The sequence below is a fragment of the Musca vetustissima genome, unplaced genomic scaffold (genome assembly GCF_032173495.1).
Source record: "Musca vetustissima isolate MV318-11 ecotype Yass unplaced genomic scaffold, APGP_CSIRO_Mvet_v1 utg14125, whole genome shotgun sequence".
NCBI classification, from domain to species: domain Eukaryota; kingdom Metazoa; phylum Arthropoda; class Insecta; order Diptera; family Muscidae; genus Musca; species Musca vetustissima.
Window position 1 is genome coordinate 1,174 of NW_026873248.1, and position 144,179 is coordinate 145,352.

General features: G+C 35.1%; 1 protein-coding gene across 1 annotated transcript; it reads right to left on the reverse strand.

Moving 5' to 3' along the window:
• Positions 1 to 18,091: 18,091 nt before the first annotated feature.
• On the reverse strand, positions 18,092 to 80,977 carry LOC133323626 (dipeptidase 1-like). Its single transcript, XM_061532544.1, has 3 exons — positions 80,921 to 80,977; positions 29,245 to 29,879; positions 18,092 to 19,037 (listed from the first exon to the last, which is right to left on the reverse strand). Exons 1-3 carry the CDS (start codon positions 80,948 to 80,950, stop codon positions 18,140 to 18,142), a joined length of 1,563 nt encoding a protein of 520 aa, XP_061388528.1. The 5' UTR covers positions 80,951 to 80,977; the 3' UTR covers positions 18,092 to 18,139.
• Positions 80,978 to 144,179: the final 63,202 nt, after the last annotated feature.

Genomic DNA, 144,179 nt, shown 5'->3' on the forward strand with positions numbered 1-144,179 from the left:
AAATCGGAAAAAAATTTTTTTCTTATAGAAAAAAAATCGGAAAAAATTTTTTTTCTTATAGAAAAAAAATCGGAAAAAATTTTTTTTCTTATAGAAAAAAAATCGGAAAAAAATTTTTTTCTTATAGAAAAAAAATCGGAAAAATTTTTTTTTCTTATAGAAAAAAAATCGGAAAAAATTTTTTTTCTTATAGAAAAAAAATCGGAAAAAATTTTTTTTCTTATAGAAAAAAAATCGGAAAAAAAATTTTTTTTCTTATAGAAAAAAAATCGGAAAAAAATTGTTTTCTTATAGGAAAAAAATCGGGAAAAATTTTTTTTATAGGAAAAAAAAATCGGAAAAAATTTTTTTTCTTATAGAAAAAAAATCGGAAAAAATTTTTTTCTTATAGAAAAAAAAATCGGAAAAAATTTTTTTGTTCATAGAAAAAAATTCGGAAAAACATTTTTTTCGCATAGAAAAAAATTCGGAAAAACATTTTTTTCGCATAGAAAAAAATTCGGAAAAACATTTTTTTCGATTAGAAAAAAATTCGGAAAAAACTTTTTTTCGCATAGAAAAAAAATCGGAAAATTTTTTTTCTTATAGAAAAAAATCGGAAAATTTTTTTTCTTATAGAAAAAAAATCGGAAAATTTTTTTTCTTATAGAAAAAAAATCGGAAAAAAAAATTTTTTCTTATAGAAAAAAATCGGAAAAAGAATTTTCTTATCGAAAAAAAATCGGAAAAAGAATTTTCTTATAGAAAAAAGTTCGGAAAAACATTTTTTCTGACAGCAAAAAATTCGGAAACAAAAATTGTTAGAAAAAAATCGAAGTGTATGTTTTCATGCTCAAAAAAATAGTTTTAAGATATTCTTATCATCCTTCGGAGTAAAATCCTTTAGTTTTTGTCATTTGTTTCGTCGTTTTTTTTTTTTACTTTCAGTTTTTATGTTCCGCTTCGTGACAATTCCGCAATAGTAAAGCCATCATGCCATAGCATCTGTACATATGGGACAATTTCGACAAATATTTTTTATGTCACACAAACACACATACATGCTTTATTTCTTATGCTGCGTTTTTCGTTATTTCATCTAAAGCTTTAGTTTATCCTCCTCATAGTTATGTTTGGTAGTATTTTCTAAAAAAAGGGAGATACATCCTGATACGAAACAGGAAATGAAGGGTTTCAGTAAGAAAGACATAGAAAAAAATATATTTTTGAAGCCAACAAAATAAATCTCACGCCATCGCCGAAAGATAAATGTTTTCGCAAGTTTAAGCATGAAGGAAAAAAACAGGAAACCCGAAATAATATAAAAAAAAATTAAAAAAAACCTAGCAGATATAAAACAAAGGGAGCCAGGGGAGTATGATGAGTGATGATGTTGTTGTTCCTGCTGCTGTTAAACCACATATATGTTTTTGATTTTCCCATGGCTTGGTTGGTTAGGGGGAAAATCCAACAACAAACATTTTTCAAAAAAAAAAAAAATATATATATATATAGGGGAGACTGGGGCACCTTCGGCACTTTTTTTTAGAGCTCTATATCTCAGTACTTATTCAACATATATAACAACTTTATGGCTGATTATTGTCCTCGGACACTTAATTATAAAAAATAGTACCAAAAAGATATAAAAAAATAGTATTAGTTAAAAAATTTTACAGTTTTGTAAAAAAAGTCAAATTCGCCGAATGTGCCCCAACCCGGGGTAGCTTCGGCATTTTATGGGGCACATTCGGCACCATAGTCATAGCCGGGTAATTATCATCGCTATCAGTCTGGTTGAAATTCAGATACTCTAAAGGTTCTATTGGGTTTAATACACGACAACATGTTTGAATTTCTGGGCTGTATTTCCTAGCGACGGACGTTGAAATCTAAAGGTCGCACACACTATCAGAAATAGGTTTTTTCTATCGCATTTTCGTCAATACAAGCACGTTTGATCTTATATATGCAATTTCGAACCATATTAAAGGATTAGTTTTAAAGACAAACTCAAAAACATTTTAAGGAAATAATATTGCACAATCTGTAAATGGCCGAATGTGCCCCACTTTAAAATGCCGAATGTGCCCCGAATGTACTTTTTATAGTTTTTTTCATTGTTTTCGATCAGTTATGTAAAAACATTATATTTTTAAATATTTCTATAATAATACACATCGTAGTTAACCACATTTTAATAATATTGTCTTAAAAAAATTAAAAGTTTTATACACGAAATACTTACGAAATGGAATTGAAATATTACAGAAACATCTATAAAAATACAAAAACCCATGTATCTAAATAAGCTTATTAGTTAGAAATTTCAAACTTTGTGTCAGTTATTTATTTCGATATTCGATACCTATGTATCGAAACTAGTGATGTACGGTGAGAGCTTCATATCGAAAACGCGATTGCCGAAGGTGCCCCGATGCCGAAGGTGCCCCAGTCTCCCCTATATATATATATAAATCTCCACATGTTATGACTGGCGAAAGCTCTGGGTGGGTTTACCGAAGTTCTTAAGGGAAAGTTGGAGAGGATTTTTGTTTAATGCCAAGGGTTGGTCAGGGTTTTACCCTACAGCACATTGTGGTAACATGCGGAAGGAAACAAGGTGGACCCTTAGTTATGGAGGGTATTATGAGTCGATTTAACATAGTTCTTCCGAGCGGATATCCGACCAGGTATTTTTGTAAGCATTGTATAGGTATAATTTATTATCCGAATAGAATGAAAATTGGCACAGCCCAATTAGTTGGCGAGGGGACGTGCTCCATTGAAATTTATGGAAATCGGTTGAGATTTATACGAATGTCCCATATATATTTTTGTCGGATTTCGGGAAAATGATGCCCCAATTGACCTGTGTAAGTCTGATTGACACAAGATTTTGCATAGCCTACTGAATTGGGTCTATAATGATGGGTATTGAGTTTTGTTGAAATCGATTCAGATTTTGATATATCTCCCCGATATAATTTGGTCCGATTTCAATAAATGTCGTCCGAACATTACTCACGTTTGTTCGATTGGCACGAAATTTTGCACAGTGTACTGAATTGAGTCTAGAATGAAGTCGTTAAAATAGGTTCAGATTTCGATATATCTCCCATATATAGCTTGGTCGGATTTCAGGTAAATTACGCCCAACAATACTTGCGTTTGTCCGATTGACATGCAATTTTATATAGCGTACTGATTTGAGGCTAGAATGAAGTGTGCGAGGTTTCGTTAAAATAGGTTCAGATTTCTATATAGTACCCATATATAACTTCGTCGGATTTCAGATAAATAGTGCACAAAAGGCCCCATTTTTGTCCGATTGACACGAAATTTTGCACAGCCTACTGATTTAGGTCTAGAATAATGTGTGCCAAAATGTGTATAAATCGGTTAATGTTTAGATATAGCTCCCCTATACAATTTGGTCCGTAAATTACAAGTGAATTACGCCCGAACGATACCGACGTTTGTTCGATTGGCACGAAATTTTGCACAGCATAATAAATTGGGTCTGAATGAAGTGTGTGAGGTTTCTTTGAAATAGGTTCAGATTTCGGTATAGTTCCGATACATTACTTCGTCGGATTTTAGGTAAATGGTGCACCAAAGTCCGGAGGTTTGTCCGATTGACACGAAATTTTGCACAGGCTACTAATTTAGGTCCGGAATAATGTGTGCCAAATTTTCTATAAATCGGTTGAGGTTTAGATAAAGCTCCCATATAAAAATTGATCCGATTTCAAGTAAATGGCGACCGAACGATACTCATGTTTGTCCGATTGGCACGAAATATTGCACAGCGTACTGAATTGAGTCTAGAATTAAGTGTGTGAGGTTTCGTTCAAATCTATTTAGTTTTAGATATAGCTCCCATATATATCTCCGTCGGATTTAGGTAAATTGTGCACCAAAGTCTGGATGTTTGTTCGATTTAGACGAAATTTTGCACAGCGTAATAATTTGAGCCCACAATGATATGTGTTGACTATCATTCAAATCGATTCAGATTTCGATATAGCTCCGATATATAATTTCGTTCGATTTTAGGTAAATGGCGCCCAAAAGATACCACCCTTTGTCCGATTGCTACGAAATTTGGCATAGCGTATTTAATAAAGGCTAGAGTGAAGTGTGTTGAGTTTTATGAAAATCGGTTCGGATTTAGCTTTAGCTCCCATGTATAACTTCGTCGGATTTTATGGAAATGACACACCAAATGCCCTGCTTATGTCCGATTGAACTGAAATTTTGCATAGCATACTGAATCGAGTCTGTAATGAAGTGTTTTGAGTTTCGTTCAAATCGGCTGAGATTTGGATATAGCTCCTATATATAATTTCGTTCGAATTCAAGTAAATGGCGCCCAACCAATACCCAGGTTTGTTCGATTGACATGAAAGTTTGCACTGGCTTTTGAATTGAGGCTGGAATAACGTGTGTTAAATTTTATATAAATCGGTTGTGATATATAACTTCGTCTGATTTCAAGTCAAATGGCGCCCGAACGATAGTCACGTTTGTCCGATTTACATGAAATTCCCCACACGCTATCGAATTTAGGCTAAAATAATGTGTGCCAAGTTTGCTTTAAATCGGTTCAAAATTTGATATAGCTCCCATATATAATTTCCCCCGATTTCAGGTATATGGCGCCCGAATGACCGTATGTCTGTCTGATGGTTACGAAATTTTGCATAGCGTACTGAATTATGTCTAGAATGATGTGTGCTGAGTTTCGTCCAAATAGGTTCAGATTTCGATATAGCTCCCATATATATGTCTGTCCGATTTTATAAAAATGGCGCCCGAATGACACTATGTCTCTCCGATTGTTATGAAAATTTACATAGCGTAGTGAATTAAGTCTAGAATAATGTGTGCTGAGTTTCATTCAAATCGGTTCAGATTTCGATATAGCCCGAATATATATTTTCTTCCGATTCCAGGTTAATGGCGCTCCAAAGTCACAAATTTTGTCCGATTGATATGAATTTTTGTACAGAGTATTGAATTCGAACTAGAATGATGTGTGTTAACCTTGCTTTGAATCGGTTCAGATCTCGATATAGCTCCCATATATCTTCATCCGGTTTCAGGTCAATCATGCATAGAAGAGCCCACCGATTGAAATAAGTCTAAAAATGAAATATGTCAAATTTCATTAAAATCGGTTCAGATTTAGATATAGCTCCCATATAAATATCCGACCCATTTTAGGTAAATGGCTCCCGAAAGACGCTATGTCTATCCGATTGATATGAAATTTGACACAACGTGCTGAATTCTCACTAGAATGATGTATGTTAGGTTTGCTGAAAATTGAGTCAGATTTCGATATAGCTCCCATATATGATTTCATTCGATTTTATATAAATGGCCACCAAATGATGTCAAATTTGTCCGATTGAAACGCAATTTTTATTTAGCCTTCTAATTTTGAATTAAGAATGACGTGTGCAAAGTTTGATTAAAATTGCTTCAGATTTCGATGTAGCTCACATATATAGTTTCGTCCGATTTTAGATAAATGGCGCCCAAATGACCCCACCTTAGTCCAAGGCTACTGATTTGTGTTTAGAATGATATGTGCTGAGTTGCCTTGGAATCGGTTGAGATTTAGCTAAATGGCGCCCATGACCCATTTTTGTCCGATTAACAAGAAATTTTATATAGCCTACTAAATTGAGTTGAGAATGACGTGTGTAAAGTTTGCTTCAAATCGGTTAAAATTTCGATATAGCTCACACACATAACTTTATCCGATTTCACGAATATAGTGCACCAAAAGTCCCACCTTTTGTCCTATGGGCACGATATTTAGCACAGCGCACTGAAATGAGTCTAGATTGATATTTGTCAAGTTTTGTTTAAATCGCAGCGGATTACGCTATTGCTCAGCTATAAAATTTCCTCCGATTTCTAAAAAAATGCTTCTCCAAACTCACTAAAGTTTACCCAATTGACCGGAAAATTTGCACAGCGTTCTAAATGGAGTCTGGAATGACGTGTGTTGAACTTCGGTTAATATTTAATGTTAGGTTCCGTCCTTTTTTATGGTAGCATATAGTCGACCCAGACCGACTTTGATCCTGTCCTTACTGTTCGTTTTTTCATTAAATTCGATTAATATTTAAATTTAGCTCTCCTATGTGTAGGGTACAGGGTCGACCACTGTCCGACTTTGATCCTTCCTTCATTGTTTTTTTTTTTGTAAATCTTACCCTTTTAAGTTAACTGGTAATTTTTTAGGGATTTAATTCCCTTCCCTTATACTACTTAACTTAATATTTTTTATTTTTCCCCGTTGCAGCCCCTAAATCTATGCTCATAAATTTTGGTACCCACAAAGAAAACTGAAATAAATAATAAGGCAGTATGTCATAATTTATTTTTATAAGATTAAGTCATAACTCAGCATTTCATTTCCCACCACATGTCACAGAGAAAAAGGAAACTATATATATAGTTGCCAAATAAATAGTTAATTTCCCGGCAGTCACAACACCCATCGACACACACCCATCCACACTCTTTTTCATTCACACAGCCATTAAAAGAGTTCTCCACTTAGCATGCAATACAAATTAAATAACAACAACAATGGATGCCTTTGCATATTGAGAGGGACCTGTTTTTCTGGCCACCTGCTGTGCTATTAAGACTTTGTTGTTGTTGTTATTATTGTCTATGGCTGGCTGGCAAAGGCATTCCCCAAAATTCTCCAGACACACTTGAATATTCACATAAGCACACGCATTCATTCTCATACACACACTCTCTCTCCCTCTCTCTCTTGCCCTCCTTCTCCCTCTCAGCTTTACACACATAATTGTTTTGCGGTAAAAATCCCGTCAAAGAGCATAATTAGTTATATTCTTCATTCGACAACAACTCTGTGGCTCTTTGGCTCTCCCTCTCTCCCATTAACATGCATATGCCACCCTTTTCTTCCCAAACTCTTTGTGTGTGAGAGAATAGTAGAGTGTGTGTCTGGTGTGTCTCAAAACAAGCTGAAATGGAACAGATTTGTTGCGGTAACTGTCTAGGGTTTAACACAATTTTCATTTTCTTGTTGGATCTCCTTTTTTCATGCTTTTTGTTGTTGCCTTCAATGATAAATGGAACCTTATCATCAAAAGGAAAATGAAAATAAAAAAAACATAAATATATTATGAAAATAAAATATGGAAATAAATAAAATAAACCAGTAAGGAAAGCAGTAAAGTCGGACGGGGACGACTATATGATACCCTTCACAACTTTCGGTATATCAAACAGATGAAACCTAAAAGACGTCGAATTTTTAAAGGACCAGGGACAAAATTATGAAAATCAATTATAAGCGTATATATATATATATATATATATTTGTAAAAACGGACGACACCGTTTACATTAAATCGGACGAAAATATATATGGGAGCTATATCTAAATCTGGACCGACTTTCAAGAAACTTAACATACATTCATTAATTCATTACGCAATGCCAAATTTCGTGCAAATCGAAAGATATATAGAGACTTTGGTAAACCATTTACATTAAATCGGACGAAATTATATATGGGAACTATATCTACATCATTCTAGACTTAATTCAGTACGCTGTGCCAAATTTCATGCAAATCGAAAGGTATAGAGGGACTTTGGTGCCCCATTTACCTTAAATCGGACGAAACTATATATGGGAGCTATATCTAAATCTGAACCGATTTTCTCGAAACTTGGCACACATCATTCTGGACCTAATTCAGTACTCTGTGCCACATTTCATGCAAATCGAAAGATATAGAGGGACTTTGGTGCCCCATTTACCTTAAATCGGACGAAACTATATATGGGAGCTATATCTAAATCTGAACCGATTTTCTCGAAACTTGGCACACATTATTCTGGACCTAATTCAGTACACTGTGCCAAATTTCATGCAAATCGAAAAATATATAGAGGGACTTTGGTGCCCCATTTACCTTAAATCGGACAAAACTATATATGGGAGCTATATCTAAATCTGAACCGACTTTCTCGAAACTTGGCACACATCATTCTAGACTTAATCTAGTACGCTAAGCCAAAATTTGTGCAAATCGAAAGATTTTCAGAGACTTTGGTGCTCCATTTACCTTAAATCGGTCGAAGCTATATATGGGAGCTATATCTAAATCTGAACCGATTTTCTCGAAACTTGGGGCACATCATTCTGGACCTAAGTCAGAACTCTGTGCCAAATTTCATGCAAATCGAAAGATATAGAGGGACTTTGGTGCCACATTTACCTTAAATCGGACGAAACTATATATGGGAGCTATATCTAAATCTGATCCGATTTTCTCGAAACTTGGCACACATCATTTTAGACTTAATTCAGTACGCTGTACCGAAATTCGTGCAAATCGAATGATTTTCAGGGACTAAAGTCCATAAATCGGACAAAAATATATATGGGAGCTATATCTAAATCTGATCCGATTTTTCCCAATTTCAATAGGGTTCGTCCTTGGGCCAAATAAATGAGCTGTGCCAAATTTCAGCCAAATCGGATTATAAATGCGACCTGTACTTTGTTTACAATTTAACATCAACAGGCGGACGGACGGACAGACGGACGAACGGACATGCATAAATCGACTCAGAAAGTGATTCTATGCATATTCTCAAAAGAAACCATGGGTCTATCTCGATTCCTCTTGCCTGTTACAAACATATGCACAAAGACATAATACCCTGTACCACAGTGTGGTGAAGGGTATAAAAATATGACAGATTTTTACTTTATTTACAATTGCTGATTCCCTTCATTTATATAGTGGAGAATATATGATTTGTGTCTCTTCTTCTTATTTTTTCTTCTCCCAATTATCTCTTGACCCTAATTTACTCACATAGTCGCAGCACCTATTTAAGCTGCTTAACTTTGTAGAGGAAGGTAGGTGAGGGAGTGAGTGGTGTGTGAGTAAGTGTGTGCCAGTGAGTATATTTGTGTGTGTGTAGACGAGTGTGAGTAGGTGTCTCTGTGTTACCAAATCGTTGTGTGTGTTGTGCGAATTATTGGCTTAAATCGATACGAATCAACTGATTTGTATCAACACAGAGAACTGTATTAAACAAAAAATAGATAAATAATCAATATGTCTGTATTTAATGACTAGTGTAAATAAAATTACACAGTTTCATTTTTTCATGGCTATGCGAGGGTAGCTGAGGAAGGTTTATTTTTAGTGGTAAAAAAATCAAAATATTTTTGTGCAGGAAAAATAAAAATAAGTTTATCGAAAGCTATTAATTTTGAAGTTTTATACAGACAGAAAGCTTCCATTAATAATCGCTCCTAGTTACAGACGATTTCCTATTCAAAAGTTTGCAAGAAGTATTCTCTGGAGAGTATGCCTTTAAAAATTCCATCTGGACAGATAACCGTCTAGGTCAATATTAACCAATGAGCGGAGCACAGGTGCCCTACACTACTACAATGGAACACTAACTTTCTGCGGATCATTTTACGCAGAAAGGTCTTGGTTGATTTGACCCGCTGAATATTGACCGATCAAAACAGTAATTATAATTAGTTGGCCAGATTCCTTTACCCATGTGTTTTGTTCTGACGTTCGGCTAATTATTGTGGCCTACAGTGCGAATTGAAAAAACAGACAAACGTTACATTTTTATAATTTTTCATTCCTCAAATCCCCAATTCATATCCGAAAGTTATAGACGTCGTCCTCGACCATAACAGGAACATCTTCTATTAAAAAATTTTCTTTCGTAGGACTTTTGTAGAAATAGCTACAGAGAAGACGAGTTCGACAATTGAGATCATTTAAATTATTTTACCTGTAGGAGACATATTGATACCTTATACTCCATAATAAAAGACCCCAAGACTATTGTAGGTAATATGTCCAAAACAAAATAATCCTCACAATATCTATTCGATTCATAGAATAATCTTTTAATAAGTTCTCGACAGGAAATTAAAGCTATTCTGTATATGAAAATAGCTGAGGAAATTACCTACTCTAGGTCTTCCATTCATAGAATAAATCTTGACCATAGAATGACAGATGTCCATGGAAGAATTTTAGAAATACCTCGTGAAGGTTTTCTATAGATAAAAGTCTGTAGAAGGTCTTATGTTCAGAAAGCTTTTAAAGGTCATAGAATTAATTAAATCCTGCTGAAAGTTTCACCCTAATATAATATTTCTATATAAGACAACTAAAAGTTAAATAATTTTTATTATGTTTATCAAAAAAAGTAACCAGTAAGGAAAGCAGTAAAGTCGGATGGAGCCGACTATATGATACCCTTCACCACTTTGAGTATATTCAACAGATGCAATACCTTTTGGGTATAGCATCCATATTTTTGGGTTCTAGATGCGGACGAAAATGTATATGGGAGCTATATCAAAATCTGAACGTTAGTCTATATTAACATCAGTACGTTGTGCAAAATTGTGTGTTAATCGGCTTTGTTTTGGATCTTCGGTGCACCATTAACTTAAAATCGGATGAAACTGTATACAGCTACATCGTATTCTGAACCGATTTCAACAAAACTTGAACCACGTTATGTCATAGTAACTTCAGTACGTTTTGCAAAATTGTGTGTCAATGGGCCATATTATGGGGCTTTGGTGCACCATTTCCTGAAAATCTGACAAATATATGGGAGCTACATCTAAATCTGAACCGATTTTTCCCAATTTCAATAGGATTCGTCCTTGGATCAAACAAATGAACTGTGCCAAATTTCATCCAATTCGGACTATAAATGCGATCTGTACTTTGTTTACAATGGACAGACGGACGGACAGACATGCATAAATCGACTCAGAAAGTGATTCTATGCATATTATCAAAAGGAACCATGTGTCTATCTCGATTATTTTTGCCTGTTACAAACATATGCACAAAGACATAATACCCTGCACTACATTGTGATGAAGGGTATAAAAATAAGGTTATGCTCGATTCGGCAAACAATTGTACGCTCTGCCATCAAAGCTTCATACATTTTTTCAGCTAGGGGTTCATTTCATGCTAGTAATAACTCTAAGATCCACAAATGACAACATGCCGGAACATATATTAAATGCCGTTATTACCTGCAAAAATTACCCTCTTCGAAGTCCGAATATAAAATGAAAGATTTATGATGTATGGTTATGCTCTTCAGGGTAATGTCCTAATATTTACCTGTATTGAACATTTTCAAGGAGGAATAATTTTACCAATTGGAAACCTGAAATGCCAAATGATTGATTAATTGAAAACAAAAATGCTGCAAGGATCTTAAAAATATTTGAGTAGGGCGGGATCAAACTAAGGACCGATACCAAATATCAAAAACGAAATTTCAACATGCAGACGTGTATGGCTAAATTGGCATCGAATTTTTATACTTGTTGGGTTCCCTGACGAATCTTTCTGGTAAGGAGAATATTCCAATGTCTATAATCTCCGCTCCCCCAGATATAAAGCATATATCCAAACTTTTCATTTTTTGCACTTTTTATATCCTCCGTCTATTCAATCGTACTATAGCACAGTTCTTTAATGAACTCCGTTAAATTTGCGAAAAGAGTGAGGGTCTGTGGGTTAAGTTGGTTGCGTCTCTGTATTGATTTTTATGAGGAAAATTGTTTTTCCAAAACTCGCCGTATTCGTCATATCAATCAGACTCAATGCAATGTAAGAAAAATATGCAATTATTTCTATTCGTTAATCTATATTGTGGTTATAGAGTTTTGGTGTCCACGTGAAACCATAAAGACGTAATGTGGTCATGGTCTGAGTCCAGATACATAAACACATTGGTCAAAAGTGGTACGCAATCAATGTTTTGTCAATGGCCGGCAGCTTCGATGGGAGATCTTAAGATTTTGTTTTCATGTCGCAGTTATCACACCATTATTCGTCTCCAATTATGACCCCAATATAATCTTTCCGACCCAAATTGCTACAAAAAAATTTAGGATTTAATTAAATAGGATTTAATGTTCGATAGAACCCTACAGATGGAATTTGGCTCCTCAGACCTATAGAAAATATCAGAAACATTGGGAGGCAATATATGTGTCGTTAACGCACTCTAATACTTTCTAACTACTTTTTCTTGAAACAAAATCCTCCTGCAATATCCTTCGTACATCCATTTGTTCTTGTTTTTAGCTATCTCCAAGATCTTTCAATGAAAAAATGTGAAAAGCATAAGTAACCAAATATAAACCACAGCAATAATCACTTATGAACGTATGTGTAGATTCAATAACACATACAGTAAAGTCTCGATAATTCGTACTCTGAAAAATTAAATTTCAACAACTGTCATAGGAAGTGTCGGTACATCGAATTAATTGCGTAAAAACAAAAACATCAAGAAATATTACACAAACGAATTAGCAGGATTCTACTGTATATCCTCTTATCTTTTTTTAAGTTTTTTCCTCTTTAATAGTCAGATGATTTTTGTACACCACCATTAACATATTTCATTTTTTTTCAATCGAATACTCAATTAGGCTGAAATAAATATTAAAGTAGCTTACCATTTCTGATTTCAATACTCACTTGTGATTTTTCCCTTCTAAAATAAATCCACACCACTATAAAAAGAGAAAACAAGAAAAAAAAAACACCAATCGAATATGTTTTCATTAAAAATTGTCACACACGGTTTTTTTATTTATTTATAATAATTCAATTTTTTTTCTGTCAAGTTTTTTTTATAGTTCTGTCGTTTTTTGTTCTTCCCTTGAATTATAATAAGAGTTCTGGTATTATAACTGATTTTTCATTTTTTTTTAATTTATTTTTTTTTTGCGTGAATGAATTCCGGGGGTTAATGGATGTTTTAACTGATAATTTATCAAGTTTTATACAATTCACATTTAAATGGATCTCAGTGTTATTATTTGTTGTTGTTGTAATTTATTTATATATACTGTGTTCTGTTTGCCTTTTTTGTTTGTTTGTTACTCTTTTTTATGGTAATGGGTTTATGGTTGAATGTCGGAGTGTGTGTGTGTGTGTCTTTGGGGGATTTATTTTTATTCCTTTCTATTGTTTTTATTTTAATTTTTTTGTCGATCTTTTATTTCTTTTTTTTCTTTTGTTATATGAATACATAAATATTGGGTTTTTTTTGCTTATATATTTTATAACTATTAAAAATGCCATACATATACATATATAAGTTTGTGTCAGTGTGTGTGTGAGTGGGTTTCACGTGTATCGAGTGTATGTTTGTTTGCTATAATACATACCAAACATAAATACTTATTTTTTGCAATTTTTGTAAATATTTGTATTTATAATTTTTAAACTAGAAATTAAAATTCCATTTTTGTTGTTTTTGTGAAGAAAAAAATTTAACAAAATGTATACAATGTATAATAATAATTTGTTAGTTTTAGAGAAGGGGGAAAATATGTTAAGTAGGGTTTTGGAACGAACATAAAATTAGAATTAGGATTAGAATGAGGAAATTTTTAACTTTGTTTCCTTTTGCCCTGAAACATATATACATATGTATATTAGAATATATATATGTTTATTGTGTATGTGAGGTAGGGTAACTTTTAGGGTAACTTTTCACCACAACATCCTTATTGTTTTTGTTTTGGATTCTTTTTTCAATAAATTGATTTAAATTGGAATTCAAAGAAATTTTTGGTTTAAAATAAATAATCAATATTTGATTTCAAAACATATCTCACGCTTCACTGGCGATTTTTACTTAAGATCATCTATTCGGAGATATAGACAGAATCCTGAACAAGGAATATGGATTTTAGAATAAAAAAGGACACACAAGTTAGTCAATATAATTTGTATTTCAATATCGATTGTTTTCCACTCAATGAGAACTCGAAATCTCTAATTAAAAACCAGTAAGGAAAGTAGTAAAGTCGGACGGGGCCGACCATATGATACCTTAAATTCGCCATACGTCACATTTTTAGGTTATGCCGTGATGATTTTTTTTTGGTAGTAACTCTAAAGTTCATAAAGAAAATCCGCTATATAATTATTTGCGGCTATTGCAGATTATTTTTGAGATGACATTTCCGTTGTCAAATCGAATGCAGAATATTTTAGTAATTCATATCCTCCTTCGATCTCCAGTCCTTGTGCATCATTTTCATTCTTATTTACATTAACCGTAAACCAAGAGCGACAAGACGCGATCTTTTTTACCTCCAAATACTCTACAAAAAGTTTGCTCATACGATTTTAGATAGGATCCTCAAAGACAAGAAAAGGATATTCGTATTTAGAACACAACTATGTTGTGTGGCCCCAGAAGTTGTGACGTTGCGAATTATTGGTCTTAGACCCACCTTTGAGTATACCGATGGTCATATCTCGACTAGCTGAGACAACCTAGACATGTCCATTATAATTTGGGACCATGATACAGGTGTCGGTAATGGACCAATCGCCACGATATTTTGCATGTCTTTGGTAATGACAAGCTGAGTCGATCAAGAAATGTGTAGCCGACAGTCTGTCCATTCTAATTTTTAAACACGATGCAGGTCACAATGATAGAACAATCCACACGAAATTTTGCAAGTATGTTCGGTGTGGCACAATTAAGACCCATATGGACAATGATTGGTTTATATTTAGGGGATGGAATGGCCCAAACATAATTATGAAGTGGACATCACGAAATTTTAGAAGGGAAAGGGGATCTGTTCAAGGAAAAAGCATGTATTTTGTGATGATGATCTGTGAATATTCAGCGGGTCAAAAGACTCAGAAAATTTTCAAAATTTGCAATCTTTGGCCTATTTATTTACTCCGGAAAGAGGTTGAAATTTTGGCAGCATTTGCAGGAGGAGTGGTTAGCCTTTAATACCAATTACAGTGATGTATATACTCGGATGTGGAAGTTATATGTAAAAGTTAAAGGGATCTATGTTTTCTGATATTGTCTAAGTTTGTACTGATGGCTATGCAATTTTTGGTCATAGTCAAGAACAACATCTATAGTTTTGGGTGGAGAACGGATGATATTTGGGGGATGAAATGGACCAGGTGGGCACTTATTTTTGTTAATTTTCCTAATCGTTCGATATGACCAGAACATCATAAAATTGTGAAGGGTATCTGGTCATCGAACAAGCATGGCTATTTTAATGATCATCGGTCACGTTCAATATATAACCAGGGACCAAATTGTTCAACAGATATGAATGAAAGCTGATAAATTGTTTGTTTATTGTGGCGTATATGTTATGAGGGAAGACCTGACCCGTAAATGTTGCCTATGTATGAATGTAGGATGATTGGATTTTAAGCTGATGTCAAATTCATTGATGTAAGAGAACGGATTATTATCTTGGCTGAAATATTAAAAAAAAATGGTGGACCTCTTATTTTTAAGTAGCCTCTCATCAGATACAAACCAAGTTAAAAGTAAGGTCCTAGTTCATAGTCACAGAGGAGCAGGCATTGAAAATACGTGGACTATGACTCCATTAACCAATTGGCAAATAAATACCTCAAAATTAAATTAACGATATTCTTGTGATTATTTTTCAACCCTTCTCTCTATTATAATGAAGCAAAATCCTATCATAAACATTTTAATATTTGAGAAACATCTAGAAATTTCGATTGCTCACAAGCAATTATGGATTGTTATGAGCTTGCCTAATATGGCCATAAACTCAAGAGTAGGCAAGAGTAATGCCCTCTGGACAGATCTGGGTCGTAGTAGTGTGATACATATACCTTCTGACAAACATAATCATAACGTGAATAGCGGTGTTGTCATGGGATATAAGGTCGAAATATTCTTGAAGGTTTTTATGCAGGAAATGATCATATAGGTCAATGTTCGGACATAGCTTCCATATAAAGTTCCTGTCTTATTTTCGATAATTCGAAGATTTTCGATGATTTTGTAAACTGAAAGGACTGTAATTTGGTATTCCAGGTTCTTAAAGGGGAAGACAAGCTCTTGTCATTTTGGGATAAATCCATGTTTTAGATCCCGCTACAATCTCGGTATTTTGAATGTTTTAGCCGCACTGAATGGGCTGTAATTTGGCATTCTGGCTTTCTCGTAGAGTGGAAAATCATCCTTGCGGAAGATTGGTTCGTATTATGATTCAACACACATTAGAATGACCCACCTCATTTTAGACATTTTGAAGGTTTCATCCGCTTTTTACCACCGAAATGTCTTTAAAATACATTTTCCTAGACCTAAAATTGGTCTATAATATTTAAAAGCCCTAAACACTATGGCCCCGCTTAATATACGTTACGATGGAGTTACTTGGCCAGTTTTCTCAACTGATTGTAATATATTATTTTATTTTGGGCTCCAAAACTACTCTGTAGTTCATACGCCTGTATCAGAACTTCTATAAAGTAGATCAATGTTTTGACATAGCCACCATATAAAGGTTTCGGATAATTTTCTTTTTTTTTTTAATCAACTTCTTGTACAGGTCTATAAAAATATTTAAATATTTAAAAGAACTCCACTGTTGGTTTGAAAATCTACGTTTTGTTCGGAACCCTCGAGCGTATACGTAGTATTAATTTTATGGCTATAAGGCGTATACCAGTTGTCATAACGTATACGCAACATATTGACACATTGTGGTATATTTTTGAAATGATATGTAAAGAAGTTGTTTAGCCATCTTGAAGCTTAGAATGCCAAATCCTTATAAATACTGAAAATGGAGGGTCAAGAAGTTGTTTAGCCACCCTGGAACTTAGAATGCCAAATTCATATAAATACTAAACATAGAAGGTAAATAAGTTATTTAGCCACCCTGGAACTCGGAGTGCCAAACCCCTATAAATATCGAAAATGTAGCCGGACCTTTTATATGGATTTTACAAAGATTCTTTGATCTATCTTTAATATCCAAAAAATCTTTAAGAAATACTTAAAAAGGATTTTCACCACCCAAGAATCCGTTATGAATCCGAATGCTATATTACAGCTCCTTTAAAAATATTGAGAATGGGGAGGTACCATTACATTAGTCTTATACTAAAACTGGAACTTACATTGACAATTTTCGGTTGATATGTTTTTTACACCTTCAACACCTCGGAATGTCAAAATAACCACATCTTGTAGGGGAAATGGGCGTGGGACTGTCAAAATTACTATAATGATATATGGGGGGCCATACCCAAAGATTGAGAAATATTTATAATTCTTGCTAGAAGGATTTGATGCCCAAATGAGGACCCAACATTTAAAATTGGCATCATTTCGATATAGATAAACCAGACTGATATCGTGGAATATCGAATATAATGGGTAACATTATGGACCGATATTGGCAATTTCCAATAAGATTGGCGGCCAATGAGAACCTTCGAATTCGATTGAAATCCTGAAATTACCAAAAATGATTTTTTTTTTTTTTTTTTGAAAATGGTTAAAAAATATTGAAAATTTCCTCTAATCCTTGAAAATAGTTTTAATATACGAACAAAAAATATGTGTAATATTCAATGTGTTTTTTTTTTTAAATTTTGAAAATCACAGATTTCGAATGATTTTTTGCTTTCAAAAAAAAAAAAAAATATTTGTTTTTTTTTTAAATTTTTAGAAAAAAATATTTTTTATTAAAAAAATTATTTTTTTATAATTTTTTCCAAATAAATAATTTTCCAATAACTCTTATCGTTCGCTAGAGACAATTTTATATTTACTCTTTTTATCAATTCTTATAAGAATTTCCATCATATCAAAGACTTACATGCTAAACATATTCTTATTACCTCATACATTACCATGTAATGATCTTAACTATATAGCTATGTAATCAAAGTGATTACCGAACCAGCAACATTTGTTTTCGATTTTCGATTTTTGTTTTCATCTATCTAGAAATTAAATTTCAATATCTCTAATTGTTGACCAACACCGCTGCCCGTCATTGTTGATTTTGTCGTTTGATTATTCGTTTCTGCATCCACCGAGTCTCTTCCATCCGCCATCCATGGCAAAGCCTTAAGAGAAACACCAGCTGTTGCTGCCGGCGCCTCGCGTATTTTTGTGGGATTTTGATGAGTTTCATTGTAGATATCCTGCTCGTCTTGAGTGTGATGCCAAAAATCGGCATAACGTGTCTTGCGTACCACAGCTTGGGCCTGGGGTCACGATGCCATATACGCACACTGACTCTTTGGCTGGGGTTCAGTCTGTTCAATGGGTTGTATTGCTGCCCGCTTCCAATAGTCTCGTACATTCTCCACTGTTTCCATGATGCGTAGGAAATTTTTACCAGCCAACATGGCAATGTCCTCTTCACTCCAATTGGGATCCTCGAGAAGGGTGGCCAAGAGATCAGGGTATTTTGAGACATCTTCCAAGCCAATGGGTGGCAGCTCAATGCTATCGTATCCTGCGCCCAAACCAATGTGTTGTATTCCAGCAATGGTGCGTATGTATTTTATGTGATCCACCACATCTTTGAGGCGTGACTGCCTACCACAGGCCACATCTTCCGAATCGAAGCTAATCATTATCAGGCCACCATTTTCCGCCACCAATCGCAATATATCATCGGGGACATTGCGGGTGGAGTTACACAATTGCCTGGCGCCCGAATGGGAGAAAATCACTGGAGCCCGTGTTGAGGATAGCACATCCCTTGCCGTGTTATCCGAACTATACGACAAATCAATCATCATACCCAGACGATTCATTTCACGAATTATTGCCTTGCCGAACTGCGACAATCCCGCATCAATAGCTGTCGAACTTGATCCAGCCCATGACACATCACATTTATGGGTAAGACTGAGATATCGAGCACCCAGCGAATAGAACGAGCGCAACACCCCCAACGATGAGCCAATGGCATGACCACCCTCAATACCAATCAGTGATGAGATTAGCCCCTGCCTCTGGGCCATTTGTATGTCTTTGGATGACTGCACCAACACCGTATCCTGATGATACATGTCTGTTAGGCGCCTGATTATGTCGATTTGTTCCAATGCCAGCTGGACAGCATCCAAGCCTTGGGCTTCACAGGGTACATAGGCAGACCTGTGAGGAAGAGAGGGAGAGAGAGGGAGGGGAAATAGATGTACAAATGTTTTTGGTCATTAGTTGCAGTTGTTGTTAGAAATACACAAAAAATAAAGAAGAAGAAGTAAAAGATTGTAAATACAGATAAATGCAAATTTGTCTTGTCTTTTTGGCATGGCACAGCATGTTCGGAAGGGAAGTGTTGTTGCTGTTGTTGTTTTTTTTTTTCGTTGGACTGCTGCTGTATCGACTACCCATAAACCTAGAAATTATTGCAAACACTTTTGCTCTAGTTTGATTAAATTGGCATTAGTGTCGTGTCATAAATATTTATATACAAATCGAATGTCAATTGTTGTTGTTGTTGCTGCTGATTTGCTTGGGTGTTCGGAGGAATTTTCTTGGCAAAGAAAGTCCATAAGAGGGTTGGTATTGGAATTAAGGTGATAACATACCTATTTATCACATGTTCGGCTTTAGACTAAATATTTGACGAAGATCAAGGATGGTTACGAAATAAAGGTTAAAACCCTACTAGCCTTTAAATCAAACTCTCCTACTTCAACCGTAGATTATATTATCCGCTCTGACCTCAGGAAACATCCCTGAAGTTAGGGTATTTATAGACGAATTAGGGTCAATAGGTGTACGTAATCTGGAAATCTGGAAAATAAATCATTCGAATTATGTTTGACTTCTTGAAACCAGAAAGACTGCTGGATAGAGGCCGATCTTTGGTTCACATATAAAAAAATGATCACCGATAGAGTATCGAATGATCTACCTTCAGGAATGTGTCCTGATATCAATGCTTCTATAGATTGACTCAGTCCATAGTGTCAATAGAACTCGTTTCTCCCATGTGTAAGAGCTGGAGATTCCTTGATTTAAATCAGCTTGGGATCTAGAAAATAAATCTCTGGGATATGCTCGAATGTTGTTAGAGGACACGGTTGGTTCACAAAAACAAAAATCACTGATGAAGTGAAGTGTCATATTTTCAGAATGAGTTCCTCGATGTTAGCATTTTCATATATATACTCCTTGCAGCAAGTCTGTAGATAGACTACAATAATCTATGGCTTCAATCCAGAGTGTTTATGGAACTCATCCAAAGATTGGTCCACCAAGTTGTAGTGATTCCCTAACCTAAACTCATCTCACCTCTTACATTCTAAAGGCTCCATGGATTCACTAGAGAATAAATTACCAAAATTTCTGATCGACCCTGATATCGGAGAGTCTGATATGTAGCCTCCCTCGGGTTCACATATTTATCAGTGATAGAGTGCCTATTGATTTTAATTCGTCTATAGATATCCCATCTTCAAAAAGTATATCGTCTCCATGCCTTCAGTCAAGCCTGATTTGTCCTCTAAGTTATTGTGCTTTAATGGATAGATTTCTTATCGTATGATCCGTAAGGGTATATCAACGAATGCCTTGACATCCGACCATTGGCAGACCACATCGGCTGATTTAATGTATAATAATAACCTCATTAGACATATCTCCTGATTTTTTGTAAATATTTAAAACTATTATTTGAGCTTAGTTCCATAAAGAAGATTTACTGGTTGTAAAGGTCTGACTTCAGAACTTCTTCACGTGAAGGAGACCTTCTAGCATCAGTGCATTTTTGAAGGTACTCATAGGGGTCAGATCATCTTAAAACAACCTTTTTACTTTAGCGACTTAATTACCTGGTCTCACCATCTCGTTCACAGGTATACCATTTGATGGATACCTGTGATCGATTCATATGCAACAGAGACTACCTAAATCAGCATATCTTTTAAATGAATCCCTTTTTTGATGAATTCTAAGCGAAAAACGAGACTACCTGTTATTGTCGTCTGAAAGGCAGAACATTTTCTATGGTCAATCTATCTTTCGAAGATAGAAGAAGTTCCATAGTCTCAAAAGATAGACTCAGGTCATGTATGTAATTTTGTGTTGGGACTTCAGAGTCCCACATTACCAACCTCCTGACACTAGCTCCTCCTTTTTCCTCTATTCCTCCTACCCTCCTCTTTCAAAGGAATCACGGAGGCCAAATTATATAATAGATAAAGATAAACATCCCGATATCAACGCTTTTATTGGTAAACTATATGGCTTCTGCACCTCGCTAATATCATACATATAAGATCCTCTCTAACCTTAGCGTCTCATTGGATAGGAGGTATGGAAATACTACAGTGATATAGTTCCTCTTTAAAATATAGATTCAATACATCTATAGAGAACATTTACCTGCTTCAGCGTCTCAAATGAAGGTCTGGTTTCAGAACTTCTACCTGTCCTCACCAACTCGGTAAAAAGACTACCTACGAATGGATGGATACCTGTGAACGATTCAATCAAGGACTACCTGCTACCATCAAATACCGAACATCCTGAAGTCAGCTCATTTTTAGATGGATGAAATTTTGTGTTGGGGCTTCAGAGTCCTACATTACAAAACCACCGCCACTAGCTCAAATTTGTTCTCTTCCCCTCCTCCTTCCCTTCCAAAAGGCGCACAGAGGTAAAATTATCTATAAAGGTAAGACAGCCTATTCTCAACAGGAAGAATCCCGGCGTCGGCAACTCCACAGAAACATTACGTGAGCTCAACCAGCGCATATACTAAATAGGCGTTCGCATCCAGTGCCATAAACGACAGGACCTACTGGAATTTGTTTCATCTTTTCAAGGAACATCCTGACTATAGTACACATTTAGATAAGCTACATGGGATCAGTTGATCAGTAAAAAAAACTACCTGATATCATTTCATAGACGGGCTGCAATCACGAGGTAGTGAGCCCCCTGTAGAAAATAACAGCTATCCACATATAAATAACGAATAGGAGAGTTTCAGTTATCAGAATGAGGATATATATGGGAGGGGTGTGATAAACTAAAGAATTTCATTTTATGGACAGACTGCCAGCTGGAGAACCATTACACAGGAGCATTGAAGCCAGATATGTATGGATCAAACTCCCAAGTTTCATAATAAAGGAACTGCGCTAAAGTAGTTTACCTATTGAACCGCTGATGACCGATAATCTCTTTGTATAAACCAATATGTGGGTTTGTTGGGACCCTAAAGGAAGGGACGCATTTTTATGTACGAACTAAATCCAGGTAGTCCATCTAAAGATGTACAGGAGTCAGGTAATATGTCAATTGAGAGTCAGAGGTATGAGGCGCTGAGAAAAGGTATTGTATGTTTTAAAATTAGCCAAAGCCAATGAGATACTAACACCTTAGTTTTTATAAACGATCAGGGCCCAAGGAGTTAATCTAAAAATGCAAAAACAATTAAGCTAAACCTAAGATGAGTAAGTCAGTCTTCAGGTTTCCGGGTTCTTTTCAAGTTCACTTAAACTAATGTGACTTTGAGGCGCGGAGCCCAGATAGTCATTTTCATCTAAAGATGCACTGAAAACAGGGAGTGTAATGGGTCCAGGGAGTCTACTTTTGACTCCCATGGTTCATAATAAAGGAACTGAGCCGAGGTAGTTCTGCGCCAAGGTCAGGTAGTTTATCTATTGAACCGTTGATGTCAGGTAGTCTCTTTTAAAGATGAACAAAGTCATAGGCATATAATATGTCTATTGATACACTGAAGCCTGTGTGTTTTTTTAAATGGAATGCGTCTAGAGAAGGCCATTTGGATGAGTTCTTAATCCAAGGAGTATACCTATCAATACGCTGAAGATATCATATCAAGATTTTCATTATGTTTTGTAGGAAACTACACGATAAATGTCTTGGGAGTCAGCCATATTGTTTGTCTATTAAGACCCTGAGTAGGAGAACCATTACACTGGAGCATTGAAGGCAGGTATGCTTGGATCATACGTCCAAGGTTAATAATAAAGGAAATGAGCCCAAGTAGTTCTGCGCTAAGGTCAGGTAGTTTATCTATTGAACCGCTGATGTCAGGTAGTTTCTTTTAAAGATGAACTGAGCCCTGAGTACGAGACCATTACACATGACCATTGAAGGCATGCTCATCAAACTCCCAAGGTTCATAATAAAGGAAATAATCCGATGTAGTTCTGCGTCAAGGCCAGGTAGTTTATCTATTTAAGCGCTGATGTAGGATAAAATATTTTAAAGATGAACTGAGTTCATAGAATATGTCTTTTGATACGCCAAAGTCTCTGATCAGTGCAGCTTTAATTTGTAGTTTACTTCTTCCCTTATTTTTCAGGAGACACTCTGATGATCTGCGATATTCTAAAGATGAGCTGATATCCTCATCTATGTCTTGGACTTTCTGGGCTTCGATAATCAAGTAAAAAATACCTTCATTTTCACTTTAACGCCTATTAAAGATATTCCTTTTATTCAGCGTTGTAATAAACAATCTACCTGTCTTCACTGCACCTTCAAATACACTACCTGCGACTCAGCAGGTCAATAGTATAGCTTCGATTTATTTATAAGACTCTCCAACGTCAGCATATCATTTGACAGACACCCTGACTTCAGGACGGCCTCATATGGGCTCCTTGGCTTCATTTTTTTTTATAAATGTTATAGACCGACTCTTTGGCCCAGACTCAGCAAGTCAATAGAAAGAATATATTCTCCGACATAATGTCTTGGGTAGATTCCTTTAAAAAAAGAGTCTTTTTATGCGATCTCCTAGACTTCCGAATCGTTAACATATGGGCTCCTTGGCTTCATTTTTTTATAAATGTCATAGACCGACTCTTTGGCCCAGGCTCAGCAAGTCAATAGAAAGAATATATTCTCCGACATAATGTCTTGGGTAGATTTCTTTAAGAAAATCGTTTTATGCGATCTCCTAGACTTCCGAATCGTTAAGTGGATTTTTTGTCCTCGGTTCATCATTAGAAGGGACAACCTTGATTCAGAATCTCAAACTCAGGCTCAGGGCTTCTTCAGATGTAACGTGTCTATATAATACAATTCCTGGCCTCAGTTCCTGAATAGTTTCCAGCGCATCAATTAATAGAATCTCTGCCTGCAGTCTCTTCGTTGGAATAAACTTCATGATTTCGTATTTAATTTTTAGCATCTTAAATTTCAACTTACACAAGCCTGAAATTACCTTCCCAACTGCCAAATATGCATATCCTCTATACCACACATGGTGTTTCGGCAAAGGTTTCCGAATACCCAGAAATTCCGTTGAACAATTCCGGCTTTCATGTGAAATATTTCTATAGCTAGGTTGCAGAATTTCTATTGTATTCCTTTGGCAAACTGCAAATGTTTCTCCGAGTAAACGTAATTTCATATTTTGCAAAGTCATAAGTTGTTGTTATTGCTTATGAGCATTTATCGCACGTATGTACAAAACAGGATAATGTCCTGCTGTACAAGATATTACATTTGCACACTAACGAACTTTCGGAGAACGGAACAGAGACTTTTAAAAGTGTTCAGGTATAACTAATTGTGATGAACATTTCATGAGAATTGCAATGGTGAAAGTGAATAGGATTCGATGTAAACCATTGAGGTTTGGTCAATGGATTCGAAGGCAGGACGAATATTACTTTGAACACAATAGCTGTTGTGTTTTGTATATTCAAATATTGTGACTTTGAAATTCGTCTGAGCTACTGTAAGCTATTTAAATGGGTTTCAGTTTAAAAGTCACATTTTGGTGGTCTGGGTATACTTGAGTAATGTCCCCACTAATGATCCGCTCCGCCAGAACTCTCATTATTCCCTGAATCAAATCGCCATAATTTCCAAAAATCATCACTATTTCAAATCCATCGAAGCATAAAATTACAACACATTATCATTGTGATTGAATTTCGTGTCGGGAATTTTCAATTAATTCCATTTTTCCGAACCAAAAAAAAACTCTCCCCTCAGATTATTAATCGAAAATTTATAATCCATAACAAAGCGACAACAACAAATTGTTCATTCACTTCACTGATCCCCAACAATAGGAGCCATTCAATTCCCAGTTTCGAAACTCTCTAATTTGTTATTCAAATTCCGCAACAACAACAACTGTAACAACAACGAAATTCCAGTCAATATAAAAAACATCGATCTGTTGACATTTCATTTGTTAATTGAATTTCAAAATCCGCCAATTTATTGTTTTCAATTTATTTTGATTTATTCAATAGCAACGCTTTGACAACAGTCTGCCCTTCCGTTCGACAGACAGACAGCCAGCCAGTCAGCTTTTCTTCCTTAACTAACAATAGGGCGTTGACAATTTTCCGCTAGTTTAACGGGGGAGGAAACTACGTGATTTTAGTTGGAGCACTCATCCCAGCAGCCTCCATGTTAGATTAGGAAGAGGGGTATCGAAACTTTTGTATATGGCAACTGATTGACCATTAGGGAAATAAAAAAATCATTTGAAAAAACCTAGGACACCTAGGCTTCGAACAGTAATAACTGTATGTTCCATGCCATTTGTTTTGGGGATTCAGGTGTCCTCTGGGGGCAAATCATCGACAAATCTATGTCAAGTGATATAATAAATGGACAAAAATGGATTTGCATGCCGAGATTGAAATCCGAAAAAAAATACATACTCCGAATACAAATAGAAAATAACAGTTATTCACATAGAAGTATCGGATAGGAGAGTTTCACATAGAAATATCGGATGGGAGAGTTTCAGAAGGTGGACACAGAAGGCAGAGGGCTTGAGAAGCCAAAGAACTTCACTTTATGGGCTGACTGACAGCTGGAGAACCCTTACACAGAAGCATTGAAGGCAGGTATGAACGAATCAAACTCCCATGTTTCATAATAAAGGAACTGAGCCGATGGTCAGGTAGTTTATCTATTGAACCGCTGATGCCAGGTAATCTCTTTTGAGGGGTTTGTTGGGACGCAAAAGGAAGGGACGTATTTTTATACATTAACTAAATCCAGGTAGCCCATTTAAAGATGTGCAGGAGGCAGGTAATATGTCTATTGAGACTCAGAGGTCGTTATGCGCTGGAACCATGTTAAATGTCTCTCCGAACCCAGGAAGTTCATCTACAGACGTCTTGATCTAAATAACGCATCTGTAGCACAGCAAAAATAAATCCCAAAAAATACATACTCGGAATACAAATAGAAAATAACAGTTATTCACATAGAAGTATCGGATAGGAGGATAGGAGGACACAGAAGGCAGAGGGTGTGAGAAGCCAAAGAAATTCATTTTATATACTGACTGCCAGCTGGAGAACCATTACACAGCAGCATTGAAGGCAGGTATGAACGAATCAAACTCTCAAGTTTCATAATAAAGGAACTGAGCCGAAGTAATTCTGCACTAAGGTCAGGTTGTTTATCTATTGAAGCGCTGATGCCAGGTAATATCTTTTGAGGGGTTTCTTGGGACGCAAAAGGAAGGGACGTATTTTTATATATTAACTAAATCCAGGTAGCCCATTTAAAGATGTACAGGAGGCAGGTAATATGTCTATTGGGACTCAGAGGTCGTTATGCGCTGGAACCATGTTATATATGTCTCTCCGAACCCAGGAAGTTCATCTACAGACGTCTTGATCTAAATAACTCATCTGTAGCCCAGCAAAAATAAGGTAAAGACAGGGAGTCGAACTTGGGGCACAGATAGAGGATCGGAAACCAGGGATTATACAAGCTGGCAGCCTTACCGGTAATAGGTTTGATAATATTAATGTTTCGAGTCTGGGAAATAGGGAATGTGAGGAAGCCGAAAATCCTGTTGGTCTATCTACAGACCCGCTAAAAGTAGTCTACGGAAGTCTACGTTTAGAGAGAGAGAGAGAAATAGTCGATAAATATGGACAAGACTTCCTGTAATAGGAAGGAAGCCTTTGAAAGTTGGGTTGTATATACACGAAACCTTCGAATATGGTCTGTTTTGTGAGAATGAGCTCGGAAGGCGACTCGTATAACCTACGATGCAAGAGAATCTATATAAAAATTTCGTTCAGTGTTTTATAAAACAGCACCATAAATCCATCTAATCTAATGATGCGATCAAGCCTACGAGTCTTTCTATGGAGACGCTGAGGTCTGGGAGTCTATTTTATAGATAAATTGAGCCTTAGAGTCATTAAGTCGACTTTTATTGCCAGAAAGGCTTCGGAAGTCAACTGCTATGGTCAGGAAGGCTTCGGATGGTCACTCATAAATGCAGAATGTCGATTACTATATTTAAGAAGACTTCGGAAGTCGACTTCTATAGTCAGAAAGTCGACTATTATTGCCAGAAACACATGGAAAGTCGACTGCTAGAGTCCGGAAGGTTTCGGAAGATTACTTCTATAGACAGAAAGTCGACTATTATGATCAGGAAGGTTTTGGAAGTCGACTGCAGCAGTCAGGATGAGTTCAGAAGTCGTCTATTATAGCCAGAATGACTTTTCGAAACGGGTCTGGTGACTCACTAAAATCTTGAAGGTATATCTACAGACGTGCTGAAGGACAACAGCTTGGTCTATAGATCAGACCAGAAGACTTGGGTAAAAGTCTTAACCCTATTTGGCGATTTACTGATGTCGGGAGGTCTAGGAGGCCGGTGATATATTACTACATTAAATTCAAGCACTTAAGTCAACGATTGAATCCTGAATACGGGAATCCAGAGTGCTCACCTAGATATGCTCTGAAGCCGGGGAGTGTGTCTGTCAAGACGCTGATGTCTGAAAGCCTGTTATTTGTGGTTCGCTGAAGTCATTGGGTATGTCTTTTTACTAAATCTACGGCTGAAGGTACTGAAGGTTCTGTCTACAGGCGAGCTTATAGCAGGAAATCCATATGTTTAAAAGTGGACTGATGAACCACTAAGAAATTTTATAGACGCACTATAGGGGATATTATGCCATGAGGGCAGGGATTCATAAATCGGCTGCTATAATCAGGAAAACTTCGTAAATTAAGTATTATATGCTTTTGTCGACTGATATAATCGGGACGACTTCGAAAGTCAATTAAAATTGACAGAGGCCGTCTGCAATAATAAGGAAGCATCTGGGAGTTTGTTGTTGTACTCACGAGGTCTTCGAATATGGACTGTTTTCTCAGAATTCATAGTAACTTCTTAATAGTTCGGAAGAATTCGTAGCCGTCGGAAGCCGAGGAAGAAATTGAGTGATGCGGACAAGTAGACTTCAGAAGTCGACTGTAATAATATGTAGTCGACTGCATCTTGCAGAATGACTTCGGGAGTCTACTGTTATAGCCAAAAAGTCTTCGAAAGTCGATAGATATAGTCAGGAATACTTCGAAAGTCTACTGATATAGTCATAACGACTTCGGATGCTGGTCGCTATAGCCAGGAGGACTTCGGAAGTCGAATGCTATAGTCAGGAAGGCCTTTCGAAGTTGACTCGTATAGATGGGAATAATTCAGAAGTAACTTCAATAGTTCGGAAGACTTTTGCAGGCTTCGAAAATCGAGGTCGACTGAAGAAATTTAGAAATCGGTTGTTGTGAAAAAGCAGACTTTGGATGTCGACTGAAATAATATACAAGTCGACTGCATCAGCCAGGATAACATCGGAAGTCGACTGTTATAGCCATAAAGACTTCGGATAGAGTCAGGAAGACTTCGAAAGTCGATTAATATAGTCATGAAGACCTTGGATGCTGCCCACTATAGCCAGTAAGTTTTCGGAAGTCGATTGCTTAGTCAGGAAGACCTTGGAAGTCAACTTCCATTTTCAGGAGGACACTGGAGGTCTATACGGAAAGAATTCAGAAATAATTTCTTAAGAGTTCGGAAGACTTTATAACCTTCGGAAACCAAGATCGAATGCAATATTATATAAACCTTCGAAAGTCAGCTATTAAACTCAAGATGACTTCCCTACTGTTATGAAGACTTCGAAAGTGGACTATTGAAAAGAAAACTTCGGACATCGACTGTTATAATCAGGAAGTGGAAATGCGAAAGTGGACTGCTATAGACCTAAAACAGCTGTAGACCTAGGTCGATTGTTATAGTCATGAACACTTCGGATTTTGATGACTATAGTTAGGAATCGACTATTGCGTATTGGAAAAATTTACCATAGGGCCTGCAGGTGTTTTAATTTTCAGATAAAATAAATTCTAGAGCCCTTAGCTTAATTTAAGAACATATCGGATTCATTTCTATTTAAAAAGGCAATATTTTATTATTTTGTACCCTATTTCCTATTTCGATCCTCCGCTGTCTTCCTTTCTTGTTCCCTTTAATAACAAAAAACATCAAACAATTGTCTTCCCCATTTTTTTTTTTTTTACTTACCACACTTGCACGCCGACTTGACCCATCTTCAACCGCTCCATATCCGTTTGCGCCCACGCCGGACGTACCCACATCGATTTATGATTTATATCATTGCTGACATGGACCAATTCCAAACTGCTATGGGCATATTTACGCACGTTCCATGCAAAATTATTATGACCATCCACCAGGGGGACATCCCGCAATATCCGCTTGACAATCTTCAGTCTTTGTGTGTGTGAATTGCGGCTGGGCGCCATAACGAAATGCTGATACAGCAGCGTAGCGGCGATGGCCAACAACGACATCGCCACCACCAACGTCAGACCAATGACACAGGAATTGCGACCGGTTAACTTGTGTTGGCCGACACGGCTACCACCGACCATATGACCACCGCCACCACTGCCATGTTGTTGAGAGGCTTTTTGTGATTTGCGTTTGGCCTTGGCCGCCACTGCTGCGACCACATCGCCGGCAAGTGCATCGCTAACATCGGAGGGGGATTTGCTGTCGTTGAAGTTTACTTTTGATTTTTGTATGCTGGCAATTTCGCCACCCGAATCACTGTTGGAGGTGGAATTTTGGCGGGAGATAGTACGGCGGATGTTGGAGTGTTCGGTGACATCGGGTAAACCGCCGAAACCGGTGGTCTGCAAAAAAGGAGAAGAAAAACAAAAGAGAAGATAAAATATTGATAAAATTTTGGGGGGAAGGGGAACTTAATTAAATGTCATTCATTGATTTTGTGGTGGTCAGTGGTGTGGGAGTTTTTTGTTAGGGTAAGGTGCTGTCAGGACAACGGGGTGAAAGTTAATAATAATGTATAGTGGAAACGTGTTTATGTGCAGATAAAGATAACCAGTAGGAGGGTAATATATTGGCAGAATAATAATAAATTGTGGTTTGTATTGAAAGATATATTAGCGAACGGCAGGAGATCAGATGTCAAAGGATAACACATAAATATGATATGTGGCCGCGTATGTGTGTCGGATATATTGTGGGCTCTCTCTGTTGGACAATATTTAATTGAAATATATATCAAGGTTTATTTATCGTAGCTATTATTGGCAGGATAGAAATTTGTAGATAGTGTAACGTCTGTGATCAGACAAAGAAACAATGACATCGAACTTCGACAGCTGGAGGCGGTAGGACTTCGGAAATTGACCCGTACATCCTGGGAGATTTTAGTAACTCATAATTGTATTCAGAAAGTCGATTGGTTTAGTCAGGATGCCTTTCGAAGTTGGCTGGTTTAGTCAGGATGTCTTCGGAAGGTGACTTCTGTGGACAGGAAGGTCACGTCTATAGTCAGGAAATGAACTATTATTGCCACAAAGGCTTCGGAAGTCGACTGCTAGGGCCATGAAGGTTTCGGAAGGTCTATTCTATAGTGAGGAAGTCTAGTATAATTGCCAGTTAGATTTCGGAAGTCGACTGCAAGGTCAGGAAGGTTACAGAAGGTTACTTCTATAGTCTGGAAATCTATCTACTATTATTATAAGAAAAGTCAGTTCTATAGTCAGGAAGTCGACTGTTATTGCCAGAAAGGCTTCGGAAGTCGACTGCTAGGGTCATGAAGGCTTCGGAAGATCACTTCTTAAGTCAGGAAGTCGACTATTATTATCAGAAAGACTTCGGAAGTCAACTGCAGCAGTCAGGATGACTTCGGAAGCCGACTGCAGCAGTCAGAAGTCGGCTTTATAGTCAGGATGACTTCGGAAGTCGACTGCTAGGGTCAGGAACGTTTCGGAAGGTCACTTCTAAAGTCATGAAGCCGGCTATTATTATCAGAAATACTTCGGAAGTCGATTGCTGTGGACAGGAAGGCTTCGGAAGGTCACTTCTAATGTCAAGAAGTCGACTATTTCTATCAGGAAGACTTCAGAAGTCGACTGGTGTGGAAAGGAAGGCTGCGGAAGGTTACTTCTATAGTCAGGAAGTCGACTATTATTGCCAGAAAGGCTTCGGATGTCGACTGCTAGGGTCAGGAAGGTTTCGGAAGGTCACTTCTATAGTCAGGAGGTCGACTATTATTGCCAGAAAGGCTTCGGAAGTCGATTTCAGCAGTCAGGATGAGTTCAGATGTCGACTGTTATTGCCAGAAAGCCTTCGAAAGTCAGCTTCTATTGTCAGGTTGACTTCTGAAGCCATCGGTTATAGTCTGGATGACTTCGAAAATGGACTTCTTGAATCAGGAGATCATCGGAAATCCATTTCTACGGTCAGGACGACTTCGAAAGTCAACTGTCATAGTCAAGAAGAATTTTGAATCCGAATTTTACTGTCGGGAAGACTGTCGAAAGTGCATTTCTATAGCCCGGAAGACTTCGGAGGTCAATTTCTATTGTCAGGGTGACTTCTGAAGCCATCTGTTATAGTCAGGAAGACTTCGGAAATCGACTTCTTAATTCAAGAGGGCATCGGAAATCCATTTCTACGGCCAAGACGGCTTCGAAAGTCAGGAAGGTTTTGGAATCCGAATATTAGTGTCGGGAAGACTTCGAAAGTGCATTGCTATAGCCCGGAAGACTTCGGAGGTCAATTTCTATTGTCAGGGTGACTTCTGAAGCCATTTGTTATAGTCAGAAAGACTTCGAAAGCCCACTTCCATATTCAGATGGACTTCGGAAAACGACTTCTACGACCAAGAACGCTTTGAAAATCAACTATCATAGTAAGGAAGGATTTGAAATTCGAATTTTACTGTTGGGAAGACTTCGCAAGTGTATTGCTATAGTCCGAAAGACTTCGGAAGACAATTTCTATTAACAAGATAACTTCTGAAGTCATCAGCTATAGTCAGGAAGACTTCGAAAGTCGGCTTTTATTTTCAGGAGGACTTCGGATATGGACTTCTACGGTCAATGAGACTTCGAAGGACGTTTTTTATACCCTGAAAGGATTCAGAGGTCGATTATTATCGTCAGGCCGATTTCGAAAGTCAACTCTAATAGTCAAAAAACTTCCGAAGTCACAGGTGATAAGTAGAAAGTCTTGGGTTATAGACAATAACACTTCGCAAATCTTCAAATATAGCCAGGAAAAATTCTGATAATCTAAAATGATTTTATTTTAGAATTACATTTTAAACTTTCCCTGTCGCTGGCATATTCCCATTTCTGCCATATTCCCATCTCTGCCATTTCTGTTTTCAAATCACAGTAAAATAAACCAAAAAATATTTGTTATCCCTTGACCACAAATCTCAACTAGTTATCCTAACAGAATATTTTGCATATTTGATCTAATTGAAACTTTGTTTCAGAAAATTATTTGTAATTAAATGAGAATTTATTTTTGTTGAAAATATTCAAATTTTTATTTCAATTATCCCAGGGAGCGACAAAAACTTTTCCCAAACAATCATCCCAAAAATTAAGTCTTTAGAATTTATTTTCTTCTTCTTCATCTCTTCACATGTTTTACTATTTGTAAAATTTAAATAAACTTAATAAAGAAGAAATCTTCAAAATTTTTTCTGCTGGCCACTTCGTCTTCGTCTTCTACCTTTTCTCCTTTTATTCAAAATAAACATAACGTAAAAATGTTTTCTTTGGGAAAAATGTAAAGTTTTTGGTAGACAACACAAAAAAATAGAAAAAAATACTAAAAACTCTTCCATAAATTGTTCATTATTTGCTTGGTTGCCAAAGCAGGGGCATCGGAGGGGTTGAACATTACCATCGTAAATAGTTAACTTTGTTCGGACACTTTATGTTAGCCAACCTAATTGAATGTTGTTTTGTGGGTGGAAGGGGGTGGTGGTAGTGTTGGAAGCGAAAACTAATTTTAAAATATTATTTTTAGAATTATACAAAAAATCTATGCTTAATGTGGACCCTAAAAAATATCCTTTAAAAAATCTATGCCATATGTGGACCCTGAAAAATATCCTTTAAAAATCGATGCCTTATGTGGACCCTGAAAAATGTCTTTTAAATAATCCATGCCTTATATAGGCCTTGAAAAAATATTCTTTAAAAAATCCACGCCTTATATAGGCCTTGAAAAAATATTCTTTAAAAAATCCACGCCTTATAGTCGGCCTTGAAAAAATATTCTTTAAAAAATCCATGCCTTATATAGGCCTTGAAAAAATATTCTTTAAAAAATCCACGCCTTATAGTCGGCCTTGAAAAAATATTCTTTAAAAAATCCACGCCTTATAGTCGGCCTTGAAAAAATATTCTTTAAAAAATCCACGCCTTATAGTCGGCCTTGAAAAAGTATTCTTTAAAAAATCCACGCCTTATATAGGCCTTGAAAAAATATTCTTTAAAAAATCCACGCCTTATATAGGCCTTGAAAAAATATTCTTTAAAAAATCCACGACTTATAGTCGGCCTTGAAAAAATATTCTTTAAAAAATCCACGCCTTATAGTCGGCCTTGAAAAAATATTCTTTAAAAAATCCACGCCTTATATAGGCCTTGAAAAAATATTCTTTAAAAAATCCACGCCTTATAGTCGGCCTTGAAAAAATATTCTTTAAAAAATCCACGCCTTATATAGGCCTTGGAAAAATATTCTTTAAAAAATCCACGCCTTATATAGGCCTTGGAAAAATATTCTTTAAAAAATCCACGCCTTATAGTCGGCCATGAAAAAATATTCTTTAAAAAATCCACGCCTTATTGTCGGCCTTGAAAAAATATTCTTTAAAAAATCCACGCCTTATATAGGCCTTGAAAAAATATTCTTTAAAAAATCCACGCCTTATATAGGCCTTGAAAAAATATTCTTTAAAAAATCCACGCCTTATAGTCGGCCTTGAAAAAATATTCTTTAAAAAATCCACGCCTTATAGTCGGCCTTGAAAAAATATTCTTTAAAAAATCCACGCCTTATAGTCGGCCTTGAAAAAATATTCTTTAAAAAATCCACGCCTTATAGTCGGCCTTGAAAAAATATTCTTTAAAAAATCCACGCCTTATTGTCGGCCTTGAAAAAATATTCTTTAAAAAATCCACGCCTTATATAGGCCTTGAAAAAATATTCTTTAAAAAATCCACGCCTTATAGTCGGCCTTGAAAAAATATTCTTTAAAAAATCCACGCCTTATAGTCGGCCTTGAAAAAATATTCTTTAAAAAATCCACGCCTTATAGTCGGCCTTGAAAAAATATTCTTTAAAAAATCCACGCCTTATATAGGCCTTGAAAAAATATTCTTTAAAAAATCCACGCCTTATAGTCGGCCTTGAAAAAATATTCTTTAAAAAATCCACGCCTTATAGTCGGCCTTGAAAAAATATTCTTTAAAAAATCCACGCCTTATATAGGCCTTGAAAAAATATTCTTTAAAAAATCCACGCCTTATAGTCGGCCTTGAAAAAATATTCTTTAAAAAATCCACGCCTTATAGTCGGCCTTGAAAAAATATTCTTTGAAAAATCCACGCCTTATAGTCGGCCTTGAAAAAATATTCTTTAAAAAATCCACGCCTTATATAGGCCTTGAAAAAATATTCTTTAAAAAATCCACGCCTTATAGTCGGCCTTGAAAAAATATTCTTTAAAAAATCCACGCCTTATAGTCGGCCTTGAAAAATATTCTTTAAAAAATCCACGCCTTATATAGGCCTTGAAAAAATATTCTTTAAAAAATCCACGCCTTATAGTCGGCCTTGAAAAAATATTCTTTAAAAAATCCACGCCTTATAGTCGGCCTTGAAAAAATATTCTTTAAAAAATCCACGCCTTATATAGGCCTTGAAAAAATATTCTTTAAAAAATCCACGCCTTATATAGGCATTGAAAAAATATTCTTTAAAAAATCCACGCCTTATATAGGCCTTGAAAAGATGTTCTTTAAAAAATCCACGCCTTATATAGGCATTGAAAAAATATTCTTTAAAAAATCCACGCCTTATATAGGCCTTGAAAAGATGTTCTTTAAAAAATCCACGCCTTATAGTCGGCCTTGAAAAAATATTCTTTAAAAAATCCACGCCTTATAGTCGGCCTTGAAAAAATATTCTTTAAAAAATCCACGCCTTATAGTCGGCCTTGAAAAAATATTCTTTAAAAAATCCACGCCTTATAGTCGGCCTTGAAAAAATATTCTTTAAAAAATCCACGCCTTATATAGGTCCTGAAAAATATTCTTTAAAAAATCCACTCTATATATAGGCCTTGAAAAAATATTCTTTAATAAATCCACGCCTTACATAGGCCTTGAAAAAATATTCTTTAAAAAATCCACGCCTTATATAGGCCTTGAAAAGATGTTCTTTAAAAAATCCACGCCTTATATAGGCCTTGAAAAAATATTCTTTAAAAAATCCACGCCTTATAGTCGGCCTTGAAAAAATATTCTTTAAAAAATCCACGCCTTATATAGGCCCTGAAAAATATTCTTTAAAAAATCCATTCTATATATAGGCCTTGAAAAAATATTCTTTAATAAATCCACGCCTTACATAGGCCTTGAAAAAACATTTTTTAAAAAATCCACGCCTTATATAGGCATTGAAAAGATGTTCTTTAAAAAATCCACGCCTTATATAGGCCTTGAAAAAATATTCTTTAAAAAATCCACGCCTTATAGTCGGCCTTGAAAAAATATTCTTTAAAAAATCCCCGCCTTATATAGGCCTTGAAAAAATATTCTTTAAAAAATCCACGCCTTATATAGGCCTTGAAAAAATATTCTTTAAAAAATCCACGCCTTATATAGGCCTTGAAAAAATATTCTTTAAAAAATCCACGCCTTATATAGGCATTGAAAAGATGTTCTTTAAAAAATCCACGCCTTATATAGGCCTTGAAAAAATATTCTTTAAAAAATCCACGCCTTATATAGGCCTTGAAAAAATATTCTTTAAAAAATCCACGCCTTATAGTAGGCCCTGAAAAAATATTTTTGTGTTATTGAATACGACCTGCCGCTGATTATCCCAGCTAGCATTAATTAGCCATGAATGCTGTTCTATGTTACGAAATTCATAAGCCAGTTGCAGGTCATGTGTGAAATTAAGAGGTGGGGTTAGGTGGGGCCATTGTTGTTCTGTGGGCCACAATAGGCAACCTGCCTAAATAGATTACCAATATGTTTGCCTGGGTAAATATGTTGGCAGATGGCTGATTTAATGAGTTGGTACACACAAGCTAATAATATCTGGCAAGGGCGGAGAGGGAAATATTACCCAGGGAAGGTGGGGAGGCATAAAAATATATTCGAAAAATTTCCTACAAGCCAATCATAAATTATTTATGTTGCAAAAATAAATTTTTCAAATAAAAAATTTTAATTGCAAAAATTTATGTTCTACTAAATTGGCTTTTTATAACTTTGGAAAGTACCCTTTCACCCCCTCCTGCAAAATATTTATATTTTCTAATAATATTCAACATAAAAATTCCCTTTGAAGTTTTGTTGCTGTTTCGTAAATTATGCCTAACAATCAAAATCGCCTCATTAATATTCATGCTAACACTTGGGCCTTTTAATGCCGCCTAACTTTTTCTCTGTCAAAACTTTCGAACATAAAAATCAAGGACATTGCCATTTAGAAATCCTTAAGTACTTCGAATTATTTTTTTGGGAGGGGGAAATGTCAAACATTAACAAGCCTGGGCCTAAGCAGAAAACCATTTTTCGAATTTTAATGGGCAAAATTTGGAAATACCAGTTTTGGAAATAGCTTTTGACTAAACGAAGTCATGCATTTTAAATTATCTATCACCCCAAGCACTACGCTTCAATTTAGGGAACACATTCACCCCATTCCACACGCCACTCTCCAAAAACATTTGATATTTTTGATTGTTCGAATTCCAAAGCCATTGAATTTTATAACTCCATGCCAACAAATAAAAGCCCTCCCCACCCCAAAAACAACCCCAACATTCCGCAATGCTATTTATGTAGAAGAAAATTCCCTCTCACACACACTCACACTCATCTATAAAAATTATTGACAGGAATTATTTGATTTTCTGACAGTCATAAACACCAATGGCCAGTAAATATTCCCAAAAACTCTTTACTCGGGATATTTGAATCAATTGCATTTGAAAGCTTTCAATGGTTCTGCCGTTTCTACTGCTGGTTCTGCTCGTACTGAGCCACATGATTATTGGCCAACATTTCTGTATCGAATTGATATGGAGAAATATTTATGAGCTATGCCAGAGCTCTGTGCCTGGGAATATATTATGGCCAAAAATAGATAACTGAATACCAATAAAAATGAAAAATAAAAACCCCCCACCCCTCACCCCAATTTTGAGGGACGATGAACCATAAAAATTGTTGTTGTGGTATTTTGGATAAGGATTATTGGTTTTAAGTCATTACAGAATTTTTAGAGAGATTTTATTTGTTTTTGTGGTATTTCACAAAAGGGGGAAGGGGGGAGGAAATATTAGAAGGAAATAGAAAAAAAACAGTGAGGAAAGTAGTAAAGTCGGACTGGGCCGATTATATGATACCCTTCACCACTTTGGATAAATCTAAATCTAACCCGATCTTCTTGAAGCTTAACACAGATTTCCATCTAATATCGAAATATGTATAGGGACTTTGGTGCACCATTTAAATAAAATCGGACAAAACTATATATGGGGGCTATATCCAAATCTGAACCGACACTCTCGAAACTTAGCACATATAATTCTGGATTTAATTCAGTACGCTATGCCAAATTTTGTGCAAATCGAAAGATATGTAGGGACTTTGGTACCCCATTTACCTAAAATCGGACGACAATATATAGGGGGCCATATATAAAACTGAACCGATTTTCTCGAAATTTGGCACACGTCATTCTAAACTCAATTGAGTACATCATGGAAAATTTCGCGCATATCGAAAGATATGTAGGGACTTTGGTACCCCATTTACCTAAAATCGGACGAAACTATATATGGGAGCTATATCTAAATCTGGACCGATTTTCAGGAAACTTAACACACATCATTCTAGACTTAATTTAGTACACTGTGCCAAATTTCGTGCAAATCGGGGAATACATAAGGACTTTGGTGCCCCATTTACCTTAAATCGGACGAAAATATATATGGGAGCTATATATAAAACAGAACCGATTTTCTCGAAATTTGCCACACGTCATTCTAAACTCAATCGAGAACATCATGCAAAATTTTGCGCAAATCGAAAGATATGTAGGGACTTTGGTACCCCATTTACCTTAAATCGGACGAAAATATATATGGGAGCAATATCTAAATTTGAACCGATTTTCTCGAAACTTGACACACATCATTGTAGACCTAATTCAATACGCTGTGCGAAACTTCGCGCAAATCGAAGGATTTGTAGAGGCTTTAGTGCCCCTTTTACATTAAATCGGACAAAAGTATATATGGGAGCTATATATATCTGAACCGATTTTCTCGAATTTTGACACACATCATTCTAGCCTCAATTCAGTACACTATGCCAAATTTCGTGCAAATTGAAAGATATGTAGGGACTTTGGTGCACAATTTATATAAAATCGGACGAAAATATATATCTATATCTGAACCGATTTTCACGAAATTTAGCACACATCATTCTAGGCCTAATTTATTACGATGTGCCAAATTTCGTGCAAACCTAAAGATATTAAGAGACTTTGCTACCCCATTTACCTTAAATCGGCCGAAAATATATATGATAGCTATATCTAAATCTGAACCGATTTTCTCGAAACTTATAAGGCGTGGATTTTTTATATAATCTTTTCTTGAGGCCTACTTTAAGGCGTGGATTTTTTTTAATAATTTCTCCAAAGACCTACTATAAGGCGTGGGTTATTTAAATAATTTTTTCCAAAGGCCTACTATAAGGCGTGGACTTTTTTAATAATTTTTTCATGAGGCCTACTTTAAGGCGTGGATTTTTTAAACAATTTTTTCATGAGGCCTACTTTAAGGCGTGGATTTTTTAAATAATGTTTTCTTGAGGCCTACTATAAGGCGTGGATTTTTTAAATAATGTTTTCTTGAGGCCTACTATAAGGCGTGGATTTTTTAAAAAATTTTTTCTGAGGCCTATATTTTTAGGCATAGATTTTTTAATAATTCCTTTCGAGCCAATTTTAAGGTGTAGATTTTCAAATATTTTTTTCGAGGCCTTTTTAAAATAATTTTTTTAATAGAGACAAAAATAGAAATTTTTTAGTTTATTTTTTTTTTTTCAATCCTTCTTCCTTAAAGTTTCCTTTTCATCAATTCCGAACCTTTTTGAAGATTTCCTTTTCATTTCCTGCAAAATTTTGTAATTCTTCTAAAGGAGTGCAGCGCCACTTGGCTGCTGGCAATGAAAAAAATCGCCTTTCTTAAATGAATGCTGCATTTGTTGCAAAAGAAACTTTCCATCGAAACTGACAGATTTTATTTCATTCCCATTCTTTATTTTTTTCTTCTCCTTCCTCTTCTCCGAAACATTTCTACATCTTCGCTGGCGTCAATTCTTTTTAATGAACTTCATATTTATTTTTCGCCCAAAAACTTTCTTTCCATTAATTAGAACACAAAAATTAAGAAGAAAAAATTGGAAAACGGAACTTGACGATTCGTGGCTGAAAGGCGCCAGTCATCAACGGCCAAAACCCCAAAGAAATTCTCAAACACACACACATACTTACAAATTATTTCCTCTTGAAGTGAGATTTTTTGTTGGATTTATTCAAGAAAATTCATTTTGAAAAATATTTTCTGTGGAAATTCATAAGGCTGACACCATTCGGGTGGTGAATGAAAAGAGGGCAAATGCTAAAGGACTAAGGTCATCAAGGATATGGTTTTGCTTTTTTTGGAATAGTTACAACTAAATCAAAGGAAACATAATTTTTCGTGAGGAATTTTTTTCTTCAGTGCTAAGAAAAAGGCTAAGAAATTTTCAAATGGAAATAAAAAAGAAGAAAAATAAAATTTTAAAATTGTTTTTCTATGGGCCCTAGTGATCCACATTTTTTGAATCGACACTTTAGGTTCCTCAGGACATTTCTTTTTATTCTCACAGCTCTTCAAACCCTAAACCAACCATCATACGAATTTTTTTCCTAAATAAATATTTTTTCTAGGCTCACCATAAGGCGTTATTTTTTTAATAATTTTTTTTCGAGGCTCATACCAATTTGTTTTTTTCATTAATACCAAAAATATTTTTCAATTATTTTTTTCCTTCCAAATCCCCTAAATCAATTATTTTATGTATGGGCCTAAAATTCCATCAACAACAAAAAAATACCCCTAAATAAATTGTCTATTATCCCCAGGAGAATTTTTTCTCCATAATTCCATTTAAACAATTTTTTTGGTGATAGACAAGCCATCAAGCAGAATTAAGACCAACACACCTTATGTTTCCATTTTTTTTCTTTCTCACAGACAATACAGTTGCACTTTCTTAAGCAGTAGCAACAAAAACATCAACAATACAACAACACATCATCGTCATCAGCATCACCATTTCACTCACCACATCAATGCCATCATTATTCATTTGAAGACATTGAGCTTGTCATTCACAGCTCACTGAGAGAGAGAGACTGGCAGACACACAAAGACAGACAACACAATTATCTGGAGGCTCAAAAACTCGTAGATGACACAAGGCAGCAGCATCCGGCTTGACCAAGCCGAGGCAAGCCAAACAACCAACAACAACAAAGATGACAGGCAAGTAGACACAGTAGTAGTTGTTGTTATATATTTTTTTTTTGTTTGTTTACTTTATGGTCATTTTGTTGTGGAGACACAGGTGGTGTCTGTTATAGGGAGGTACGAGAGAGAAAGAGACAAAGCCTGAGTGAAAGTTCAATATACTCAGAATGGCTAAACTTTTTGCAAATATTCTTACTCTTTCTCCCTCTCTCTCTCACTGCCATTCTCACAATTAAGGCGAGACGGAAATTTATGAATATGACAACTTGGAAGTGGTCAACAAGGAAACAAATAGAAAAACAAGAAAAAATTAAAAGGAAACAAAAACAGCAACAACAATAATAGCACGATAATGTTGGTTGGTATGTGTGTGTGTGCGTGCATATAATTGTTATTCACAAACCCATGCTTGAATGCATGATTGAATTAACTGGCAAACTAAACGTGTTGCTTATTGCATATAATTGCTGCATACTTTTAGGCGTTATAGTGATGAAATATTCATATGACTTGGAAAACATGAAATTAAACAGAAAATGAGAACTTAGAAGAGGAAAATGATAAAATATCCTCATTGGTGATAACATATGGATTATTAGGGAGTATAAAAAAATGTGTCATTCGTAACGATTTTGCATGGAGAAATAGTGGATCAACGATCAAAAAAAAATCAAGCCCCAATTATTATCACCTAATGAAAATTTGGCTATTGCAAATGAGTACTGCATACTTCTTGGCATTGAAATTATAGAATTCACATTGGAATTTATGAAATGTAAATGACTTCTTAGTGGTAAATTGTGCGATATTTTCATAGTGGGTGATTTGTATTTCTTCACGGTTTTTGGATGGAGAAATGAAGGAACAATGATTGAAAAATTAAGACGAAAATATTATCACCTAAAAATGTATGGATCAATCATGGTCAATATTGTTTAGAAATATCTGTTCGTTGGACATGTCGGCAAGGGAAAAATCAATGACGAACGGGGCTGAGCATTATTGGTACAGGCAAGAAGGGCTTATAGGAATCATATTGTAATCTATGTAATCTATTTACAATAGTATTTAATTTTGAAAATAGGCTTTAAGAAAATAAAAATTAATTAAGAATACCATAAATCCTTAAAATAGAAAATTGGTAAAATAAATGCATAGTATATGACAAAGAAGAAAAAGAAAATCAACGATTTTCCAAAAATCAACATCTTAATTATATTGAGAAGAGTGTGGAAATTTCTTTAAGTATTCTCAAGTATAGAGATAGAGATATTTTGGTGATCTGAAAAGATTTAGATATATGTATTTAGCTATTTGTGGGACAATGACCAAACGGGGAGGACCGACGGGTATCACCTCCGGTCTTGATATAGGCTTGGTAATGATAATAGGTTGTACAAAGTTTGGTTCAAATCGGACAGATCGGGACCTGAAGAATTTTTTTTATAGAAAAAGTAGTCCTCAGGGACCTGAGGTTCTTTCCGTTGAAAAAAAAAATACAAAGTTTGGTTCAAATCGGACATATCTTTCGTCTAATATTGAATTTATATACGTTGATAAATACATTTTGTGGGTGAGGTCCCAGAAAGATCGTATCAATAAGTCCCATATTCAGACTTGATCTTGGTTTGATAAAAATCATAAGTTGTGCAAAGTTTGGTTCAAATCGAACATTCCATTTGCCAGATATTTAATTTATAAATATGGACAATTTTGAACATTTGCCCCAGAAGAAGTGGGCCAATGGGTCCCATCGTCGGACTTGGCCTAAGCTTAGTAATGAGACCAGGATATACAAAGTTTGCTTCAATTATGCCATTCCCTTTGCCTGATATTTAATTTTTAAATATTGAAAAATTTGATCCTTTGTGGAGGAGGTACAAGAAGGAATGGACCAATGGGATCCATCTTCGGACTTAATCTAGGCTAGGTAGTGATAAAATGTTGAGCAAATTTTGGTTCAAACCAGACTATCCGATATGAATCAAACTATGCCATGATATTATAAAAATGAGTTTCAGCAAAATTTTGACCATTTTGTGGGGGAGGTACGACAAGGAGAGGACCAATATTCTATATCTTCGAACTTAAACTAATGTTGGAAGAAATATTATAATGTTCAAAGTTTGGATGGCATCGGTTAGTACCTTCAAGAGTTATCTTGATATGAAAATACGAAGATTTTTAGGGAAAAAGCGGCAAAAATAAAACACAGAAAAAGGAAAAATGAAGAAAATAAACGGGTTTTCTTGAAGTCCTTATTACGAACTCTGGAAAGTATTTAAGCTCATCAACTTGGCAATGGCACAGACACGTGATTGGTATGTGTGGTTTTGTGGAAGGAAGAAAGGAATGAAGGCTGGTTGATGATGATACACCATATAAGCAATGAACAGGTGTTGGCTCGACAAAGGGAATAAAAATGATTGTGAACAGTTTCATCCTTGTTTTCCTTGTCCAACTACCACCTGTGGATTATTTATGTGATATAAAAATCGAACAAACATTATTTTCTTCAAATAATACAAATTATAATAACAAAATAGAAATCCTTCCAAACCTGTCTTTGGATTGACAAAAGTTCATTTTTTAAATTCCACAAAATGTGATGATTTTTTCAAAATTTTCCAAAAGCAACGATAAACTATATTCGGTATATTTTATAGCCCAATATGTTAGCTTTCGTATTCCGTTTCAAAGTCCTAAATATATTTCAGATTGCCAAAGTTATGATATATGTTCTAAGTTAACCCATATTTAATAATAGTCATACGCACCATGGTACGAAAAAAGTAAAATTAAAATATCTCCTAAAGCAAGGAAGTAAAATGTATTTGTTCAGAAACCATCGCGGTTATAACACTCTATAACATCTTACAAACTCCTGCCACATTCGATTCAACAAGCATTTCAAAACGGTCTCTAGGATAAAAAATTGAAATTTTTTATTTTTCATAATTCCATTAAGTGTGATGATTTTTTTTTAATTTTTTCCAAAAGCAATGATAAATATTGTTCGGCATATTTTATAGCCCAATATGTTAGCTTTCATATTCCGTTCCAAAATCCTAAATCGTTTTTAATGTTCTAGGACCTATATGTGGTTACGAATTTTCATCGTCCACATTTTCCAGCCCAAGTGGCTGCTAGTTGGAATTTTGAATTTTCTGAAGGGAAATAGATCTCTATGCAGAAAACTGTAGAAATCTACAATAAACCTCATATAATGGCCCCACCACACAATTAGGCTTTTTGAAGATCCTGACAACATATTTCTACCGAAAAATAGCTGCTAGGTGGTATTTGAACTTTTTAGAATCCGAATAAAGAAATTTGTAGACATAAGTCCATGCTTTGCCATAACCTCCATTAAAATGTATCGATATAGTCATGTAACTATGCCCTGCCAAAGCTTTCGCGGCTCTAGTTAAATGTTTAGCCATATTTTTGACCGAATTTGGTAATGAGGGTTTTTAAAGAGAGTAAATAGGATCTTCGCAGAGAAAATATATATGAATGTGTACATATAGCTGTCACATAAATGCTGCCGGTATTAAAAGTAATTTGATAATGAAATTGGCCTAATTTGGCATTAACATTCTCAGAAAAATATAATATTTTGGCAGATTTTTTTTTAAATATAGGTACATAATCAGAACACGATTTTGAAGATATTCGGTGTGTGTTCTTGGGGAATACAAATTCTTCTAGAAAAAATGTAAATTATTAGTTCATGTTTTAACATATTTTCCATATAACGATCCGCCTGATTTGAAGTGTTTTGAGATTCCAGGTGCATTTCATAAAAGAAGTTGTTGTCTTTCGTTTATCAGAGGATAAACTAATTACTCACATCAAAATAAAATATGTGATATTTATCTAAATGTGAATCTACCTATATATCCATAAGTTATATAAATCGACTTCAATCAAATATAAATAGGTTATCTGTTGGGCTATGTCTGTACTTCTAGAAAACGCAACTACGTAATTCTATGCTCAATTTTGTACGTTGTGCAAAATTTGATGTCAACCTTACTAGCATGAAGAGTTTGATGTCCAATTTACTTAAAATCGGGCGAAAATATATATGGAAGCTCTATCCAAATATATCGAAGGATATATAGGGACTTTGGTGCACCATTTACATGAAATCGGACGAAACTATATCTGAATCTGGGCCGATTTTCTCGAAACTGGGCAGACATCATTCTAGGCTCAATTCAGTACGTTATGCCAAATTTCCTGCAAATCGAAAGATATATAGGGACTTTGGGGCACCATTAACATGAAATCGGACGAAACTATAAATGGGAGCTATATCTAAATCTGGACCGATTTTCGCGAAACTGGGCAGACATCATTCTAGCCTCAATTCAGTACGTTATGCCAAATTTCATGCAAATCGAAAGATATATAAGCACTTTGGTACACCATTTACCTTAAATCGGAGGAAGATATATACGGGAGCTATATCTAAATCTGAACCGATTTTCACGAAACTTTGCACACATCATTCTAGACTTAATTCAGTGCGCTATGCCAAATTTCGTGCAAATCGAAAGATATATAGGGACTTTGGTACGCCATTTACCAAAAATCGGCCGAAACTATATATGGGAGCTATATCTAAATCTGAACCGATTTTCACGAATCTTGGCACACATCTTTCGTGGCTCAATTCAGTACGCTATGCCAAATTTCGTGCAAATCGAAAGATTTTCAGGGTCCAAAGTCCGTAAATCGGGCGAAACTATATATGGGAGCTATATATAAATCTGAACCGATTTTCACGAAACTTGGCACACATCTTTCGTGGCTCAATTCAGTACGCTATGCCAAATTTCGTGCAAATCGAAAGATTTTCAGGGTCTAAAGTCCGTAAATCGGGCGAAACTATATATGGGAGCTATATATAAATCTGAACCGATTTTCACGAAACTTGGCACACATTTTTCGTGGCTCAATTCAGTACGCTATGCCAAATTTCGTGCAAATCGAAAGATTTTCAGGGTCTAAAGTCCGTAAATCGGGCAAAAATATATATGGGAGCTATATCTAAATCTGAACCGATTTTTCCCAATTTCAATAGGGTTCGTCCTTGGGCCAAACAAATGAGCTGTGCCAAATTTCATCCAAATCGGATCATAAATGCGACCTGTACTTTGTTTACAATTTAACATGGACAGACGGACAGACGGACGGACATGCATAAATCGATTCAGAAAGTGATTCTATGCATATTCTCAAAAGGAACCATGGGTCTATCTCGATTATTTTTGCCTGTTACAAACATATGCACAAAGACATAATACCCTGTACCACAGAGTGGTGAAGGGTATAAAAAGCAGTCCTCAGGGACCTAAAAAAGATGGTCCTCAGGGATCTGTGGATTTTTTCTATAGAAAAAAAAGTAGTCCTCAGGGACCTGATGACATTTTTTTCTATAGAAAAAGTAGTCCTCAGGGACATTTTTTTCTATAGAAAAAAGTAGTCCTCAGGGACCTGACGGCATTTTTTTCTATAGAAAAAAGTAGTTCTCAGGGACCTGAAGATTAATTTCTCAGAACTCTGAGAATTTTTTCTATAGAAAAAAGTAATCCTCAGGGGCCTGACGACATTTTTTCTATAGACAAAAGTAGTCCTCAGGGACCTGACGGCATTTTTTCTATAGAAAAAAGGAAACCTGGATTTTTTCCGATTTTTTAATCTTCAAATTACTTTACCTATTAAATTTATTTAAATTTGTCTGTATCTCCTGTCATTATGTTATCGCTTCTTTTAAAAATCTTTTCAAACAATAGAACTTAAGAGAGATCATCATTAATTTTATTGATAAGACCACCACCTACGAAAATCCCTGCCGAACACACACACACACAAACACTTTTTAAAGTAAATTTAAGCTCAAGTTCATTCAAATGCGAGAGAGAGAATTACCTTAGGAAATTTATAGCTACGACAAAAGAGCTGTTGAAAATCCTTCTTATCTAAGGACTAAGGACATGGCGACAATGACGACAACGAACCAGAAAGCAGTACTTAGCTATGCTAAGCCTCAAATAAATGTTGAAAAATATATTGTAATGGAGTTGCAAGTGGTGGAGGGGTGGGCACGTGAACGTGAATGTAATTTAATGTCATTTGTTTGAATTTACATGTGACAAACACACACATAGAAACGGATATGTGTGTGTCACATATATGTGGGTATCACATATATGTGTGTGTCACATATATGTTTGTTTATTTTGTCATGGTATTTGTAAATTCGGGTACAATGACATTTTCATTAAAATATATTTTTAAGACTCAAATGTCAATCTTCTGCTCCTCTACTAAGCAAGGCGGGGCAGGAGGCAACGCAATGTCACTAACATTTATGCCCATCTAGGGAGAAATAACTCGCAGGAGAAAAAAAAACGAAAAAAATAGAATGTGTCAACCATAAGCATCCTTGTGAAGGAGATCAAGTAACCAACAACAGCAACAACACCATTAACAAAAATATGAAACTAAACCTCCACATGTGACTAAACATTATCCTGTTTAGTGGTAGCTAAGCTGTTGGCTGTCATGCCCTGGCATTAAGACACGAAAGCAGGGTTTTTCTTGTTGTTGTTTTTGTTTATTTATAACAGCTGACATGACATGTTTGTATGTCTGTGTCACATGTCTTTCTTGTGAATTCCACTGAAATTATATTAAACGCCTTTCATTGACACACACACATACTTCGTGGTCCGGGTGTTAAGGCGCTAGCACTCATTCATAACCTTATCTAGAAGTTTGCCGTTGCTAATGCCCTCATGCCGTGTGGATGATAGTCCAAACTAAAGTACTTGTCGCCATTAAAAATGAAATTCTTATGATGACGATGTTCTAAATTCATCGAAGGACACATGTGGAGAATTAGAGCGAGAGAGGGAAAAGTTCTACTTGCTTTGAAGTTATATTTCATAATGAGGTTGTATTTGTAACATATTTCAGTTCGTTTGTTTTAATTTTTGGTTGATACTCAAATTATTGCTAAAAGCATATTTTCGGGCCATTTTAATTAGGAAGGATGTCGCCTTGACCTAATGCAAAACAATTGAAAGAGAAAGAAAAAAATATTTTAGAAAAAAAAACCATTGAGGAACATTTTTAGGTCCTCAGTGCAATAATCCGCATGGATTTTTCACAGAAAGAAGTTGTAAGTTGTCCACAGGGACTTGAGAACAACTTTATTTTAAAGGAAAAAATCCTCAGTGCCTGAGAATTTCCTCAGGTTCCTGAGAACTACTTTTATCTATAGAAAAAAAAATCATCAGGAAAATTTAAAAATAAACTTCCACAGGCCCTGAGGATTACTTTTTTTCTATAGAAATAAATCCTCAGGACCCTGATGACTACTTTTTCTATACAAATAAATTACTCAGGTCCCTGAGGATTACTTTTTCCTATAGGAAACAAATCATCATGTCCCTGAGAACAATATTTTTCTACAGAAAAATATTCCTCGGGTCTTTGAGGATTATTTTTTCACCAAATTAATTCCTGAGGTCACAGAGGCACACTTTTTTCTATAGAAAAAATCCTCAGGTCCCTGAGCATTACTTTTTTCTACAGAAAAAAAATCCTCATGTCTCTGAGGACTACATTTTTCTGCAAAAAACTTAATTAAAGGTTGGTTATTCCAGACAAAACTCTATTTCCACTGAAAACCTAAATTCAGAAAATTTTATTCAGCTATGTTTTTCCCATTTAGAAACTAAATTCAGTTACCTTTTCTCATGGAAGAACTAAATTCAGCTGCTATTTTTATTGAAGACATCAATTCAGCTACGTTTTCTCATTTCGAAACTCAATTCATCTGCTTTTTCTCATTGAAAACCTAAATTCAGCTAGGTTTTCTTATTGCAAAACTCAATTCAGCTAAGTTTTCTTATTGAAATCCTCCATTAAGCTACGATATTGTATTAAAAAATCTCACTTCAGCTACGTTTTCCCGTTGATTACTTTAATTCAGCTACGGTTTCCTGGTAAAAACTCAATTCAGCTACGCGTTCCTATTGAAAATCTCAATTTTGGTATGTTTTTCTATTCAAAACCTCAACTCAGTTAAATTATTTCATTTAAAAAAGACCAACTCAGCTAAGATTTTTTGTTAAAAATCTCAATTCAGATAAGTTTTCTAATCGAAAAACTCAATTCAGCTACTTTTTCTCATTGTAAACATGAACTCAGCTAAGTTTTCTCATTAAATACCTCAATTCAGCTATGTTTTTCTCAATGTAAAACTCAATTCAGTTAAGTTTTTCAATTAAGACTTTCAATATAGTTATGATATTTTATTGAAAACCTCAAGTCATCGAGCATTTTTTATGAAAAACTCATGTAAGCTCCTTTTTCTTATTGAAAAACTCAATTCAGCAACGTTTTCTTGTGAGAAACTCCATTCGGCAACCTTTTCATATTGAAAAACTCAATTCAGCTACGTTTTTCCAATGAAAAACTAAGTTCAGCAACGGTTTTTCATTAAAGACCTGAATTCAGCTAAAATTTTCTATTGAATAACGCAATTCAGCTAAGTTTTCTCATTGAAAAACTCTATTCAGCTACGTTTTTATCATCGAAGACCTGATTTAAGCTAATTTTTCTAATTAAAAAGCTCAATTCAGCTACGTTTTCTGAATTAAAATCTCAATTCAGCTACGTTATCTTATTGAAAAACTCAATTCAGCTACGTTTTCTTATAGTACAACTCCATTTAGCCACGCTTTTTCAAGGTAAGACTAAGACGTTTTTTCAATGAAAAACTCAATTCAGCAAAGTTTTTTCAATGAATTAATCCATTCAGCTACGTTTTTGCAATGACAAACTCAATTCAGCTACGTTTTTTAATGATAGACTCAATACAGCTTGGATTTGATATTGTAAAACTCAATTCAGCTAGGATTTTCTATTGAAAACCTCAATTCAGCAACAATTTTCAATTAAAAAACTCAATTTAGCTACGATTTTCTAATGAAAAACACAATTCAGCTAACTTTTTCTAACGAAAAACGCAATTCAGCTATGTTTTACTAATGAAAAATACAATTCAGCTAAGTTTCTTTAATGAAAAACCCTTAAAAACTCTGTTTAGCTTACTTTTCCTGAAGAATAAATTAATTCTGCGCTGATTTTCTGTTGGAGAATCCTCAATGGGGGAAATATTTCCTACTTCATCCTTTTTATTCAGCAAAATTACTATTCAACAATTTTCACTTCTTGAATTTCCTTTGAAATTTTAAAATTAATTTTCTTTGTCACAAAGAAATTTAAATGAACTTCCTTTTTTACTCAAGGATAACTAGAATGACTTTTGATGAATAGAACTCGGCGGCTCTTTAGGTCTCCAACTATGGTGGGGTAACGTAAAAACCTTCACTTCGTGTAATTATGCTGCTGACGGCCGTCGTGACAAAACTAATGTCTTCTTAAACCTGATGGTTCAACAAATAAAGAGTGACGTGGTGGCTACCAGAGATGGTGATGAGGGCAGTCATGATGATGATAATCATCATGATGATGTTAGTTAAAGTTCAAAATCGTCCTTGCTAATATTCTTCTTTAGAAATATAATGAGAATAACCATAAGGATAACAAGGCTACTGATTAGGTCCTCGCCGCTATACAAATACACAACTTTATCCATTAGCAATTTGCTCAGCACTCACCGAAAACATCCGCTGTCTTTCAATGGAAATTTCAAATACACAGAGCAGCAGCTAGTCAAGGAGAAGTTGTTGAAAAGGTCTTGAGGCTAGTTAAAAGGTAATTGATATTGTTTAATGAGTGAAGAGGAAGAGAGAAAGGGAGAGAGTGGGGGAAGGCGGAAGAAAGAGAAGGGGGACACACTTTTGATAGGTTATACGGAATATTGGTGTTTGTTTTCAGCGAAGTTCAAATATTAATTATGGAAATACACAAAAGTCAGTTTCTATAATGGAGAGAAGGGGGAAAGAGAGAGGGAGAGTAAATATTGAAAAAGAGAGGAAGACATTTTTATGGTTGTGTAGGTAGATGCCAACCCCTAACCCATCGACCACAAAACATTTTCATATCCATTGATTTCCTAACTTCATAAAATTAATATTCAATTAAAAAACTTCGTTAGGTCCTTCTTCTTGTCCTGCAATCTACCTCCCCTCCACCTCACCTACCACACCTCGGCACAACAGCATTTTCTTTCAGTTTACTTTCTTTTTGCAATTATCTGTTTGTGGCACATGGTAAAATAACTTAGCGGTCGAAAGTTTTTCTTTTGTATTTTTTTCTGTATTGGAAACTACCCCTGACTATGGATCCAACGCCACCTACCCTGCGCTATCCTGGTCAAAAGTTCATAAAAATTATTTCACGTTCAAACGCAAAGTGTATTGCAAATGAAGACCGAACGACCGACCACACAACCTGATTGTATTATTTTTACAACTTTCTCTTTTGTATTGGGGTATTTATTTAGAGAGCGGGGGCTTTGTTATTCTTTCATTTTCTGAAGAGCACCGAAAAGAGGGGGAAACGACGTGGAAAAGTCAATTAAAATTAGTTTTTCTTTTGTCGGAGAAGACAATACCATTGCGTTATTTAATGGGGAAATACAATAAAAGTTTGAATTCAGCTAGATTTTTGTATTGAAAAAATCAATTCAGCTAAGTTTTGGTATTGAAAATGGCAATTCAGCTACGCTTTTGTATTGAAAAAGTCAATTTGCAATTCAGCAAAGTTTTTGTATTGGAAATGTCAATTGAGGAATGTTTTCTTACAAAAAAATACAATTCAGCGATGGTTATCTATAGAAAACCTTAATTCAACAAACTTTTTCTATAGATAATTTCAATTCATAGAAGTTTTAATATATAAACCCTCAATTCAGCTAAGTTTTTTTTATCGTAAACCCCTATTCAGCCTCAATTTTCTATGAAAATATGAAGTCCGGCATCATTTTTAAATTCAGCTAAGATTTTTCATTGAAGACCTAAATTCAGCTATGTTTTATAATTGAAAAACTAAGTTGAGCCATGTTAAAATATTGAAAAACATAATCCAGCTACATTTTTCCATTCATAAACTCAATTCAGCTACGTTTTATTCAATAAAAACGTCAATTCAGCTAAGTAATTCTGTTAAAAAACTAAATTCAGCTATATTTTTCCTTTGAAAAGCTCAATTCAGCTAACTTGGTATATTGAAAAAGTTGATACCGCAACGTTTCGTAATCGAAATCCTTAATTCAGCAAGGTTTTAATTTAAGAATTCATTTTAACCCAGATTTGTTTCTATTGAAAACCATAATTCAGCAACGATTTTCTATGAAATAATGAATCCCGGCATAGTTTTTCCATTGAAAATCTCAATTCAGCTACGTTTTTCCATTGAAAAACTAAATTCAGCTACATTTTTCCTTTGAAAAGCTAAATTTAGCTGCGTTACTATATTGAAAAACTCAATTCAGCTACATGTTACCATATAAAAAGTCAATTCAGCTAAGTTATTTTATTGAAACACTCAATTCAGCTATGTTATTCCATTGAAAAACTCAATTCAGCTACGTTTTTCCTTTGAAAACCTGAATTCAGCGAAATTTGTCTATTTGAAATCCTCAATTCAGCAAGGTTTTCATATAAGAATTCATTGTAGCCTAGATTTTTTAATGAATATCACAATTCAGATTCGATTTTCTATTTTTCCACAGAAAACCTAAATTCAGCTACGTTTTTTCATCGATAAAGTAAATTTATCTGTGTTATCATATTGAAAAACTCAATTCAGCTACATGTTTCCATATGAAAAGTCAATTCAGCTACGCTTTTCTATTAAAAACGTCAATTCAGCTAAGTTATTCTATTTAATATTCAATTCAGCTACATTTTTGCTGTGAAAAACTACGTTTTTATATTAAAAACTGAAGTCAGCAAGATTTTTTTTTAAACGAAAACATATATTTAAGCGAAATTTTCTATCTTTATTCAGCTAAGTTTTTACATTGAGAATCTCAACTCCGCAAAGATTTTCTAATGAAAATCGTAATTCAGCGAAGTTATTGTAATGAAAAACTTAATTCAGCAAAGTTTTTCTAAAGAAAACCTCAATTCAGAAAAGTTTTTCTAATGAAAATTCTAATTCAGCGAAGTTTTCCTTATGAAAACCTCAATTCTGCAAAGTTTTTCCAATGAAAACATAATTTTTTGTAAAACAAAGTTATTCCAATGAAAAACTCAATTCAGCGAAGATTTTCTAAACAAAACCTCAATTCAGCAAAGTTTTTCTAATGAAAACCTTAATTCAGCGAAGTTTTTCTTGTGAAAACCTCAATTCAGCAAAGTTTTTCTAATGAAACCCTCAATTCAGCGAAATTTTTCTAATGAAAACCTCAATTCAGCTATGGTTTTCTAAGGAAAAACTAAATTCAGCGAAGTTTTTCTAATGAAAAACTCAATTCAGCTATGTTTTTCTATAGAAAACCTCAATTTAGCGAAGTTTTTTAATAAAACCTCTAATTCAGCGAAGTTTTTCCAATGAAAACTCAATTCAGCTATGTTTTTTTTTCTAATGAAAACCATAGTTCATCGACATTTTTCTATTAAAAACTTTGTTCAGCTAAATTTTTCTTAAGAAAACCTCTATTCAGCGAAGTTTTTCTAATGGAAACCTCAATGCAGCGAAGTTTTTCTAATCAATACCTTAATTCAGCGAAGTTTTTCTTATGAAAACCTGAATTCAGCAGAGTTTTTCTAATGAAAACCTCAATTCAGCGACGGTTTTCTAAAGGAAAACTCAATTCAGCAAAGGTTTTTTAATAGAAAAATTATTGTAGCAAAGGTTTAATATCGAAAATTACAATTCAGCAAACAATTTCTATTGAAAATTCACAATTCAGCAAAGTTTTCTTAAAGAGTTTTATTCAGCCACATTTTTATATAAAAACATCCGAATTTATTTTCCATTGAATATTTCAACTTTAACGAAACTTTACCTACAATACAAAGCACTTCCTAAAGCAACATTGACAACAACAACAAAAGCGACAACAACAACTATATAACTATTCTATCCTGAATAGCAAGAAGTGACAACTGACTGAAACTTTTTTCCTTGCTTTTGGAAACTATTCAAGTTTTGTAATGAAGCTGAAAGACGAACGAACGAAGTACCGAGAAAAGAGACAACACAAATGACAATGATGAAAAGGCCCTGCACCTTCCGTTGACGTTCCACCGGAGGAGAGAGAGGAGGTAGAGAGGAGGGTGCAAAATGAAAAACTGTTAAAGCATTCACTTCAAGTTACTCTCACATGAAAGCGGAAATGTCGCACAGCCGGATATGTTTCTCTGCTGTTCGCCTGTTTAGAAACTCCCAGGGAAAGCAAGGCAGAGCAGTGTTGAAAATGAAATGAGTTAAAATGTTTGAACAAAAGGCCGAAAAATGCTAAGGCGAAGCAACGAATGAATGGAGTCCTGATTTGTGATGTGGAAAACTGCACACACACATACACACACATGTGTTGGATAATATCCTGCCTAAACACACACACATCCCTACAACACACTCACTCACTTGTTACGGTGATTTGTGTGTGTGTTTTTGTTTTCCTCCTTTTTGTCATGTCTATTCACTTTATTTGTCTTTGCGTTAGAGTCGCTTTGTCTCAGTGTGTACGTGTGTGTGTGTTTATGAGTTCGTTTAAGGACATAATGAAACATTTATCTTGGTGTTTGTTTATTTCTCAGCTCTGATCTGCTCGGCTGTCCCACCTTTTTATGGCGCTGATGACATGAGTTTGGTGTGTCTGTCTCAAAAGCCCCAAAACTCTCAACCGAACAAAAAAAGAAAACCCGAGAAAACAAAAAAGAAATGAAAAACTCAAACAAAAGTGGATAATGTCCCGAACGTTACAGCAGACGCCTCAGCCTCGGCTCTAAGCTCTACGGCGTGAAAGGTAAGTAAAAACCACTTAAAAACAAGAACAACAACTTTAAATAAAACACCAGGCAAGTAGTAGTGGTGGTGGGGGTGGCTGGCAGGGAGGCTGGAGAACAAAAAAAAGATGTGTTGTGGTGGCAAGTGAGGATTATAAGGTGATTAAAAATTGTTTGTTTTTTTTTTTTGTACAAACCAACCGCCACCACAATTTCTAAGCCAAAAAACAACTGAAAACTAGTGAAGTGGCTTATGAAACATAACAACAACAACTAATGTGAAGGACCATTAAACTAATGCGCTATGGTCGTTTTTAATAGCAAGATGCTATTAAGGTTAAGTGCCAAAGCTAAATACAATACACAATTTTAAATAAACAAAACAATATTCATTGTGGGATACAGGAAAAAATGTTAATTCAGCTATTTTTTTTCCACGAAAACCCCTATTCAGCAAGGGTTTTCCGAAGGGAACTCAAATTGACAGTGTTTTTTTAAGGAAAACTGAATTCAGCGGAGTTGTTCTTAAGGAATACCCAATTCAGCAGAGTTTTTCTAAAGAAAAACTCAATTCAGCAAAGTTTTTTCCATGAAAACTCTATTCAGCGAGATTTTTCTTAAGAAAAACACAATTCAGCAGAGCTTTTATTAAGAAAAACTAAATTCAGCAGAGTTTTTCTAAAGAAAAACTCACTTCAGCTATGCTTTTCACCGAAAAACTCAATTCAGCAGAGTTTTTCTTAAAGGAAACTCAATTTAGTAGGGGTTTTCTAAAGAAAAAAATCAATTCAGCTGAGTTTTTCTTAAGGAAAACTCAATTCAGCTGAGTTTTTCCATAGTAAAATTCAATTCAGCTAAGGTTTTTTCTTAAGAAAAATAGAATTCAGTTAATTTTTTCCATGAAAACCGCTATTCAGCAGATTTGTTTTTAAGGAAAAATGAATTCAGCTAATTTTTTTCCACGAAAAACTCAACTCAGCAGAGTTTTTCTAAAAAAAACCGTATTCAGCTACGTTTTTCCACGAAAAACTCTATTCAGTGTGGTTTTTCTTAAGGGAACTCAATTCAGGGTCGTTTTTATTGTGCAAAATAGAATTCAGCAGAGTTTTTCTTAAGGAAAATAGAATTAAGCTAAGTATTTTTACAGAAAATCGCAATTCAGCTAAGTTTTTACAATAAAAAACTCAATTCACCAGAGGTTTTAAATCGAAAAACTAAATTCAGCATGGTTTCAATATAAAAAAATTCAAATTAGCTACATTTGTTCACTTGAACACTCAATTCAGCAAAGTCTTTCTATAGACGAAATCATTTAACAAAATTCTTCAAATCAATAAAACTGTGATTTTTAAAGACTAAATTTTTCTGACTAAAAACTCAATTCAGCAGAGTTTTTCTTAAAGACAACTTAACTAAGCAAAGTTGTTCATAAGGAAGATTGAATTCAGCTACGTTTCTCTGAAGAAAAGATTAATTCAGCTAAGGATTTTTAGAGAAAATCACTATTCAGCAATGTTTTTACAACAAAGAATTCAATTCAGCAAGCTTTCTACATCGAAAATCAAACATTTTTATATAGAGAGACACAATTCAGCAATTTTTTTTATATTTAAAAAGGTTTTTAAACTAAAAAGATCAATTCAGCAAATATTTGCTATAAAAAACACAATTCAGCTACGTTTTTTTTCAGCGAAAAATTCAACTCAGCAAAGTTTTTCCACTAAAAATAATAATTCAGCAGAGTTTTCCTTAAGGAAAACTGAATTCAGCTAAGATTTCCTAAAGAAAAAAATAATTCAATTATGTGTTTTTGCAGAAAACCACGATTCAGCAATGTTGTCGCATCAAAGAATTCAATTCAGCAAGGTATTTATACGAAAAACTTAATTACGCAATGTTTCTAAATAGGCAAATGCAATTCAGCAAGGTTTTTACATTTGGATCATCAATTTAGCAAAGATTTTATATATAAAAATTCAATTCCACTAACATTTTCCTAAGAAAAACTAAATTCAGCAGAGTTTTTCTAGATTGAACTGAATTCAGCCAAGAATTTCTAAAGAAAAAATTAATTTAGACAAGTATTTTACAGAAAACCACAATTCAACAATGTTTTCGCAACAAAGAACTCAATTCAGCAAGATTTTTATATCGAAAAACTTAACTATGCAAAGTTTTTCCAATGAAAAAAATAATTCAGCAAGGTTTTCATATATAAAAACTTAATTCAGCACAGAAACTCTCAATTCAGCAAAAAAAAAATTTTATAGCAAAACCCTTAATACTTAATTCTTCCACAGAAAATCGAAATTCAGAAATGTTTTTCTAACGAAGAAATTTATTCAGCAAGGTTTTAATATCGTAAAATTTAATTAAGCAAAGTTTTCCTAAAGAAAAATGTAATTCAGCAAGGCTTTTATGTGTAAAAACTCAATTCTGCAAAGATTTTCTATGAAAAAACTCAATTCATGTAACTTTTTTCCGAAGAAATCCACAATTCAGCAAAGATTTTTTATAGAAAAACTCAATTTAGCTGAGTTTTTCCACAAAAAATCGAAATTTAGTATAGTTTTCCAAAGAAACTTTCAATTCAGCAACTACTTTTCTCTGGAAAAACTCAATTTAGCTAAGTTTTTCCACAAAAAATCGAAATTTAGCAACGTTTTTCTAACGAAATAATTAATTCAACTACGTTTTTCAAACAAAGAAAGTAGTTCAGCAACGATTTTATATAGAAAACTTAAATTTAGAAACATTTTTCTATAGAAAAAGTTTGTTCAGCAACGTCTTTCTAACTAAAAATTTAATTCAGCTACGTTTTTCTAACGAAGAACCTAATTCAGCTACGTTTTTCTTACGACGAACATAATTCAGCAACGAGTTTTTATAGACAAATGAAATTTGGAAACATGTTTCTATAGAAAACGTGTATTCAGCAACGTTTTTCTAACGACGAAATAAATTCAGCTACGTTTTTCTAATGAAGAACTTAATTCAGCAACGATTTAATATGAAAAAATTAAACTTATAAACCAATTTCTATAGAAAACGTGTATTCAGCAACGTTTTTCTAACGAAGAACTTTATTCAGCTACGTTTTTCTAATGAAGAACTTAATTCAGCAACGATTTTATATAGAAAAATTAAATTTAGAATCATTTTTCTGTAGAAAATGTGCATTCAGCAACGATCTTCTGAAGAAAATCTCAATTCAGCAACGTTTTTTTTTTCAAAGAAAATTTCAGTTCTTTCTGTTATGTTATTCTAATTAACAATCCAATTCAGCAAAGTTTTTAAATCATATTTTTTAAAACACAAATATATTTTCTTTTTAATGCAATTTCCTGGAGCTACCTTTTTAGAACCCCCACTTAATCCCTAATGAGGTAATAATAAAGAAAACCTTAATTTAAAAATTCCTTAGAAAAAAGTGTTCCTTGATTGTAGCCTGAGGCAGGACATTAATCAAAGTCATAATTTATGATGTTTTTTTCTATATTTTTTGTTGATTGCCGGTTTTTTTCTTTTGTGTTTTTCGTCTCCTGACCCATATACAAATGTTCAACATTTTTGTAACAATCATAGTGTGTTGGGCATTCTCCCACCACCTCACCCCTTTCCAGAAATTCCCACCATTTCTTTTATATTCCATTCGTCTTCCTAATGCAGACTTATTCATAAATTATTATTTACTTTTATGATGATGCTGGTCTCTGTGTGTGTAGATGTGTTTTTTTCACTCTCCTTTTTTTTGTTGACTCAATGTCCTCAAATGTTATGATGGTCCTGCTCCAGAGAATAACAAATGTTCAAGGATGTGAGTGGAGTATTTTTTTTTAGAGTATAGATGGCGTTAAGAATTAATGGCGTTTTCTTTTCTCACTTTTAACGGAATGGTGGCAACAGCCAGCAGTAACAAAGCTACCAACCGAACCTCGAACCTCATATTTCATAATGGTCATCATCAGTTTTGTTATGTCTTCGTTTCGTTGTTCGTTGTTGCGAATTTATTTTCTTTGCTAATGTCGGTGCGTTTTTTACCCGAAAAAGGAAGGTGGTGGAGGGGTGTGTGAATGATTACTTGTTTTTGTCGTTGTTGTTGTTGCTATTTGTTCTGTCTAAAAATCGTAATTTATATATTTTTCATATTCCGTTTTGTTGTTGTTGTTTTTGTTCTTTGTCGTCGTCGTTTTTTTTATTGTGATTATTATTTGTGTGGAAGGAAGGCCATCATTATTCATTCGAAGTCTTAGTTAGAAGACCCTGTCTGGACATGGGATAATTTTTTTAAGGTTTTCCATGGCTATTTCTAATTTTAATGGAAGGGAGAGGGAAGGGGTAAAAGAAGGCATTTATATATATTTTAGGGATCCTCACAAGGCCTGGATTAATTAAAAAATATTTTTTGAGGAGGCCATAACAAGGCGTGGATTTGTAACGCCGCGAAATATTGGTCCTAGACCCAACTTTAACCGATCGTCATATATCGACTAGCTGAGTCGATCTAGACATGTCTGTCCATCCGTCCGTCTGTCCATTATAATTTGTAAACACGATACAGGCCACAGTTATGGACCAATCTTCACGAAATTTTTTAGTAAAGATCGGTTACTATTAAGGGGATGAAATGGACCAAAAACTTTATTTTTGTCTGATTTTCTGGTCGCTCCAGAGGCCGGAATTATGGCCCAGACGCCGAGAATTTCGCTGATCACTTTAAAGTTATCCATGAGGTTGCAGTTATGGTCAAGGACAACTCCTATAATTTTCGGAGATGATCGGATAATTATCTTGGAATGAAGTGGACCAAAATGTTTTTTTTTTTTTGAGTCGATCTATAGGCCACAATTATAAGCCAAACATCACACAACCCACGGAGAAGGGAATCTGGACAAGTAATTAGAACGGCTGTGCTGGATATTAGTAGTATTCGGAAAATATGTCAGTGTAAGGAAGAGGTGCAGTGGATTTCTAATCGGGCAACAGGATGCAAATATCACGAAATATTGCCAGGCTCGGAATAAAAATCCACAGAAAGTTCCGTGTTAGTTGCGTAGGGTATCGTATGGTCGGTCCCGTCCGTCTATACTGTTCCGCTCACGGATTTAAAAATACTTTTGAAAGTTAGCACAAGGATTGAATTTTTATGTCTTTGTGCATATGTTTGTAACAGGCAAAAATAATCGAGATAGACCCATGGTTCCTTTTCAGAATATGTATAGAATCACTTTCTGAGTCGATTTATGCATGTCCGTCCGTCTGTCTGTCCATGTTAAATTGTAAACAAAGTACATGATCCGAATTGGATGAAATTTGGCACAGCTCATTTATTTGGCCCAAGGACGAACCCTATTGAAATTGGGAAAAATCGGTTCAGATTTAGATATAGCTCCCATATATATTTTCGTCCGATTTTATGTTAATTGGGCATCAAAGTACCTATATATCCTTCGATGTTCACCAAATTTGGTATAGCGTAATGAATTAGGTCTAGAATGGTGTATGTGAAATTTCCTGAATATCGGTTCAGATTAGATATGGCTCCCATATATATTTTCGTCAGATTTTATGTAAATGGTGTCCCAAAGTCCCTATATATCTTTCGATTTCGAGAATCGGTTCAGATTTAGATATAGCTCCCATATATATTTTCTTCCGATTTTGGGTAAATGGTGTCCCAAAGTCCCTATATATATTTTGATTTGCACGAAATTTGGCACAGCGTACTGAATTGATTTTAGAATAATGTGTGCTAAGTTTCGTAAAAATCGGTTCAGATTTATATATAGCTCCCATACATAGTTTTTTAGTCCGATTTAAGACAAATGGTGCACCAAAGTCTCTTTTATCTTTCGATTTACACGATATTTTGCACCGCGTACTGAATTAAGAATAGAATGATGTGTGTTAAGTTTCGTAAAAATCGGTTCAGATTTGGATATATCTCCCATATATAGGTTCGTCCGATTTTATGTAAATGGTGCCCCAAAGTCCCTATATATAGAATTTGGGGAGGCCACAACAAGGCGTGGATTTATTAAAAAATATTTTTTGAGGAGGCCACAACAAGGCGTGGATTTTTTAAAAAATATATTTTGAGGAGGCCACAACAAGGCGTGGATTTTTTAAAAAATATTTTTTGATGAGGCCACAACGAGGCGTGGATTTTTTAAAAAATATTTTTTGAGGAGGCCACAACAAGGCGTGGATTTTTTAAAAAATATTTTTTGAGGAGGCCACAACAAGGCGTGGATTTTTTAAAAAATATTTTTTGAGAAGGCCACAACGTGGATTTTTTAAAAAATATTTTTGGGGAGGCTCCAACAAGGCGTGGAGTTTTTAAAAAATATTTTTTGGGGAGGCTCCAACAAGGCGTGGATTTTTTAAAAAAAATATTTTTTTGAAGCACCTACAGAGAGGCGTGGATTTATTTAAAAAAATATTTTTTGAGAAGGCCAAGGCGTGGATTTTTTAAAAAATATTTTTTGAGGAGGCCCCAACAAGGCGTGGATTTATTAAAAAATATTTTTTGAGGAGGCCCCAACAAGGCGTGGATTTATTAAAAAATATTTTTTGAGGAGGCCCCAACAAGGCGTGGATTTATTAAAAAATATTTTTTGAGGAGGCCCCAACAAGGCGTGGATTTATTAAAAAATATTTTTTGAGGAGGCCCCAACAAGGCGTGGATTTATTAAAAAATATTTTTTGAGAAGGTCACAACGTGGATTTTTTAAAAAATATTTTTTGAGAAGGCCACAACGTGGATTTTTAAAAAATATTTTTTGGGGAGGCTCCAACAAGGCGTGGATTTATTAAAAAATATTATTGAGGAGGCCACAACAAGGCGTGGATTTTTTTAAAAATATTTTTTGAGAAGGCCACAACGTGGATTTTCTAAAAAATATTTTTTGAGGAGGCTCCAACAAGGCGTGGATTTTTTAAAAAAAAATATTTTTTGAGGAGGCCACAACAAGGCGTGGATTTATTAAAAAATATTTTTTGAGGAGGCTACAAAAGGCGTGGATTTTTTAAAAAAATATTTTTTGAAGAGGCCACAACAAGGCGTGGATTTTTTAAAAAAATATTTTTTGAGGAGGGCACAACAAGGCGTGGATTTTTTATTTAAAAAATATTTTTTGAGGAGGCCACAACAAGGCGTGGATTTTTTATTTAAAAAATATTTTTTGAGGAGGCCACAACATCGGTTTAGATTTAGATATGGCTCCCATATATATTTTCGTCCGATTTTATGTAAATGGTGCCCCAAAGTCCTTCTATATATTTTGATTTGCACGAAATTTGGCGCTGCGTACTGAATTAGGTGTAGAATGAACTGTGTTAAGTTTCCTGAAAATCGGTCCAGATTTAGATATAGCTTCCATATATATTTTCGTCCGATTTAATGTAAATGGTGCACCAAAGTCCCTATGTATATTTTGATTTGCACAAAATTTGGCATAGTGTACTAAATTAGCTCTAGAATGGTGTGAAATTTCTTGAAAATCGGTTCAGATTTAGATATAGCTCCCATATATATTTTCGTCCGATTTAAGGTAAATTGTGCACCAAAGTCCATATATATCTTTCGATTTGGCATACGAAATTTGGCATAGTGTGAAATTTCCTGAAAATCGGGTTGTTTTAATATTAATCGATTTGTTTTCCATTTCATAACCCATGAAAATCATTTATCAATCTGACCACACCCTTTCATTAATAAGGTTAATGAAAATGCATTAATCATAATTCGATTATGATTAATGTGGAATAATGAAAATTATGGTGTAATGTTTAACCCTACAATTATCACACAATCCGTAAATAGATTACATGCTGATAACATTTAAAATTTAATGGAATAAAAAAATATAAAAATAAATAAATTGTGCAGATGGTGCATATGAGTGCTGACACTACTCATACGCACGCATGGTCCAATGGTTTATTTCGTTAAGCAGAATTGTTGATTGAAAAATATTAAAAAAATATAGGAACAGAATAATTTTTTTTGAGTAGGAGAACCCCTCCAGACCTTCCTCTGGACTTGAGGTTTAAATTTTGTCATTGAAGCCATTTAAGGTCTTTGTACTGACGAATCTTACTTGAGAATCTTCACATGTTCAAATATACCACAGATAGCCTTTAAAAAATTCCCAGTGGTTATCAAATAATTTTCTAACATAAAAATCGATTTAAAGAATTTACTGTTTTTGTTCTCAAATTGTCGTTGCCCAACAAAAGCAACAACAAAAATTATTGGCCTTTTTATTGCTTTCGATTTTAGATAATTTTTTGTTCTTACTTTTTTATCTTGTTGTCTTCATTGTAAAAGGTCACTGTGGTCTTTTTTTACAACAATTACATTTCTGTTGCTTTTTTTTGTCATCCTCTTTTTATTATTTTTCCTCGTGCTTTTTGTTCCATCGCTTTTCCTTAACAATAAAATAATACAAAAGAAAACAAGTAACCTAAAGAAGAAAAAAACCAAAAGAACTCAAGGCAAAGGATCCTTCTGCTAAACACAGGAATTTGATAGTGAAAGGCAATCTACAGAAAAGAGATTTTCTGGGTTAAGGAGAATTACTTAGTTATTGTTAGTAACTTGAGCGATGTAGATAACAAAACCGAATAAAAAACGAACGATACGAAAAAATGGAAATAAAAATGTTAACAGAACAATAAGCAATTGTCTGACATGCAGAGACAGAGAGAGTACATCAAAAGTGTGGCAATGTGCGTGTCAGATATATGCAGATAGAAACAATTTAGGATAGTATAGTAGGGGGGTCACAGGTCATTGTTATTACTACTTGGCACAATTTAATGTAGTGGCGGGTATTCATTGTCATTGAGAAGTGAAAATTTAGGTTAGAATTGTTGTTAGCGATACAGAAGTGTTTTTTTTTTTATAGTGAACCCAAAAAAATGTAACAAAAAGCTGAGTGGATTTTTTTATGAAAATATGAACTATATTTAAAAAACACTAGTTGTCTCTATCTTAAAATTTTTTTAGGAACCCCTACCGACAGGACAAAGCTATGGCTGTAAATACCAATTTTCAGGCAATGACATTATAGGTGGCGTATAAGTTACGACAATACTCATACGTTAAAGTGTTCTGGAATTGGCTATTATATGACTTATCTTCGATTCCAATCAGAATTATTTAAGCAATTTGTCCATCCAGTATTTCAAATAGGACATTTCATTTTTACCATATTGTAAAAATAAAATATCGAAGGGCAACCAAAAAAGCGTAAATTTTTAGGCAACAACAATATAGGTGGCGTATAAGTTATGACAATACTCATACGTCACAGTTGTCTGGGTGACAGCAGTAAATGTGTCTGGTATTTAGGTTTTTCATTGATTCCAATCACAATTATTTCGGCAAGATTGCCTTAATTTCAAGAGAGTATCCACCTATCGATACCTAGAAATAACACTTCCTTCAAATTTGTGCAGTGGTTCGAGTCCTTGCTTATTATTGATTGGTTAGTTTCATTAGGTCCTGGTTGGTTAGATTTATAGGTCCTGTAGTTTATCCTAAATTATGGGACTGCCATCTATCGATACCTGTAGCCTGTGTTGGGACAGTCCTATCTATCTTTTACCCAGTGGTTGGTATTCATGCTTATTTAGTGTTGCCAGTTTCCTCCAGGTGGCGCTATTACTGCGATTCAAGTTCTTCTCCATCGTGGTTATTAGAAGCCAGGGGGCTTCGACTAGTTCGTCTTTTTTAGTCTGTCCTAGAACTTATTGGAACTACCATCTATTGTTCATTCTTGAATTTTGTATAGTGGTTGAGGTCCTTTCCAATTTTTGATTGGTCGTTTTTAATCTCTCCTAGAGGATGGGACTGCCATCTATTGATGTTTAGAAAAACACATCCTTGGCATTATATCAGTGGTTCGGGTCTTAGCTTATTTTCCATTGGGCTGATTTAGTCTGTCATAGGTGATGATCGATCTCCATGAAAATTGAGCAGTGGTTCGATTCCTTCCTTTTTTGATTGGTTAATTTTGTTAAGTAGACGATTGATCTACTGTAGTTCGTCCTAAATGATGGGACTGCCACCTATCGTAACCTAGAAAAAATCACATCCTTGGCATTTTTATACCCTTTACCACACTGTGATACAGGCAGCAACGTACACAGGATTTAAATTTCGGGGGAGCACGGTAGTACAAAATGAAAAAATTCGCTATTGCAAACATAAATTTACTGTGAAACAAAATTCATTTCGGGGGGGCCCGGGCCCCCAGGGCTCCCCCCTGCGTACGTCCCTGGGTACAGGGTATTATGTTTTTGTGCATATGTTTGTAACAGGCAAAAATAAACGAGATAGACACATGGTTCCTTTTGAGAATATGCATAGAATCACTTTCTAAGTCGATTTATGCATGTCCGTCTGTCCGTCTGTCTGTCTCTCTGTAGATGTTAAATTGTAAACAAAGTACAGGTCCCATGTTAAGTTTCCTGAAAATCGGTCCAAATTTAGATATACCTCCCATACATACATTTTCGTCCGATTTAATGTAAATGCTGTACCAAAGTCCCTATATATCTTTCGATTTGCACGAAATTTGGCATAGCGTATTGAATTAGGTCCAGAATGATGTGTGTCAAGTTTCGAGAAAATCGTGTCAGATAGCTCCCATATATAGTTTCGTTCGATTTTATGTAAATGGTGTACCAATGTCCCTTAATATATTTCGGTTTGCACGAAATTGGGCACAGCGTAATGTGTGTTAAGTTTCCTGAAATCGGTTCAGATTTAGATATAGCTTCTATATCTGACCAAATGAAGAATTTAGTATCGGTTTAGTATGGATCCAATTTCATTCTACTGGTCCTTTAAATATGCGACGTCTGTTGAATGTACCCAAAGAGGTGAAGGGTATCATATAGTCGGCCCCGTCCGACTTTGCTGCTTTCCTTACTGGTTTATTCTTGAAATATATTTTTAATTTTTTTTTAAATGCCTTATCAGTGCCTCAAAAATGCTGATAAATGTTTTTTCTTAAAAATCTACGCCTTGTGAGGATGCTTAAAAAATATTTCTTAATGAATCCACTAACTTAAAATGCTTTCACTTCAAACAAAATTTAAATTTATTTCATATTTAATGTTCATTTTTCCTTTCACCCAAAAAAATACAAGTTTCCCAATTTCTTCTTGTCCAATTCTCAAACGGAAATTATGACCTACTTTGGCCTTTTTGCACTCAAGCAAAAACGAGCAAAACATGAATCCAATCCACAGGCCAAAAAGTTTTTGTGTGTTTTCTTTTTGTGACTTCTTGACTTTATTGTTCATAAAGAAAATATAAATATGAAAATTCATCAATGACTTGGGGAACCAAAAAAAAAATCAACTTCGAAACAAAAATAAATGTTTGGCAAACTTTTCTCAAAAAACTAGAAATCTCCAAAAAATAAAATTGCCAAAGGAGGCAAAAAATTGTTCAACAAATCTTCAATTTTTGATAAACTTCAGATTAAGGCTTTAATGGGAAACAATTTGAAATTTTTTTCTCTCTATAAGAAGACCTCCTTTATTTTAAGAAAAACAATATTATTTTTCAGTTCTGCTTTGCTCAAAATTGCTATAGTACACAGCTTGCCCGTCTGCTTGCGTGCCGGCCTACCTTCTTTTCATCACTCAGCATCTCACTTAGAGGCTCGACTCGAACGTAGCAAAAGAAAACTCTTGGAATGTAACAAATGCGTTTGGCCTAAATGTTTAGGTAAGTGTAATGTTCGACCGTCCCCTCTCGCTCCCTCTCTCTCTCACTCTGTGCGAAACTACAACCCAGAGAAAGAAACGCAACGCCCGTCAAAGCCTAAACATTTAACCGGAAAATGTACCTGACGGAAAATCGTGCAAAAGGAAGCAGAGAAAAATGAAAGTTGTGTCAGAGATGCAAGTGGTCTTTAAACAACCAAATTGGCTATTTAAGAAAATATGGGTTGCAAGGAAACCATTAAGGCTTTAACAAACTGTGAAAATAGGCTATGTTGTCTGTCAATAGGGACTGTGTGGCGTATAAGTGGTGTCAGCACTCATACGCACCCAAAACGAAACGAAAATATTTTTATTTTTTTATGAAAAATATATTTTTTTTTATATATATCTTTTTTAAATTTCCTGCTCTCTTGCTGCCATGAAAAATATTTAAAAATTTGCTTCAAAAATATTTTTTTATTCTCCGTTTTATTGCTGTCTTAAAAAATATTTTTTTTCTACATTCAAGCATTGTGGCAGCCTTAAAAATAGATTTTAAAAATTATTTAAAAAATCTACGCCTTATATAGGCCTCGAAAAAAATTTTTAAAAATTATTTAAAAAATCTACGCCTTATATAGGCCTCGAAAAAAAATTATTTAAAAAATCCACGCCTTATAAAGGCCTCGAAAAAAATTATTTAAAAAATCTACGCCTTATATGGGCCTCGAAAAAAAATATTTAAAAAATCTACGCCTTATATGGGCCTCGAAAAAAAATATTTAAAAAATCTACGCCTTATATGGGCCTCGAAAAAAAATATTTAAAAAATCTACGCCTTATATGGGCCTCGAAAAAAATTATTTAAAAAATCTACGCCTTATATGGGCCTCGAAAAAAATTATTTAAAAAATCTACGCCTTATATGGGCCTCGAAAAAAATTATTTAAAAAATCTACGCCTTATATGGGCCTCGAAAAAAATTATTTAAAAAATCTACGCCTTATATGGGCCTCGAAAAAAATTATTTAAAAAATCTACGCCTTATCCACGCCTTATATGGGCCTCGAAAAAAATTATTTAAAAAATCTACGCCTTATATGGGCCTTGAAAAAAATTATTTAAAAAATCTACGCCTTATATGGGCCTCGAAAAAATTAGCTATGCTTTTTATAAAAAGTTTCTGAATTCCAAGAAAACTGTGAAAATTTCAAAAAAATGTTTAACTCCGACTAACAACTCCGACTTCAAAAAAATATTTTTTATAAATCCAAGCCTTGTTTTATGGGTAACCAATTTTTTTGTGGAAAAATATTTTTTTTAAATATTCACTCCTAGTTTTCTGATTGAAAATATATCCTTTAAGCAAATCCTTGAAAAACATGCACTTTTATGGTTCCATAATTATTTGGCCGACATTTCCCATGTTTACGAAATTGAAAATATTTTGGCTATTGAACAATATTGAATTAAATAAATGTATGCTTGCACATGTCATAGTTATATCGCTTACACACGATCGCCTACAAAAATTCCCCACAAAAAAAAAATTATAATCATGGTAAAACATGTATTTCTGTTTTTGTTGGCCGCAATTGCAATTCAATTGTGTGTTACATCCGTTTCCGATTCGAAATAATATTTTGCAAATGCACAAAAATGGTGGTGGGCGACATACCAAACATTTTCAACAAAAAAAATAGAAATCGAGAGGGTAGGGAGGGTACAATCAACCCCACGGCAGTATTCCACTGGTGTAAAATTATGCCCATCCTGCTGATAGTTTGGTTGTTTCCTTGTTTTGAAAATTTTGACATTTTTGTTGTTGTTCGATTTTAATTTTTTTGTTGCTCTTTTCTACATCAATGGTGTAGTTGTTATCAATTAAAACCTTCTCTGCTCCAACCATTTGAAAACATTTATTTGGGTTGTGGCCTTTTTGCTTTAGACTTCATAATCACTTGTTGTCACCATATTTTTGTGGTAATGAGTTATGATAGTCGATTGCAGGGGATGGTCAATAGGAAATCAAAAACTAATAAAAATTCAACATTAAAATAATATTGAAATTTAATAGAGGAATTATGGATCTTCGTTTTCTAATATAAATGAATATATGGGGACCTTGTGGCCTATACGTATTGACAACACTCATACGCAACCAAAATCCAAATTGTTATATGAAATCAAATGTTTCGATTTTCCAAGCCTCAAAATATTGTCAATATACGTAGTAACTGGCACATTTATATATGCAAATGTACAGCAAAATATCTCTGATTTAATAATAAATATATTTTATAAATATATAGCAGTTATTTCACAAGTTATGGCCTCTAGAAGAATGTTACTAAAACAGCCAAAAAATTACCACATTTTTGAACATGCCTTCATTTGGCCATATGTCTGGTATTTCTCCAGATATCTTCTTAGTAGATGGACCAATATAAAGCCGAGAAGATAAACTAATATATACTATTCAGATTTGATACCCTTGATAGCCTTGTGACCTATACGTAATGACAACACTCATACGCACCTCAATCCCAAATGATCATATATTTTAAATATATTTCTATTTTTCAAGCTTCAAAATATTGACAATATACGTAGTAACTGGAGTATTTATGTATGCAAATGTTGAGTAAAATATCAATACTATCCTAATAATTCTACTTTGTAAAGATATTCCAATTATTTCAAAAATTATGGCCACTTAGAGGGAGTTACTCAAAACAGCCAAAAAATTACCACATTTTTGTACATGCCTTTATTTGACCATATCTCTCATATTTCTTCAGATATATCCATGAAAGATGCATCAATGTAAAGCTGAGAAAATCTACTCTTAAATCCATATTTTGTTTAGAAATCCAAAAGAAAATCATTATAGATATTGACAACACTCATACGCACCACTTACCAATCTAATCATAAGAAACTAAATATTTTGGTTTCCAAATGCTTGAAATATGGTAAAAAACTCAATCTAACAGGCAAATTTATATGTTCATATTTAATGGAAAATATCTATACTTTAATACTAATTTTAGTTCATAACGATATACAGATTATTTTAAAAATAAGGGGCCGCTAAGAGGGAGTTACTCAAAACAGCCCACAAATTGTCACATTTTGGTACTTGCCTTCATTTGGCCATATCTGATGTATTAATTCAGATATATCCTTGGGAGATGCATCAATTGAAAGCTGAGATGATGTACTCTTAAATAGTGCAGAAAATTCAAAGAAAATCAAAATAAATCTCACGTGTGGAAAAAATTCCCAAAGATTATATGTACAATTTTGTTGATATTGCATCTTTCATTATCGATTTCAAAAACAAATAACTGATCAAATAAAAGGGGTAGGAATATGTATTCAGGGATATGTACAACATTGTAAAGAGAGTGATCTATACTCTTAAAACAAAGTCATAAAATATCGATCCACTAACTTCTTCCGAAGTTATGGCTCTTGGAACAGGTTACCCAAATTCAGTCATAAAACTTGCACTTTTTGAGGCATGCCTTCTGTTAGCCATATCTCTGAAGTTTTAAAAGGTACATCAATATTTGGAAAGAGGAAACGTTTTTTACCAAGTCCTGAAATTTTCATAACGACAATCTATCAGGTTCCGGAAATATGCTAATATAAATTAGCATTATGGCCAATTAAATGAGATCATAACTTTACACCTACTGTCTTGTGAAGTATCACCATTTTATTGAATATTTTCACAATTTTTGGAAATATTTTATAAGGAAAAGTTTCCTAGTTATACATTATTTCAAGAATAGGCATCTACACTTTGAAAATAATGCTCAAATTTACTATATTCAGTCAGGTTCCGAAAATATGGTCACCTAAATGAGATCATAACTTAGCACCTACAGTCTTGTGAAGTATCGCCCTTTCATTGAATATTTTCACAATTTTTGAAAATATTTTATAAGGAAAAGTTTCCCAGTTACATATTATTTCAAGAATAGCCATCTACACTTTGAAAAAAATGTTAAAATACATAAATCTACAAATGTATACACAAGTTATGGCCTACAGAAGAAGGTTAACCTAATTGCCTAAAAAAAGAGCACATTTTTGCTTATGTCTTCAGTGGGCCATATCTCTGATATTTTATATTCTACAGTACCATAGGTTCCAACATTTTAAATAGTGATTGTTCACTTTCCAATCCTGACGTTTTTTAAGGTGATACTCCATCAGGTTCGGAAAATATGGTCAAATCAACGGGATCCTAAAATTACATCTGTGGCATTGTAATATATGACCATTTCATTAAATATTTTCTCAATTTTTGGAAAAGTTTTATAAGGAAATGTATCATAATGGTACACTATTGTAAATATAGTTGTCTATACTTTTATAAAAATGTTGTATAATAAGGATCTATCAACGTATACAGATGTTATGACCTCCAGAAGAAGGTTACTGAAAACCACCTAAAAACCGGCACATTTTTGCACTTGCCTTCAGTGGGCTATATCTCTGGCATTTTATCAGCTAGCTCAACATATCTTGCAGATTTATAAAGCTGAGAAGATATACTTTCAGATCGGTCGGCCAGATCGGTCAAATAATTCCGATGACAACCAAAAATATAGCAAGCAATATCAAATACGTGACATGTTTTCTGCTGACCACTAAACATTACAGCGTATGACTATTGTCATAACTTATACGCCACCTATTAATAAATAATTTTAATTTTTAATGTGGCCCAACCTTTCTAACCCATTGTATGTTCTGTTTAGTCCCAAAAGCTACCCGCATTTTGCAATTCAACCATTTGAATACAGAAGATATGGCCCCCAGGAAAAACTTATTTAAAAACACCTAAAAATTGGGAGATTTTAGTACTTGCCTTCAGTGGGCTATATCTCTGGTATTTTTTCAGCTAGCACAACATACCTTGCAGATTTATAAAGGTGAGAATATATACTTTCAACGCTAGGCCAGATCGGTCAGAAAATTCACAAGAGAACCAAAAATATGGCTAACAATACCAAATACAAAACAAGTTTACTGCTGACCACTGAATATTCGAGCGTATGACTTGTGTCATAACTTATACGCCACCTGTTAAAGAATAATCCTAATTTTTATTTGTTTCAACCTTTCTAATCCACTGTATATTCAGTGTAGTCTCAAAAGCTACCCGAATTCTGCAATTCAACCATTTGAATACAGAAGATATGCTCCCAGGAAAGGGTTACTCAATACCACCTAAAAATTGGCAGATTTTTTCACTTGCCTTCAGTGGGCTATATTTCTGGTGTTTTATCAGCTAGGTCAACGTATCTTGCAGTTTTATAAAGGTGAGAAAATATACTTTCAACGCTAGGCCAGATCGGCTAGAAAATTCACAAGAGAACCAAAAATATGGCTAACAATACCAAATACAAGACAAGTTTACTGCTTACCACTGAACATTCGAGCGTATGACTATTGTCATAACTTATACGCCACCTATTAATAAATAATTTTAATTTTTAATGTGATCCAACCTTTCTAACCCACTGTATGTTCATTGTATTCCCAAAAGCTACCCAAATTTTCCAATTCAACCATTTGAATACATTTTCAATAAGTTCATTCACTATTCTACACTCTAGAGTATTATTGTGTCTGTGTGTGACTATATGTATAGGAAACAAGTCAGGACATTATGCCACTTCCATAGAAATATGTTTGCACATAACTGAATGTTTACAGGCACACACGAGCAGAGAGAGAGAACATTTACCAATAATAATTTTTAGTTTTTAATTAAAATCATGTTTTCCCCAGATTGCTTGACATTTTGTCGGTAAATTGCCTCTTTGCTGTTCGGAATGCTATGGGAGGCAGGTGTGTGTGTGAGTGCGGTTTGCAATTGCAACGGAAATGTGGGTGTCCCTTGATAAGTTGTGCAAAAATTTTCCACGAAACATATGGCCACCAGGTGATTATGGTCAATGGTAACTGTTTTGCAATGTCATAACTAATGGGATTGGCCTCAAAAATAGTAAAACCAACAAAAAAAAAAAAAACTTTTGTGCATATGGTACTAGGCAGGTTGGTTGGTTACGTGTGGCTTTATCAGGTCCTCAGAGAGTTTTAGGAACTGTATGCATGTGTGTGTGTTGTCGTTCTAATCATCTAGTTGAAAAATATTTTTAATTGGGCTTATGTCCTATCAATCATCTATTAAAATGGTGCCGAATTTAGATAGGTGGAACAAAAATACAGTTATGATGAAATGAAATTACTAATTAAAAGTTAGAGGTTATTTAAATTAGCTACAGCAAAACAGAATGATAGATGAGATGGTGGAGATCATGGGGTAGTAGAATATTAAGCAGTGAATCGGTGTTGTCATTATGAATTATGTCCTCATAGTTTAATGAGTATGGGAAATTTTGGTGTCGTTTCATAGAATCACATTAGGACAATGGTTGGGAACATGATGACCATTTCTGTGAATATTTTATAAATTTTTGTGAAAGGTTTTCAATGAAATTTATCAATATGCTACACCATTTTTAAAATAATTATATATACTTTTATAAAAATGTGAATTAACAAAGATCTACGTTCTAGTTGGGAAGTTATGGCCTCTGGAGTAGAGATACTCAAATTGGCCTAAAAATAGGCACATTTCAGCAATCGCCTTCCATTAGCCATATCTCCGACTTTTCCTATGATACCTTACCATAGCATACAGTGGTGAAAAGGTAATATATCTTCTTCCAAATCCTGGTCTTTTCATGACGATGCTTGGTCACAGTCCAAAAATATAGTCACCTATATGAGACCATTGCTTCGCATCAGCGGCTTTTTAAAATTTGGCATTTTCTGTGAATGTTTTCTCAATTTCTGAGAAAGTTTTATAAGAAAATATGTTTATAGGGTACACCATTTTCAAGATAGATATGTATTCTTTCATAAAAATGTTATTTCATAAAAATCTACACACTAGTTCGGAAGTTGTGGTCATTAGAGCAAAGTTGCAAAAAATTGCCTAAAAATGGGCACATTTCGGTACTTGCCTACACTTTGCCATAACTCTGACATTTCATCTGATATGTTCCCGTAGATTACAATATTGAAGATGTAAAACGTCCTCTTTGAAATGCTAGATATTTTATGGGTATGCTCGGTCATGATTATCAAAATATGAACCCATAAATGTAACCTTCACTTTACTCTTTTTGTAAAATATGATTTTTTTTTTTTGAACAGGGTATTCTATAATTTCTTATTAATGTGAAGCTATAAATATATTAATTTTTGAGAAAATTGTCTAAGAAGAAGTTACCATGCACAGGTTCGGAAGATATCTCATGGGATCAATGGGATCCTCACTTAACATCTATTCCGAAGATATGGCCCACTAGAAAAAAGGTTACTCAAAACTGCCCAAAATTGGACACGTTTTTGTACTTGACTTCAGTGGGCTTTATCTCTGGTATTTTTTCAGTTAGCTCAACATACCTTGCAGATTTATGAAGGTGAGAAAATATACTATCAATGCTAGGCCATATCGGTCATAATAATTCCGATGAGAGCCAAAAATATAGCAAGCAATACAATACAAGTTTACTGATAATCACTGAACATTCGAGCGTATGACTATTGTCATAACTTATTCGCTACCTATTAATAATTATTTCATATACTTTGTAAGATACATTAACATGGGCTACAATTTTCGAAAGAGGAAATATTTGTTGTCAAATCCTGAAATGTTCATAGGGATACTCTCTCTACCAAAAACATGGCCACCTAGATGAAACCATTATTTTACACCAGTGATTTTGTAAAATTGCACATTTCAGTTAATATTTCCTAAATTTTTTTAAAAGTTTTTTTAAGTAAATATTTCTACATAATAAACTGTTTTAAAGATAAATATCTATACTATTATAATAATTTCATAAAAATTTCAATTTCATAAAAATCTAGGAACTCTGCAGTAGTTATGGGCCCTAGAAGAGAGTTACTCAAACCAGTCGGCACTTGCCTTCAGTTGGCAATATTTCTGATACTTTGTATGATACATTTAATTGGGTTATAGAGTTCAAAAGCGGAGGTATTCTTTGTCAAATCCGGTAATTATCATAATGATAATCAAACAGAATCAAAAAATATGGTCACCTAGATGAGATCAAAATGTTACACCAGCGGTTTCGTAAAGTATGACCATTTCATTGAATAATTTCTTAATTTCGAAAAATTTTTTTTTTATAAACCTTAACAATTTTGTATTCTATATTAAAGGTTAATATCTATACTTTAATAACAAAAGTTAACGTACCAAGATCAAGGAGCTAGTTCGGAAGTTATGGCCTCCAGAGTAGAGTTACCCAAAACAGCCAAAAATCTGGTATTTTTCGGTACTTGTCTTCTGTTAGTCATAACTCTGAGGTTAGGTATGATACATTTTAAAGGTAACAATATTGAAAGAATAAAATATTCCTTATCAAATACTGGTACTTTCATATCGATATTTGTTCAGAGTTAAAAATTATGGCCCCACAAGGAAAACTTAATTTCTCACATGTAATTTTGCAAATTGTGGCTATTTAAATGAAGATTTTCATTATTTTTGGTAAAGATTTAGAGTGATATGTATCAACTATGTACATTATATCCAAGAAGAATGTCTCCACTTTAAAAATAATTTTAAATTATCAAGATCCAGCGGCTGCTTCAGAAGTTATGGCCTCTGGAAGAAGGTTACTAAAAACTCTTAAAAGATTAACACGTTTTTGGTACTAGGCTTCCATTGCCTGTATCTCTGATAGTTTGTCAACTACATCAAAGTAGTTTGGTAGTGATATAAAGGCAAGATTATTTCCTCTTAAAAAATCCAAAAATCGCGAAAAAAAATTCCAATTAGACCCAAAGATATGTCAATTAATACCAAATACCAAACAAATTTATTACTTAGTCAGAACACTTGAGCGTATGAGTGTTGACAGTAGTTATACGCTACCAATTGTCAGAATTTTCATGGAGGTTTTCAATTTTTAATTTTTAGAGTATTTTCTCAGGGATATTAAAGGCGGAATGTTTTAAAGTTTTTTTTTTTCAAATTGAAGAAAATGATGATTTTAAAGAAATTGTTTTCTCCATTCATTTTTCACATGTGATTTTGCAAATTGTGGCTGTTGAATTGAATATTTTCATTATTTTTGAGAAATGTTTAGAATGAAATGTATCAATCTATACACTTTATTCAAAATGGATGTCTCCAATTTAAAAATAATGTCAAAATATCAAGATCTATCGATTTCTTCAGAAGTTATGGCCTCTAGAGTTAGGTTAATCAAAACACCTCAAAAATCTGCACTTTTTTGAACTTGCCTTCCGTTGTCCCTATCACATGAAGTTTGTCTAGTATTTTAATTTAAGTAATCTTAATGTAAAGGCGAGAATATATTCTTTCAAATAAAACCAAATTCGTCAGAAATTCCGATTCCGAATCAGAAATATGTTGAGTAATATCAAATACAGAACCAATTTATTGATTAGTCCATAACACTGGAGCGTATGAGTGTTGATGTTAGTTATACGCCACCAATTATCAGGTAAATTAAAGATGTGCTCAATTTTTCGATCATTTTCTCAGGGATATAGAAACGAGAATTTTTATAGCAAACCATGTTTGGGGTTTTGAAGGGGTTTTCAAAGGCCAAATATGCTATGAATTTCCTTAAGAATATTTTTTCAAGCAGCCACTATGCCTTAGATTTTTAAAATTTTTTTGTCAAGAATATTTTAAGGCAACAACAAAAAAGTGTCATTTTTTAAAAATTGTTTCAAGCTGGAAAAATGTCTAGATTTTTGAAATCTTTTTATAGGCTACCATGGATATTAAAAGGATTTTTTTCAAAACACAACCAGACGAGGATTTTCTAAAGAGTTTTTTTTTTTTTTTTTTTTGTTTTGAAGTCATAACAAGGCGAGGATTTTTTAAAGAATGATTTTAAGCTATTCAATGTCGTGCATATTTTATATAATATTTTTTTAAGCAGCAGTCATGTCGTCGAATTTTAAATTGGGTGCAATTTCCCATTTTCTGTCTTAGTTCCCAGACAAACCAATTATTCTATTTGTTCTCCTTCCCCTTCATTTTCTTTTCCCTTCCACAATTCCCCCTTTTGTTTCAACAACCAAACCAAAATTTCTTAAGAAGCTTTTAATAAATCGTAGAAAATTGTATTGCCTTTGAGGCATTCTCAACATGGCAGGCCATTTGTATTCTAAAGTATTTCATTATTTAGCCTGAAGGCAACAACAGAGAATGTACACCCAAACAAACCAACACACACACCCAGTAGTTACCCAGCAATCACAGAGACCCTTAGCAGCAAAATGGCATTTTGGCAAATTGTTATACCCTACAAAAATAAAAACCAACAACAGCAGCAGCAGCAACCAAATCATTGATCCTGGCAATTTGCTTTTTTGTTCAAACCATTTGCTTTTGGTCTGATTGTTTACCATAAAATTGTAACAAATGCAAATCGATAAGTCTACCCCGAGTTTGGGGACAGACAGTCAGGCCAGAAAGGACCAATTCAACGGTATGTTTGTAGATTTTTACATAGAGAACATAATCTGATGGGGGGATGAGCAAGATTGTAAGTGATTTTGGCCCGGATGCAAATGCAGATGAATCCGCAAGCAATTTATTATTGGTTGTATTTGTTTTTTGTTTTATTCTCTAAGAAATATCTATCCAAGGACATTTGTAGAAGTTAAATGGCTTAAAGTTCTGTGCAGTTTTATATAAATAGCCTTTTGCTGAAGGTGTACGATAGCAAAAAAATGTTTGCCAGTAAAACCGAATGAAATATAGAAAGACCATAATTTTTCATTCGAGTAAAATTGAGACATTTATTTTCCTAATCAATTGGCACTTAAGTATATATAGATTTTACTTTTTCTTAAGAATATAAAAAAAATAAAATATATTGAAGGATTGTTAGAACAGGTGATATCGGAAAAAAAATGTAATTTTGCAAGATGCCAATAATTTCTTTACAATTTAAAGACTATTACATTTATAATTATATAGGTATGCGGAGCGTATGACTATTGACATTACTTATACGCAACCATGTCCTTTGGATATATTTTTGAAATAAGTTCTTTGAAAATTCTAGTTTTTTGAAATATATATAATGGGATTTTCTTCTTGCTTTCTGTTGACCGTATGTCTGTAAGTTTCTTAAATATATCTAAGTAAAAAAAAAACAATCAATCAATATCCTAATTTTTATACCCTCCGCCATAGTATGGAGGGTATATTAATTTTGTCATTCCGTTTGTAACATATCGAAATATTCATTTCCGACCATATAAAGTATATATATATTATTGATCAGGGTAAAATTCTAAGACGATCTAGCTATGTTCGTCCGTATGTCCGTCCGTCTGTTGTAATCTTCTGAAATAATTGAGATAGGGTGCTGAAATTTTGCATAAATTTGTCTTTTGTCTGCAGGCAGGTCAAGTTCAAAGATGCGATATATCGGTCCACGTTTAGGCATAGCTTCCATAAAACAGTACCGCCCAATTTTCGGTACTTTTGGGGTTCTTGAGCGCTTTTTTCAACCGAATACGCTGAAATTTGGTACATTGAGTTCTTATTGGGTACTAAATGTCTCCACAAAAAATATAAATATAGGTCCACTTTTTCTGGTAGCCCCCATATAACGGTACCCTCTAATTTGCAGTATTTTGGGGGTTTTGATCATATTTTCCCACCCAATTGGCAGTAATTTAGTATTTTGACTTCCACCAAAAATTATGAATATATGTCCATTTTTTCGGATAGCCCCCATGTAAGGGTACCCCCAAATTTTCGGTATTTTGGGGTCCGTTCAAGGACCCCAAAATACCGAATTCTCCGAAATTTGGTACATTAGGTACTTATTTGGTCCCAAATATATAAACTAAAAATTATAAATATCGGACCACTTTTTCTCGTAGCCCCATATAACGGTACCTCCCAATTTTAAGTATTTTGGGTGTTTTGATCGCATTTTTTCCATCGAATTGGCTGTAATTTAGTACTTTGAGTTCTTATTGGGTAGCAAATCTCTCCACTAAAAATTATTGTCCCCATATAACCCCCTTATTATATTAAAATAGTTATCCGATTTGTTCCGCGTTTTGGGTTTGGTTCTAAGACTCTTTGGTAATCACTTCTCCTGCGGAGGATATCGAGATAAAAAAACTAGAACGTAAGGTTCGATAATGAAGTATATATGAACTATAACCCGCATTTAGGCCTAGCCCCTGTGTGGGAGGTACCAGAAGAAGTGGACCGATATTCCCCATCTTCGAACATGAACTAAGTTTGGAAGAAATAATAAGATGAGCAAAGATAGGATAAAATCTTAATTTTCTGAAACGGATTTGGTCCAAAGAAACATGAGGTCTAGAACCAATATTTCGATGAGGCACATTTTCAATTTAACACCCTCATTAGCCATGAGGCTGAGGGTATAATTATCCATTAAAAATTTCTGGAATTTGTATTATGGTTTACATAATCCCTTTTTAGGAATGTCGGTATAGGTCCACTTTTTGGTATGTTCCCTATATTTTCATTTCTAGTACCTATCAGTATATCTATGGTAGAGGGTATCCAAAATTCGGCCCGGCCGGACTTTACATATTACCAACCACATGACAAATTAATAAGTTAGTTCAAAACACTATAACGTTTGAGTGTTGAAATTAATTATACGCCACATATTAAAAGCTTTCTTCGCGTGAATATTGTTATGAAAACCTATTTTGGTCAAGGATTAATAAAACATGATTTTTATTGAGTATATTTTTCAAATGGAAAAAAGAATCGTGAAATTTATAATGAATGTTGGAAGGAGCTATTCTGAAAAAAATCCGATTGAAAACTATGCTGATGAGGATGTCAATATCAAATACATGACAACTTCTTTGACTAGAAAAGAACACTAGAGCGTATGAGTGCTGACATTAGTTATACGTCACCTATTATTTATCAGTTTCCAGTTTTTGGAAAAAATCCGATTAGAAACTATGTCGACGATGTGAGGATTAACAATTATCAAATGGTAATAAGAAGCGCGAAATTTTCAAAAATGTAGAAAGGAGCTATTCAAGTGTGGATCTTCTGAAAAAAATTCCGATTGGAAACTCTGCTGACGAGGATGTCAATATCAAATACATGGACAAATTCATAGATTAGTACAGAACACTGGAGCGTATGAGTGTTGACATTAGTTATACGTCACCTATTATTTATTAGTTTTTTTTTTAATTCTTATTACGAATGTTTTTCTCTTGTCAAGGAGCGTACTGGAGCGTATGAGTATTGGTTGGTGGAGCGTATGAGTATTGACAGTGATTATACGCCACCTATTATCAGTTTTCTTCGTCTGGACATTTTTAAGAATATATTCCAATCATTTATATGGTGCGAATAACATTTTTTTTAAGAAGTAATATCAATCGTGGTGTTTGTCGGCAAAATTGTGAAAGAAAAAATTAAAGAATTGTTTCTTCAGGCATCATATTCCGATTTAAGTATCAGAAGATGAATTGCCTGTTGTCAAGAATTACATGTTACTGACTGTACAATATTTTCCAGGGACGATTATGGACTGAAGGCTCAGGTCTAACGAGTATATAACCTACAGGACTAATCTTATGTAGGATTAACAAGGAAATGCACAAAAACAACTGTAAAGAAATCAAGCATATTTTTATTGAACAATACCCTGTTGTCTGGGTATTATAGCTTTGTACAGCCCCAAGAATTTGTAACGCCGCGATATATTGGTCCTAGACCCACCTTAAAGTATACCGATCGTCATATATCGACTAGCTGATTCGATCTAGACATGTATGTCCGTCCGTCCATCGGTCTATTATAATTTGTAAACACGATACATACCACAGTTATGGACCAATCTTCACGAAATTTTGCATGTAGAATGGGTTCTGGCCAATGAAGACCCGCCTATAATTTTGAATGATGATCAGATAATAATTTTGGGATGAATTGGCTATACTGATCCGCTCACTTGTTTTATTTTTTGTTTAAACTATTTTTTGGAGTATATAAAGGCTTAGATTTACTTAAAATATATTTTAAGGAGCCTATTCAGGCGCAGATTTTTACTCAGGCGTAACTTAAAAATATTAAGAGAAAGCTGTTGAGACAAATATTTTTCGGAGAAAAATTCTGCCCTTTATTTGATATCGTTTATAATGACATATGGCTTATATATTCGATTTCAAAATGTTTTTTTTTTTATTTTCTTCAATTAAAATTGTCCAATTTTTTTCAATTCCCTTTTCTTTTGTTTCCGAAAAATATCTCCACCTACCTGATAATCCATAAAATGATCAAAATTCATGTACGAACAATTGTTGAACGTATCCAAATTATGGATGGGGCCACCACCAGACTCATTGGCCGCTGCCGTTGCTGCTGCTGTTGCGGCATCCAACATTTGCAGCTCCTCCGGTGAAGGTGGTGGTAAATCGACACCTTTAAAGGAGACACGTTTAGGGGTCTGTGTCACCTGATCTGTGGTATTTCCCGCCGCCGACGATTGGGATCGACGATTACGACCCAATGTTCCCGACATAAAATTACGACCACCCGTATGCATGGCATCCCCGGCTGCCGAGGCAAAGGTACCCATCATATGCGAGAGTGATGCACAACCGATGACTTGGGGTTCAGCGGCAGCATTATTGGCTGCGGATTGGATCGTTGCATTAAGATTTTGTGTCGGCTGTAGAATGACACCGCAACCTCCAAAGCGGAAGTGGGGGATGCAGGTGGTAGTTGAGACACTGGCTCCACATTCACTGCCCTCAAAATCACTTTCATCTTGTTGATTGTTGCTCGAGTTGAATTGTTGTAGGGTCTTTGTGGAGAGAATGTTGGGTTGAAAGTTACGCGGCAAGGTGGCACATTCTATGGTGTGATGTTGCTGGTGTTGTTGTTGCTGGGCATGATTGTTGCCGGTTGCCGCGTCTGTAAAGAAGTTGTGTTTCATGGCAGGTTTTAGGGTACCTGTATACAAAATATTCAACATTTGTTGTTGTTGCTGCTGCTGTGGAATCTGTTGTTGTGGATGCTGTTCGGGGAGACAGTTGTTGACATTGCCGCCCGCTGCTGAGACTGAGGCAGAGGCAGCAGCCGCTGCTGCCGGCTGCAATAACAATGCTGTGGTGGGTGTTGAGCCCAGCGTAAATTCTGTATTTGATGGCGTCGCCGTGGCCAAAATGTGTGTAGGCTGCAGCTGATAGAAATGGGTATGAGATGGCGGCATTGTTGTCTGGTCGTTAGAATCTGCCGCGGAGGCCGTGGTGGCCGCCAAATGGGTACCAGCTGGCATCATTGCCGTGGGTATGACCATAATCGGCAGCATTGTTGCGGTGTTGGCGTTGGCATTGCCAGCTGCATTTGAAACGGGTGTTAGACTCAACGAGGTCTGTTGGGTGGGGTTGACAACCATTCCGCCGCCGCCGACACCTCCGCCGCCACCAACACATGTCGTACCGGCATGCATCAATTCCATTTGGCACATTTCCTCGTAGGTCAAGGGACGTAGATCCATGGCGATTTTGTTTTCGTTTTTTTTTCTTTTTTGGAATAGAAAAAACTTCGAACCGGCTTTTTAGTCACGCACGCACACTTGTACACAAAAACTGACACACCTTTTGTTGAATACAAAAATTTTTCTAATTTTTCCGATTTTTCGATTTTTTTTCTCTTCTGTTTTGATTTTCTTTTTTCTTAAATTCCCACACTTTTTCTTTAACTCTCCTCCATCGTGAGTGGGATTTTTTTCTTAATTTTCCCTCAATGAAAAAAAAATCGGTTTTAAAAAATTCAGGCCTCCGTTCGGAATATTTCGTTACAACTTGAGTTCTCAACGGCCACAAAACAACTGTCGCAGCCAAGCTGAAAATCTCCGCTGATTACCTTAAATTAGAGATGCTGCCTCGCTCTCTCTCTCTCGTTCGCTTGCTTGCTCTTAGCTTCCACACACAGGCAGATTGGCATCTAGGACCTCGTTGCTGCTCTATGCAGAATGGAGTTTGCGTATTACAGCCTCACCAGTGACTACTGAAATGGTGTAGGCGAAGCATTTTCAAAACAAAACAAACCGACAGGACAACAAGAGCCCTCAATGGAGTAACTAAACAACAATTTTTTGTTTGGAGGCTACTTAGTATCTGCTAAGACCAAAGGATGATATTTAAGGATAATTTGTTCTCACAAATAAAATATATTTGTATTGTCCTGGAAATTTCACTCCCTACCCCCATAGCTCCGGAATCCATCTAAAAAAATCATTTCTAGGAAATTAAAAATAGGAATTCTACACAATTATCTTCTTCTTGGAAAAATTTAATAAAAAAATCGAGGCCTTCCTTGCTTCCTTTTCCTTGCTGTAAAGGAAAATTGTGTCTCAGGAAAAAATTGAGTTTCCTTTTAGTATCAAGACTTCGTCCTTTTTTCTTTGTCAATAATTTATGTGTAGCAGACATTCAGTCTGGTATGTTTATTTATGACCCACCACCACCAGCAGCATTGGGTCGGATGGTTTCGGAAGGTTGGTAGGGGAATATTGTCGGAACAATTTGCCTTGAACAACAACCAACAGTTGGTTGTGGATTTTTTTTTGTGCTTCGATTTTTTTTTCTCTGAGGATACATATCTTAAGTTTTGTACAGACATACCGATACACACACACACATACAAATTGTAAGATATAAATAAATAATAACTACTGGAGAAATGAGCAGAATTCAATAAAAGTCAAATAAACCGATTCGAGTGGCATTTCAGGACAATTCAAAAACAATCCTTAAATAATTTGGGTGGGTTGGTCCGATACAAGGCGTGAATTTTTTAAATAATACTTTGAGGGTCCTATACAAGGCGTGGATTTTTAAAAATATATTTTTGAGGGTCCTATAGAAGGCGTGGATTTTTAAAAATATATTTTTGAGGGTCCTATAGAAGGCGTGGATTTTTAAAAATATATTTTTGAGGGTCCTATACAAGGCGTGGATTTTTAAAAATATATTTTTGAGGGTCCTATAGAAGGCGTGGATTTATTAAATAATATTTTTGAGGGTCCTATAGAAGGCGTGGATTTATTAAATAATATTTTTGAGGTCCTATAGAAGGCGTGGGTTTTTAAAGAATATTTTTTCAAAGGCCTATAGAAGGCGTGGGTTTTTTAAATAATATTTTTTCAAAGGCCTATAGAAGGCGTGGGTTTTTAAAAACTATTTTTGAGGTCCTATAGAAGGCGTGGATTTTTTAAATAATACTTTGAGGGTCCTATACAAGGCGTGGATTTTTTAAATAATACTTTGAGGGTCCTATACAAGGCGTGGATTTTTTAAATAATACTTTGAGGGTCCTATACAAGGCGTGGATTTTTTAAATAATACTTTGAGGGTCCTATACAAGGCGTGGATTTTTTAAATAATACTTTGAGGGTCCTATACAAGGCGTGGATTTTTTTAAACAATTTTTTGAGGGTCCTATACAAGGCGTGGATTTTTTAAATAATATAGGGACAAATAAAATGCACTAAAGATTTACTAATGAAAAACAAAGGTTTTTGACAGAAAATCGCTATTCAGCTACGTTTTTCTATATAGAAACTAAATTCAGCAATGTTTTTTATGAAGTACAAATGTATTCAGCAATCTCTTTCAGGAGGCGTGGATTTTTAAAAATATATTTTTGAGGGTCCTATACAAGGCGTGTATTTATTAAATAATATGTTTGAGGGTCCTATACAAGGCGTGGATTTTTTAAATAATACTTTGAGGGTCCTATACAAGGCGTGGATTTTTATAAATATATTTTTGAGGGTTCTATACAAGGCGTGGATTTTTATAAATATATTTTTGAGGGTCCTATAGAAGGCGTGGATTTTTAAAAATATATTTTTGAGGGTCCTATAGAAGGCGTGGATTTTTAAAAATATATTTTTGAGGGTCCTATAGAAGGCGTGGATTTTTAAAAATATATTTTGAGGGTCCTATAGAAGGCGTGGATTTTTAAAAATATATTTTTGAGGGTCCTATAGAAGGCGTGGATTTTTAAAAATATATTTTTGAGGGTCCTATAGAAGGCGTGGATTTTTAAAAATATATTTTTGAGGGTCCTATAGAAGGCGTGGATTTTTAAAAATATATTTTTGAGGGTCCTAGAAAAGGCGTGGATTTTTCTAAACGATTTTTTTGAGGGTCCTATAGAAGGCTTGGATTTTTCTAAACGATTTTTTTGTCTACAGGCAGGTCAAGTTCGAAGATATATCGGTCCACGTTTAGGCATAGCTCCCATATAAAGATAACCCCTTTTCAGTATTTTGAGGTTCTTTGAGGCGTTTTTCAACCGAATTCGCTGAAATTTGGTACAATAAGTTCCTATTGGATACCTAATGTCTTCACAAAAAATTATAAATATCGGTACACTTTTTCTGGTAGCCCATATATAACGGTACCCCCAATTTTCAGTTTTTTGGGGGCTTTTGGTCGTATTTTTCCACCGAATTGGCTGTAATGTAGTACTATGAGTTCTTAATAGGTTCCAAATCTCTCCACAAAAAATTATGAATATAGGTCAATTTTTTCGGGTTGGCCCCTGTAAGGGTACCCCCCCAATTTTCAGTATTTTGAGGTTCTTGAGTGCATTTTTCAACCGAATTCGCTGGAATTTGGTACTTTGAGTTATTATTGGGTAACAAATCTCTCCACTACATATCCTTCGATTTCCACGAAATTTGGCATACGGTACTAAATTAGGTCGAGAATGATGTGTGCTATGTTTCGTGAAAATCGATTCAGATTTAGATATTGCTCCCATATATATTTCCCTATATATACTTCGATTTACACGAAATTTGGCATAGCGTACTGAATTAAGCCTAGAACGACGTGTGTTAAATTTCCTGAAAATCGGTTCAGATTTAGATATAGCTTCCATATATATTTTCGTCCGATTTTATGTAAATGGTGCACCAAAGTCCTTATATATAATTCGATTTGCACGAAATGCGGCATAGCATACTGAATTAAGACTAGAATGATATGTGGCAAGTTTCGTGAAAATCGATTCAGATTTAGATATAGCTCCCATATATATTTTGGACCTTGAATTTATAGGCCTACCTAAATGTCAGTTCACTCCACTTTATTTTTTTAAAAAAAGAGTTATGTGTGTGTATGTCTATGAATATATTTTTCTGGTTCCCTTTATTCATACCTACATAACTCAATTACAAAATGTTATCAATTCTCGGGACACCACTTAAATTGTCTGGCAGCATCATCAGCATCACAATGACTATCAGTGAGACCAGCTCGCGTTCACAGTATGCCCCAGACAGGCATTTATTTAACAAAAAAGATGAGTGGAATGAAAGTCATAAAGTTCCTTTTGCTGTTGCAAACACGGCAGGGGTGTAGTTGGATATTTTTATTTTGTCGGGGAAAGGGGTAATAATAAAAAGAAGAATACAAATTCCCACTAAGGAAGTAATTTATCTCCCAAAATTGTTTTAAAATATATGAAGTCATATCTGAATTTCCCCTTGAAGAAATTTATCATGATCCGCCCATGCCTCTCGAAACTATAAATATTGTTATGAATATTAATATATTAAACCTGATGAGGTGTGCATATTTTACATGGTCACACGGCAATTTTTGCAAGGTAATTTTACCAATACCCTACTGCTGCTTTTCCACCCTCCTCCCTTGCTAACCTCTGACTTTGTGAGTTCTTCCTTCCCTTTCTATTTTCTTTCCCAACTCTTTCTTTTTGCCAAAACCCATTAACTATTTGTCCTGCTTCGTAGTTCTTCGTGTACGTGCTAAATATTTGCAATATTTTTTGGCTAGGCTTAAAGGCCATTCATTCATTGTTTGGCTTGTTGACATTCTAAGGCCCAAGTAATTTGGAACACTGTGATGCTGGGCACCTAACCGAACCGAACCTAACCTCATTTCCAAATTTGTACTTCATTTTCAGGAGCATTTATTTTCGTCTTTCATTTATCTAAGGACTTAATTTTCTACAATTTTTCATGTTCTCCACCGAACAACACACACAACATTACCAGGGTTGACATTTTAGTTTAACTAGCTTCCATCTATGCTAAGGCAGCCAGGATCTTCAAAATGTCCTGCATAACCATAACAGCTAATTATTTTGTTGTTACTTGGGATTAAAAAGGTCTTTTCCATTAATACCACCACTATTTGTATTTGTAGGAAACCAAAGACCGTGCCATGACACACACACACATACATGAAGAACATACGTATGTATGTGTGTGTGCGATGGAACAACTTAAGCTCATTATGGTTGATATGGTTAAATTGTAAGCAATTTAATGAGAAAACTTTTAACCCCTAACCTCATTTAGAGTTGGAGGACGGTAGTTTTGTTAATTAAATATTAACAACAACAACATACAAAAAAAGTTGTTACAAAAACAAAACTTTCATAATATGGCATTACAAATGTCATAAAAAATGTATTCGAAGTTGTCAAACAAAACTGACATACAAATACACATATGTACATAACATATTTAGATGTCAAAAGGTGTACAGATATCTTCATAAATGAAATGACAGTTAGTTCAAAACTTTTTCAATAAGATAAACAATTTTAGTAAAAATTTAAAAAAAACAACAACAAAAATCGGAGAAACAAGTTAAAAACCAGTGAGCAGAGCAGTATAGTCGGACGGGGCTGACCATACGATACCCTACACAACTACGACGGAGTTCTAACTTCCTAAGGAAATTTATTCCGATCCTGAGAAATATTTCGTGACATTTGCACCCTCTTGCCCGATTAAAGATCAACAGAACATCTTCCATACACTGACATATTTTCCGAATATTCCTAATATTTAGTACAGCCCTTCTTATTACTTGTCCAGATTGACTTCAGCGTGGGTTGTATGGTGATGGTTTATAACTTTGGCCGATTCGAAAAAATGCAAAAAAAAATAAGTTTTCGGTCCACTTCATCACCGAAGATTAAATGCACTGTCCTTGGCCATAACTGGAACCCCATGGAAAATTTCAAATCGATCAGCATTATATTTCCGCCCTCTAGTGTGGTAATGGGTTACTAAATAATACGTGAATACGTAAGCACCTGTAAATATTTAAGTCTAACTCTCACATCTGAATACATACGACCATATGATTGGTATTAGTTTAAAGGTCAACCACTCCTCTTGGATATACTACCAACTTCTCGGGTCTATGTCCTTCAGGGGTAAATATATGCGCTAAAGAATACACATTTTGTCATTCTTCACGCAAAAGTCAGGGTTGATTCTTTGGCCCGATCCCCTTCTCCATGTAAAATTTCACGATGTTCGGGCCAAAATTGCGGCCTCTGGATCGACCAGAAAAACCGACAAGAAGATTGGTCCATAACTGTGGCCTGTATTACAAACTATAATGTACGGACGGACGGACACACATGTCTAGATCGATTCAGCTAGTAGAGATATGACGAGCATACGTCATTCAAGACTCAATTCAGTACTTTATGCCAAATTTCGTGCAAATCGAAAGTTATATAGGGCCTTTGGAGCCCCATTTACATAAAATCGGACGAAACTATATATGGGAGCTATAACTAAATCCGAACCGATTTTCACGAAACTTAGCACACATCATTCTGGACCTATTTCAGTACTCTGAGCCAAATTTCGTGCAAATCGAAAGATACTTAGAGACTTTGGTGCACCATTTACATAAAATCGGACGAAACTATACATGGAAGCTATAACTAAATTTGAACCGATTTACTCAAAACTTGACATATAACTAAATCTGAACCGATTTAGTCGAAACTTAGCACACATCATTCTCGACCAAATTTAGTACCGTATGCCAAATTTCGTGCAAATTGAAAGATATGTAGGGACTTTGGTTCCCCTTTTACCTAAAATCGGACGAAACTATATATGGGAGCTATATCTAAATCTGAACCGATTTTCACGAAACTTAGCACACATCATTCTAGACTCAATTCAGTACGCTGTACCAAATTTCGTGCAAAACGAAAGATATGTAGGGACATTGGGTCCCATTTACCTTAAATCGGACGAAAATATATATGGGAGCTATATCTAAATCTGAACCGATTTTCACGAAATTTGGCACACATCATTCTAGACTCAATTCAGTACGCTGTGCCAAATTTCGTGCAAAACGAAAGATATGTAGGGACATTGGGTCCCATTTACCTTAAATCGGACGAAAATATATATGGGAGCTATATCTAAATCTGAACCGATTTTCACGAAATTTGGCACACATCATTCTAGGCTTAATTCAGTACGTTGAGCCAAATTTCGTGCAAATTGAAGGTTATATAGGGACTTAGGTGCATCATTTACCTTAAATCGGACGAAACTATATATGGGAGATATATCTAAATCTGAACCGAATTTTCCCAATTTCAATAGGGTCCGTCTTTGGGCCAAATAAATGAGCTGTGCCAAATTTCATCCAATTCGAATCTTGAATGCGACCAGTACTTTGTTTACAATTTAACATGGACATACAGACAGACGAACGGGCAGACAGGCGGACATGCATAAATCGACTCAGAAAGTGATTCCATGCATATTCTCAAAAGGAACCATGGGTCTATCCCGTTTCTTTTTGGCTGTTACACAGTGTTGTGAAGGGTACACAAAATACGAGCTCTCTATAGGACCCTCAAAATTTTTTCAAAATCCACGGCTTGTATAAGCACTATTCAGCAATTTTTTCTTTAAGGCAAAGCCATACCCGGCACACCCTAATATCCCAAATAAAACTGCCTAAGATAATGACCATCACATTAGCAATTTCTCTTCTGTTTTCTCTCTACTTTGACACATTATTTGCCAATAATAATGACTTGTGGCAATTCCAATTAGATCTAATAGTAATATCATTAATAATGAATGTGTGCATGTGTGTGTGTGTATGTGCGGTTTATCTACCGTCATGGTATTTTCCAAAAATTTACAAAAACCACAGCTGTTGTGGACATTACCAAACAGGTAGACATACATTCATTCATACAGGCATATGTGGCTAATATAATTAGAAATAATAACAAAATTAAAATTAACTAAAACTAAAGCATAGTTGAGGAGGGTGGGGGGAAATTTAATTTAATTTTAAATATACAAAAATAGATTCAAAAGAAAATAAATAGGACCTATGGTATCCTTATTGGAAGAGCACCCTCAAATAATCGTGGATCTATAGGGAATTGCTTTTGGACCTTACAACACAGAATAATCTAAAATAGATCATCTATAGAAATTCCGCAGATTCAGGCCTACCTTTTATTGAAGACTCCGTTGTCCATAGAATACACCCTCCAACTAGGCTTTAGCTCACGTCAGCTCGTCTTCAAAGTCACCATTCACCTCTTCTATTAGAACTTCTTTCTGGATGTCTATAAGGTATACCTTCGGTTAGCCTTTAGATATTTTAACTTCTCACATTTTTCGGATAAATTTTTCTGATCCCCTAAAAGTCTTCATTCTTAGAGTTCATTTTCCTTACTATTTATTATCACCCCCCTCCTTTCTTCCCAAACCCTCCCTCAAAAATGCCAATTGCAATAAATCGTACTGATGTTTCTGTCAGCTAACCTATTTAACACGAGTGAGTATTACGCCAACAAACAAACCAACCATAGATACACCAAATCGACATAAATCTTGTGCTGCTAATTAAGTCAGTGGGTCCATAATGAGCTCTCCCTTATGATTAAAAATGAGATTCGAACAACTGAAACTGAAACCCTAACAAACAAACAATCCGACTAATACGCCCACAAATACAATTCTTCTGGGCTCATTCAGATGTTAATAAAATAACGATGATGATACCATACACACACACACATGCTCGCACACACACTCAAGTACTCGCGTACGTGTATGTGCTACGCACTCATAAATCTCAAAACAAACACAAACAAGGTTGAACATGCACACACTACCCCATAAAGCAGAGCCATCTATAGGCCTAGCCGGAGAATAATTACCCGTGAAACAAATGAGCCTTAAATCGCGGTCTATTTTTGGGAGAGACAACGGGCTATTTGTTTGGACTTAATGTGAGGAACGTGAGCGAGAAGATTTGTTTTTATGGGTGTGATGGAGAGGGAGAGGGGTGGCGTAGGGGATGATAGATACCAAGCAACGGCTCTGATTGACTTTAACATGGCGAAGTCCAGGCTTATCATCTCAATTGTGGACACTGATCTCCCCGCGGTGCCACCTGGGGAGCTATTTTCATCACCCGATGAAATAGTGAGCTAATATGGGCCGCGAGTTCACCCATAAGAACTATAAAAAAATGGGTTGAGGCGTCGGGTTAGTTGCCCACACTCGGAAAACCCAACCTACTATGAAAAAGCTAAGAAAAAGAAAACCAAACCCCCTAACGTTTTGTGCACGGGACACAGGATGCTGAGGTTCCAATCACTGGGCATGCTTTCCTCTAGCCAAACTGTACTAATCAGCTGGTGCATTATCCTTACCAGCATCTGACCACCAGTCTTGAATAATTCGGCTTGTAAACCATCGGCCCCTGCTGCTTTATTATTCTTCAGCCGATTGATTGCTATTCTACCTTCATCGTGGCTAGGTGGTGTACACCGTCATATATTATTGGTTCTGGGCTATCCTCTTCACTGCTACTATTTGATACCAGAAGTTTCTCAAAATGCTCCTTCCAGATCCTCAGCACACTGTCTATATCTGTCACAAGGTTTCCTTCTTTATCTCTACAGGAGGTTGTGCCTGCACCTTCGGTTTGGTGTTTTACCCGTTGGTATAATTTTCGGACTTCATTCGGACTCCTGTACATCTCGATTTGCTCACGCTCACGTTTTTCTTGTTTTTTTTCTGAAAACGCTTTTCTCCTCTCTCCTTTCCTCCCAATAGTTCTCCATCAAATTATGTGCTGCTACTGTCCGCAGGGTTGCCCTATACGCTACGTTTTTCACATCAGTATCATTACGACACTCCTGATCGTACCACGGATTTCTTGATGGTGGTCTTTGGTACCCCTGTGTTGCTTTGGCTGCAGTTTGTAGAGAGTGGGTTATTCTCTGCCATTGTGCTTCTATATTATTATCGGGACAAGGGGTGCTTTCGTCAAGCAGTTGGGTAAGCCGAGCGGAGTAGGCTTCTGTAATCTGTTGTGTCTGCAGCTTTTCGACATCAAATTTCCGTGTTTTTTTAGATTGCATCTTTGCTGCTACATTAAGACGGGTACGTACCTTGGCTGCCACAAGGTAATGGTCCGAATCGATATTCGCTCCCCGGATCGATCGGACGTCTAAAACACTGGATGAATGCCTTCCGTCTTTCACAACATGATTTCTCGTTGTTCGATCGGGAGAAATCCAGGTGGCCTTGTGTATATCAAGATGCTTGAATCTGGTGCTGCTAACTACCATGTTTCTCGCTGAATTTCCCTGCGGTGGGGCCAAAGATATTTTCTCTTTTGTCTCCAAAACGATATGCGCCAACTATAGAGGAATACGTCTCCTTCCCATCGCATATAATGTGTTATCCAGCGTACTGTGTGAACGACTGAAGCCAATGGTCAATGACATTATTGGACCATACCAATGTGGCTTCAGACCTGGCAAATCCACCATTAACCGCCAAATACTGAAAAAAAACCCCACGAAAAACACATCGCATTAAAGTCGGAAAGGATCTCTCGGAGCCAGTTAATACCTAACGAGGATTCAGACAAGGTGATAGTTTATCGTGTGACCTTTTTAACATCCTGCGGGAAAAGGTCATACGAGAGGCGGAAGGGAACAGAAATGGCACTCTGTACACCAAACAACACATGTTACTCGCCTACGCCGATGACATCGACATAATGGGTCGAACATTGAGAGCGGTAACATCCACCTTTGAACAAATTTAGAAGGAGTCTGCCAAAGTGGGGGAACTGGCAGTAAATGGCGAGAAGACCAAGCTGATGGTATCAACGCACAAGACGTCCAGTAGACTCGGACCAACTGTGGAACTTGAGAACTACAGCTTCGAGGTAGTTGAAGATTTTATATACCATGGTACCGCACATAAATAAAACGAATGACATCATTTTTGAAATTCGGAGAAGGAAAGTGGTGGCGAACTGATACTACTATGGTTTAAGTAAACAGTTAAGAAACAAGGCCACCTTCCGCCAGACCAAACTCACACTCTACCAGACGCTGATACCGCTACCCGTGCTGTTATATGGATCTGAAGCATGGGTACTTACGCAACCAGATTATTCAGCCCTTGGAGTGTTTGAGAGAAAAATTCTCGGAAAGATCTATGGTCCGATCTGCGTTGATAGTGAATATAGCCGTCGAATGAACCATGAGTTATACCAGCTATTCTCGGACATCGACATTGTTGTTAGACGTATTGAGCTGCAGCGACTACGTTGGCTAGGTCATGTTGTAAGAATGGATGAAGATGCCCCAGCCCAGAAGGCATATAAAAGCGAACCAGCTGATGGTTCACGCCTTAGGTCTTTAAAAATATTTTTTAATAACCTCACGCCTTGTATAGGTCCTTAAAAATAAGTAAACCGTAATAATTTTTGTATAATGTGTGTTTGTTGTTGTTGTTGTTGCTGTTTTATCTATTGCAAATAGCCATTTGTGGCCAAAAAACCATTTAAAATTTTTTTTTATTTGTTTGTTGTGTATCGCATTAGATAACCAATAAAATTTCCAAATTAATGCAAAAACATGTTCGTGAATTTTTATACCAAGAAAGATTAGAGTTAGGCTGTAAATTTTTAGTTTGGCAACAAAAATTTGTTTATGGTCTTGGCATTTTTGGGTAGAATGGAACCGAAGCAAGCATTGGAATATATGATAGTCCCTTTTCGTTCATTTTATGAGATGTGATTAAATGTAACATTAACATCATGAATGATTTTCAAACATCAAAGCCATTACCACTACAAACAAACCCTACAACAATTTGTCTATCCTGCCAGCCCATCCCCTCTCCCTCTCCCAGGCATATTTGATCAATTTCATTTGATTTCTTCTTTATTTGCCGCAATTGAAATGCAAGGGAATTCTGTTGGCCTCATATGGGAAAATGACGACTAAGCTTTTTTTCTCCCAAAAAAAGGAAAGGGAGGGGGGCATGAGAGGAGATGGAAGGAAGGAAAAACACAAAACCTGAAATATTGTTTCAAATTTGCCAGAACATGGCCATGCCTTGACTTCACATCATAAAAACTAAACTCAAACAGACAGGAAAAAATAACTATGGCAAGGCAATGGAATCTTCATTACTGGTTATTGGTGGCATAAAATCAATGATTTCATCAAATAAATCATCATCAGCAGCAGCACCATCATCTGTGTCAGGATCATAGATGTGCTGCGAAAAAAAAAATCAACTGTATCATCAATTTTTCGGAATGTTTGTCGGAAATAGACATATCGAACGATGATGATATCTATGTTTGCCTTTTTCATATGATTGGCCTTTTTTTGGGGGGAGGGAAAGGGGGTCTTGGCTGATATATGTCAATGAATCTCATTAGAGAGCAATAACAGCAACAACAATAATGTAATATGAGATTAATAACCATGATACAATAAGGTGAGGGGATGGAAATTAAGGGAAAAGGGAAGGGGACAGGGAAAATAAAAAATACGATATGAAGTAGTCTTCTATAGACATGGTACAGGGAGAGTTCTATAGAAGTGGTGGATGGAGTCTTCAATAGACCAGCAGGACCAGAGGAGCTGGAGGGAGTCTTCAATGGACCAGCAGGATCAGAGGAGCTCTATAGACGAACTATGGGGAGTCTTCTATAGACGAGGTGATGGGATAGAAGGAGTCTTTTCAGAAGGAATGAAGGGAGTATTCAATAGACTGCCTGGAGGGAACCTTCAATAGACGAGCTGGAAGTAACCTTCTGAAGGGAGTCTTCTATAGAAGAGCTGTAGGGAGTCTTCTGTAGACTAGCTGAAGGGTGTCTAAGGCGAGCCGGAGGGAGTCTTCTGCAGACTAGCTGTATGGTGTCTATAGACGAGCTGAAGAGAGTCTTGTATAGACGAGACGGAGGGAGTCTTCTATAGACGAGCCGGAGGGATTCTTCTATAGACGAGCGGGACGGGAGTCTTCTTCTATAGACGAGCGGGAAGGGAGTCTTCTTCTATAGACGAACGGGAAGGGAGTCTTCTTCTATAGACGAGCGGGAAGGGAGTCTCCTTCTATAGACGAGCGGGAAGGGAGTCTTCTTCTATAGACGAGCGGGAAGGGAGTCTTCTTCTATAGACGAGCTGAGAGGGAGTCTTCTTCTATAGACGAGCCTGAAGGGAGTCTTCTTCTATAGACGAGCGGGAAGGGAATCTTCTTCTATAGACGAGCGGGAAGGGAATCTTCTTCTATAGACGAGCTGAAGGGAGTCTTCTTTTTTAGACGAGCGGGAAGGGAGTCTTCTTCTATAGACGAGCGGGAAGGGAGTCTTCTTCTATAGACGAGCTGAAAGGGAGTCTTCTTCTATAGACGAGCTGAAAGGGAGTCTTCTTCTATAGACAAGCTGAAGTGGGGAGTCTTCTCCTATAGACGAGCGGGAAGGGAGTCTTCTTCTATAGACGAGCGGGAAGGGAGTCTTCTTCTATAGACGAGCGGGAAGGGAGTCTTCTTCTATAGACGAGCGGGAAGGGAGTCTTCTTCTATAGACGAGCTGAGAGGGAGTCTTCTTCTATAGACGAGCTGAAGGGGAGTCTTCTTCTATAGGCGCGCTGAAGTGAGGAGTTCTATAGACGAGCTGAAGGGGAGTCTTCTTCTATAGACGCGCTGAAGTGAGTAGTCTTCTTCTATAGACGAGCTGAAGGGGAGTCTTCTTCTATAGACGAGCGGGAAGGGAGTCTTCTTCTATAGACGAGCGGGAAGGGAGTCTTCTTCTATAGACGAGCGGGAAGGGAAAACGAGCAGAAAGGAGTCTATAGGAGTCTATAGACGAGCTGAAGGGAGTCTTTATGGACGAGCTGAAGGAGGCAGTCTTTGTAGACACGCTGAAGGGAGTCTTCCATAGACGAGCTTGAGGGTGTCTTCTATAAACGAAGTGGAGGGAGAATTCTGTAGACGACTTAGACGGAGTCTTTTAGAGACGAGCTGGAGAGAGTCTTCTATAGACGAACAGCAAGTAGCAGGTAGGTATAGACGAGGTGGGGGGAGTCTTCTATAGAGGAGCTGGAGGAAGTCTTTATAGATGGGTTGAAGGGAGTGTTTACAGACGAACTAAATTAAGTCTTCTATAGACGAGCTGAAGAGAGTCTTCATGGAGGAGTCTTCTATAAAAGAGCACAGAGAGTATCCTATAGACGAGCAGCAGGAACTGTTCTGAAGACCACTTGAATGGAATCTTTGTACATGAGCTGGATGGAGTCTTCTGTAGACGAGCTGGAGGTAGACTCTATATACGAGCTGGAGGGAGGCTCTATAGACGAGCTGGAGGTAGACTCTATATACGAGCTGGAGGGAGGCTCTATAGACGAGCTGGAGGGAGACTCTATAGACGAGCTGGAGGAAGTCTTTCATAGACGAGCTTGAGGAAGTCTTCTATAGACTAGCTGAAGGACGATCTGAAGCAGTGTTTTTAGACGAGACTATAGGAAGTTTTCTATAAACCTTTTAAACGGACTGAAGGGCGTCTTCCATAGACGAGCTGAAGGAAATCTTCTATATAAGTGCTGAAGAGAGTCTTCTCTAGACGAGATGAAAGGAGACACTATAGATGAACTGGAGGGATCTTCTATATGCGAGCCTGATTCGTCTGGCATTAGCTTGTAACTTTTGTTCCCCTCTTATCAAAATCCTTCTTTCCCCTGCGCCTTGGATTGCATCCTTCCTTGTATGACTTAGCATGCAACATGTATCCTTTATTACGATGACAATCACATGAGTGATACTAACATAATTGCCTAAATTCAAAGATACGGTTCTTCTCCACACCCTCACACAACGAGATCAAAATTATTCTTTACCCTCGCCATGTAAGTGAACGGCTAACAATGGTTTGGCATAGTAATAAGTCGAAGACGATAACAAGTACAACTACAACAATCACACAACAACAACAGCGACAATGGCAACGGCAACGGCAGTTCCCAAAGTGGGTTAAGAGCACTTAAAGTCAAATTGCTTGAATATATAGAAGGCTAAAGGATGAAGAATGACGGAATGATGGTGAAAGGCAGAGAAACTATAAAATCTAACCTCTGAGAACACATCAAAATATTCTATGCACAGCAATGAGGGGGGGTTGAAATGGGTCCTAAAATTGCTAACTGCAGGGTAATTGTGGCAATAAACCACAAAAGAAAACTATGAGAATTGCACTGCTGCGCCGAGGGGTGATCGCTTTTGTGGTGCCTTAAAAAATAGGAACAGTTTTCTTTTAGCCACAGAAAAAAAATAAAGGCTTCGCTATGGCCTATTTTCTGCGTTAAATATAAGGGACATATGTTCCCCTTTGTTTGTTGCTGTTGTATCGCTTCAAGAAATGCAGAAATGAATGAATATTATTTTGAAAAAAATCCGCCACACTTAAAACATATGGAGCAACCCCGTGGCTGCTGGCCCAGAATGGGAAAGCTATGGCAACAGAAACTGAAAATGAATAAATGAAACGGCAATAGCAACATCTACAGCAATGTTCCGCCATAGGCGATTAATGTTCCCATATTCCAGTAACATATTTCTGGGCAAACCAGACTAATCAAGCGCGTAATTGCAATGGGAGGGAGGTGGATGGAAAAGGGACATACAGTGGCATGAAATCGATACCAAGAAAGTGAGAGGGATAAATTCTCCACAGATGAGAGGATGAGTGCTGGATTTTGAGGGATCCTTTAAAGTCAAGCTGGAAGGAGTTTTTATAGACTATAGAGGAGCTGAAGGGATTCTCTATAGACGAGCTGATGTGAGTCTTAATAGGTGAGCAGGAGGAAGACTTTATATACGGACTGAAGGAAGTCTTTATAGGCGAGATAAAAGGAATCTTCTATAGACGACCTTGAAAGAGTATTTACAGACGAGCTGAAAGTGGGTCGTTACAACGAAGCTGGAGGAAGTCTTTAGAGATGAGCCAAATGGAGTCTTCTATAGACGTGCAGGAGGGAGTATAAAATCAGGGTGGTATTCTATTCTGTAGACTTCTATAGGCCAGCTAGAGGAAGGAATAACTGAAGTCGGATTTCTGTGGACATTCTGGAGAAATTCTTCTATAGGCGGACCTAAGGTCGTATTCTATAAAGCAGCAGGTGAAGGTAATCTTCTAAAGACAAGAGATGAATGGAGACTTTATAGACGAGCTTATGTGCGTTTTTAGTGAAGAACTGGAGGGAGGTAATATTGTATACATAAGCCGGAGGAAGTCCACTTTATGCAAGCGGGAAGGATTCTTCTGAAGGGAGTCTTTAAAGACGAGATGAAAGGAAGTCCTTATTGACGAGCTGGAGGCTATATTGCTAGCTAAGCTGACGAGACTATCTACTGGCGAAAGCTAGTCTTTATTGATTGGAGAAGTGGTCTTATAGACGAGCTGGAGTGGGTGTCTGTTAGATCAGCTGGATGGAGGTCTTATAGACGAGTAGGCGGAGGTCTTCTACAGACGAGTTGAACGAAGTCTTCCATTTTGTGATCTATCCTGCATTTTTCTTAAATATTTCATACATTGTTTTTTTTTTTTTTTTTTTGCAAAATAGTCAGGCTGAATCCCAGTTTGTTGTTGTTTCATACATTAGTGTTGGTGCCGAACATTGTGTCCCCCTTTTTTTGGAATATGCAATATATGTCATATTTTTGTATGTTGAACGATGTCTGGCGGTGTTGAAAGTGTTTTTTCTCTTTTTTTGTTCTGTTAAGTTCATCACTTGTATAAATTTATGTATTCAGCGTGCTCATACATTCTTAAGGAGGCGACTGCATTTGAATGAAAATAAGAGTGTCTAGGTGCCTATATAAGTGTGTGCGTATATGTGTGCTAACATAAAAGATTGTGGGTGCATTCTGGTTATTGTAACACAAAAACCCCATATGCAGTTGGTTGGTAGTTTGGAAGTGGATACCCTACAGTGAACAGTTAAATTTTTGGAAGAAAATAGGATTTGAACGAAACGAAAATTCACAATATGAAATATCAATTTCAAGGGATGGCAAGATGTTAGTCTATCAACATAAAATATACAAAGTTGAAGGACTAGCCGTTAAATGCTTGTATGTGGTTGCTACGAAACTTCTATTTTATAATTGGAAGCGGTTGCGTATACTTCTTGTCATAACTCATACGCACAAAGGGAATACAATTTTTATTTTCGCAGTGGTATGATGCTTCGTGGATACCCTACAGCTAAATGTTAAATTTTTTTGACGAAAGTAGGAATGGAACCACCGACAATTTACTTTGTGAAGTATTAGTTTCAAAGGAAGGTAAGAAGTTCAGAGTCCATCAAAATATCCCATACAAAGTAATTCCACTAAGAAATTGTAAGTGGTTGCGTATAAGTGTTATCAGCACTCATACGCTCTGAGATACGAAACATCTGTTTTGTAATTGGAAGTGGTTGCGTATACATGTTGGCATAACTCATACGAACAAGGGGAATACAAATTAAGTTTCGTATTTTAGTCACAATTGAAAGATAACTGTAAGTCTAAGGTGTTTCCCAGAAGTCTACAATGCCGATATTCTGAAATGTTTAAGGTTCTATTTTTTTGCATCGTTGCATTATTGTTGCTATCATTGTGGCCCCCTTTTGCACATTATAATCATTTTAGTCATCATCGTTGTCATTGTGTCGTCATCATCTTCTTACCCTCCTCCTTTTAGACTTTCTCAAAACTTGTATCTGAAAATAAGTTATCTCATGTAGGCCATCTAACGGATATGTACACGCCGACACCATAAACAAACATGGTGACATAAACTATCCACACACAACAACACAAACACATGCATATAAGGCTCACAAGTGGATTATAATGTAGCCTACTTTTGGGGGGTAAATCTTACTGTGACACTTGCTTCTTGAATCTTGTTGGTTAGAATCTTGAATCTTGTCTATTAAAGAAATTTCTTAAAGATTAATAGTCTTCTAGAAGCGAGTGTAAAGGGTCTTCTTTAGGAGAGTTTTTTTTATAGGAGCTGAAAGTAAATATCTTTTTGTGGACCTGTTGCAAGGAGTCTCTATAGGAAATGTTGAAAATAATCTTTTTTAAATCGACCTGAAAAGAGCCTTCTGTGGCCGTGATATTAGTGTAGTGATACGTTCTGGTAGATCGTACGTTCTGGTAGATCATACTTCTATTTTTCTATGTGGAAATCGTTGCGTATGGGTGGTGTCGTTACTAATTCGCACAGGGAGGATAAAATCTCATTTTGGTGTTATAGTCACAATTGAAAAAATTCTTTGTAATTTTGTAGTGTGGTGGTTGGATGGTGAGGAGACTAGGATGATATTCATCTATGATATTTAATTTCAATGTCTATAAAAAAAGCTATTGAAAGACTTTATATAGAAGGTTTGAGTATTTTTAAAGGACTTGAAACTATTGAATTTTGTAGTGTGGAGGGTAAAAGGTGGGAGGGAGTTTCTATAGAATATTAGGGAGGTAATATTTATAGACAAGCTGGAAAAGAGTCTTCTATGGACAAGATATTAGTGTAGTTATCGCTCATACGTTCTAGTCGGTCATACTCCTTGCTATACCCTTCACCACACTGTGGTACAGGGTATTATGTCTTTGTGCATATGTTTGTAACAGACAAAAATAATCGAGATAGACCATGGGGTTCCTTTTGAGAATATGCATAGAATCACATTCTGAGTCGATTTATGCATGTCCGTCTGTCCGTCCGTCTGTCCATGTTAAATTGTAAACAAAGTGCAGGTCGCATTTATTATCCGAATGGGATGAAATTTTGCACAGCTCATTTATTTGGCCCAAGGACGAACCCTATTGAATTGAGGAAAATCGGTTCAGATTTAGATATAGCTCCCATATATTTTCGTCCGATTTTAGACAATTGGTGCACCAAAGTCCCTGGAAATCATTTCATTTGCACGAATTTTCGCATAGAGTAATGAATAAGGTCTAGAATGATGTCTGCCAAGTTTCGTGGAAATCGGTTCAGATTTAGATATAGCTAACATATATAGCTTCGCCCGATTTTAGGTAAATAGTCCACTAAAGTCCCTGGAAATCTTTTGATTTGCACGAAATTTGGCACAGCGTAATGAATAAGGTCTAGAATATCGTCTGCCAAGTTTCGTGAAAATCGGTTCAAATTTAGGTATATCTCCTATATATATATATATATATAGCTTCGCCCGATTTTAAGTAAAAAGTCCACTACAGTCCCTGGAGATCTTTTGATTTGTACGTATTTTGGTATAGCGTTCTAAATTAAGTCTAGAATGATGTGTGCAAAGTTTTGTGACAATCGGTTCAGATTTAGATATAGCTCCTATATATATTTTCATCCGATTTAAGATTATTGGTGCACCAAAGACCCTATATATCTTCCGATTTACACGACATGTGGCATAGCGTACTGAATATCGTCTACATTAATGTGTGCTAAGTTTCATGAAAATCGGTTCAGATTTAGATATAGCTCCCATATATATTTTCGGCCGATTTTATGTAATTGGTGCCCCAAAGTACCTATATATCTTTCGATTTGCACGAATTTTGGTACAGGGTACTGAATTAAGTCTAAGCTTAGTAAAAAGAATAATAGCTAGGCCGATTGACACAACGTACTGATGTAGTATAAATTAGTCTCTGGCAAGTTTCCCTGAAATAGGTTCAGATATAGATATATAAGGCCCAGTCCGACTTTACTACTTTCCTTACTGGTTTATATGTGGAAATTTGATGCGTATGAGTGTTGTCGTTACTCATACACACTAAGAGGATAAAATCTCATTTTGGTGTTATGATCACAATTGAAACAATATTTGTAATTGTTAAGTATTTCCCACATATAGAGGCGAGCTATAGAGACAATTCTATAGGGGAGTCTTGAAGGCAGTCTTTATATAAGAACTGAAGGTAATTTGGACGTGTTGGAGGTAGTCTCTGTTGGAGATAATATTCATAAGCGAACTAGAGTTTTATATGGACGTGGTATAAGTGTGGGCAGGTCGAACTTCTATTTTATATGTGGAAATTGTTGCGTATGAGTGTTGTCAATACTTATACGCACAAGGAGGTTAAGATCTCATTTCAGTGTTATGATCACAAATGAAAACAAATTTTTACTTTTCAGGCATATTCCACATATCTACAATGTCAATATTCTGTAATTGAAAAGGAGGGTCTACATAGAGGCTTGATTGGTTTTTCTATTATATATAAGACTCTTCAATTTTATAGTGTGTTGATTGGATGGTGGGGTGATTATAATGATATTCGTCGATGGTATTTAATTTTAATGTCTATTAAAGAAATTTTTTATAACAGTTTTCTAAAAATGAGCTATTGGGAGACTTCTATATGCACGCTGATGAGAGTCTTAATATAAAAACTGAAGGATTTTTTTTCTGGACATGTTGGAGGTAGTCTCTGTAGAAGATTTGACAGAAAATATTTTTAAACTACCTGAATAGAGGCTTCTATGTAGGAGATATTATTAGTCGTTGCTCATACGCTCTGGTAGAACAAATTCCTAGTTTATATATGGAAAGAGGTGCGTATGAGTGTCGTCGTTACTGATACGTTCAGGGAGTTTTTGAAATCGCATTTCTGTGTTATAGTTACAATTGAAAACTCATTCGACAAATTAGGAATTTCCCAATTTCTACAATACCAATATACCGCCAGGAGTCTCTATACGAAAATTTCGTGATAATATTTTTAAACGAACTGAAAAAGGGCACTCTATGTACGAGATATTCGTGTAGTTATCGCTCTTACGGAGGTCATACTCCCATTTTTCTATGTGTAAATTGCTGCGTATGAGTGTTGTCGTTACTCATACGCTCTAGGATTATATTTGTCTATGATATTTAATTTTAATACCTATTATAGAATATGTTAATGATTTATAGTATTCTAAAGATGTTAATGACGCATAGTCTTCTAAAGGTGAGATATTGGTGGACTCCAGGCTGACGATTTTTTATATAAAACCTGAAGTTTTTTTTTTTTTTTTTTTTTTTTTTGTGGAAATGTTGGAGAAAGTCTCTGTAGGAGGTTTTGGAGAAAATATTTTTAAACGACATGGATAGAATCTCCTGAATGTTGTTGTTACTCATACGTGCTACGAGGATTAAAGGAGTACCTACGAGTTTATTAAAGCTTAATGCGATTTTGCTTTTCTAGATGAGACTTAATGATAACTATCTTCAGGCGGAAACACTTATAGACGAGCTGGAAGAAGTTTTTGTAGGAAGTCGTTAGACGGGCTAAATTTAATATAATTTTTAGATTTGTTAGTGTCAAAAAATCTAAGAACCTTGCTGCTATATGTGCTTGATTGTGACAAACAAAACATAGGTGCAAAGAATTGCAGATTGAACATCTTGCTATGGTCGACAATAAGTCAGAGAAGTCCGTATATTACATGGAGTAGTCTGGGAACCGATAATGAGGCGATCTTAAAACAAGGAGACGTACGTATGGGAATCAGAGAATATAGTTTATGGCCGAAAGGAAGCCAGGACATCGAGGATTTGGTGTGTGGAAGTCATTAGAGGGATCATATCTAGTAATGACCTTAGCGTATTGTTGTTGACAATAATTATACGCCTACTATAACACCAATTCTAAAATGCAGTTCATTTAACCCACCGTGTATTAGTGTTGGCAATTGATTTTGATTCTATTGTGGTTAGATTTAGTAATGGCTCTACGCCAACCTTGAGATGAAGGCAACATTGTGAAGATGTGTAAAAATCGAAAAACAGACACTAATTGGAAAATATATTATGTCCACCTTAGCGTATTATTGTTGGCAATAGTCATACGCCCCCGTGGCATATATTTTTTCTTATCCACGTATAAGTGCTGACAATAATCATACGTCCCACACGAAACGATATTATGTAATGGCGCTATGTATACCTTGAGATGAAGGCAATATTGTGAAGATCTTTTTAAAATTAAAAGCAACCGATGCGTGGAAAATATCGTAGGTCCATATTAGCGTATTAGTGCTGGCAATAATCATACGCACCACATGACATGATATTCTCTGATTTGATTTCATTGTGGTTAGATTTAGTAATGGCTCTATTCCTATCTTAAGATGAAGACATCATTGTGAAGATGTTTAAAAATCGAAAAACAAACCCTAACTGAGAAAATATCGTAGGTCCACCTTAGCGTATCATTATCGACAATAGTCATACGCCTCCCATTCCATCTATTTAAATATTGTAATTTTCTCATAAAAGCATTAGTTAAATGAAAGTACCGTAATAAAAATTATTATACCGATTTTCTATACCAATAAAATAATCCCATTCAAACGATTGCCATGAACCAGAAAATAAATCACCCCCCTCTTTATATCATTAACACAAACAAATTGGCCACAAAATAATGAGCAGTTTATTTCAAATGACTCAACCCTTTTCAAAGTTTCTTCCATTTTTTCTGTTTTTCATAAATCCAAACCAAAAGCCACCGCTATGAGTTCAACGAACCCCTCATAGGCCGTTGATTTATGGCCGAGGGATAAAAGTTAAGGAACTCTAGCTTAGGTTGTTGTTGTTCGTTTTTTTCCTAGGATTTGAGGGAGAAAAAAAACATACCATGCCGCTTTGTTTATATTTTCTCCCCAAAGATTGTTTTCGTGTTATTAGAGTGGAGGTTTCGGTGTGTGTGTGTTGCGAACAGAATTTTTTCCATTTCCTTATGGTCATGCATTGGTTTTATTACTCGCCACTGGCCAAATAGAGGAGGAGGTGTTTTTTTCATCTCGTTATTCTTCTTTTTTCCTATTTTGTTTGTTCTTCACAATGGCATCTGAGTCTACACGAGCTTACCCACCATGCCTGGCACACAATATCTTTGTCCAGACAGTTGGTAAACAATTGGGGCCGGTGTTGTTGTTGTTGCTGTTATTGTGTGCTCGTGTTTTTTTTATAGCTCTGCCACAAGTCAGATATTATCGAAGTTCGTTCGTTGGCTTGTTTGGTTTTTTTTCTGTTTCTTGTGACCATTAACACAAACCGGAAATCATACACCATGAACAACATGAAAAGCCTATAGGCGTTTATATTGAAGTTTTCGTGTAAAGTGAATAGCCGAACAAAGTGTTGAAATTTGTAACGGCAATATTCATAACAATTTTTTTTTCTTAGTGTGGGGAATATTTTCCCCCTAGGTTAGATTTCGAATTTGAATTTTTTTAAATGACATTTTTGTACACAAGTTATAAGAATTACTTCAGAGATTTAGAAATTGTATTATCGGGCGTATGATTGGTGACAATAGTCATACGCACCCATGGTTAGAGCGTATTAATATTGGCGATAATCATACGCGCCCATGGTCATCTAATTGTGTTTATATTTTTAATAGAGAATCATCTCTTTGGTTTCAGAGCGTATGAATATTGGTGATAATCATACGCACTCACAGTCACCGAATTGTATATCTATTTTAAATTGCTTCTTTAAAAATTTAGGAAAAAAATTATCTATTTTGTTTCTAGCGTATGAGTATTGACAATAAGCATACGCACCCAGGGTCATCTAATTGTATTTCTATTTTCCAGCACAGATTTAGGGGAAAAGCATAATTTCTTTGCTTTCAGAGCGTATGAATATTGACAATAATCATACGCAACCATGAACACCTACTTATTGTTTGATTTCCGAGCGTATGTATATTAACAGTAATTATACGCAAATTGGGGGCAAAGTTAACTTATATTTTGTCCACTTTCCTCCATCATAACGTACATTTTAATAGCTACCATACTGTGGGAAATATGGCTAAGTGAAGGCATGTGCAAAAAATGGGACACATTTCTCCTTATTTTGGATAATTATGTTCCTGGGGCCATAACTTCGGAAATTCTTGGCGGATTTTTATGAATCAAATTTTGTATGAGACTATAGACCTTGTATTTCATTTATGATCAATAGTGCTCCACGTCAAGGGGTCATATCTTCTGTTGAGATTGAAAAATGTTCACAAAATGAAAGAAAAATGTATTCCCTTTAAATTGGTATATATTATGCTAATGTAGCTATAAAACTGCCAGAGATATGGCTAGAACTGGAAAGTTCCCAAAATGTGCCAAATTTGAGCCTTTTTTGGTAACCATTTTCCAGAGGCCATATCTTTCGAAGTTTATGGTAGATCCTTACAGGTAAAATTATTATGAAAATATAGACCTTCATATTGTCACTTAATTTTAATAATGGCATAGTCCCAACCAAAAATATTTTTAAAATTAGAAAAAAAATTTGCAAGAAATATCGAAACAGCACATGTATGGAGTTATGTCTAACTCAACAGGTCATTTTTTCGAAAAATGTTCAGAATTTCTTTGCGGATTATTATGATGTAAACTTTTTATGAAAATACAGAATAGTATCTAACCATTGAAGCCAAAATATGGCATACGTGCAACCAAAACTTATTCGAAATTCGCAAAAAAATATGCCATAGGTATGTCGTAATTTTAAACAGCTCATATATGTTGGTTGCTCCAACTCAAAGGGTCATATCTTCGGTTCTGGATAAATAATTTTGACAAAGCTGACACTTTAAAAAACAAGAATGTCATCCTTTTTACTAGAGGTATAGTGTGTGAATGTAGCTGAGAAAGTATCAGATATATGGCTAAATTGGTAAAGTTCTCAAAATGTGCCACAATTTTGGCCTGTTCTTGCAATCACCTTCCAGAGGCCATAACTTCACAAGTTCTTGGCCGATCATAATGAAGTAGACTTGTTATAAAAATATAGACCATCTACTTTCCATTAAAGCTTATTAATGGCATATTTCCAACCAAAACTTTTTCAAAATTTGGAAAAATGTTCCATAGATATACCTAATTTTGCACAACAAATGTATGCAGTTATACCCCAAATCAAGGGGTCATATCTTCGGTTGAAATTTAGATATTTTTAAAAAACTTGACTTATTTTGAAAGAAGAATGTCTTCTCTTTAATTTGTGATATATTATGTTAACATAGCTACTAAATTGCCGAAGATATGGCTAACTAGGGAAAGTTCCCAAAATGTGCCAAGATTTGGGTATATTTTGGTAAACTTCTTTCAGAGGCCATAATGTGAAAAGTTCTATAGACATTAGGCTTAGTTTCAAAGAATATTATATTCCTTTTAATTTAATGTACAGTAAGTTCGCCTAGCTGAGAAAATATCTAAGATATGGCCAAATAGGTAAAGTTCCAAAAAATTGCCGAAATTTGGGTCTATTTTGGTAATTGTCCTTCAGAGGCCATAACTTGAGAAGTTCTTGGGTGATCTTTTAAAAATAAAATTTTTTTGAAAATACAGTTATCTATCTTTTCATATAAGTCTAATAATAGCATATTTTCAACCAAAAGCTTTTCGACATTTGCAAAATTGTTCCAAAGAACTGTCGTAATTTTTAACAGATTATACATGCAGTTATGCCCCAAATCAATAGGTCATATATTCCGCTGAACTTAAATAAATTTGTCAAAGTGAACCGCATTTGAAAGAAGAATGTCTCCCCTTTAATAAGAGGGATATTTTTTTAATGTTGCTACTAAACTGCCACAGATATGTCTAAATAGGTAAAGTACCCAAAATGGGCTAAAATTTTGGCCTTTTTTTGTAATCAGCGTCCAGAGGCCATAACATGAAAAGTTCTTGACTGGTCTTTATAAAACAAAATTATTTTGAAAATATAGACCTCTTTCTGTTCATATAAGTTAATAATGGCATAGTTTCAACCAAAACTTATTCGAAATTTACAAAAATGTTCCAATGAATTATCGTAATTTTAAACAGCTCATGTTTGTAGTTATGCTCCAAGTCAAGGGTTCATATCTTCCGCCGAGCTTAAATCAATTTTTCTAAGTGAACCACCTATGAAAGAAGACAATCTCCCCTTTAATAAAAGGCATATTATTTTAATGTAGCCCCTAAACACCCAGAGATATGTCGAAATTGGGAAGTTCCAAAAATATGCCAGAATTTGGGTAATTTTTGGTAACCATGTTCCAAAGGTCATAACTTTAGAAATATTCCATATATTTTAATGGAATAACTTTTATGATATCTTTCTTTATTTGCTTTACTCTCCTCTCCTTACCTCTCTTAATATTTGCTTTAAAAATCTCATTATCACCTCATCCACTAATGAGTTAAGGTGTGTGTGTGTGTTCTGGATTGCACCTTCTGTGTTTTATTTCATATTCAAGTGTTTTATAGCCTCAATTAGAAAGTGTTAATGAATTGGCGGTGGTGGTGATGGTGGTCTTAATGCTCTAAACGACCAATCCAACGTAGCATGATCTCCCCAAACCCAGAACACTAATGTGCACAGGCTGACCACAAGCACATTTGAGGTGCATGTTGCACACTTAGCACCACAGCACGACGACAGATTGTTGTGGCCATGCAAGAGTTTAGCCCAAAACTGGATGTGGTGGGGTCATTTGTGGAACATATATGGGAGAGAGAGGCAGGGGAAGAAGAAATGGAAAACGGAATAAAAAAAATGAAATCTGACCATTAAAATATGTGTTAAAAAGCTGAGCAATATTCACACTGATTTTTTAATGCTATTATAGAATATTGACCAAAACAAAAAACTACAAATACTTGGAAAATCACTATGTTAATTTAATGATTCCGAACAGTTCGGAAAAAAAACACAATTACTTTTTTTATTTGCCATGTGAATATCTCCCTCTGTGCATAAATAAATAATTCCGCTATATTGGCTAAATAAAAATGAAATTGCAACAAATAAATGCAGCCGTATCGTCATCCATTAACATGGAATTTTAAATTTAATTTAGGCCAAACTGCCAAAAAAAAAAAAAAAACAAATAAGTTATTGAGTACAGTTTTATTTATCCACATAAAGTAAATAAGCCAATGTTGTAGAGAATTAAAAAAACACCAACAACTACTCCGCAGGATTATTATGCAGCGCAAAAAAAAACAATAAGCCAGCGAATAATTTGTTATTGTTTATTTGTACATTATTGTATAACTACAAAATATTATTGTTGTTTTTGTTGTTGTTGTATTTTACTATCTCACAAATAGTGTCATGTACATAAAATAATACTAATACAGTTTTTTTCTGATTTTTTTTAGATAAAACTTCAATAAACAATATGAAAATCCACTACACACAAGTGACCAGGCGATAAGAGGATTTAAATAAAGTTGACTGAAATACAAATGTTTGGTCATTGGATATATTATTGGATAATAAGTTCGGGTCATAGAGGTGTGTTTGGAATTTCGAAATTATAATAATTGATAAAATAATAATGCAAATGAAAAAGATAAACAGAAACCATGGGAAAATACATAGAATTAATTTAATTTGTAAATAAAGGAGGCTGGCGTATTAGTGCTGACATAACTCATACGCACCCCTGACCAAAAAAAAATAAACAGGTGCCAAATTGACTTATTTTGGTGGAAGATTATCTCCTCTTTAATCTGATATACAAAATATTATAGCTTCCAATATGCCAGAGATACGACCACGGGAAAACAAGTACAAAAATGTGGCTAATTTTTGGTGATTTTGGGTAATCATGTTCCAGGGGCCATAACTTCCGTAGTTGTTGGTAGATCGGCGGGAAATAAATTTATTTTGAATTTAGAGACTCCTAGCAATAAATAAATGTCCAATACTTTTATGTTTCCATTAAAAAAAATCACGAAAAAAATTAATATTAAAAAGAAATTTTCATAATTTATAAGAACGCTGTTTTCAAATGGAGACCCACGAGAATAGACCATATCTTCAGTATAGGTTGAGTTATTTGGTCAAATTTGATTTTTTTTGAAAGCAGATTCTCTCCTCTTTATTCTGATATAATATACATTCATATATCTTCCAAAATCTAGTAATGTGGCCAAGCAGAGACATGTACAAAAATGGGGTAATTTTTTGGTGATTTTTAGTAATCATATTCCAGAGGTCATAACTTCGGAATTTCTTGGTAGATCGACACGAAATAGATTTATTATTAATTTATAGACAATTAGTAATAAGGAAATGTCCAATACTTTTATGTTTCCATTAAAAATTTCGCGAAAAAAATTAATATTAATAAGGAATTTTCTTAATTTATAAGAACACAGTTTTCAAATGGAGGCCCACGACAATAGACCATATCTTAAGGATAGGTCAGGGTATTTGCACAAATTTGACTTTATTTGCGAGCAGATTATGTCCCCTTTATTCTGACATAACACACTTTAATATATCTTCCAAAATGCCAAACATATGGCCTATGGAAGACATATACAAAAATGTGGCACATTTTTGGTCATTTTGGGTAATCATATTCCTGTGACCATAATTTCCGAATTTCGTGGTGGATCCAAATAAAACAACCTGTTTCTCAATATGTAGATTCTTACAAATAAACAAAAATGCCAAATACTTTTCAATTGTCAATGAAAAATTCTAGAAAATTTAAAAAGTTTAAAAAATTTTATTCCTAATTTACCAGAGCTCAAGTGTGCTCAACCTACTCTAATCCATGAGTCATAACATTTCTTAGAGATAGCAGATTTTCCGCATAGTCGACTATTTTTGAAAGGGTTTTGACTTATCTTCATATGGATGTATCATACGATGTAATATCTATCAGATCCCCGACATATGACCAAGGAAAGACATGTACAAAAATCTGGCAAATTTTTGGTAATTTTGAGTAACTACGTTCCAGTGACCATAAATTTGGAATTTCGCGGTACATCCGCAAAAAATACTTGAATCTACATCTTTAGACACTTACAAATAAATAAGTACCCAACACTTTCATATTTTTAATAAAAAATATCAGAAAAAATTTAAAAAGTTTACAATGCATTGTCATGATTTATTAGACCACAAGGGAGCAGTAGTCAATCAAATCATCTGTTCACACACTCAGTAAAGGCTGTGGGTTTTGGAAAAACTTGACATATTCTGAAAGCATACTATCTCCCCTTTATTGTGATATGCAATATGTTACTATAGCTGTCGTAATGACTGACCTATGACCAATCGAAGAAAGGTACAAATATGTGGCAAATTTTTGATCATTTTTGGTAATCTTGTTCCAGTGGTCATAACTTCAGAACTTCGTGGCAGAACCGCATAAAATGTCTTGATTCGAAATCTTTAGACTGTTAGCATTATATAACTACCAACTAATCTGATACTATCAAGGAAAAATACCAGAAAAAAATTAAAAATTTTTACAACAAAGATTCGAAATGTAGAATACTGTAGTTGAGTATTAGTGTTCAAAATCATGAGGTCATAATATTAGCAGGAGTGAGGATTTTATCGGCAAACTTGATTTATTTTGAGAGCAGATTATCTCCCCTTTACTCTAATATACAGTACGTTATTCTAGCTCCTAAAAAATCCAGACATATGACTAAGTAAAGACTAGTACCAAAATTGGGCAAATTTTAGGTCATTTTGGGTAATCATGTTCCAGAGGCCATAATTTCGGAATTTCGCAGTACATCCTCAAAAAAATTACTTTATTCTAAATCTATGGACACTTACCAATAAAAAGCTATCCAATATTTGTACATTTTTAATGAAAAATATCGCAAATAATAAAGAAATTTACTGAGAATTTAACTAATTTCCAAGTACCACAAGTGTGGTCTAACCAAATGTGTCATATCATCGGTACAGATGATAGGAATGGACCCAAACCTAGCTTCTTTTGAAAGAAGTTTTTTCCTCTTTCCTGTAAAATACTATATGATACAATAGCTATTATAAAACTAAACATATGATTAAATTAAGCCATGTGCAAAAATGTGACTGATTTTTGGTCATTTTGAGTAATCATAATCCAGAGGTCCTAACATAAGAATTACATGGTAGGCTTACAGAAAATAAACATTATTATGATTCTGCAGATAATTGCCAATAGATAAATACCCTATTCATTGGTATTTTCTATTAAAAATCTCGAATTTAACAACCTTTACAAGGAAATTTCATAATGTCCAGGGCGTATAAGTGCTGACATTACTTATACGCCATATAGCTAGAAACAATGTTATTATTCCCATTAGGTCATTTCTGTATGATAATGTTAAACCTTTATTCATCTCTTAATATATTCAAATTGTGCCAATACTAGAATATTTATACCCTACACAACTATGTTGTCAGGGTATTATAGCTTTGTGCAGCCCCAAATGTTTGTAACGCCGCGAAATATTGGTCCTAGACCCACCTTTAAGTATACCTATCGTCATATCTCGACTAGCTGAGTCGTTCTAGACATGTGTGTCCGTCCGTCCGTCTGTCCATTATAATTTGTAAACACGATACAGGCCACAGTTATGGACCAATCTTCACGAAATTTTGCATGTAGGATGGGTTCTGGCCAATGAAGACCCATATTGTTTTTGGAAAAGATCGGTTAATATTTAGTTAATATTTATTTTAATATTTAGAAATGTACCAAATACTAAATTTTTGTCGGTTTTTCTGGTCGCTCCAGAGGCCGCAATTATGGCCCAAACACCGCGAATTTTTGCATGGAGAAGGGGATCGGGCAAGAGAATAAGCATGCATGTTTTGATAAAGATCTGTCAATATTTAGCGGGTCAAATGGACCCTGACTTTTGTGTGAAAAATGACTAAATTTGTATTCTATGGCATATATATTTACTCCTGGAGGATGTAGACCCGAGGAGTTGATAGCATATCCAAGAGGAGTGGTTGGCCTTTAAATTGATACCAAACATAGTGATGTATCTACTCAGATGTGGGAGTTACAGTCAAATATTTACAGGTGCTTACGTATTCAGATATTATTTAGTAACCCATTACCACATTAGAGGGGGAAATATCGCGCTGATGGCTTTAAAATTGTTCATGAAGTTCCAGTTGTGGTCAAGAACAACGCCTACAATTTTCGGTGATGATCAGATTAAAATTTTGGTATGAAATGGACCGAAAACTTAATTTTTTGTGTGTTTTCGAGTCGAGTATAATCCGAAAATCACAACACAACCCACCGTGAAGGTAATCTGGACAAGTAATTAGAAGGACTGTACTGAATATTCGAAAAAATTAAGAAAGAGGTGTTGTTGACCTCTAATCGGACAACAGGGGGCAAATATCACGAAATACTACTCAGACTCAGAATAAACATCCTCAGAAAGTTAGAGTTCGTGGTAGTTGTGTAGGGTATCGTATGGTCGGCCCCGTCCGACTATACTGCTCCGCTCACTGCTTTTAATTTTTTTTTGTAGTTTTTCCCTCCGGCTGACCATAAACCTAATCGCATATTCAATAGCTCTAAACACTTGACATTTTATTGGTTTGTTTTGCTTTCAACGTATTTTCCATTTTTGTTGGAACAGGAAAACAATTGTGCACTATTTGATAAGTGGTGCTTCATAAAAATTATTATGCCAAGAACATAAATGGGGAAAAGTGGAAAAAAAAAACTATGGACAAAATTGTTTTGGTATCCCGTTACCGTTTCGTCATACGAATTCATTGTTTGAGGGGGGAATATTTTTGCATAAATTTTGTCGTATTCAAAACAAATTTTTTTTCGTTGTCGGTTAGCATATTTTTTCTTCTATGGAATATTGAAGAACATAATTGAATCTTTCTATAACAATTGTTCAAATAGAATGGATGGAAATTGAAAAAAATAAATTCTGGTCATTATTTAACTTTTTACAAGTTTCTTCGTTTTCGATTCTCTTCATTTCATTTTTATGATATCTGAACACTCATTCATTCATTATTTTTATTTCTAACTTCTTTTGTGTCTGTGTGTATATTTTTTCGTGATAAAAAATCCTTCATTGTTTCCTTGCCAGGAAGTCAATGCAGAGTGAAAGAAATATGATTGCTTAAAAGAGTATCACAATTCAGCTACAAATATTATTGAAGTGCAAAGAATAAAAAAAAAATATGGAACTGGTTGGTTGGATAATAAATCGTAATACAAATTATATCAAATTTTATTTAAATTCTATACAATATTGAATTTCGTTTGCTGGAAAAAAGTAAATGAAAGGAGAGAATAAAAATAAAACATAGAAAAAGAAAATCATGAAGGAAAAATGAAAGGAAATACATTTTTGTTTTAATTTGAAGACTAACAGAAAGGGAAAAATAAATTAAAGAATAATAAAAACATTGTTCTAAGAACTGAACTGCATAGCCCAGGGTGCGTATGAATATTGACAGTACTCATACGATACAATATTATTTCAAATTGAACCTTGTAAACATATTTATTATTATTTCTGTCGGAGGATTTTCAATATCAAATTTTAAAGTATTGAATAAGTATTTATTGATTAATTACCACAGATTCATAATCAATTTATTTTTTTGTAGATATATCAAGAACTTCCAAAGTTATGGCCTCTTAAAATGTGATTACCAGAAAATGACCAAAAATTTGCTACATATCTTCAATTTGGTACATATCTTCCCTTGGCCATATATCAGGTATCTTGATAGATATTACATCGTACGATATATCAATGCGAAGATAAGACAAAAGCCTTTAAAAAGAGTCCACTTTGAGGAAAACCTGCCACCTCTTACAACAATTCTGATGCATAGATTATCATCGCTATGGTTCACTTATGATCTGGTAAATTAAAACAAAATCTTTGTAAACTTGTTAAATTTTTCATTTAAAATTTGGAAGTATTTGACATTTATTTATTGATAAGATTCTGCAGATTCAGAATCAAGTTGTTTTATGCGAATCTACAGAAAAATTCCGAATTTATAGCCTCTAGAATAAGGTTACCCAAAATGACCAAATTTTTGCCATATTTTTGTACTTGCTTCCTTTTGCCTTATGTCTGGTATCTTAACAGATATTACAAAGTATGATATGTCAATGTAAAGGTGAGACAATATTGTTTCATAAAATGCCCACGGTGTGGAAAATCCGCTACCTCTAACAAAAATTATGACTCATGGCTTAGGGTAGCTATGGTAGACTTAAACTCTGGTAAATTAGGAAAATCTTTGTAAAATTTTTAATTTTTTTTTTTTTTTTTTTGATTTTTCATTCAAAATTTCGAATTATTTGGCATTTATTTATTGATAAGATTCTACAGATTGCAAATCAAGTTATTTTATGCGAATCTACAAAAAAAATCCGAATTTATAGCCTCCAGAACAAAATGGCCAAAAATTTGCCATATTTTTGTAACTGCCTTCCCTTGGTCATAGGTCTGGTATCTTGATAGATATTACAAAGTATTATATATCAATGTAAAGATGAGACAATATTGTTTCATAAAACGCACAACTTGTGGAAAATCCGCTACATCTAACAAAACTTATGATACATTAGTTTGAAGCACTATGGCATACTTAAGCTCATGTAAATTAGGAAAATCTTTGTTAAATTTTGAAATTTTTTCTGGGATTTTTCATGGAAAATTTAGGCAAATTTGACATTTATTTATTGCAAAGAGTCCACAGATTAAGACACAGGTTGTTTTATACGGATCATCCAAAAAATTTCGAAGTTATAGCCTCTAGAACATGATTACTCAAAATGATCAAAATTTTGACATATTTTTGTACATGGATTCTCTTTACCATATGTCCGGCCTTTTGATAGATATTACAAAGTAAGATATATCAGTGTAAAGGTAAGACAATTGCCTTTCAAAAAGGCCAACATTGTGGAAAATCAGTTACGTCTAACAATAATTATGGCCTATAAATTGAGCTCTCCTAAAATTACGAAAATCTTTGTAAACTTATTCAATTTTTCTAGAATTTTTCAATAAAAATATAAAAGTATTTAGAATTTATTTATTGCTAGGCATCTACGGATTGAGAATCATGTTGATTTATGCAGATATACCGAGAAATTCCAAAGTTATGGTCACTTAAACATAATTTCTCAAAATGACCAAAAATTTGCCAGATTTTTGTACATGTCTTCCCTTGGTCATAAGTCTGTCATCTTGACAGATACTTCAAAGTGTGATTATATTAGTGCGAAAGAGAGACAATAGCGTTTAAAAAGGGCCCACTTTGTGGAAAATCAGATACCCCTAACGAATATATTATACATTGATTTTAAAGACTATGGTACACTTGACCTCTGGTAAATGAGGAAAAATCTGTGAATACTTTTTAAATTTTTCAGGAATTTAAAATTAAATATTTTTAAGTATTTTTATATTTATTTATTGGTAAGAGTCTACAGATTGGGAATCAAGTTATTTTATGCGGATCTACCAACAAATTCCGATTTTATAGCCTCTAGAACATTGTTACAAAAAACGACCTAAAATTTACCACATTTTTGTAAATGTCTTCCCTTGGTCATAAGTCTGACATTTTAATAGATATTAAAAAGTATGATATATTAGTGTAAAGGTGAGACAATGGCCTTTCAAAAAAGCCAACTTTATGGAAAATCCGTTACCTCTAACAAAAAAATATGACCCATTGGTTTAAAGCACTACTGTACACTTAATGGGTTCTATTTTTCGAAAATGTCTCTCCAATATTTTCAATTTTCTGAGTGTTTTAATTAAAACTATGGAAGTAGTCGCTACTTATTAATTCATTAATGTCTCTATATTTAGTATCAGCTTATTTTCTTCGAATCTTTCAATTAATTCCAAAATTATGGCCGCTCGTACATGATTACCCAAAATGGCCAAACATTTTGTCACATTTTGTTACTTGTCTTCCCTTGGCCATATCACAGGAATTTGTAGAGCTATAATAAAGTTCTGCATATCATAGTTAAGGAGAGGAAATCTACATTATAGAAATTCCACAAAATTTTAATTTCTATAATTCGCATAAAGATATTATGCCATGACCACTCGAACATGATTACCCAAAATGGTCAAAAAATTTGTCACATTTTTGTACTTGTCTTTCCCTGGCCACATCTCTGGTATTTGAATAGTTTTTTTTTTAAGTTCAGCATATCATAGTAAAGCAGAGGAAATCTACTTCATAGAGATTTCACAAAATTTCAATTTCCGTACCTTCCCTAAAGATATGAGTCCATGATTTTTATGACTACTTTACCCTTGTGATTTGTATTAATCATACGCTCCCTTGTATTTTTGAATTAATAATTCTTATACGCTCCCTTGTGTATCTCACACAGAGAGAAAAAAACTATTAATATTTTCCCACGTAATTATCTCAATTGCCCCATATCCTTAATTCGTTTGCAATTTCCTCTTAACTTTTCCACAAGGATACAGCGTGAAAAACCTGCGAACTTACACCACATTCCTGCCTGTCATGTACTTCAGGAAAAAACCGAACGAGAAAGGAAACTTGTTTCTCATTTCACATAAATGCTGAATTTCACAGTTTAACGCTCTTCTAGATTTCAAGCGAAATGTTACCTAACTTCTTTGTTGTTGTTGTTGTTCTCTTATTTTACTGAAAATTCTGTCTTTTATAATTTCTTTCCATATAGGGTTTTTATTTTTGCTTCAGTTTGCCTTTTTTTGTTTTGCAACATTTCAGCGCTAGCTTTTTTAATGTAAGTTTTGCCCCCCAGTAGTTGTACATGTCAGTTGTAGTTTTTTCGTTTTCTGCATAGCTCAGCATTCCTGGGAAAATAATAAAAACAAAAAAAAACAATGGCAACAACAAAAAGAAAAACTTGGAAAAAACATGTGGCATGCAGCATAATTTATTTCTTAATGTAACAGCGTATTTGCAGTTATAATGTAAGTAGTTCTCCAGTTTCTCCTTGATATTTTCCAGCAACTTATTTGCTCACAGTCCCTGCCTGCTAGCGGGGTACTTTGTCGCCGCGATGTTCAGTGACTCCATTTCTTTTTTTTACTGCCGTTGTATGTTCTGTTCTACCTTTGCTCATTTTCACTTTACCTTCGCAGATAAGTGAATGTTGGCAGGTGGCGGCATACAAGTGGTAAAGTGGAAAAAGAGATTAAAATAACACACAAAAAGAAATAAAAATAGATTGTAATGAGCAGAAATGGAAAATTGTCCTGAAGTGGTTAGCTTGTGTCACAGAAGATGACAAAAAAACTAATAACAACATTGTGTGTATGCAGCCAATGGGATCGTAAAAGCTTGAGAATATATGACCAGTGGTCTTACATATTCTATTAGGATAATGGTCAGGATAATACGCTAATGGTATGCTACTCATATATGTATATAGCCTCTCTTATTTGAGGCAATAGTTGCAATATTGTAGTTAAAATATAAGAACATATATGCAGGTCCGTGGGGCGTATGAATGTTGACAACACTTATACGCAACATTGCACCTAATGCAAACCACTAAGGAAAATAGTAAAGTCGGACTGGGCCGACTACATGATACCCTTCACCACTTTGGGTATATTGTACATATGTATCCTAACAATTGCATAACATAGATATGCAATTTCCCTCTTTCCTCAACCTATCCTAACTTTAATTATATTCGAGAAGATTTAGAGCCGTTGCCGTAACATGGGGAAAATTTATGGAAAACGATTTATAGCAAAATTGATACACACTATTCGGTACGACGCGTTGTTAAAAATATAATCTATATGTGGGAGCTATATCTAAATCTGAACCGATTTTCAGGAAACTTGACACACATCATTCTAGACCTAATTCATTACGCTACGCCAAATTTTGTGCAAAGCGTAAGATATATAGGGACTTTGGTGCATTATTTGCCGAAAATCGGGCGAAAATATATATGGGAGCTATATCTAAATCTGAACCGATTATCACGAAACTTTGCACACATCATTCTAGTATCAATTCAGTACGCTATGCCAAATTTCGTGCAAATCGAAGCATATAAAGGGACTTTGATGCACCATTTACCTTAAATCGGACGAACATATATATGGGAGCTATATCTAAATCTGAACCGATTATCACGAAACTTTGCACACATCATTCTAGTATCAATTCAGTACGCTATGCCAAATTTCGTGCAAATCGAAAGATATATAGGAACATTGGTACACCATTTACCTTAAATCGGACGAAAATATATATGGGAGCTATATCTAAATCTGGACCGATTTTCAGGAAACTTGACACACATCATTCTATACGCAATTAAGTACCCTATGCCAAATTTCGTGCAAATCGAAGGATATATAGGGACGTTTTTGCATCATTTACATAAAATCGGACGAAAATATATACGGGAGCTATATACAAATATGAACCGATTTTCAGGAAACTTGACACACATCATTCTAGACCTAATTCATTACGCTGTACTAAATTTCGTGCAAATCGAAAAATATATAGGGACTTCGGTGCACCATTTACCTTAAATCGGACGAAAATATATATGGGAGCTATATCTAAATCGGAACTGATTTTTCCCAATTTCAATAGGGTTCGTCCTGTGCCAAATTCCATCCAATTCGGATTATAAATGCGACCTGTACTTTGTTTATAATTTAACATCGACAGACAGACAAACGGACATGCATAAATCGACTCAGATAGTGATTCTATGCATATTCTCAAAAGGAACCATGTGTCTATCTAGTTTCCTTTTGCCTGTTACCATGTACCACAGTGTGGTGAAGGGTATAATGAGTAAATATGTTGGGGGCCATGGTGCGTATGGCTGTTGACATTAGTTATACGCACCATTGGCCAAGATGAGACTTGGATTATTTCAATAATTTTTTTCCTAAACATATTCGAACACGTGGATTTTTTAAATATTTTTTTCTGAGAGCTAAAAGAAGAGGTGTGGATTTTTTAAATAATTTTTTTTTTAACCTAGAAGAAGAGGCCTGGATTTTTTAAATAATTTTTTTTCGGAGACCTAGAAGAAGAGGCGTGGATTTTTTAAATAATTTTTTCGGAGACCTAGAAGAAGAGGTGTGGATTTTTTAAATAATTTTTTTCGGAGATCTAGAAGAAGAGGCGTGGATTTTTAAATAATTTTTTTCCGAGGTCTACGATAAGGCGTGGATTTTTTAAATAATTTTTTTCCGAGGTCTACGATAAGGCGTGGATTTTTTAAATATTTTTTTCTGAGAAGAAGAAGAAGAGGCGTGGATTTTTTAAATAATTTTTTGTGCGACATAAAAGAAGAGGCGTGGATTTTTTAAATAATTTTTTTCGGAGACCTAGAAGAAGAGGCGTGGATTTTTTAAATAATTTTTTTCGGAGACCTAGAAGAAGAGGCGTGGATTTTTTAAATAATTTTTTTCCAAGGCCTAGAAGAAGAGGCGTGGATTTTTTAAATAATTTTTTTCCAAGGCCTAGAAGAAGAGGCGTGGATTTTTTAAATAATTTTTTTCTGAGACCTAGAAGAAGAGGCGTGGATTTTTTAAATATTTTTTTGCAGAGACCTAGAAGAAGAGGCGTGGATTTTTTAAATAATTTTTTCCAAGGCCTAGAAGAAGAGGCGTGGATTTTTTAAATAATTTTTTTCCAAGGCCCACCTACATAAGGCGTGGATTTTTTAAATAATTTTTTGCAAAGGCCCACCTACATAAGGCGTGGATTTTTTAAATAATTTTTTGCAAAGGCCCACCTACATAGGGCGTGGATTTTTCAAATAATTTTTTTCAGTGTCTATAGGAGGCGTGGATTTTTTAAATAATTTTTTTCAGTGTCTATAGGAGGCGTGGATTTTTTAAATAATTTTTTTCAGTGTCTATAGGAGGCGTGGATTTTTTAAATAATTTTTTTCAGTGTCTCCTGTAGAAGGCGTGGATTTTTTTAAATCATTTTTTTCAGTGTCTCCTGTAGGAGGAAGCGTGGATTTCTTAAATAATTTTTTCAGTGTCTCCTGTAGAAGGCGTGGATTTTTTAAATATTTTTTTCAGTGTCTCCTGGATTTTTTAAATATTTTTTTCAGTGTCTATAGGAGTCGTGGATTTTTTAAGTAATTGACTTTCAGTGTCTCCCTTAGGAGGCGTGGATTTTTTAAATAATTTTTTTCAGTGTCTCCCTTAGGAGGCGTGGATTTTTTAAATAATTTTTTCCAGTGTCTCCCTTAGGAGGCGTGGATGTTTTTAATAATTTTTTTCAGTGTCTCCCTTAGGAGGCGTGGATTTTTTTAATACTTTTTTCAGTTTAGGAAAAAGGACCTCAGGTGGCCGGTGGTCTCAGTGATATTTTTCTATAGAAAAAATGGCCTCAGTTGAACTGAGGTCTCATCAATATTTTCCGTATTTCCTCTTCTTTCCTGCCCTTGGCTGGGTGAAGTAATAAACTTCACTTCCTTCCATATCAATTCACATTCCATGTACATTGCAGAGTATGCAATGTACATGTATGCCGCAAGGCGAATAAATATAATTTTGAATATTTTTCTGTTCTTCCACGCAAATGTTTAATGAAATGTGAAATTTCGTTTTTTTCTCGGGTCTCTGAGGAAATATGTCAATCGCCTCAAGTGATGAAAAGTTACTGTCAAACACAATATGGCCAAACTATAAAATATTAATGAGGTTTTTCCATAAACATTGATGATAATGGAAAAGTGCGTGCAAGAGAGGGGTGACCAAAAAATTACAAACTTCCAGACAGAAGTCCGCTCAAGGACAGAAATCTCTTTTCATTTCAAAAATAGATCCAATTTATATTTTCTATCATTCCCATGTATTTCACCCTTTATACATATTTTCTACTTACTCCCAAAGTAAATGCCAGTGTGTGTTTGTACCTCTTCGTCTACATTTCCTTTATTTGCCATTCACAAGAGAGTACCCAGGAAATGTAAATACTTCAGCCCCTTGTGTCGGCTGACTGGTCGGTCGCCCAACCATCGCTACCTAAGATTGTCAAAATGTCCCCCCTATTCGGGTTAAAGCTCCGCATCAACTACCAACTGTTGAAATCATTATTATGACCATCCCAAAGGTTATAAATTTTGATAACGGCAACATCCCGACCATGTACCGTACTGCCGGCTCGCTAACAATAGCATTTTCGCCCCAAAAGACTCCCAATGCGGAAACTAACCGAATTGACAATAAAATCTCATGATGAACTCTTGCTCCGGGAGTCAAGAAACCCCGGGTTTGGTAAGTGTGTGTGTGTCCGTGAGCGTATATGTGTGTTGGTGGTAGCTAACCAACTATGACGGTACGGGTTAAATGGCTATGAATGACTTGATGCGTTGGCCTCCAATGACCAAAAACTTTCGTAAGGAGAAAACAAAAAATGCAAAGCAAAAAGTCAAGAAGCGAAAAATGAAGCACCGGCATGAAAATCATTTTTGTGGGGGGGGAAAACATGTAAATTGTACAGAGCTTTAAGGAAGGGGGGTAAAACTAAAAGACAGGGTCTATGAAAAGTACTTAGGTTAACTGAGTGATAGATGGCTTCATCAATAATAGTCGTTGTGGTGACAAAGGCAACCAAATGAAAATAATGTACAAAATATAATGGTCCTGCGGTGGTCAGAAAATTTTTCCAGCACACTGTGATTTCATATTTTCTTCTATAGTCATAAAGGAATGATTTTTTTCATCCTAAGGCCATGAGTACTAATTTTTTCCATACAGAAATATATTCCTCAACTCCAGAGGACAGATTTTTTCTTCAGAAAAAAATTAGACAAAAGAAATATTTTTTTATAGCAAAAGGAATTCTTAGACTATGTAGAAACAAAATCTCTAGCCTACAAGGACTGTTTTTTTTTCATATAGAAAAAAATAATCTCACAAGAATCGTGAATTTTTTGAAGAGAAAAAATTAAGCCATAATTCTCGAAATTTTTCTCTATAGCAGAAATCCATCTTTTTAATATCAAGGTTCAAAGATATACTGTTTAATTTATTGTGAATAATGGGGCGTATGAGTGGTGACACCAATCATACGAACTTTGGTTTAATTAAAAATATTTAATTATGAGAAGCGTATGAGTATTGCCATCAATCATACGTCCTTTAAAAAAATCAAACCTCTGTTTCCACAGGGATTGAATATATTTACGAAGAAAAAATGAAAATATAACTGAGGAGATTCTCTTCCCATAAAATAAAGAGAATCTCAGTTATGATTCAAAGGGGCGATTCCTCTACTATAACCGAGTTGCTGTGAAAAAGTGTTTCTAGAAAAAAAAATGAGGCACAATACTCCTATGGTACAATGTGCAAATATAAACTACAGTTGTTATTGAGGTATACCCGACTCTCTATCCACTCCTGTTAGAGATTCCTATACTTTCAAAGGCTTTGCGCCCCTGTGGACATTTGCAACTTTATCGGAACCTTATCACTTGGAAAATAACCGATAGGACGTACAAGCCTTAATTTTTGATCTATCATTTTAACGGTCGTTGTAGCCTGAATCTCTCTTCTATATTTCGATTTCATTTAATTCTATTTCCAAGACTGAAGGTTTTCTATTCCTTTCTATTTTATTTGATGGCTTCTATAACTTAGAATGTGGCTTCTAAGGTATTCGATTGCTTAGATTGCCTCCATTTTGCAGAAAATTTCTGCTTAGGTATTCTACTGTATAGAGGACCATAGAGAAAACCCAATTTTCTAACCTAGTGAACCATATGGCGTATAATTGCTGTTAACACTCATACGCTAATCCAAATTTGACATGAAACACATGATAAAGTTCTATTTAGAATTCTCATCTACTGAATATACGCAGAGGACCCATATTTGGGGTCTTATATTCTTTCGCGGATTTTTTTTTTTTTTTGCGTCTATTATTCCTACAAGAAATTATCTATGGTATTTAATCACATATTATTTAGACGACGTATAATTATTGTTAATACTCATACGCCCCCATTTGGTTTGTTCCTTTAGATCCGAGCATCTTCTTTTCAATATCTCCGTCTGTCCGTCTGTAGATGTTAAATTGTAAACAAAGTACAGGTCGCATTTATGATCCGATTTGGATGAAATTTGGCACAAGTCACTTATTTGGCCCAAGGACGAACCCTATTGAAATTGCGAAAAATCGCTTCAGATTTAGATATAGCTCTCATATATATTTTCGTCCGATTTAAGGTAAATTGGGCACCAAAGCCCCTCTATATCATTCGATTTGCACGAAATTTTGCACAGGATACTGAATTAGGTCCAGAATTATGTGTGCCAAGTTTCGAGAAAATCGGTTCAGATTTAGATATAGCTCCCATATATAGCTTCGTCCGATTTAAGGTAAATGGTGCACCAAAGTCCCCATATATCATTCGGTTTGCATGGAATTTGGCATAGAGTACTGAATTAGGTGCAGAATGATGTGTGCCAAGATTCTAGAAAATCGGTTCCGATTTAGATATAGATCCCATATATAGTTTTGTCTGATTTTATATACCTTTCGATTTGCATCAAATTTGGCACAGCGTACTAAATTAGATCTAGAATGATGTGTGCTAAGTTTCGTAAAAATCGGTCCAGATTTAGATGTAGCTCCCATATATATTTTCATCCGATTTAAGGTAAATGGGGCACCAAAGCCCCTATATATCTTTCGATTTGCACGATATTTGGCATAAAGTACTGAATTGGGTCCAGAATGATGTGTGCTAAGATTCGTGAAAATCGGGTCAAATTTAGATATAGCTCCAATATATATTTTCGTGTGTCAAGTTTTCTTGAAATTGGTTCAGATTTACGTATAGTTCCTATATGTACTATCGCCCGATTTTAAGTAAATGGTGTACTATAAATTAATCTCGGGCAAGTGTCCTTGAAATCGGTTCAGATTTAAGTATATCATAGCTTCCATATATAATTTCGACCTATTCATGTTGATTGTAAACCAAATAATCAATGGGTGCTTGATTGATATTACATGTTAAACAGTGAACTTATAGATAAAGATCGCATTTTTAAGTTCGACGACATCTGTAAAGATACATAAGTAGAATATCCCCATAGTGGTGAATCGTATCATATAGTCGGCCCAGTCCGACTTTACTACTTTCCTTACTGGTTTTAAATGGCAGTAGGTGTTATCCCTGTAGTTGTTAATAATATCAAAAACTTCATCGTTATGAATATTATTGACAACTGTTCATATGTATGTCAATCTATGATAAGATCTCAGTCACATTTTTCAATAAAACAGTGACCGGTTCTGATCGTCTTGCCCAGAGAAATAACTGGCAGCTGGCCATTATTCCTTTAGACCCGAACATCTTCTTATCAATATCTCCATTTGAGGGCAAATCGATTCTATTACTTTGCAAAGTTATATTTATATAATTATCGTGTAGACTAGAGGACGTACAATTGCCTTTACATTCCACTACGAAATAACACGAAACGAAGGACGTATAATTCTTGTCAATACTCATACGCTCCGTTTTAATAAATGACAGTACGATTTTACACTGTATTTGATAGGACTTCACTATGATAGGACTTCACTATGATAGGACTTCACTCATATTTAACAATGTAATGGTAGCAGATCGTGGTAAATTACGATAACGTAGAGCCAGTCATATTTGGCGGATAAGAACACCTTTTCATATATATCTACCACATATAAGACAATTAGATTCTGCAATATTTATCCCTATACTCCATAATAGACCTAATACTTGATACCTTCTATTCCTCCGTGATTTTTTTATGGCTTTTATAACTAAGATGATGTCGTCCGAGGTATTCCATGTCTTAAAAGACCTCACAGAAGACCTTTTCCGAGGAATTCTATTCTATATTTTTATTAAAAAAAAATCAAATAATTTCTAACCCATTGTGCATTGCAAACAAATTTTGCAAACATTTTTCTCCTTATGCATCTGCTGCATTTAAGTGATAAGCAACACATAGAAAAAAATAACTACGAAATGAATGAAAGCAGTTCTGTTGCTTCCATTCAAATGCAAAAAAAAACTATCAACGGTTTGCAGCTGGCACAAAACAACAGAAGAAGAAGAAGCAGCAGCAACAACTACAACAAAAAAGCACCCGAAGGAACAATCTCATCATCCAGCATGATGATGATTAAGAGAACGATGAATGGCATCAGCATATTGTTGGGAAAAGAAGCAACAGCAGTCGTCATATTACCTTAGCTTGCCCCCGCCACCAAATCTCCTTCGAAATCCCCACTCGACGTCGTCATCCACGTCGAGTGGGGATTTCGAAGGAGAACTTGCGAACTTGCATCCATTTAACAAAGTTGTTATCACAGTATGGTAATTGCCATTTTCCTTAAAGTTTTCCATGCCCGTGTGTTTTATTTTCGTTTTCCTTCAGAATCATCATCATCACATGAAATCTTACATGTGTTTTAGTGCTGAACTTCACTATTCTCCCCACTCTTCTCCCCACTCCCATTCCTTGCTTATCTTCTAAATGTCTGCCTTGGCCTCTGTCTGCCATCATCTCCCACTAAACAACTACTACAGCAGACCAGAAAAAAATATGATTTTCTTTACCCGTATGTCCTTATGCAAGTCCTGGTTCTCCTAGTGTGTGTGTCTTCGAGGAACCAAGACATGAATATCGATTCATGTCCATGTGGGAGTGTGTGTGTGTGTGCCTGTGTGTTCTCTTGTCTACATATGAATGTAAATAACAATTGGAAAATAAATTGAGAAAAATTCCCAGTAAAATAAAGAAATCGAGTCAAGTCATTTCCAATAGACAAACACATTACTACATACATACATCCATACATATGGGATTTGAATATTCCTTCATACACAGATACATATTTACGCATGTGACGGACATGATTTGGGTGTAGTGTGGTTGTTCATAGATTTTCTTCTTCGTATTTCTTCTATTTTTGGTTTACATTATAGAAACACATAATCTGGCCAGGACATGAAAAATGTTGTAAATGTTGTTTTTGAAAGCGAACACAGAGAGAGAGAGAGAGAGAGACCAGTGACAGATATGACAAAATTAATTGAAATGTAAAAAAAATGTCAAGCAATACAGATGTCAAATGCATAAGTACTACACCGCACACAGAAAAGGATTTATATAATAACTTCGAAGATATATGAAGCAGAAAAAAGGAAATTTTTCAAAATGTTGCTCCACAAATTTAATTTTCTTTACAAAGTTTTTTCTTCTCCATTAAATTCTTTAATACTGAAATTAAGTTGACCAGAGAGCGTATGACTGCTGCTAACACTCATACACCACCTGTGGAATCTTTTGAATAACTAGGAGTATGATTCATGTCAACACTCATACGCTCCACCTTTCACAGAAGGCAAAAAAGAACTCTATTGGTATACAATTCAAAACTATTCAATAGGCACACCGATCTATGATAAAGTCCAGTTGGTCAAACAAACGATGAAAGGCTGTTATTTTTCTTGGACCAGAACATGTTTCCATAATTTTCACACATCCCAAAAACAATCTGATTCCATTACATTTGTAAACCATGGGAAAACAATACTCCATAATCAATGCTCCAGAGGTCGTATGACTGCTGCTAACACTCATACGCCACATGTGCGATCTTGTGAGCTACTGGGAGTATGATTTTTGGCAATACTCATACGCTTCATCTTTCACAGAAGACAAGACATCATAAAAACACCATGAGAATACAATTCTGACCTCTTCAATAGTCATACCGAACATTGATAGAACCTCAGCCACCTGTGGAATCTTGTGAATCACTGGGAGTATGATTGGTGTTAACACTCATACGGTCCACCTTTTACAGATGAAATAACTCACAATTTTAGTCCACAAATTAAATTTTATTTGGAAAAAATTTGCTTTTCTCCATAAAATCCTTTAATACTGAAATCAGCTGAATTAGAGGGCGTATGACTGCTGCTAACAATCATACGCCACCTGTAGAATTGTGTGAACCACCGGGAGTATGATTGATGACAACACTCATCCGCTCCACCTTTCACAGAAGACACGACATCATTAAAACACTAGGAGAATACAATTCAGACCTGTTCAATAGGCATTGATAGAAGCTCAGCCACCTGTGGAATCACTGGGAGTATGATTGGTGTCAACACTCATACGTCACCTTTCACAGAAGACAATGTACTACTAAAACTCTATAAGAATTCAATTCAGACCTTTTCAATATGTACACCAATCTATGATAAAACATAAGTCCAGTTGATCACAGAAAAGATGGCAGGCAGTCATTTCCCTTGGACCAGAACATCTATCCGTAATTTTCCACATTACAAAGCAATACTGAATCCAAGTCGTATGATTGACTGTTGCTAACACTCATACGCCGCCTGTGCGATCTTGTGAATCACCGGAAGTATGATTCATGTCAACACTCATACGCTCCACCTTTCACAGAAGACAAGACATAATTAAAACACTAGGAGAATACAATTCAGACCTGTTCATCAGGCATACCGAACATTGATAGAAGCTCAGCCACCTGAGGAATCTTGTGAATCACTGGGAGTATGATTGGTGTCAGCACTCATACGCTCCAACTTTCACAAAAGCAAAAAAGAACTCTATTGGAATAAAATACATAACTTTTCAATAGCCACACCGATCTGTGATAGAACCTAAGTCCAGTTGGTCAAACAAACGGTAAAAGGCAGTCATTCTCCTTGGACAAGAAAACCTATCCATAATATCCAACATTAAAAAGCAGGCCGATTCTATTAATTTGGTACACCATGGCAAAAAAAATCAATTGAACCTTACAATACTGAAACCAAGTGAATAATAGAGCGTATGGTTTTACGCTACCTACAAAATCACTTGAAACAAACGGCGTGTTTTGTCCAGAGGTCGTATGACTGCTGTTACCACTCATACGCCACCTGCAGAACATTGTGAATCACCGGGAGTATGATTGGTTTCAACACTCATACGCTACACCTTTCACAGAAGGCAATGTTCACAGAAGGCAAAAACTCTATGAGAATACAATTCAGACCTTTTCAATAGACATTCCGATCTATATTAGAACCTTAGTCCTGTTCATCAAAGAAACGACGACAGATTGTGACCTACATGGTTTGATGATTTACATTAACTAACGGCCATTTATTCCCCTTGGACCCAAATATCTTCCCATAATTGTCCCCAAACAAAAGGTTGATTCTCAATATTACTTCTGAAGTGAGTTATTTTTCCTAATCCATAGAAAAACAATTCTCTGTAAAATTCTGCAAGACTGAAACAAAGTGATCCATAGAGCGTATGATTGTTTTTATCACTTATACGTTTAATACAAAATCAGGTGGAATACAGGGCGTATGATTGGTGTTACTATTTATACACAAAAAAGTTTACAAAAATCAGCAACTAATCTCTGTAATATTGAAATCGAGGGGACAAGATAGCGTATAATTGTTGTTGACACTCATACGTCACCTGTAGGCCCTCAAAAAACTTTTAATATCCACGCCTTGTTAGCATCCTCCAAAATATTTTTTAATAAATCCGACAGATCGCGACCGACATAGCTGGATGAATTAGGTTAACTAACAGCCATTTATTTCCCTTGGACCTAAATATCTTCCCATAATTGCCCCCAACAAAAGGCTGACTCTAAGTATTACTTCTTTTTCCTAATTTATAGAAAAACAATTGTCCGCAGAATTCGGCAATACCAAGTGAACCGCATGATTGTTTTTAACACTCATACGCTAAATACTAAATCAGGTGGAACACAGAGCGTATGATCAATGTCACTATTTATACGCAAACAATTGTACAACAATCAGCGACTGATCTCTGAAATATTGAAATCGAGGGGACCAGAGAGCGTGCTAACCCGAGTTCAATATTGCAGAAATCAGTTCTTGTTAGGAAATATTTTTGAGTACCAACACAAGCAGTGAATTTATTAAGATGTTTTTGAGTACCATCACAAGGTTAGGATTTATTAAAAAATATTTTGAGGATGTTAACAAGTTCGTGGAATATTGTGAACCATGGGCCTTTATTCAAAAACATAGAAGACCAAATTCTCCATACAATTTTCCAATATCGAAATCGTGTAGACTACAGGACATATCATTGCTGTTAACGCTCATTCGCCACCTACAAGGAAACGTTGGCCGATCGAGACCAACCTGTCTGAATAAATTACGTTAACTAGTCTTGCTTTGGGCCAGAATTATGTGTAGATTCCATTACTTCAGTACGGTATAATCTCCATAGATTTTTTCATGTATAAATTGTTTTGACTAAAGGACGTATATCGACTGTTAGTACTCATTGGCCATCATACGAAATAATGGGAACCACAGGACGTATGATTGGTGTCCATACTTATACGCTCAATTTTACCAATGGCAGGAAGTATTAACACTGAATATATTTAATAAGCCAGAGAATGAACATTATTGAGATTTTTTCAATAGGTATCACGATTTATGCTAGGACCTCCGTAATGTTCAACAATGAAATGGTGACCCAGATCGTGTCATCTGATGTGATCGATATATGCTCACCTAAGATATTATTTGTGACTGGATTTTTGCTATAAAAAGTAAACATTTATATAAAAACTCAGGAGCATAAAAATAAAAAAGGGAACGTATGAGCATGGACACCAATCATACGCCTCCGGGCCAGAAAATTGTGAAATTATTTATTTTTTTAAATCGTTTTCTTTCTGAATAATTTCAATTATTAAAAGATAGAATATGATCGATTGCTGCCAGTTTATCCATAAATATCATACGAGCCTATGTTTAACAATGAATAGACGACAATTCGTATAACCTCATCTTACTGGTAACCAGTCATTTCCAAAGGACCCGCATTAGAAGACCAATCGATTTCATTACCTCAGAACATCATATTTTATTGAATGAAAACTAATTGGCCAGAATTCGAAGAGAACCCCACAGGAGTTCGGTACATAATTAGATAGAATTACCAAAATGAGACCTAATTTTCGACCTGGGGTAGCCGGATTGGCAAATGAGTGCAATTAGCTTGAACCTATCTTCGAATTCGGAACCGACGAAGAAAATAACAAAATAGGCGTCTTTGAATCCAGTATTGAAAAATTATAGGGCAACAGTTAATTTTTGAAACGAAAAAGTGATTGAAACATGAGCATGAGGGCGTATGAATGGCGTCAACACGTATACGCACTCTTATTATAAAACAAAATCAAGCCTTTCAAGAAGTTCACAGAAAAATGGAACTAGATTTTTACTAAAAAATACAAGAGACTAAATTTTTTCCACATAGAAAAAAATCTACAGTCGCATTGAAACCGATTTTTTTCTATAGGCAAAGTAATTAAGGTAGAATGGGACTGGAATTTTTTTTTAAAACCATAATCAGCTGGGCTATAGTTCTTTTATAGAAAATAGCTGAGGCGAACAGAGGTTAGATGCATTCTATACAAAATCTTATGGAACTAATACAAAAAATTGATTTTCAATTGGAGTTATTTCCCTATAAAGCGGAGCATGTTTTCATAATGAAAAACTGAGGTAAATTTTTTGTGGAAAGGAATTCCTCATGAGCTGAAGTCTTAGATTTGTTTATATAGGAAACAATTTCTCAAATGATCTAGGGTCCCTAAGGTTTCTCATAAAAAATACTTCAGGTACCTGAGGTCTTTGATTTTTTTCTATAGAAAGAAAATCTCTTAGGCTGAATGAAGAATGAGGGAATAAAGAATCACGAAGTTTTCCTATAGGAAAAAATACCTCGGAAAACTAACTGGGGGAGCATGATTTCCTTAACGTACCGTAGAGCGTATGAATATTGACAATACTTATACGCACCAAATAACTGTCATAATAAATAATAAAGTAGTGTTTATAGTTTGTTTTTTATAGTTTACAGCTAAGTTAACGACATACCTATTTAAGTTTCATAATACAAATATCCACTAAAGGTAGGTAAACATAACTCTATTGGTCCCATACTTCAAAACACCTGCTGCTCTACCAGTTTTACGACTCCATCCCCCAGTAATGAATATTAAGATTATGTTTTCTTTTTATAGTTTTTTAATCTTTAAAAGGGCCATTCTCTCGGTCCCACACCACATCAAACGATTAATATAAATTGCAATTCACTGCCTTTGTTCGGTCCGGTTCGTTCGTCCGCACGCCTCGATGGAGTGGCGGAGAGCATATTGTACTTTGTTTATGACATTTAATGGCTCATTACAGAAAAAAATATATTGGCAGGTCAGTAAACAGCAGAGGATGGCAATCATAAGTCTTTGGTCGTGATGATGTTTTAGAGAGGGAGAGAGAGAGAACATAAAGCAGCAGATTGTTCGTTGAGTGCCACATAAAAGTGACACTTGAACTGATTGTCATTTGTTACACATCCTAAAAGTACTTTTCGACTGGTGTTTGGTTGTAAAACTTTGAAAAAGGCAACAGCAGTAACAACAATGAGACATGAGCTGCAATAATTCATAAAATTTTGCTTAAGAAACGGGTACTGAGGTTCTGGTGGGAGGAGGAGGAGGAGATGCGGAGGTGAGGCACTTTGATGTATGCCCAAGCTTAGACTGCAATTGACAGTTAATTTTCATCCTCAGCCATATTGTCTTTGTAACAATGCCGAGAGTATGGCAATTTCGAGGATTTTATGTCTGTACGAAGTTAAACACTTGGCGAAGGGCTATTTTTGGTTTTTAGGGGAAGTTATGATGGTTATAAAATAAGAGCTAAATCTATATTCATTTCAAGCTGATGAGAGGTGGTGGTTATAGATGTCGAAATCTTTTAAATATTGGCACGACTTCGTAAAGAAATTTAATTTTAAATTCCACTTGACGCCTTGGGTGCGTATAAGTGTTGTCAATAGTCATACGACCCATTGAACGCATATTTCTAATGCTATTATTTGCAGGATTCTAATACAAAAAATCATAATTTGGATCGATTTATATTCTCTCCTCGCATCGAGGATTTTTTTACTGCAGAAAAATATTACAAACACAGTTGCCCAAGAATTCCTTTTGTAGCAAGAATTCACTTAAGATTCTCTTCGGTGAAAAAATTCAAGACCTGAGCATACAGAAAATGTTTTCGATGGATTAAAGATCCTCAGCTTCATTCTGAATTTTTTCGATAGACACAAATCACGTTCTAAGCAGCCTAGAATTTTTCTATCAGAAAAATCTCGATCTCAGTCTTCTAGGGATTTCTTTAATAGACACAAATCACCAGATCTTGTTTTTGGAAAAAGTTATGATGGTCATAAAAATAAAAAAAGGAATCTTTATTCACGTCAAGCTGATGCAAGGTGGTGGTCATTGATGTAGAAATCTTTCAAACATTGCAGAGAAATTATTAAAGAAATTTAATTTTAAATTCCACTTGACGCCTTGGGTGCGTATAAGTGTTGTCAATAGCCATACGACCCATTGAACGAATATTTTTTAATGCTATTATTTGCAGGTCTCTAATACAAAAAATAATAATTCGGATCGATTTATATTCACTCCTCACATCGAGGAATTTTTTGCTGCAGAAAAATTTTACGACCACAGTTGCCGAACAATTTGTATAGGAAATATTACACATTCATCACACAAATCACGTTCTGAGCAGTCTAGAATTTTTCTATCTCAAAAATATCGATCTCAGTTTTCTAGGGATTTCTTTAATAGGCACAACCCACGAGATCTGGTTTTTGGGAAAAGTTATGATGGTCATAAAAATAAAAAAATGAATCTTTATTCACATCAAGCTGGTGCATGGTGCTTGATGTAGAAATCTTTCAAAAATTGCAGAGAAATTGTTAAAGAAATTTAATTTTAAATTCCATTTGAGGCCTTGGGTGCGTATAAGTATTGTCAATAGTCATACGACCCATTGAACGAATATTTTTTAATGATATTATTTTCAGGTCTCTAATACAAAAAATAATAATTCGGATCGATTTATATTCACTCCTCACATCGAGTAATTTTTTGCTGCAGAAAAAAATTAGACCTGAAATGCCAAAGAATTTTTTTTAACAAAAATTACACATTCATCACTTCTCTAAGAGATTTTTATTGGGGAAAAATTGAAGACCTGAGCATACAGAGAATTTTTCTATAGAAAAAAGGCCTCCGCTTACTGCTGAATTTCTTTCAATAGACACAAAAGACGAGCTCTGTTGCTTAGAATTTTTCTATCGCAAAAATCTCGTCCTCAGTTTGCTGGGCATATTTTTCAATAGAAAAAATCAAGACCTCAGTTGCCTAGGATTTTTTCTAAAATGAAAATATCATCCTCAATTCACCTGTGGTATTTTTTTCTCTACACTCAGTGTTGCACATTATTTTAAGTTATAGAAATCTCTCAAAACAGCTTTAATAAATTTATTTTCAAAAAATTAAAGCCTTTTAGCAACCTCCCCAACCAATGACCTTCAATTTTGTTTTTTCTTCTCCAACTTTTTCCCCCAAACAAATGCCAATGGCCGAAGTAAAAATACAAAAAAAATGGTCTACAAAAAAATTATTCTACTCTACCAAAATAAAATTCTTTTCATGGTAACCCAAAGTGACCTTGACGTAATTTGTTGCCTTAATATATAATGGCACAAAAAGGCAACAACAACAAAAACGAAGAATTTTGCAATGTGACCCAACAAAAATAAAAGCCAAAAATGAAATTATTTTGGGCACTAGAATACCAAGCATAAATTCTGTGAAGCGTAAAATATTTTCTATTATATTTCTATATACAAAAAATTAACAAAAAGAAAAATTGGTTTCATGCGGAAAAACTTTCAGGGGCATAGGAAAACTCCCTTTTAAATTGGGACCTCATTTGATATCAAAACAAAATTGAATCTCTGCCAAATTTTGTATTTTCCAAACCCTTAGATATTAGATTAACTACGCTACTGGTTATAGTTTTCCAAGAAATATCTAAAACTTAAAGTAAGAACATTAATGTAAATTCCTTTAAATTTCCATGGAACACTAAGGCGTATAAGTGGTGACAGCACTCATACGCACCCACATGGATTTATTAAAAAATATTTGATGAGAGTCTCAACAAGGCGTGGATTTATTAAACCCAATTTTTGAGGACCTACACAAGGCGTGGATTTATTAAAACATATTTTTGAGGACCTCCACAAGGCCTGGATTTATTAAACCCAATTTTTGAGGACCTACACAAGGCGTGGATTTATTAAAACATATTTTTGAGGACCTCCACATGGCCTGGATTTATTAAACCCAATTTTTGAGGACCTACACAAGGCGTGGATTTATTAAAACATATTTTTGAGGACCAACACAAGGCGTGGATTTATTAAAACATATTTTTGAGGACCAACACAAGGCGTGGATTTATTAAAACATATTTTTGAGGACCAACACAAGGCGTGGATTTATTAAAACATATTTTTGAGGACCAACACAAAAATTAAAAACTATTTTTCTGGTATCTGACAAGGCGTGGATTTATTAAAAACTATTATTGTGGCTTCTGAAAACCTATTTTTGAGGACCTACACAAGGCTTGGATTTATTAAAACCTATTTTTGAGGACCTACACAAGGCGTGAATTTATTAAAACCAATTTTGAAGGACCAACACAAGGCGTGGATTTATTAAAACATATTTTTGAGGACCTACACAAGGCGTGGATTTATTAAACCCAATTTTTGAGGACCTACACAAGGCGTGGATTTATTAAACCCAATTTTTGAGGACCTACACAAGGCGTGGATTTATTAAACCCAATTTTTGAGGACCTACACAAGGCGTGGATTTATTAAACCCAATTTTTGAGGACCTACACAAGGCGTGGATTTATTAAACCCAATTTTTGAGGACCTACACAAGGCGTGGATTTATTAAACCCAATTTTTGAGGACCTACACAAGGCGTGGATTTATTAAACCCAATTTTTGAGGACCTACACAAGGCGTGGATTTATTAAACCCAATTTTTGAGGACCTACACAAGGCGTGGATTTATTAAACCCAATTTTTGAGGACCTACACAAGGCGTGGATTTATTAAACCCAATTTTTGAGGACCTACACAAGGCGTGGATTTATTAACATTTATTTTTGAGGACCAACACAAGGCGTGGATTTATTAAAACCAATTTTTGAGGACCTACACAAGGCGTGGATTTATTAAACCCAATTTTTGTGGCTTCTAACAAGGCGTGGATTTATTAAACCCAATTTTTGTGGCTTCTAACAAGGCGTGGATTTATTAAACCCAATTTTTGTGGCTTCTAACAAGGCGTGGATTTATTAAACCCAATTTTTGTGGCTTCTAACAAGGCGTGGATTTATTAAACCCAATTTTTGTGGCTTCTAACAAGGCGTGGATTTATTAACATTTATTTTTGAGGACCAACTCAAGGCGTGGATTTATTAAAACATATTATTTGCGGTTCTGACAAGGCGTGGATTTTTTAATACCTATTTTTGAGGTTCTGACAAGGCGTGGATTTTTTAATACCTATTTTTGAGGTTCTGACAAGGCGTGGATTTTTTAATACCTATTTTTGAGGTTCTGACAAGGCGTGGATTTTTTAATACCTATTTTTGAGGTTCTGACAAGGCGTGGATTTTTTAATACCTATTTTTGAGGTTCTGACAAGGCGTGGATTTTTTAATACATATTTTTGAGGACCTACACAAGTCATGGATTTATTAAAACCAATTTTTGAGGACCTCCACATGGCCTGGATTTATTAAAACCAATTTTTGAGGACCTCCACATGGCCTGGATTTATTAAAACATATTTTTGAGGACCTACACAAGGCGTGGATTTATTAAAACATATTTTTTGAGCTTCAGTTAAGGGAATATGCCCATTATTACTTGGAGCATGGGTGCGTATGACTATTGTCGCTAGTCATACGTCCCGTTGCCCCAAAAATATGTTTGTGGCTTCTGACAAAGCGTGAATTTATTAAAAAATATTTTTCGGGGTTCTGACAAGGCGTGGATTTATTTAAACATATTTTTCTGGCTTCTGACAAGACGTGGATTTGTTAAAAAATATTTTTTCTGGCTTCTGACAAGGCGTGGATTTATTAAAAAATATTTTTTCTGGCTTCTCACAAGATTAATTATTATTTTGGCGACATGGTTGCGTATGACTGTTGTTAGCAGTCATACGCACCATTGCACATCTAGGAAATAACAACGCGTATATTTTGTAAATAATATTATTTTGTGGGATTCTGAAAATTATTTTTGAAATAAATAGTTGTTCCTCCAGAAATGCTCTTTCGTATATGAACCTCCTTGAAAAAAATCCCCCTGGCAGATTCTCTGTATTTTTGCCATAGGAATTGTGTTCCCTTTTCTCTTCTTGTTCTTCCACCTATCATCCCCAGATCCTTTGCTCAATATACTCAGCTTGTTGAAACGGAAACGGAAACTGTTAACATAACTTTAAATAAGTAACAAAGCGCTGGCAATAACTTCACAGAGACCAATTCCGTATAACAAAGCGAAATACAAAGCAAATAAAGGATGGAAAGAAAGAAGTGAAGGGGAAAATTTCCTCGAAAGAAAAGAGTTGCATGGAAACTGTTAGTATGTATGTTTCGGAATGATGTGCTGACAGAAATGGAAAAAAAGAAATACTGGGAAAAGTGAAACTGCAAATCTGCTACGTAATGTGATAACAATGCTGCTGGTAAATAGCTATGATTATTCTATGGAAATTATATTTTACGGAACAGAGACAAGGAGAGATAGAATTGTGGAGCTATATATTTGCCAGGATATATTCTTTGGCTGGTGAAGACAGAATGGCAAAGAACGACGATAAACCAATAAAGTTGCATGCAAATGGAAAATTGGCTTAAATGAGATTTGAAAAGTGAAGAATAAAAGGAGAAAACAAAAATCTGGAGATTATGGAAGCTGCATTGTTTTGAGATTTAATTTGGAAAATCAGAAAAAGGATTTCTGTAATTTATTAATTAAAAAATATTAATAAGTTTGAAGATGGTATAACAAATTCTGAATTTTTTCTTGAAGTAGAAATTTTTGTATTTTATTGGCATTTAAATCCTAAAGACCTTGTATCCCTTGTAAACAAAGAGACCTTTTTTTGTAGCAGAAAACAAAAGTTCCGCACTTTCAAAACTCTTTTTTGTTTTCCCTTTTTTCATTTAATTTCACTCAAGTGAAATATTCTTAATTACTCGTCCTTTGTCCTGCTTCTGCCGCTGCTGCTTCTGACGATGATGAGTGTCATTATGAGTTCTGGGCCAGAGTCCTAACAGCACGTGTCATCATAGTTTCTTAGACTGTTAGATAAACAGTCTGGCCCTAAAGAGTACTACACCACATCAGAACATCTTTAAAAAAGGTTGACACTATTTTCTACATCCTCTGCGTTCTGCAGCAGGCAACACTTGTCTAAGTTTTTCCATTTCCTTGGCTGCCACGCAAGCCAACTGGCTGACATTCTTGGTCATGGTCTCTGAGATAGTTTTAATTTTAACTTTTATTTTTTTTCTTTTGTAGTTGTTTTAATTACGTGCAAGTTCTATTTCATGCTGCTGCTGGTGGCATGATGGTGTAATTAACGTGAGAGCTCACGTAAATAGTTTCATATTTTCATTTTTATGAAATGGCTTGTTAGAAAGTGGATACCCTATTTTTAGATTTGTTTCAAATTTTTAGCACCTGAGATAATATCTCTACAATTATTATTTTTTGTTAAAGAAATGCGAAAAATATGCAAAATAAATTAAAGGTACCATGGGGCGTATGACTAGCGACAACAGTCATACGCTCCCATGTCCCACAGTAATAAAGGGAATATCTATAAATACACGCACTGTCGAAAGCGAAAAAATATTAAAAAAAACCGCCTTGTCAGAAACCACAAATATTTGTTTGCTTGTTAGCTGGTTTGAGACAGAACTTTCGTTCCATAAGCCTAGCTTAGAAAAGATTTCCAGGCGTGTAGGTCTTTTGCGCAGTTTTTCCAATTTGATAGACCATTTTCGGCAATGCTGTCTTCCAGTTGATCTTTCCATCTTATTCTTGGCCTTCACCTTCTGCGTGAACGAATCATCAGCTGGTTCGCTTTTACAGTAGATATCGGATAAAAACACATCTCATAAAAGAAAAAAATCGCATATAAGAAAGATGATCAAAAACACCGAGCTTATACTTTCTTATATCCGATAATTCCATATGAGAAAGAAATCTCCGGCTTTTTTTGAGTTTCTTATATCCGATATCTACTGTATATGCCTTCTGGGCTGGGACATCTTCATCCATTCTCACAACATGCCAACCTAGCCAACGTAATTTGAGGAGTCCGAGGAATAAAACACCAACCAACGGTTAATTGTTGAGGAATAAGTTTTATTTATATCTAATGTAAAACTGAGTTCGACTGACTTCAAAAACTAACTAACCGAAAAACATAAATGTGTGTATATACTTTTTCTTTCTTCAATGCATAGACAATGCAAAGCCTTCTATGTTAAATATGTAAATATTCAATTACAGTAGAAATGTACAAAGTATTGTTTTGCCATTTACAACACTTCCCCTCAAAAAATACTTAATACATTTTTAATTATTTACATTAACTAATCCTAACATTACTACACATTTATTGTGGTTCGTCTTCGCCAAACATTTTGTTAAGACATCTGCAGGCATCTCTTCGGTAGGTAAATATTTTACTTCTATAACGTTCTCCATGACATTCTGCCTTACGAAGTGATGTCTGACGTCCATGTGCTTAGTTCTGTTGTGGAATACTGGATTCTTACTTAACAATCCTGCTCCCTGATTGTCATTGAAAATTGTTGTCGTATTCTGTTCTCCAAGTACCTCCGTCAAAAATCTTCTGACATAAATAGCTTCTTTAGTGCAATCGGAGAGCGACATATATTCTGCTTCGGTACTTGACATTGCTACAGTTCTTTGCTTTCGGGAATCCCAACTTACTGCTGCATTTGCCAATTTGAATGCATATCCCGTATACGATCTTCGGTCATCAATATTTGACCCCCAGTCTGCATCTGCGTATCCCACAAGAGATTCATTTCTTCCTTTAAATTTCAATGCATAATTTGCTGTCCCTTTTAGATAACGTAGAACTCTTTTTCCAGCGACCCAGTGTTCTTTTCCATAATTCGTGTTGTATTGACTCAGAACACTAACTGCGTGAGCGATATCCGGTCTGGTAGATGTTGCAAGATACATTAAAGATCCAACCAAATTTTGGTATGGCAGTTTTTCTACTTCTGCTTTTTCTTCTTCTGTCTTTGGACACATGTTCAATGATAGTTTTGTGCTACAATCCAATGGTGTACTTACGGGCTTACAATCGGACATATTAAACCTCCTAAGGATTGTCTGCACATATTTCTTCTGGGACATAGTTATTTCCTTTGTATTTGGATCTTGCTGAAATTCTATTCCAAGACATAAATTCAAACGTCCTAGATCCTTCATCTCAAAAGATTTGCCTAATTCTGTTTTCAATTCACACCATTTTTTCTTATCATTTGTTGCCACTATCAAATCATCCACGTAAATTGTAACAATAGTAATGTTTTCTCCTTCTTTCGACAAATATATACAAGGATCTGAATCCAGTGGTTGGAGTTGTAACTCCTTCAATTTTTCATCCAGCTTTTTATACCACTGCCTACCAGACTGCTTTAGGCCATACAACGCCTTCTTCAACAAACATACTTTGTTACCTTTGTACTTTTTCAATTCAGATTCTTCCAATATGTACTCCAATTCATCGGGTATTTTCATATAAATTGTTTCATCAACTTCCCCATTCAAATACGCTGTAACGAAGTCCAATTGGAACACATCCAATTTTAATTCAGCAGCTATAGCCATCACTAAACGAATAGAACCCATCCTGGCTACAGGGGCAAACGTTTCATTAAAGTCTATGCCAGGTATTTGGGTAAAACCTTTTGCTACAAGACGAGCTTTATAACGGTCAATACTTCCATTGGGTTTATACTTCTTCCTTAATACCCATTTTGCATCAATTATTTTCTTTCCGTTTGGTCTATCTACTACTTCCCATGTATTATTCTTTCGCAGTGCATCATATTCCATTTTCATAGCTTTTCTCCATTCTTGAGATTCACAGCTATTTATTGCTTCCGATACTGTCACTGGATCATTTTCGTCTATTAAACTTGCGACATTGATTTCCTGTTCATCATCCTTTTGTGTCTCATGAAAAATCTTTCTTGGCCTTCCTTTATTCCCAGTTAGTAATTTTTTCGGCCTTCCTGGACCTCTTTTCGGGGCTATTGGGGTATGGAATTCTTCCATTTCTTCATCCTCGGATATTGCTTCCCCTGGAATATTGATTTCTGGCATTCCTTCTTCTTCTAATTCCTTATCTTCATTAGAATTATTTTCTCGAATTTTGTTTTCTAAACTTGTACCTTGAGTGGGAATAAACGTGTCATCTTCTTGTTCCAACTCATCGTCGATAAAATCGCAGTAATTGTTTTCCGGTTGGTACGTATTTGTAAACTTTACATCTCGCGAACAAAATACTTCTCGGCGTTGAGGATCCCATAATCTATATGCCTTTGACTTTACGGAATAACCAATGAAAATACATTTGTTGGACTTTGGATCAAATTTCCCACGACGTCTTGACTTTTCTAACATATATGCTGTGGTACCAAACTTTTGAAAATAACTCACCACAGGCTTACGATTTGTCCAAATTTTAAAAGGAATTTCTCCATTAAGGCTTCTTGAAGGACATCTGTTTCGTATATGATTCGCTGTATGAACAGCTTCCGCCCAGAAACTCGGGGCAACACCAGATTGAATCATCATACATCGAGCCATTTCGACCAATGTTCGATTCTTCCGCTCAGCCACTCCGTTTTGCTGAGGCGTGTATGCAACGGTAAACTCATGTTTTATACCTTCCTTTTTCATATAATTCTTGAACTCATTATTGGTATATTCTGTCCCGTTATCTGATCTTAAAGTCTTTATTTTCTTTCCAGTTCGTTTTTCCACCATTTTCTGATATTCTTTAAACTTTTCCAACACTTCTGACTTCTTCTTCAGGAAATATATTTCGCACCATTTTGATTTGTCGTCGATAAACGTCAAAAAGTAACGACTTCCTCCGTGCGAATTCACCCTCATAGGGCCACATACATCGGTGTGAACTAACTCTAACAATTCCGATGAGTTCCTTGTCGATCTGGGGAATGGGGCTTGAACTTGCTTCCCCTTAATACATGTCTCGCACACCTGTAGTTTTGCATTAGTATCGAAATATACACCATTTACCTTTTTATTCCGAATTACATCTTTCAAATCATTCTCGTTGAGATGTCCAAAACGTTCGTGCCAGTCTTTTAAACACATTTCTTCAGCTGATCTGCAATTTTCTTCACGCTCTTCTTCGACGTAGTATAAATTCCTGTTTCTTTTCGCTTTTAGAAGCGTTTCCTTGGTTTTTGGATTAACCACTACCGCCATATCCTTGAAAAATGTCACTTGGAAACCCCTATCTGTCATTTTTGTAACAGATAATAAATTTGAACGTAGATCTGGTACATACAGAGTATTCTCTAATCTGGCAGTGCAGCCACCTCTTGATTTTAATTTGACAACTCCTGTTCCATTAATTCTTGTTGAGTCATTGTTTGCCAAATGCAAAACTTCTGTACCAGCATCTCCGATGGTGCAAAATTTACCTCTATCAGAACACATATGCGATGAGGCACCTGAATCCAAACACCATAGTTCTCTTTCCGCATTTGCCACCATCGATATTTGGGCACTTCTCGTTTCCTGTTTCTTTTGGTCTCCATCTATATTCTTGCTTACATTTCTCAATCTGCAGTCTTTGGCTTTATGTCCTACCTTTCCGCACGAATAACATTTGAATTTAAATTTTGATCCACTTACGTTCCTGGTTTCCTTCCGATCAAAAGTCTTTGCAGTTTTCTTCGCAAACATTGCATCCGTTGGTTCTTCTTTTTCATTTCTTTTTCTGGCTTCGTATTCTTCCAACAATTTTACTTTTAAAGTTTCTGGATCAGGCAATTTTTCCTGCGTTTCAATCGCAATTCTAAACGATTCATATTCCTCTGGAATGCTATACAGCAACAATATTGTGAGCAAATCATATATGATTTCTAAATCCATTTCGTTTATTTTATCCACAATATCGAAAAACTTCCTTATATGGTCTCTTACGTCCTCTCCGTTCTTCATTTTTAACAAAATTAAAGATTTAAGCAGCATCGCCTTTCGAGCAGGACCCTTGGACTGATAAATGCTATGCAATTTATCCCATACATCCTTCGATGTATTGCAGTTTTTGATCTGCTTCAGTTCCGTAGGGGAAATAGACAAAATCAAATCCGATTTGGCTTTTCCATCTTCAGAGATCCATTCGTTCACCTTTTCCGGAGGCGAACTTGGCTTCGGGAAACTTCCATTTACATATTTCCATGCATTATTCTTTATTAATAATGCCTCCACCTGGATTTTCCACATATCGAAATTCTCCTTTCCAAGCGGCTCAATTTTCACATTCGTATAGCTCATATTTGCACAGAATTTCTTTTATTCACTTCAATATGGCGCTGTGGATGGGTGCTGGGCCCATAACCTGTGATAATTTGAGGAGTCCGAGGTATAAAACACCAACCAACGGTTAATTTTAGAGGAATACGTTTTATTAATAACAAACGTAAAACTGACTTCGACTGACTTCAAAAACTAACTGACCGAAAAACATAAATGTGTGTATATACTTTTTCTTTCTTCAATGCATACACAATGCAAAGCCTTCTATGTTAAATATGTTAATATTCAATTACAGTAGAAATGTACAAAGTATTGTTTTGCCATTTACAACACTGTTATTGTACATGATTAATTTTATAATATCTGGAAGACATTAATGCTTTTAGATTGGGCGCCATATTCTGCCCAATGCGGCGTTATGTTGGGGTTTTATTTTACTCTAGCTAAGGAGCTTCATTCAGGGGAGGTTTTTATACCTGCCACCATCAACTCAAGTGAATGAACACTAAAAAAGAAATTGGATAAAAAATCACAAAAACGAAAAACAAATACAACATACACCAATGGCCCAGGGGCTTGAGGGAAACGGCTCCTCCACTTTGCTTGCCCATCCTTGAACCTCCTCTTCCGAAAAGTTAAATGATTTTTCAAGAACCCCGTACTCCACTAACACATACTCACTCACAACATACTCTCAACCGTGCTCTCTTAAAAAATAAAATACCAAAAATGGACCTCCACCCCACTAAAATTACGGCCACACCGATTGGAAAACTTGTCCAAAATCCAAAAGTTAAAAATGACGGAAACTTCTGAACTGATTAACACATAAGATGTGTAAAATTGCAAGTCAATCGGAATTAGTTATAAGACAGCATCAAACAATCCCCCCTAACATTGTTTAAAATTATAACATTTTCAACA

Coding starts and splice junctions, on each gene's coding strand:
- LOC133323626 (XM_061532544.1), bottom strand. CDS start 80,950: ATGAATTTTGATCATTTTATGGATTATCAG. Junction 29,880..80,920: donor ATCATTTTATGGATTATCAG/GTAGGTGGAGAT, acceptor CCTTTTTTGCAG/ACCACCGGTTTCGGCGGTTT. Junction 19,038..29,244: donor CAAGTCGGCGTGCAAGTGTG/GTAAGTAAAAAA, acceptor TCTTCCTCACAG/GTCTGCCTATGTACCCTGTG.